The 133,199-nt window shown below is 39.7% G+C and overlaps 10 protein-coding genes across 21 annotated transcripts; 6 read left to right on the plus strand and 4 right to left on the minus strand.

Annotated features, from left to right (window-relative positions):
• Nucleotides 1-1,639: 1,639 nt before the first annotated feature.
• On the minus strand, nt 1,640-12,318 carry srrm2 (serine/arginine repetitive matrix 2). 9 transcript variants are annotated; one of them, XM_086154116.1, is made up of 14 exons: nt 12,140-12,318; nt 10,825-11,076; nt 10,032-10,127; nt 9,281-9,463; nt 8,986-9,069; nt 8,830-8,895; nt 8,724-8,750; nt 8,457-8,570; nt 8,164-8,302; nt 5,816-8,019; nt 4,222-4,881; nt 3,438-3,509; nt 2,601-2,708; nt 1,640-2,097 (listed from the first exon to the last, which is right to left on the minus strand). In XM_086154116.1, the coding sequence occupies exons 2-14, from the start codon at nt 11,070-11,072 to the stop codon at nt 2,043-2,045; spliced, it is 4,056 nt and encodes a 1,351-aa protein (XP_086010242.1). In that variant the 5' UTR covers nt 11,073-11,076; nt 12,140-12,318; the 3' UTR covers nt 1,640-2,042. The 9 variants fall into 9 exon arrangements, with proteins under 9 accessions (XP_086010242.1, XP_086010241.1, XP_086010240.1 ...); XM_086154115.1 differs by having other exon boundaries at nt 1,640-2,100; XM_086154114.1 differs by having other exon boundaries at nt 3,438-3,512.
• A 586-nt stretch (nt 12,319-12,904) lies between these two features.
• On the plus strand, nt 12,905-23,737 carry arl6ip1 (ARL6 interacting reticulophagy regulator 1). The gene is made up of 6 exons (XM_086154121.1): nt 12,905-13,109; nt 14,389-14,522; nt 16,265-16,384; nt 17,456-17,573; nt 19,351-19,435; nt 22,834-23,737. Exons 1-6 carry the CDS (start codon nt 13,074-13,076, stop codon nt 22,950-22,952), a joined length of 612 nt encoding a protein of 203 aa, XP_086010247.1. The 5' UTR covers nt 12,905-13,073; the 3' UTR covers nt 22,953-23,737.
• Nucleotides 23,738-26,858: 3,121 nt separating this feature from the next.
• On the plus strand, nt 26,859-55,518 carry fus (FUS RNA binding protein). 2 transcript variants are annotated; one of them, XM_086154122.1, is made up of 15 exons: nt 26,859-26,977; nt 28,139-28,163; nt 33,475-33,641; nt 33,725-33,899; nt 36,540-36,757; nt 37,494-37,689; nt 41,803-41,837; nt 45,945-45,986; nt 48,266-48,375; nt 48,893-49,022; nt 49,262-49,360; nt 49,767-49,890; nt 51,707-51,819; nt 52,790-52,925; nt 53,845-55,518. In XM_086154122.1, exons 1-15 carry the CDS (start codon nt 26,965-26,967, stop codon nt 53,882-53,884), a joined length of 1,623 nt encoding a protein of 540 aa, XP_086010248.1. In that variant the 5' UTR covers nt 26,859-26,964; the 3' UTR covers nt 53,885-55,518. The 2 variants fall into 2 exon arrangements, with proteins under 2 accessions (XP_086010248.1, XP_086010249.1); XM_086154123.1 differs by having other exon boundaries at nt 33,728-33,899.
• Nucleotides 55,519-58,066: 2,548 nt separating this feature from the next.
• On the plus strand, nt 58,067-69,590 carry LOC147230664 (polyserase-2-like). Its single transcript, XM_086154136.1, has 10 exons — nt 58,067-58,219; nt 60,774-60,794; nt 61,844-62,003; nt 63,224-63,492; nt 63,897-64,042; nt 65,121-65,385; nt 65,704-65,875; nt 66,601-66,854; nt 66,939-67,039; nt 68,047-69,590. Exons 1-10 carry the CDS (start codon nt 58,171-58,173, stop codon nt 68,347-68,349), a joined length of 1,740 nt encoding a protein of 579 aa, XP_086010262.1. The 5' UTR covers nt 58,067-58,170; the 3' UTR covers nt 68,350-69,590.
• Nucleotides 69,591-69,740: 150 nt separating this feature from the next.
• On the minus strand, nt 69,741-73,154 carry LOC147230665 (uncharacterized). 2 transcript variants are annotated; one of them, XM_086154163.1, is made up of 4 exons: nt 73,039-73,154; nt 71,591-71,835; nt 70,585-70,722; nt 69,741-69,984 (listed from the first exon to the last, which is right to left on the minus strand). In XM_086154163.1, exons 2-4 carry the CDS (start codon nt 71,723-71,725, stop codon nt 69,898-69,900), a joined length of 360 nt encoding a protein of 119 aa, XP_086010289.1. In that variant the 5' UTR covers nt 71,726-71,835; nt 73,039-73,154; the 3' UTR covers nt 69,741-69,897. The 2 variants fall into 2 exon arrangements, with proteins under 2 accessions (XP_086010289.1, XP_086010288.1); XM_086154162.1 differs by lacking the exon at nt 73,039-73,154 and adding an exon at nt 72,668-72,857.
• An 839-nt stretch (nt 73,155-73,993) lies between these two features.
• eif1 (eukaryotic translation initiation factor 1) lies at nt 73,994-76,592 on the minus strand. The gene is made up of 4 exons (XM_086154165.1): nt 76,413-76,592; nt 75,573-75,736; nt 75,203-75,304; nt 73,994-75,112 (listed from the first exon to the last, which is right to left on the minus strand). The coding sequence occupies exons 1-4, from the start codon at nt 76,441-76,443 to the stop codon at nt 75,068-75,070; spliced, it is 342 nt and encodes a 113-aa protein (XP_086010291.1). The 5' UTR covers nt 76,444-76,592; the 3' UTR covers nt 73,994-75,067.
• A 3,928-nt stretch (nt 76,593-80,520) lies between these two features.
• On the plus strand, nt 80,521-92,543 carry mfsd11 (major facilitator superfamily domain containing 11). Of its 2 annotated transcripts, XM_086154143.1 has the most exons (14): nt 80,521-80,839; nt 81,202-81,346; nt 81,424-81,479; nt 81,808-81,915; nt 82,004-82,083; nt 84,241-84,337; nt 84,715-84,773; nt 84,878-85,037; nt 87,007-87,050; nt 87,786-87,851; nt 87,932-88,057; nt 88,925-89,099; nt 89,429-89,564; nt 89,639-92,543. In XM_086154143.1, the coding sequence occupies exons 2-14, from the start codon at nt 81,251-81,253 to the stop codon at nt 89,798-89,800; spliced, it is 1,365 nt and encodes a 454-aa protein (XP_086010269.1). In that variant the 5' UTR covers nt 80,521-80,839; nt 81,202-81,250; the 3' UTR covers nt 89,801-92,543. The 2 variants fall into 2 exon arrangements, with proteins under 2 accessions (XP_086010269.1, XP_086010270.1); XM_086154144.1 differs by lacking the exon at nt 80,521-80,839 and having other exon boundaries at nt 81,213-81,346; nt 81,771-81,915.
• A 1,855-nt stretch (nt 92,544-94,398) lies between these two features.
• Nucleotides 94,399-103,789, plus strand: LOC147230668 (uncharacterized). Its single transcript, XM_086154455.1, has 9 exons — nt 94,399-94,725; nt 98,086-98,160; nt 98,676-98,753; nt 99,271-99,384; nt 99,889-100,207; nt 100,979-101,064; nt 101,936-102,058; nt 102,207-102,275; nt 103,547-103,789. The coding sequence occupies exons 1-9, from the start codon at nt 94,399-94,401 to the stop codon at nt 103,787-103,789; spliced, it is 1,434 nt and encodes a 477-aa protein (XP_086010581.1).
• An 8-nt stretch (nt 103,790-103,797) lies between these two features.
• On the plus strand, nt 103,798-110,226 carry LOC147230669 (glutamine-rich protein 2-like). Its single transcript, XM_086154161.1, has 6 exons — nt 103,798-103,912; nt 105,679-105,744; nt 107,252-107,402; nt 107,631-107,742; nt 108,850-108,957; nt 109,774-110,226. The coding sequence occupies exons 3-6, from the start codon at nt 107,361-107,363 to the stop codon at nt 109,875-109,877; spliced, it is 366 nt and encodes a 121-aa protein (XP_086010287.1). The 5' UTR covers nt 103,798-103,912; nt 105,679-105,744; nt 107,252-107,360; the 3' UTR covers nt 109,878-110,226.
• A 5,040-nt stretch (nt 110,227-115,266) lies between these two features.
• ubald2 (UBA-like domain containing 2) lies at nt 115,267-123,104 on the minus strand. The gene is made up of 3 exons (XM_086154160.1): nt 122,839-123,104; nt 119,555-119,608; nt 115,267-115,661 (listed from the first exon to the last, which is right to left on the minus strand). The coding sequence occupies exons 1-3, from the start codon at nt 122,956-122,958 to the stop codon at nt 115,308-115,310; spliced, it is 528 nt and encodes a 175-aa protein (XP_086010286.1). The 5' UTR covers nt 122,959-123,104; the 3' UTR covers nt 115,267-115,307.
• Between the last annotated feature and the right edge of the window lie 10,095 nt (nt 123,105-133,199).

The following is a 133,199-nucleotide window of genomic DNA, read 5'->3' on the forward strand; positions in this document are numbered from 1 at the left end:
CAAAGCTTGCCTTAGTGATGTCAGAGCTTATTTCCTACTGCGTTCCATTTATAGGGGCTTCTATAGCGTTCCGTGTGACGTAAAAGCTGTTCCCCCCCCCCATTTGTGACGTCAACGTCGCTTCACGTAAAATGACGCATGTGTGACGTGACTGCATTCCCAGCGGAGGCGTCACACGTTTTCATTGTACAAGGATCATTTCCTTTCGTGGCCCAAACCCTGGGTTGAACTACATATGTTCAAGTATGGATTGGACTTTTAAGAGTTGTTAGAAATGAAATGAGAAAAACGCTGATGTTGCTATTCTGGTCTCAATATTGCAACAGCAGTGTCCGGTCACACAACGCTGAATCATTTGTCCATAAACGCAACTTCTTCCACTCAAGACACGGTCATACAGAAACAGGAACAATTGTATAATATTTAGAGGGCTCTCTCACCATTCACATCAAACTATTTGCTTAAGTCTACAGCAGGGGTGTCCAAATGTTTTGAAAAAAGGGCCATGTATGGTGAGGTGAAAATGTGTGAGGGCTGACCATTCAACCCTGACATGCTTTGAACCATTAACATTAAATGCAAATTAGCTTAATTCTTAATTTTTTTTGAATTGTAAATATACTTTTCATGTCTTAACACAGAACACAAATCTATAGTTTTTCCCCAAATCACTGTCTTTCAAATTTGAAAACCACATAAAATGAGGAAAAAGTCTGTCTGGGAAAAAAAAATCTTTTTTTTTTTTTTTTTTTTTATGTTCATTTGAAATTTTATCCACGATTAAATGCTCACTATGAACTTCTAAATTCAAAACATGTGAACAAAAAAATAACAGTGATATTATTCAAAAGTCTAAAATATTGAGTGCCATATGAATCCTTCTATTTTGTATCACTGCTGGCGCCTGCATATTATTGATTTTATTTTATGACAGAGGCTGTGGGCCTCGTAAAATTTGAACACAGGTCCCATTCAGCCTGCAGGCTGGACTTTGGACATGCCTGGTCTACAGTCAAATTTTAGGAAACTTATCACAAATTAACTGGGTTTCCCCTTTGTATATGTACTATGTTTCTGTAAGGACATCTTAATGGATCATTTATCATTCCCAAGGTTGTATTGTATTGTAATTTTCCTCACCGAGTGTGGGTACTGAGCAGCAAGGTGACCTGGTAGAAACACATAGGAGGCCACTTAATCTTGAAGTCATTTATTTGTCAGTTAAAAGTCTATTAAAAGTTTTTTTTTTACTTAGCCTTGTACTCAAAAGTATGCGTCCGACTTCATTTTCAGGTCTTTTTTTACCTACTCATTCTGAATTCTCACTAATGCTAATGCAGCTCTGGTTAAATATTGTTTGCCCTTATTTAATGCAGACCAGTACACACCTAGGTCAAAAAAGTCAGCAACGCCAACTCGACCACACCCTTCTGAGATTTAAAATAAGATAAACTTTATTGATCCGCAGAGGAGAAATTCCCTTGTCTGAGGGTCTGTTGATGGAAACTGCTTCCAATTTACCAACTTCACAATGCAAATTTACCGAAATCCTCATCCACAGGGTGCAGTTAGTATATGCCATGAAAACAATAGGAAAGATGGTCTAGACACTTCAAAGTGTCAACAAATTACACACAAATAAAATGTACAATTCACTTTATTATTCTTAACCAGACTCAACAAAAAAAATTACCACATTACAGTTTCTGCTGACAGATGAAAAAGGCAGATCTGCTGCATGAAATAAACCAAAGTACAGACAGCTAATATCTACAGATTGAATGAGACAAACAGTACAAGTACAGAGGGATGTTGTTAGTTTCTTAACTGTGATTTTTTTTTTTTTTCTATTTAGCTCATATAAAGAAATGTACAAGCCAGCCTTTGGTTGTCGATGCTTCTTTTCACTGGATTCCATATGGCGACTCCAACCCTGAACGAGTCCCCTCCCCAGCATTCAGATATGAAGCGGGAGACCGCTGGCTGTGAGGCTACCTTGGACCCGCTGCAGATGAACTCTGACAGCCTGACGGGCAGGTGACTCACTTTCTTCGTCTGTTGCCGGACTGGCGGCTCGGGGACTGGCTGCTGCCGCTCCTGCTAAGGTAAAAACAAGGCACGGTGTGAATTAATGGCTAAATTAACTGAATAAACTGTGCTCTGTTTCATGATTACAGGTTCTCTGTTCTCTATAAGACAAAGAAAAGAGTAAAAAGCAATTATCTATGGGGTTTTCCTCCATCATTGACAGATTTCAAAATGTAACCTGTGCCAAGCATCTAAAAAAATGACTCCACACTAAGTTTGGGCGTGTGATTTTATTGACAATCAATGTTTTTTTAAGTGTGAGGCACAAAATAGCATTTTAGGAGAGGTACAGTGGGCTAAAATAAAGAGCCCAAAATAAATATACTGTATATAACGATACTATTTTGCTCAAAGTTTAGGCTTTTTCAAATATTTAACACCTTTAAAATGTGTTTATGACATACACACGTCAGGCAAATTGAACAGTGTCTGACGTATAAGATGGCGACTGTGTAAGAAATGAAAATAAATGATGAAAAATCTGACGCGGTGGCTGTCCTTAAGTTACAGACCTGCGACCAGGTGAGGACGGCGCTGCTCTGATGAATCGAGGAGGAGAGTAGCTCAGAGAGCGTGAGTCTCGGAGTGAGTCAGCAGGGACCCTCTGAGGCCTAGGAGGACTTCACGGAAAAGAGAAACTGCCGTTATCCTGCGTTCATTATGACAAACCAAGGAACATGTGCTCCCATAAAAAGAATATCAGCATCCTATCATCTCCAAATCCCTCAACTCAGTTTGATGTTACTGGTGGGATTTTGTATAAAGTATGAAAGTTTACTGTGACTGAGCTTCTACTGCATTCCTGCTGGGTAAGAATGTGCCACATTGTTTCTTGAGCCATCCTTAAAAGATTTGCCATTTCTCGGACAGGTTTGTTCCTTTTACAGCCGAGTGATGTCCGTCTGTCCCCCAACCGGGTGCACTGAACCTGTTTGCCACTACTTTTGAGGGCACTGACATCTTCAATGCTGTCAAAGTGTACGGACACAGAACACCAAAAAAATTGTGTCGGTGTATGAATACTTCATTTTGAAATATGTTGAAATATGTTACTATGTCTGGCTATTGTGCTAGATGATTTTCTTAATTTTAAGACTGTAAATGAAACTGGCCAAAACCCAAACAGGGCTTTTACTGGACAATAAGCAATATTTCCCTGAGTTAGGGCAAAATGTGATTGGCATGAAAAAAGCATTTGATTCCATAACATCAATATATTTTTATTATTATTATACAAAGTCAGACCACACAGAATTAATAAGCTATTAGTTTCATTGTTGCATCTGTCTTATCGTACTTGACTTTGTTATATTAAGAAAAACGATTTACTGATTTACTGTTCCTCTTACCTCTTTTTCTTTGTTTGCTTTTCATTGTCAGATGAGCAGGATGAGGAAGCGGAGCCCTGAGCTTTGACCGTCCTGCTGGAAACATATTTTAGTGATTATCTGTGTTTGTGAATCATTATGAAACATAAAGCGGGGTCAATTTGGAAGGGAAAAAAATATCAAGAGATAACGTCAGAAAGGCCAGAATGAGATGGTTTGGAAATGCACAGGCGAGATAATGAATATGGCAGGATGCTGATGGTAGAACTGCCCGGTAAGAGGCCTAGAGGAAGACAAAAGAGGAGTATTCTAGTGGAGTGAAAAAGGACATGAAGTTAGTTGGTGTGAGAACAGTGGAGACAGAAATTAGGGTCAGATGGAGGCAAATAGCTACAGCTGGGGGGAGCAAACACATTCACTCACTAACACCTTTCAACAGCCTCTGGTCAGGCCAAAAAATGCAAAAGATCTCTGTGTTTCCCTATCATACAGGAGATGCATCACGGGATGATTGCAATCAGGCATCTGAATGCATGAAATGAATTAACATTAAAAAAAATAAAAACTTTCATACCTATATTTCACCAAATTTTCAGTTCATTTTTAAATCCCAATGATTTTTGTTAAGCAAAAAAATGACGTTCAGCTTTATGTGTAATTACCTCTACATTTCTACATGACTTTCCCATGACATTATAGAAAAAGCTATCAAGCATGTAGATGGCTTAGATATGCACCCATGTATCGTCCAGGCGGTACTAAAAAGCCAATTCATCATCCGATCCTAAAATGTTTTTTATCTTACCCTTTTCCTTGCTCCGCCTCGGAGTCAGAGCTGTCTGAAGAGGAGGATGAAGAGGAGGATGACGAAGACGAGGATGATGACGAAGAACTTGAGCTACTGCTGCCCTTTTTGTTTGCCTTCTGCCCATTGACGGCACCGTCAGTGGCCGTGCCTTGCTCGGATGCTCCAGTGGATGTCAGTGGGGATGGCTTTTTACTGGTGCCACGCGGTGGCGGCTTCATTTCTGACTGGTTCACAGGTGGTGACCTCCTGGATGTGACATCACTGGGTCTTGAATCGGCTCCGGAGCCCCTGTTGGCTGACGATGCACCATGAGGCGGGTCTCTGGGAGGAGCTGGACGGCTTTTCTGCTCAGGGTCAGCTCTCTTTTCATCGCGAAGCCCTCTGCTGCTTGCTGGTGCGTTTGGGTCTTTTCTGTCCCTGGCTGGCGAAGGCGGGGGAGAGGATGATGAAGAGGAGGAGGAGGAAGAGCTGGAGGTAGATGAGGAGGAAGAAGACCGATGGGGTTGGGGAGCATCTTTCACTTGTCCACGTTCCTTTTCCCGCTCTCGCTCTTCCTCGGCTTCCCTCTGCCTGTTTCTCGCCCGCTCCCGCGCTCTCTCTCTGGAGAGTGAGCGACTGCTTCTGCGCCGCCACTGAGGAGATGGAGACCGACGGGATCTACCAAGGAAAACAATAGGGTTTTCAATCTATACACTTTGTATACATGACACTTAAATTAAAAATCATTCTATCAATTTAGCAATATATACAAGTAAGTCTACTTGTGTGGCTGACTATGTTCCTGTTGCATTTAGTAAAGTTTGCCTCTTTGTTCATTCCCCGGTGTGTTGTTTTGATGTGACATAACAGTGGCAAAAAGCAGTGACATTGCCAGTTATGTTGTTAGCTGGGAAACAAGCAAATGGAAAAGAAAAAGAAAAACACTCCGATCCTGAGCTTTTCACCCTGGGTTTCCTTTTCCATTTATTCATTCATACATTTTAGAACTTTAATTGGTTCTGGTTCTATCTTGTTTTAGCAATTGTTTCTGTTTCTAAGTATATGCTACCTGCGAGTATTAGCTACCTTTTCCCTCATCTCACCATACCAGACAAACTGCTTACACATATTTTCATTACTTTGATCGTCCACGTAGGTATGACAGCCAGGGGGTCCATTACGACCAAATCTATGGGCCTTAATTATGCCTAATGGTTATTTGTATAATGAATAACCCTAGAGAATACGGCAAAAGACCTCCAGGATAATGAAGCAGGTTTGGACTAAACACACAGTTTGTCAATGTTCTGGCTTCAGGTAGAACCCAGCCTTTGTAGGCTGCAGACAGACAGCCTATAAAGCATTCAGCAAGTAAAACCACAAGGTTAACAAGTTCAACTGGTTCTAAAGAGCAGGTTATTTTTCAAACTCTTTATGGTTACAATCCTGTTCTCATAAAACCTGGTGGAATGTCTGCTCAGCTAATTTTTTGCCCGGCAAATAACCAAGCAACTGCAAATTCTTTCAAACACAAACTAAAATTGCCCCCCCCCCCCGCCCAAACACCCCCAAAAGCTGTAAGAAATTAAAATAGGAAAACAGATTCTTTTACCTGCTGAGGGGAGCCCTCCTGGGGCTTCTACATCTGGATCTGCTCCGCTTCCTTGGACTTTTAGACCGAGATCTGCTGCCCCTCCTGGGGCTTCTGGACCTGGATCGGTTTCTTCTGAAGGCCCGGTCCCGTTCTCTTTCCCTCTCCCAGTCCTTCTCCCTCTGCCTGTCTGCTCTGCCTGGAGGGGGAGAGGCTCTCCTGGGTCTGGGAAGGGGGTCCTGATATTGCCTCGGTGGGGTGCCCCGGGCAGGGGGGCTGCTGGTTTTCCTGGGTGGGGAACGGGACCGCCTGTTTGAGGGGCTGGACTTTGCACCTCTTCTGGTACCGTCCCTGTCCCTCCCTCTCTCCTGCTCCCGGACATTAGCCTCCATCCTGACCTTCTCACCTCTGTCTTCACTTCTACTGGCACCTGCCCTGCTACTAGGGGACCGAGGGGGGCTCGGGCTCTCCATTTGCGTGGGGCTGTAGCGCTCTTGGCCTTTAGATCGTGGCTGATAATTGTCAATGGGTGCTTGACCGCGGGCTTTTTCCCTTTCAGATGGTGTGTGTCTGCTTCCTCCTTCGCTCACCTGAGGCCTCCGGGGCACGTCAACCTCTGGAGCTGATGCTGGGCTTTCGTTTCTCCCGTTGGAGACGTGCCTCTGGGCCGAAGCGACAACTGCCGGCAGCTCGTTTCTTACCGGGCTCCTCTTTTCCTTCCCTCCTGCTTTCTTGGGTTTCGCCTCATTGTCAGAGGAGGACGATGAGGAGGAAGAAGACGAAGAAGACGAAGAAGAGGAGGAGGAGTCATTCTCACTATCACTGCTGCTGCTGCTGCTACTGCTGCTGCTGCTGCTGCTGCTGCTCCTTTCCTTGTTTTTCTCCTTCCTCGCTGGGCTCATTACTGTCGCCGTATCCTCCTGCGCTGTCTCGCCTCGGTCTCTCTGGCTTCGCTCCGAAGGTCTCGATGAGTCTTGCCGAGCATCTCTGGGGAGCGACAGTGTCTCCTTCCTCTTCCGAATGTCTTCGTCGCCATCATTCCTGTGTTTGCTTACCTCCCTTTGTTTCGCGTTCTTCTCCTCCTCCCTCTCTCTTTGGCACCCGTTGATGGCCGGAATAGGGGAGACAGGGGACTGGGAGTCACGGCATGGGGCCCGAACCCTTCTTCTGTCGTTGTCCTGCTGAAAAGCCTCCCTCTCCGGTCTCCTCCCGGCCTCCCTCGGTTTGTCTTCAGTCTTCTGTACGTCGGGCTCCATTCGATGCTTACCATCCTCACTCCTCTCTCTTCCCCTGACTCTTTCAGGGTGAGGAGAGGGGGATGAGGTTTGCCTTGTCTTCGTGTCTCGTTTGTTCCTGTCTTTCTCACACTCAGCACCTCTGCTCCTAGTCTCCTGTCTGGGTGAAGAAGGAGAGGAGGAGGAATCATGTCTGATTCTCTTAGGGATGATCTCTTTTCCTTTGTCTTTTTCTGCTCCCCTTGAATGCCTCCCCCTCTCCACGTCCTTGCTCCTTGAGCGCCTCCCCCTCTCCAAGTCCCGGCTCCTTGAGCGTCTCCCCTTTTCAGTGTCCCTGCTTCTTGAGGGCCTCCTCCTCTCAATCTCCCTGCTCCTTGAACGCCTCCCCCTATCCATCTCTCTACTCCTTGATCGCCTCCCCCTCTCCACCTCTCTACTCCTTGAACGCCTCCCCCTCTCCACCTCTCTACTCCTGGAGCGCCTCCCCTTCTCCACATCTCTGCTAAGTGAACACCTCCCTTTTTCCACATCTCTGCTCCTTGAACGCCTCCTTTTTGCTATGTCTTTACTCCTGGAGCGCCTTCCTTTTCCCAAGTCTTTGCTCCTTGAGCGCCTCCCTTTTTCTGGGTCTCTGCTCCTTGAACTCACCGGACGCTCGGTTTCGCGGCTACGAGAGCGTCTACCTCGTTCTTTCTCAATCTCTTGACTCCTTGATTCCCTCCCTCTCACCAACTCCCTTGTTCTTGGTTTCTCTTTGCTCCTTGAACGCCTCCCCTTGTCTTTCTCTTTCTCTCTGCTTTGTGAGTTTCTTCCTCTCTCGCTCTCCCTTTGTTTGCTTTTGGATCGCCTCCCTTTCCCCCTGCTCCTTGAACGCCGACTTTTCTCCATCTTCGGTGGCGGGGATGGAGACGAGGAATCGTGCCGCTTCCTGGTGGCGGCCCTCTCCTTCACAGGGATCCGGTCCTTTTCCCTCTCAATCTTGGACCTCTTCTGAATGAAATTGAGAAGTGAATGAGAAATTAATTTCTTCAACAACGACCCAAAAATGGACCTGAAAACTGCAAACCATCACTTAACAAGTAGCTGGCAATACAGTGACATAGAGAACAAACACATGTGGTCGCATGTCCTTACCCCTTCACCTCCTTGACGATGTGGGCTTTGCTCCTCATAGCCATGCCTCCTCCGCTCTGGTGATCTCCCCTTCCTTCCATCATCGGGTTTGTGAGATATCTGGTCTCGCTGGGATGCCCTCGGTGATACTGGAGAGACACTTTCGGGAGGGAATCACACAGTGAGCCTTAGCCTTTTGGAAAAGCATACTGACCGTGTCGGTGCAGTTTGATGAAATGCTGGGAGAGTTGCATAATTAAATAAGTATATGCATATGCTCAGGCATGCACACGCGCACACTGTTTTTGTCCTACCTTCGAACAGAGGTGGATGAAATGCTCCTGTGTCGGACATCTTTAGAATTCGGAGGACTTCGGTTTTCATTCTTCCTTCTCTTCTTAGACACCTTGCGCTTCTCATCAGAGGAACTTTGGCACCAAGGATATTTAAAGAATTTCAATTGGTTCAAATGATAAAATCAATTGCAAGTAAAGGAAAAATTGCTTTACAAATTAATAGGCCTATTACAGGATAAGAACAACTGTCAGAAAGTGAAATGCATGGGACAAAGGAATAGTTACCTGTCATCTTCATCCTCTGACACTTCGCTGCAAGGAAAGTAATTTCCCATTTAACAAACAGCCAAATGCCACACGTCACAGTACTTGTAGGTTGGATTTCACTTACCGCTTCTTCTTCTTCTTTCGGGACTTTTTCTTCTCTCTGCGAGGAGATGGCGAAGGACTCTCTGAGCTGCAGGCCAAAAAAAAAAAAAAAAAAAAACTGTTATACAAGATCTACATCATGCTTCTTCCACTATCATTAACCATCCCTCCCCCCCACCTGTCTCTCTTCTTGTTCTTCTTCTTCTTCTTACGACTTCGTTTTTTTGGTGGCGAATCTTGATCATCTGAGTCTTCTACCAACCTGATGGGCAACAAACCAGAGGTGACGGTGAGGCTCTTTGGAGTTCTTTAATTGTGGGTTTGTGATACCACTTTAACAAAACAGGAAAATGGATGTTTGAAGATACTTTATACCACTATTACTAAACACAAACACACAATGTGTGGGCTAACTTCAAGTCCTCAACTACAATCGGCATTTTTCATTGGGAGTGGATGCAGATTCGACTCACATGTATTTCTGCTGCTGCCTTTCTCTCTCCAGCCGCTCCTGTTCCCTCTTCTCCTTCTCCTTCTCCTTGCGGTCAGCGTGGAATGATGACCCATCTACGTAGTCACTTGCAATTCCAAAAGCAGCGCGAAGACGGTCATTCTTCTGTTGGTTGGCCGCAGCCAGTGCATGAGTTTCAGTCACACTGCAGGAAATTAAAAAAAGGTGTCTGAGTTATAAACAGGCTGCGGAAAACTAATCAGTCAACAGCACTGATGCTCTGCCAACAAAACTGTCATGCTCTGATAGTTTGCTAATCCATCCATCCATCTGGAGTCAGGTTGTGGGGCCGCAGTCGGAGCAGTGAGGCCCAGAGCCCCCTCTCCCACACCACATGGTCCAGCTCCTCTGGGGGGACCCCAAGGCATTCCTAGGCCAGCCTAGAGACCTAGTCTCTCCAGCGTGTCTTGGGTCTTTCCCGTGGCCTTCTCTCAGATGGACGTGCCCGGAATATATGGAGCTTAAAAAATGATCAGAACAGCAATACTGTTCCCTCTGAGCACATTACCTGTTCACCATTCATTTATTTATACCTTGAATGAGTTTTGCATAAAAATGGGATCAAAATGGACTGAAGCTTATTACAATTGTACCTTGGATTAATATGGGTTTGCTGAGTCCACACTAAAATCTGAAAAATGGGGTTACTGTAATTGTGAAAAAATTCACACATACAGTAGGAAACTGCATTCCTGTGTTCTCCCTATACTCACGCTGGCCTTTCAGTAGCAGAGGACGCTGGCTCCTGCTTCTCCTGAAGCATCATGCGGAAGCTGTTCACCTTCTCCTCAATCTCCTGCGCAGAATACCTGAACATTGAGTAGGAAAATGCTGTTAGCATCAAGTAAGCATCAAGTGATGAAGCGGTTTCCAGCTTCCTATGCAGCATTTTAAAATTAAGCACCATTACATTACATTACATTACAGTTCATCAGTTGATCACTGTGGTGCAACGACCTGTTCTGTCCATCAGAGGCAATGTCTGTCAACATTAACATATACACAACACAAACCAGTAGAAAATTAATAATAATGATAAACATTTATCCTTAATTAATTCCTGCAGGGAAATTCATCCCCTGCAATTAACCCATCATGGATAAACCATGAGCAGGGGGCCTGCCGCCAAGTGCCAGGTGAGCAGTTCAGTTCAGTATTGCTAAATAACACTTTTGACACACTACAGGAAGCCGGGAATCGAACCAGGAATGTTCGATTCCTAAGACGATTACTCTACCTACTGCAACACGCCGCCGCAAATTATCTCGTAAAGGCTGTGAAAAAAATGATTATGACTATTTTGGCATTTTTGAAAACAAATGTAGTGCTCATGGTCTCAGGCACGTTTATAAAAACATTGCATAACATCACTAGACATGCATTGTCAACAAATAATAGAGGATCAATTGAGCACAGACTATCTCTTTTCAAAAAAATCAGTCCAAATCAGAACAATACCATTAAGTGTCAAAATATGCCAGATTTTCGTTTTACACTGTTACTAACCCTTGCTCCTCCATCATGTCCTGCAACTCAGCACATTTGACCTCCAGCTGTCTCTTTCGTTGATGCTCCAAGATCTCAGCGTTGGGCTGGCGATTGAGCTGACTATCAAGCCTTTCCCGGTCCTTCTCATCTCGCTCGCCACCACGCTCATCCCGCGGCCGCTTGACCCGCAGGCTGGATAGATTACGCTGCACATAGCCATTGGTGCCACTGCCCCGAGGAGTCGTCAGGCCAATCCCATTGTACATGGCTCTGAAATGAAAACAGGGAACAACTTGCTGAGCTGTAAACATTATACCCAAAAGAGTTTATCTCCAGGATTAACAAAGCTCTTTCTTCCCATTTATTATTATTATTATCATTATTTTTATCATCATTATCATTTTAAGTATTGAAGACCATAGGAACATAATTTATCAGACAACATTGTGTATCCAAAGAGAAAAGACAGGCAATTTCAGAAACCGCTCTTACTTTTAAGCTTATGACCCTATCTGTCCAGGAGTAATTTTGAATCAAAAATCTTACAAGCAAATGCCACACGAGCCAAAAAACATAAACAAGTCACCATAATTCTCTGCAGTGACAAAGGCAGCACTGGATAGTGCTCAACACTAGAAACTTTCGGGATATGAATAACATGATGTTGATATTCTGGTTTTAAGTTCAACTACGAATTCTTATGTCAGTCCTATTATAAGCAGGATATTCTGACACCCAAAAAGCTAACCTTTAATTTAGAGTACACCCTCGTCTTTCAAAACAGTTTGTAGCAACGCAGATTCTGAACCGTGTTAATAACCAAGGACAAAAAAATATAGCATAAAAGTCAGACGTGAAACTAACATTCATTTTTCAGATACACCAATATCAATCAACAGATCGGCCTGTGTCGAGGTTTGTATAACGGAGTGACCCCAACATAAATGGATGCGCGAAACGTAAAATGGGCGACAAATATTACGACGTTACTGTCCCTTTCGAGATATATTAATGTTGCAACATTTTTTGGATTTTTTTGGATTCATTTTCATAATTATTTACAAATCTGTTGCGCATTCGCACGTGCGACAGAGCAGGCCTGTTGCGAATTCAGTTAGTAAGTTAAGACATTCATGATTTCTTCAGCAGAGAAGAGATAACAAATTGACATCTAGAATTTCATATAAGAGGCTATTAAGACTAAATCTCTTCGATTCAGCGTTTATTTTCGTTTTAAAAACCGTCGACTTGATATTCTTCTAAGGGCCCAACCACAAGCGTAACGAACAATCATGTATTTGTTAGCCAGCAAGCTAGTGATAGTGTTACCTACCAGTGTTTTCTCCGGCAACGGAAAGAAAACAGCACAGCGAAAGATCGTCGGTGGGGGATATATTATTGGAAATCAGACCCACAGTTTAAAATTACTCCTTCTTTTGAAACCTCGAGAAAAAAAATCAGCTTGTTTGTTCGGCCAAGCTCAACGTTGGTCTTGTCTCAAACGGAGGAGGAACGAGATGACACCCGGCTGACGTCATAAGCGCGAGACGAAACTGTGAAAAGCGATGTGTTTTAGTGGCGATGGGAAAAAAGCTACTTTTAGGAAAAGCCTTACAAATGAAAAGATTTGATTTAAGTTATTTATGTCATTGCATAAATTACAACGGAAAGGGGTAAAGTAAATTCAAGCAATCATTCCCGACAAATGCTGAATCATTCATATATCTATTAGAGTTTAGTTTAACTCCACTTTTATTTACGTATTTCCAAACACTACCTGGAGAGTTAAAATGTAACAGCCCATCACTGATCTGTTCTGCAGTTTAAGGTACGCAATCATATCACACAGCAGGTTTTCAATTATCAAGAAAATATCCTTTTAATCGTTCCTGTGGGTTTTTATTTGCTTTTCGCATCTCAACTGAATTTCATGTACTTCCATGCTACATTTGATAGATGAGGGATTTCTCTTCAAAACGTATGAAATACTATACGATCACTTCATTATTATTATTATTATTTTGATTATTATTATGAGGTTCAAAAATTCCAGATGACGCAATGATCGCAATATAAACTTCATATCCCATATTGCCACGGCTCAGTTTGACGCAATGTCTGAGATAAAAACAACCTGCCAGCCTCCATCGGACCGTTAGTGACGCCTAGGTTTTCTGCCGAGAGGCGTGATCTCAGCTGGGCTAGTTTCTTTAAGAAAGTAGAGCCTTTTTCAACCTTGAAAAGTGACCGACGGTAGTATAGTGAAGATGGCTGAAGGTGACAATAAAAGTGCAAATATGCTGGTGAGCATTTCGTCTTTTTACGGTATAATTTAAAAGGTCTGGCCGTTGTGGTGGGCGTGTTAGCTTAAATTGTTGTTCGTATTCGAATGGTTCTCAGCTCAAATTGGCTTCTTCTGTTTCGAACGTAGCAGTTAGCATAAACTTTGCACCGTCATGCTGTTGGCAAAGTAGCTTCCATGAAAACGCATATAGAAAAAAAAATCACCCGAGGGTTGTAACCGTGAACGCAGCTTAGCTAACGTTAGCCGCTCAAATTCGTTCGACATGTAACATGATCAAAAGGTTTCAGCTCCACTTGGCAATGTGAATAAAATAACTGGAAGATTAAATTTTCTGTCTCTGAGGAAACTAACTTTGGTTGTGTGGTTAAACTAGAACACGTTAAAAAAAACTAGCTTCCTATTATGAAAGCTACACGCCCAATCCCTCAACTCTCAAGCATCGGTATGATTTTGATATTGCGAGTAACGAAAAAAATGCAGATTCGTGTGAAAATTGCTCCCTTTCAGTTTTCAAGGTAAAGCGCCAACATTCCGCTTTTGCAAAGAAAGGTTGATGATTGTGTAATTATTGAAGTGATGGTTAACAACACGTTGGTTTTGGTAATATGTTTAATCCTACAGTCCCGAATGCCCTTTATCACAACGTAAACAGTAGCTGTATAATAGGCATTTCATCTCAAATTATAAAACATGTTTTTTTTTCCTTTAGATTCTGGTACAAAAGTATTCCACAAAGGGGAATAATTATGACATTGCTCATCATAGTTTGGGTCAAGTTGAAATTCAACTTATTTCTATTTGTACAAACACAATATGTCATTTTGCTGTGTCATGGAACTTCTTGTACACAGGTGTGTTTTTAATGAACTTAAATATGGCCCCTTTTCCTTTTGAGTTGTCCAGCTTTCCATGACTCTGCATGCACTGCACCAGCACCCTGACCCTCCAAGTGGTACAGGTTTTTCTTTAATTATCAAATAAACACATGTTCACTATGCATTGATGTCAAAATGGCCACCAGGGGGAAAAGTGTGGGGTGCTCAAGTGTGTGTCAGGTCATTGCATGATGAGGGTATGAAATAGAATATTATAATGGAATAATGCCCCAAGATGACCTTGGGTCTTTGATATAAGAGAAGACATTCTTGTAGGATTTTGTCTTTTTATATGTGAGGCTGCTACAGCTCAGATTGGCTTCAGAGACTGCAAACAAAGTGGAAAATTGAGATTAATCAGCAAGTTTATTAACATGTGTGTGCGGGGCGGTCTATGTTCAGGCTCAGGAAACTGCCCAGCTGGAGGAGCAGCTGCAGGGCTGGGGCGAAGTGATCCTGGCTGGGGATCGTGTCCTGCGTTGGGAGAAGCCATGGTTCCCTGGGGCCCTGATGGGCACTACTAGTGTGCTCTTCTTGTAAGTCTTATTTTATTGCACACATTCCTCCCTCTCAGCAACTGATCACATCTAACTGGACAACAATACAAAGTAGCTTCACTGGCTGGAAGGAACTGATTTGAAAAGCATTATACAGCCTTGCCATCGATTTGATGTTGCATTCCGAATTTCATAAATGAGCAATGCCGTAGGGGTAAATTTGCCCCAACAGTAGAACTTTGACAGACTCCTGTCAATCTTTGGGATAAGATCTGAAAACTAGCAATAGCTGTTAAATTTTGTGCAGGACATCGGTTACATTCTTTGGAAGAAAACTGTGTGAAACTGTAGTTTCCCTATAATTAACTCTATTCACACCTTGTGACAATGCAGGCATTTAGTTACAGTATTTTTTTTCTCCTGAAATATAGAGTATTGTTTCAAGTAATGTTTGTGTAAATGTAAAGAATTGTATTCTTCCTGTAAAGAACTAAATACTCTTTGCATAGCACTGTGATCAGGAAGATGATCTTTCAATTTAAGCTTCTTCTTATCTCATTGTATGCACATTTTGTTCAAATAATAACAAGGGAGATTTATGAATAAATCTTCAGAATTAAGTGTTTTAAATGTTCAGAGACCTAAAGAGTAAGGCAATCCTAATATTAGGTACTCTGCTGTTAGCCCATCCTGGGTTTTTTGTGTTTTCTCAGTGTCCTAATAATAGGCTGTGAATGTGCAGGCATAGTCATGTGTGTATATAAATTGTATAAGATAAGTCTGAAGAGGACTATTATATATACTATGTATTTACATAACAGTGAGTCAGAACACTGGGCCTTTAGCTTACCGTCTTGTGATCAAGTTCACCATTCTTTGTTCATTTAATAATTGAATTTATTAATTTTAGTCCTGTGGATGTTTTGTCATAACTCCCACCTCATCGCCCCAGTAGTTACAGCTGTTTACATAGAGAAGAAATATAACCTCAGTGTGGAGTTTCAACTCTATCATTTTCCAATGAGATGTAACGTTTTAAATCACCCTGAAGCTTGAACTCTGTGGTGTACCATCTGCCTCTCATGTGAATAAGATGAGTTGTCGATGGTACTTAACAGTGTTCATGGAAGCCAAAGAAGACGCTTCAGGGGAAGAGAGCATGAATAGCTTTAAGTTGTAATTTTAGAATTACTAAGTTAATGGTAATAATTTGCCAAACTTCCCTGTTTGATGTTCAGGAAATGTCATATGGAAATGGGTAGGATTGTCCAGTTTTGGCCGAAAGCGGTTGACTCTTATACACACTCTTGTGTCTTGAAACAAGGCCTTGTTTTCAATCAATTCATAATTATAATGGATGGATTTGCTTAAGTTAATGAAGGCTCACGCTAAATCTGTTCGTTATGCTATTGATGTGGAGGAAAGTTATACCACTCTTTAACACCTACTTATAAATAAAAAAGTTCTAAATGGTCTTAGAAAAGAAGACTGCAGATTAAGGTATTTGGGATTAAACATTTTGCTTTTCAATCTTTCAGTAATGAAAGATAAGCAGAAACTTCTGTAATTAGTTGTCATTTTGTTAAAACTGCATTCCCTAACATCGTTTGTAATTTTTACATCATTCTCATCTCTTGAGTGACTGTCAATGTATGTGCATTTGCTAATGCAGTCTGAATATATATTTTTCAATATTACCCCTTTACCATTTGGTAAATTTCTTTATCATTCATGTATGATTTCTTATGTGGGTAAAAATATTGAATTTAACTTTTCCACAGGCTGATTTACTACTTGGACCCATCGGTGCTGACAGGACTCTCCTGCACTGTCATGCTGCTCTGCCTCGCTGACTACCTGGTGCCTACACTCGCACCCAGAGTCTTTGGCTCTAACAAGTGGTGAGAACTTCTACCTGACCATTACCTCACACATGTCAGAAAGTTAACATTTCAGCTTTGTTTTTTGGTGTGTAAGGTGTTTGTGTAGTATTGAAGCATTTACAGGAGAACATTTCTCAAATCCATACTAATGAAATGAAACAATTCTAGTGATTTGAATATTATTTTGATGAATTTACAACCTTAAATTCGGTTTACTATAAAAGTTCTGAAAAAGTGCTTCAATTGTGAACATTTAATGTCATGACAGAATGAGTACCTATTTGACTGGAAAATGAATTTCAAACCTAAAATAAACATAAACCTATTTGCAAAATGTTTAATGAAGATACATTCTCCTGTGATGCAGACTCAGTCAAGCCTTTTTTGCAGCTCTAAAAATGGTTTAGGGTTGGACTGAAATGTCACCTGAAACCATCTGCTTAATGAAGCTCTGACATTAGCAGCAGACTCAGCTCTCTGGTTGAGAAGATGGGTCAGGTAGCAGCTTTCAGCTGTTGAAGTGTGTGGCTCACCTCTGTAGAAGCTAGCAGAGGCAAATTATGACCTGCAGCTTTCTACAAGTCTGTCTGTAATTTGCATAATGTAACTCTAGTTCAAATTTTTCCCATGGAGTACTTTGCGTGTACCATACATCTGTTGCTTAAAATTCTTTAATGTTAAAGTGGACTTGTTTAGTGGATGTAATACTGAGCTATTTTGATGGTACACTGGTTCATATCCTTTTTTTTTCTTTTCTTTTTACATTTTAAACATGCAACGTTCAGTGAGTCTTTTTTTTGTGAATGAAGTTGTCTTCTCTGAGACCAGAGGTAATCAGTGGTTATGGCATCTTGTTTGGCTTGTGTGTGTTGTATCTATAAGGCTCTGACCAACAACCTGCAAAGGTGTAAATAGTGAGCATGTGAATGCTCAAACTTATGGTATTTTGAACTTTGTTTCTTTGTGGTATTAAAAGGGACACCTTACTATGTTTATTTATGTTTTCAGAGGGATGAAGTAATGTTACATATTCAGTAGTTGTTGGCCTCTTGACAGGAATGTTACCATGCATTTTCTTCTTGCCTGCAGGACCACGGAGCAGCAGCAGCGTTTTCATGAGATCTGTGGCAACCTGGTGAAGACCCAGCGTCGCATTGTAGGCTGGTGGAAACGCCTTTGTGCACTCAAAGAGGAGAAGCCTAAAATGGTAAATAGCTTAAAATAGGTGTCATCATCTTTTAATTTGTACTTTCTGTATGAAATGAAAGCATGTGCCGAGGGGAAATCCAGCCACAACATTGTTGTATCCCTGGCTTAGGATGGGTAGAGCACATTGCTGGTCAACCAAATTAACATTATCCATACTATCAGGATTAAAATGCTTTATTGGCTGGATCAGTCATTTCCTGCAGCACCACATTGCCCACTTTTTTGGTCTCTAGTCGGTAATTTAACAAATGATGCAACAGTACGAAGTGACTTCAATACAATGAAGCCTTCCTGTGTTCTAATAGTACATTTCTCTGTGCTCTGGATAAAAATATATCCTCTGCTGATTTGGCTTTGCTGCTCCATTAATAAATCTTAAACTGGGTTACAGCTGCTAAGTGGGTTTCTCTACAACCTTGAACAATTGTCCGATTATGGCCACCAACTCAACTGACAATTTAGCCCAGTTCTGATATTAAAGCTTTAGATGAAGCTCTGGGGTGTAGCAAGTTGACCAACTGATTTTAAACCACTATACCATGACGTATGAGAGTGGGGATTTTTTTCCCAAATGGATTCCCATTTCATTTACAGTTGCGATAGAATATTTAACCTCCTCACAAGACATAAGATAAAAGATAATGACAAAGTCTCAACACCCCTGCTTCAGTATTGTGTGGCGCGTCATAGCTTTCATAACCTCAAAACAAACGTTTTTATGTAAGCGTAGACAAGCTTCTCTCACTTATTGATCAATGCCTCTTCTGCACTTGCAAAAGGCCCTGGTTCAGTGATGTTTTGTGGGTTCTGTGTTGCAGTTGCCCTTTTTAAATCTCTACAAAGATTTTCACTCTGATTTTACCTGGTGACTGAAAAGGCCACTCCAGGATATTTCAGGATCTCTCTTACTCAAACAAGCTTTGGTTGACTTTGAGGTGTGCTTGGGATCCTTGTGATGCTGGATAGCCCAATGATTAACAAGGTTTATTTTGTCAACAGAAGGCACTATGTTCCCCTTTAACATAGCCAGATATTCCTAGGAATCCATGATACCAGGTACACAGTCAATATTGTCAGTTCCTGCCTCAGAAAGACAACCATGCACCATCAATGACCCACCTCCATGCTTAGCCCTTGGGGACGATATTCTTCTGGCCAAAAGCCTAGCCTTTTCTATACCAGAGGTTCCACCAGTCAGTTTGTTCAGTTAGAGTAGGATTTCATCAGTCCATAGAACTGTCACCTAAAACTAGTCTCCCAAATTTCTCCTGCCATATTGGAATCAACTTTTGATGTCCCATAGGGTCAAGAGTGGAGTGCTCTGTGGAGTCTGCCCATGAAGGCCTTGTTTATCCATTGCACATCTTACAGTTTCCTCTGAAGCACTTGTACCAGCTTACTTCTACACATCCTCCTATAGTAGTCTTTCAGCTACATATGAAATTGTCTCAACTTATCTAGTGAGCACTTTCATACCATGCCGTTTCCCAGCACTTGACCCTAAAATTATGTCACCCATTCACACATTGGAGGTGATAACCAGGCAACTTCATTCTACCAACAGCTGTCCCAAAGTAGTGACTGCCACTGTTGATCAAAAAATCTATGGTACCAGAGGTCAACATTGTAGCCCTATACTACAGAGGATAATTTTTTAATATCTTTGTTTGGTGGTATGCAGTGGGATGTTTTTATTATTCTTTTTTTAATCCAAAAATGTGCAGTGTCTGTAAAAGGTTGAAAAACACTGTGTGACCATGTTATTTGCTCCTCAGTATTTTGCCTCAGTGATCAGCAGCCTGCTCGTAGTGGCCTGGATCGGACAGCAGGTGCACAACCTATTTCTCACGTACTTGATCGGTGAGTATCTTATTGCAGTAGGCTGACCAAAGCTGTGGTTTCAGAGGACAGAAAAACACATTCTTTGAATAATGCTTAAGTATTGATGGTAGGCATGCATTTCAGTGCAACAACTACAATGTATTTTTTAGCTGACCAGAGCTGACGGGGTCCAGTTGGGTTGTGTGCCACTCACTAGCTGTACTGCAAACTCACACTGGCAGTCTTTCAGCTATCATAAAATTAAAACAGCCGAAGCCAGTCGCTTAGTGTGTACACCCAAGTCTTTTTTTAAATATATAATGACTGAAAGTTGTGTAGTGTGACCCCTGCTTAAGACAACTGTTAGAAATACTTCAAAACATGTAAATAAAGTTCTTTATGGGATATTTTGTTACATGTCTCTCTGGGAGACAAATCTGGCAACTGGCAAATCATGTCTACCCATCCATCCATTGTCTAGTGATTATCTGGGATCGGGTGGCAAGGGCAGCAGCTGAAGCAGAGTGGCTCAGAACTTCCCACACTCTGGCCACTTTGCCCAGCTCTTCTGGGGGATCCCCAGGTGTTCCCAGGCCAGCGTAGAGACATAGTCCCTCCAATGTGTCCTGTGTCTTCCCCGGGGTCAGCTGGACATACCCAGAACACCTCACCAGGGAGGCGTCTAGGAAACATCCTGACCAGATGCACAAGGCACCTCCTCTGACTCGTCTCCATGCGGAGGCCCAGCGACTCTACTCTGAGCAACTTTTGGATGGCCGAGCTCCTCACCCTATCTTTAAGAGAGAGCCCACCTTAAAGGAGAAAGCTTATTTTAGCCGCTTGAATCTGCAACCCACAGCTTGTGACCATTGGTTAGGGTAGGAACATGAAATCAATAGCTAAATTGAGTGCTTCACTTTTTGGCTCAGCTCCTTCTTCAGCAGGACAGACCAGTGCAAAGTCCGCATCACTGTTTACGCCGCACTGATCCATCTGTTGATCTTCTGTTCCATCTTTCCCTTACTCGTGAACAAGACCCTGAGGTACTTGAACTTCTCCGGCTAAGAACCACGGTCTCAGATTTGGAGGTGCTGATCCTCATCCCGACTCTTCTGTGATGAAGGACAGCCTTGGCGAAGTCCAACCCTCACCGGAAATGAGTCTGACTTAGAACCGGCAATGCGCACCATGCTCTAGCACCGAGCATACAAGGAACTAACAGCCTGTGTTACAGGGTTTGGTACTCCATACTCCCAGAACACCCCCCCCCCCCCACAGGATTCCCTGCAGGACCCAGTCAAATGCCCTCCCCAAGTCCACGATGCACATGTAGACTGGTTGGGCAAACTCCCATGCGCCCTCAAGGAATCTGCCAAGGGTGTAGAGCTGGTGCACTGTTCCATGGCCAGGATGAAAACCACATTGCTCCTCCTGGACCCGAGGTTAAACAACCCGTCAGATCCTCCACTCCAGTACCCCAGTGTGATTCCCCCTGTAGTTGGAGTACTCCCTTCGATCCCCCTTTTTAAAGAGGGGGATCACCACCCTAGTCTACCAATCCAGGAGCACTGCCCCCGCCCCGAGCCGTGTGTCGAGGTGAGTCCGACTATAATTAGTCAGAACCACTCAACCTTCCACACTAGCTCAGGCTCCTTCACTGCTAAAGAGGTGACGTTCCATGTTCCAAAGGCCAGCTTCTACAGCTGCCCATTGGACCGCCAAGGTCCCCCGGCCTGGCAACTGACCTGCTCACATCGCACCTGACCCTCATGACCCCTCCTATGGGTGGTGACCCAAGGGAAAGGAGACGCATGTTGCCCTTTTGGTCAAAAGTGGTTTAGCCTACGTAAAACGGCCTTTGTTTGTTTGATTACATTACATTCTATCAGCTAAACTCAGCAAAATTGCTGTTTGTCGGACCCTCATGTAGACTTTTGATTAATTCCCTGAGATCTGTCGTCCTTAAAATGAGTTAATTAAAAAAAAAAAAAACTTGTGTGCGCGTGTGTGTGTACGTGCATGTGTGTGTGTGTGCAACACATTAGTTTGTTTATTTATTTTAACTGCTCCTTTGGCGCTGATGGACAGCAGCCAACTGCTCATGGTTCATCCATGATGGGTTAAATGCAGAGAATGAAGTTCCCGATGAGGGATTAATAAAGTATAAATTATTAGAATTACAAAATTATTTAAAAAGTGACCCACCATCCAGTGAAAAAGCTGTCAATGTCACTATATTCAAATAAACAAATTTTACTGATGTATGGGTATTCAGTAAACCACATCATGTCCCTGTATTAGTGGGTCTGTGTGAATAGTACTTAATTATTTGAGCAACCGAATTTAGCTATATTCATGCAATCTTATTTTTACAATTCTTAAGACTCATCTGAAGTCTTGACTATTTGTGTATTGCTTGCTTGATGGGCTAATGTTTTAGTATCTTGACAGTGTGAAACACGTCCCCTTAATTCTCACATGACTTAACACATACTGGAAATACTTGTCTTGGTCAGCAGGTTTTGGTTAGTGCTGTTGGTTTGGTTATGATTAAATCACACTTTTCAGTATTTTATCAAAACTAAATTTTCTTTAAAGATACAGCATCCTTTTTTTGATCCTATGGCCCTATTATCTTTCGGCATCCTAATATTGCAGCAATGGAAACTTTCCAGTCAAATAGCACATTACAATTACATTTTATATTAATGACAAGATGTTAAATTCAAATTGTACTGAGACCAGATCTCATCTCAAGGTTTTGTGTACAAGGTTATGTATCAAATGAAAGTAATGCTGCTGTGTGTTTACCACCATTGCTTCAGCAAGGCAACCGCAAAGGAACAGTCATCAATTCTCTCCACTCAATATGTGTCAAGTAATGGCATGTGACAGAAACGGCTTCAGAGCCTTAACACACAAAGTATTCTTTGAGCTGCAAGCTCCTCTTTCAAGCAACTGATATTACAGAGCACAAAAAACAGTGCACACACTGTTTTCCTTATCACCAGACCTTTATCAGATTTATTCAAGTCAATCTCTGCCTTTTGGACTAGATTAGGATTGAATTCGATGTCTCAAACTATTGCTCTTGTAATTTTCAGTTTTTATCTATTTAATCTTTTGTTATTTTAGTGTGTCCCCAATAGAACAGGAGTTCAATAAATAATCTCCAGATAGCTTTTCCCAGCTTCAGGAAAACCACACCACTATATATAACTATATTTGTGTAATTTCAGTAACTGCGTCACTCATTTTCATCTTAAGTGCTTGAGAAACAAATTGCAAAAAAGAAAAAAAAGCATTTGGGGACAACAAGCATAGGTCAGAATAAACTATATTCAAAACCTGGAGCCCATCTATCTACAGTATGTTACAAATCCACCCTCCTCAGCTTTAATTTTGACTATTTTGTTGTACTTCCTCCCCTACCACAGTGAGCTTCTTGCTTCTCCTGCCTGGTCTGAACCAGCACGGTGTCATTACCAAGTATGCCTCGATGGCCAAGAGGGAGATCAACAAGCTGCTCAAACAAAAGGAGAAGAAGAACGAGTAGACAAACGAAGACAAAAGCTGAAGCAAACCACACAGGAGGTAGAAGATAGTTGTTTAAAGAAGAGCAAAAAGGAGGATGTTCTTGTCACAGAGCAAGACCATTTTATTTTCACACATTGGTTTAGTTTCTTGTCTCCCCTCCTTAAACATGTAAACCTCACATAATTTTGTTCCTGTTTATCTGCTACGCATGCAGCTGCCACATGCTCACAGTTCTGTCAGTTTGTCACAAGGTTACACACGGAAATGTTGAAACCCTACCCCCACACTCTGACACAACTACCCTAAACAACACAAAGGTTATCTGTTTTTTTTTTTTGTCTCCTAGTTCAGGTTTGCTTCATTTTATTATATCAGTAATGCTTTAAATCCATTCCCTCAAGTTCAACTGACTACTGAGCAGTTTGTGTAGCATTACTGTTTCATTTTAACCTCCTAGACTCCTTGCAGTATTTGTCAGAATGAAATAAGATCATGTGTGTTCTCCTTGTTTTGATTGTATTTAAGAGTGCAGAAAAACTGGATTTAAAGCAGAGCTCCCCAGGAGCTAAGTGTTTGTAGATAGAGGCCTGCTACTGCACTGCCGCAAGCTGGAATCTGGTGTCGTATTTGAACCCCCCAGTTTACGCTGGTGTGGGGCATCTCTGTAAATATTCTGTCTGTCCCTGTTAGTCCTGATGTGTGTCCTTCTCCCTCCTCCCCCCTCCCTTCTCGTCTGGTCTGATCACTGTCTCGTTTCTGGTTTATCAGCCATCTCTCTGAAACAATAAAGTGACTTTAAATGAATTTTCATAGCCTTTTATATTTTCATTGGTGCATTGTTAAGAGCACCAGCAGTTCTTCATCTGAATAAAAAAATGATTATGCATCCACTTGAGAGACTAATTCCAGTCAGGAAAAAGAAAAACCTACTAGCTAACGATGCAAGGCCTTTAGTCAACAAAATCCCATACAGTTGAACAGAATGTGTTTGACAGCTCTTCCTGTCAAATCCAAATTAGAATAAGATATTCCCTTTGAAATCTCACAAATGGAATAATTTAAACAAACAGTCACCTTGGCCATCCCCAAGAAGTGTGTGCTCTCCCTACTGTTCTTTAACACCAATGACTACTTACAAGGATCTATCTGCAATACTCAGTTTGCAGAAAACACAGTGGTCATTGCATATAGAGGTTAAGGTTGTACAGCTGGTCCTCTGGTATGGTCAGAAGAATCTGGATCTGAACCTGCTTAACACAGGAGTTCAGAAGAAGGCCCCCTATGCTGCCCCCATCATCATATTAAAGACCACTGTGGCTACTGCAGAAACCTGTCATTGTATAGGATCTTTGGTCTTCTTGGAAATAAATTGGTCATCCAACACAGATGCTGTGATTTAAAAAGCCCGACAGAGGATGTATTTTCTGTGCCAGCTCAAGAGTTGCAACTTGCCTCAGGAGCTGCTGATCCAGTTCTACATCGCAGTCTTCCAGTCTGTTCTCTGCACCCCCATCATCATACTAAAGTGGTAAAGTCCTGAAGTAGCCTTGAAGTTGTTTTGTCTATTTTCTAACATAATGATAACATACCTATAGTTTGTTTTACTGCAAATAGAATACACTGCATTAGTAGTCTATATCACTTGTAGTAGTAATAATACTAATCATATAATGCAATTTAATATTGTGGCAAGTCGGGTTTGCGCAGGAAAAATAGAGGAATTACTTTCAGAGATTATGCTCTTTAATTTAATACATGCTATAACCATGCAACAAACAGAAAAAATCTCAGCATGATTCACCACACAATGTCATTGATGGATACCTACACCTCCGGTCATGCAAAAGTAATGGAGAAGTGCAGGGGTGGGCAAAGTTTTTGGCTCAAGGGCTGCACTGACTTTTAAAATTTGACAGACGGGCCGGGTCAGTACAAGATACAATAAATACTAAAAAAACGCATTTGTTAACAGTACATATCAGACTCGTCTGACATTGGTCTGAACATTGTCTAATAAAACTGGCTTGGTTTTGAAGGCTCTAACGTTTGCTTGCATTTCATGCACAAACCGGTTTTTCCCTTGTAGCTTCACGTCCAGCTCATTCATGTATGTTAGTATGTCCACAGTAAAGGCTAAGTCACAAAGCCAATATGTGTCATTCAGCTCAGTAAAATTCTCAACTGTTCTCAAGTAGCTCCAAAAATGAAATAATCTCCTGAAAAAATTAAATAAGCTCCCACATTCATTGATCCAATCATTCAATCATTCAAATCAAGCATGAATTCTGTACCAATTTTTTGCAGGCTGGATTAAAAAGGCCAACGGGCTGGATGTGGCCCGCGGGCCGTAGTTTGCCCGCCCCTGGATTAGTGCATCACGCGTACCTGTATAGCACACTTAAATATCAACTTGGACTTTCATCAAGTGTTAAACAACAGGAGGCCAGCAAATGTCTGACTGCCAAAGCAAAGTATGCTGGGAAGACTCCTGCAAGTCTCCCCGCAACACGTCATGTAGCCTTCACCCAGCTGGTAAATCGTTCCCTGCAACCTTAGCATCCATAATTAAATCTTTTAAGCTGTGTGGGACCTTGTGCTGTCCGACGGGTCGGTTGAATGCTTCCCCGGTAGAGGAAATGAGTTGATATCTGAGGTTGGTATACAGTCCCTGCCTTAACCTCTGCCTGGATCAATGGTTGATACCGCACCAACCTGTCCTGGTTTAGGACCACCACAGGGCTCCTGTATACAACATCCAAGGGTTTCTCCAGAACTGCACTAGCCCAAGTATCTCCATTGTCACGGCCAACTAGTTGCAGAATCTCACAGCCATCTGCACTTGAATGATGAGGGTCTCTGGAGGCTCTTCCCCATGGTAGCGAAGCAGCTCTGCTGCCATCTGGACACTGCATGGTGGTCTTGGAATAATTTCCTCAGTTACTCAGCATCGTCATCATCTGCATCTCACTTCTGACACTGGTGTGGTGAGCTAGGGTTGCAGCAGGCAAATAGAGTAGAGGAATTCCTTTTTCAAGGATTATGTCCTTTAATGAACACATAGGTTAAAAAATAATCAACAAACAGGAAAACCTTTGGAGGAAATAAACAAAGCCAACAGTCTTGTTTATGGTGCTTTCCCATTCTGCCCTCCTGTCATGCAAAAGTACAGCACAGGTTAGTGAATCACATATACACTTTTACAGGGCCGCCACATAAAAACCTGGGCCCTCAAGTATTAAACTACAGGAGGCCAGCGAATTTCCAACCGCTGAAAGCAAAGGATAGCAGGCAGACTCTCTTGCAAGTCTCCTCGTAGCACGTCACAATACATACATAAATGTCAATATATGCTCATAATAGTTAAGCGTAGTTAAAAAAACAAAAAGTAATTTATAGAAAAATCCAATTACAAATTTTCCTTAACATATGCAGGCTGAAGCTTTGGGTTATTTTACCTAACCTTCTTTCATTTAAAGTTTTCCTGTTTTAGAAATTGAGATAGAAAAAAATGTGTGTGCAGGTATATGATACATACAGTAGTATTTCACATTCATTAATATTCTTTGCAAATAGGTTTTTAAATATATTAAGTGTTGATGCATGTTAGTATTTACTATATACAGTAGTTGAGCAATTTTAAAGTCCACATGATTTTAAGAATTTTAGGGTCTTTTGGTTTTATGCACAATTTGTTAGTTCATAATATTCAGCTATTTATCTTTATGGTTCTCTCTGTGGTGATTCTATTATTCTAACACACAGAAACCCATTGTTATTTTCAATATGTTTTAAAACCGTTGAGTCAATCGTTTTTGGCACAAATTGTTTTTTTTAACTGATTATTTGTCAAATTATGTAAAACTGATATACCACAATTCTACTTTCCACATACCCGCTATCTGGCGCCCCCACCTGCGGCGAACGAAAACAGCAGCAAATTGTGGGTATCCATCTTCGTGTCGACCCGCCCCTCTCGTTCACATAAGTAAATCTTGTTGAACATTTATTAATTCTCTTATTTGTGTTCTGCGATGGCATCTAACGGTAGGGAAATACAAATGTCTTTTGAGTATTTAATCTTTGTGTTGCTAAGTAAAGGTAAACATGCGAGCTACTTGACCTCGTCATATATGTTACGTTTGCTGCCGGGCGTTTGCTCGTAATTGACGGACACTGTTAAATAGACCATATCGTCGAGCACATATATTTTAATAATGTGTTGGGATGTGTTAAGTTACATCCTACAATTTTTTTCATAAAATTTAAACGCTGGCATCGATAGTAGCTGTTGACTTACACGGTGACCGCGTTAGCTTAATTCGAGCTGTCTGTATATTGTTAGCCGGTAGCTGGTGAACTAATGCAGCGACGTAATTATTTGCTAGCTGCTAACTGCAGTTTTTTGTCCGGTCAGTTTCAGATTGTTGGCTGTGAACATTTTGTATTATCATTATTATTTTTTGTATTATAATTATCATTATATAATGGGATTCCCACCGATTTCAATACGCTAAATTAGCACCCTAATTAAATTTCAAGTAATTATCTCAGAATTCAAGGAACTATCATCATCCTGTAAATTACAGAAGTAACCGCAAAATGGGAGGAATAAATAAGATCTAACTACCAAACTGGTAAGATGAGATAAGAAATATCCTTTATGTTTCTGATAGACTTCCTAATGATAGAAATAAACTATCTAAAACTAGAAATAAAGTGTTTTTTTTATTTATTTGAAGACGTTGCGTATAGATTAGATCAGTGATTTAATTCAACAAGTTTTCTATACGTCACTTTGCTTTTTCTGCATCTTTGCAACCATTCCAGTCACAATAATGTAGCTTTCCTTTTTGTAATTATCGATACAAACGGGAATTAGACATTGAAATAAAGTGTTTTGTTTATTTATTTGAAGACGTTGCGTATAGATTAGATCAGTGATTTAATTCAACAAGTTTTCTATACTTCACTTTGCTTTTTCTGCATCTTTGCAACCATTCCAGTCACAATAATGTAGCTTTCCTTTTTGTAATTATCGATACAAATGGGAATTAGACATTGTTTCATAATAAGTAAGTGGCCTGCAACAACATAATGTCACCTCTCACATTTTTAATCATTTTTTTTGCTCAAGTATTGAATCGATGTTTTGAATATTTTGACTTAGTAACTTTCAAATAATCTTCCATTGTATTTACTCCACAGATTATTCCCAGCCATCATCCCAGGGGTGAGTAATATACAAAATCATAAATTCTACTTTGTTGCATCACTTGACTTTAGAATCCTACCAGCAATTGTGTTTCTTATCAAACCAAATAATTTTGTCTTAAGTCTAGAGGTAGATTTTGAGGTCATGCTAAAGGCCTGCACAAATTCTATTAGGGGTGTGAGAACAAAATTATACCTTTTTTCCCCCTGGAGCCCAGGAGCCTCATTCATCAATGTTACATAGTAAAAAATTCAGAATTCTTGCATACTGCTGAAATTTAGAGTGTCCATAACTACAAGTCTACTTATCAAACATGCACCTTTTGCACACACACTTGAAAGGAATCTCTGTTTATGAATCCCTTCTGTTCGAAACGACTGTGATCATGTATGTTTGGCCTCATTTGCATTGAGAAACGGCCCAATGGGCCATATATAGCAGTGGCAATACCTTTAAGAACGCATGAATGGACTTTTTTGCTCTGAAATCATGTCAAAGCGGGCAAAGAAGAGTAATTTCACCGACACAGAAATTGAGGTTCTCGTAGGGGAGGTTGAAACGAGCCACAAAATACTGTTTGGACGATTCAGTGCAGGTGTGACAAACAGAAGAAAGAATTCAGTGTGGGAGGAGGTAACGGCCACGGTTAATTCTGTTAGATCAGAAGAGCGAGCAGAAAGCGTGTCACGGCCCACAGACATGAATTATCTTTGACTGGAGGAGGACAAGCAACAACCGAGCTTCCACCCTTGATACTTGTATTTCAAGCATCATTGAGAAAACAGCACTACATGGGATTATTCCCTATGGAGACACACCTCTCCCAATAGAAACATTTGCACCATTAACCAGTGACACGGCAGGTGAAATAAAATTGCAGGGCAGAAGTGTTGATAAACATTTAATTAGACTGGTTAGTTTTTGAAAATTGAAATAAACGTAACATTAATGCTCTTTCTAACGCTCTTTTACAAACTCAAGCCAGTCCAGCCTGCGCTTGGGACCTGGAGGTTGCAGAGGAGACGGGGCCATCCAAATCCCATTTGTTGCATCCTTGCTTCAGACTCAACAAGACATAACCAAATCCATAAATGAAGGATCAGATGATAGATATTGCAAACAGTCTGCTGCCAATGAATGAGTCGCTTGCACAGATTGCTACATGCACATCACACACACTTTTGAGCTAAAATTTTTCTACTTTTCAAAGATAGCTAACAGGCAGACTTACCTAAAATCACTGTGTGATCCTCTCTCATTTGAATTGCCACGGCATCGCGTGTGGAACAGACTCTGCGTTCGGCATCAGCTCGTCTACCCCGGAGAGTTCCTGAAGCGGATAAACCTTATCTGATGCCCAAGTTGCAAAGTACGCAGCAAGCTAAGATAATATGGCAGACCTTTTTAGGGTTGTACTGTGTCTGAGCTAGACAGACACAGTCATCTGCCTTTCAGCAGTCTGATTGTGCGTTTGATGTGGCTTCTTGAATGTGCGTAGGCCCAGTTGTAGTTCTGCTCCTGCTGGATCGTCAAGTTGGCTACGGGGGTTCCTTAGCCATGTCTTTAGTGGATATCCCCGATTGCCGGGTGAGATGTTGTGAAAAGCATATGGAGCCCAGAAATTAAATGTGAACTATGATAACACACACCAATTAGCCAGTCATCCTCAACAGCTCCTGCTTGGCGGCACACGCCCTCTGAGCTGTTCTGCAGAATGAATAAGTCGTGTGTTCCTCCAGGCCACCGGGTTACAACGTTTTACAGAAGCATATGTGGATCACAGATTATCTGTGCATTGATTTAATTAAATCCTTTTCTGATCATGTAGCTGAATTCATTGTGTGATGGTGCTTTTATTGTGATGTGGGTGCAATCTATGGCTCCAATTATGTTTGGGAATCTGGTGAAGTTTGAAATCCTAGTTTAATGTCGGCTTGTTGGTGATGGCTGTACGGGAACTCGATGTAAGTTGAGGCCAAAGAAATCGTTGTATCCAACACTGCCAGTAAAATTCTGCTGGTTTTCAGCTGTGAAATTTTGTCTCCAATCTCCCTCTGAAATGTTCCTAAGACTCAAAATCCCAGGGTAGACAGGAGCTGGAAGTGCACTGGGATGGCTTTGGTGCATTTTGTCTCTTGCATGGGCTTTAAATCTCGGCATCAATCAATAAATTTTGGGGGAAGTGGTGCCTATTTAGAAGTCCTCTGTGCTCGGCATGGTCTTTGAAAACTTAATGACTGTTTTTTGCACTGAACAGTACAGAAACTTCTGGTGCTACTCTGTACGCCAGTAGTGCGAATACGCCAGTAGTGCAATATAAGCTATGGCACGTGCATTTCAAGTTCTTTTCTTGTTGTCCTGTCAAAGCTGTCTTCTGTTGTCTGTTGTAATGATATTCAGATTTTCTAATAAATGTGTCATTGACAAATTTTGGAACAATGATCATGTGTGAGGTTTACGACCCCTTGAGTGTGTTCTATTTGTGGTTTTATTGTTGTACCACTAGGTTATTGAATCTCCGCATGGTAAGAGTTGTTCGCATGTTTACACATGTTCTCACGCACAAGTACAAGTTGATGAATCCTATATTTCCATGGAAATGTTTGAATGCAGTCTTTACGCAGCACCTCTGTGTATAGCATGGTTGATAAATGAGGCTCCTGGTACTGGAGTTCTTGGAGCTTGTCCTTGACACATCATCTGGGCAGAAGTTCTTTCTAGTGTGGTGTCCAGCAACTATTGTGTGATTGGTCAGAAATTAGAGGTGGGGGAAGTAAATTGTTGTCACACAGGTTGAATAGTGATGGATGATATGAAGGACATTTAGTAAGGTGCATAAAGAAATTGTAATTCTTGGATAGAGGTAGCCAGAACATTGTACTCAGAGGGGAGTGTCTGTTGCAAAAAATGATAGCTTTGCAACAGACTCGCAAAGGCCAAAAACTTGAGGATAAAGAAGAGTGGTGATGTGTGCTGTGATGAGTGGATATATAAGGACTTCCCTGAAGTTTTGCACTTGAGTTTATTGTGAAGTATGTCACTTTGAATTGTTGAGGGGGAGTGTGCCAGTCTGCATGCAACGTCTCTCAGTTGCTCCTACTTTATTTGCTACAATTTTTATCTTTTTACTTAATTTTTCTGTCTCTTTTTTTGGTCTTTGTGTTGGTACTTAGATTTCCCTCTCAACATGGTTTTTATTTTTTACATCCTTAGCACCGTCATGAATCTTTTACTTTGATTGAGAATGAGGTCAGCAGCTCCATGTATGCTTTTACTACAAGGATCAGCTAATTGCCTAATTGAACACCAGGCAACTTGTTCACCAGGTCTATGGATATTCCAGCTAAAATGTAGGGAAAAAGAAAACGTAGATGGAGAGATAGAGAATAGAGGCGAAGAAAAAGCAAGGAGGTGGGACAGCAGAGGCTTTTTTAGTGAAGAAAAAATATTAGCCGTGTCTCTCAATTATTATAAGAAACCTATAGGAAATGTCTGCTTAACAGGTTCAATGAACTGACTGTTGTCATGTACTTTGAAGGAGTATAGAGAATTTAGTGTTTTGTGCTTTTCTGATTCTTGGCTCCATGAGTGATTCAATGATGAGAACCCATTCATTCTGGGATTTTACAATGTTCAAGATGATGGGGACAATAAGGAGTGTAGCAATCCCTTTGTTGCTTGTGACATTGTGCTCTCAAAAATGTTCTGGCTACAGACTCAACACCCAGGTGCGTTCACAGCCATCTTGCGTGACTGCTGTCATGTCAATGTGGACAATACCTTGCCCAACTTTCCACAATATGTGATCTGCACCTCTAGAGGAAATAATTCTAGACCTATATGCAAACAGTACAGATGCATACAGTTCCTCCCCCCTCCTTCCACTGGGCATCTGTTGCACCTCACCCTCCTGCCACGTACCTTTAGTGAAGAGGTATCTTGCAACCGCTAGGAGTGTTAGGCGCTGGATGGAGGATGCCTTTGAGACAATGCAGGGTTGTTGCAACAGAATGATTTGCACCTCGTGAGCCCCAAGGAGAGGACATTGATGGGTCTCTCCAAGTGCATCACAGGATATGTCAGCTTCTGCACTGACTCCATTGTTCCTGCTTGGTCAGTCTGTTGTTATGCAAACAATAAACCTCGGCTGTCCAGTTACATCAAACCCTCCTCAACTCACCACCCCCTCCTGCAGTGACTCGTTGTTGTCCAGAGCCCCCAGTCCTGTCACCCATCCTCCACCTATCACTTTCCCTGAAACTGAGGACCACGTTGAGATAGCTGAGCTAACTCCATCCAGGTAGGTCCACGGGACAAGATGGTTTGAGCCTCTGCCTTCTTAAGGCTCACCCAGCTCACTGGTATCCTTGGACATATTTTAAACATGAGCCTGAGGCAGCTGAGGTCCTTCAACATCTGCCTGATCTGATCCTTTCGTGTCCAGCACCATTTTTACGCTGTTGCATGTTGGGGGCAGCAGTCAGAAGATGGCTGACGTCAAAAAATTAGTAAACTAATCCGGAAGGCCAGCAAGATTAAAGGATTGGAGCTGGACTCTTGAAGGTGGTGTGTGAGAGGAGAATGTTGTCCAAGATGAGGGCAATTCTCAACAACACTTCTCAACCACTTCATGTCATACTGACCGGTCACAGGAGTTGGTTCAGCAGTAGACTGACTCCACCGAGGTGCACTACTGAATGTCACAGGAGGTCTTGCTTGTGGCCATCAGACTGTTTTTCTCGGTCTGGTAATAACATCACAATATCTTACTACCCACCCGGCTGCATCTTGCTCTGGTAACTTAGCTATCTTAAACCCTGACTCCACTTATATTTCATCTTCTTGATTTCTTTTGTTTCTGTTCATCTAATTTTACTTATTAGTATTTCTTTCTGAATGGAGCATCTTTGATCAAACTATTTCCTCCAGGATCAATGAAGTATTTCTGACTCTGATGTTAAATGGCTATTCAGTGGTAAAAGTTGTTAAAGATTATTTTGAAATACACACCACTATGACAACATTAAAATGTCTCTCTAATGTCAATGGAGTATGAATTATTTTTTACAGCTATATTAAGATTATACACCAGTCGTAGTGTTTTATGATTGAGGAATATTACTATTTATTCTTTGAGCCATCCATTTTCTGTAGTTTTTGTACTCCTTGATCTTTTACTTCAGAATATCAGTATCACCTGAAATAGTCTTGTGTTTGGTCGGCTTGAAGTAAACTCATTCTTATACCATGCTCTGTATCGAAAGTATTTTCTAAACATGCTTTTTATAAGCACTGTTTTATATATATAATATTCTCTTACGTCTGGCAGATATGGCTCTTATGGCGGAGGAGGTGGCAGTGGTAACCAAGGTTATGGTCAGTCATCAAGCCAGAGTTATAACCAGCAGGGTTACGGTGGATACAACCAGAGCTCTGACTGCAGCCCAGGCTCCTACAACCAGGGAGGATATGGCAGCTACAGCCAGCCCCCATCAGGTAAAAGATCATCTTCTGCAGCCACTCATGCATGATGTAGCAGGTCTCTCTCTCATTGTCCCGTTTCCTTCCTGACCCCTTAGCAGGATATGGGTCTCCTCCCTCTAACCAGGGAGGAGGTGGATACAGCAATTCCAGTCAGTCCTACAGCACTGGAGGCTACAACAGCAGCAACCAGGCAGGCAGCACCACCTACAGCCAGCAGTCCTCATACTCCGGTTACAGCCAGCAGCCGCCTCCCTCGGCGCCCTCATCAGGGTAGGAAACGTGCAGACATTCGGATCCATCTTTTGATAGGACTATGCAATATATTGGGCGCCACAGTAGCGCTTTGGGGCCCTGGTTCGATTCTGAAAAGGGGGACCTTTCTGTGTGGTGTTTGCATGTTCTCCCTCGTGTCTGCGTGGGTTTCCTCCAGGTTCTCTGGTTTCCTCCCACAGTCCAGAAAACATATTGCGGGTTAATTGGGAAAATTGCCCCAAATGAGTGAGTGAATGAATGAATGGTTGTTTGTCCATGTATGTGGCTCTGCAATTGACTGGCGACACCTGCCTCTCGCCCGAAGACAGCTGGGATAGACTCCAGCATCCCCTGCGACCCTGAGAGCAGGATATGTGGCAGAAGATGGATGGATGGATGGATGGATGGATGGATGTTCAATATATTGATACATATCACTAACTTTTTCCCATGTAATGTAATTTTACATTTATTGAGAATAGTGATCACTCAAAGATTTCAGTTAAAATTCGCTTTGAAGAACAGCCTTAATGTGTAAGATCTGTGATCTGGCAGCATTGATTTACTGGCACTGCACTGATTCAAAGCGAGAGGTGAATCTAGATAAAGTCAAGTCAGCTCTGATCACAGAGATATCTTAACATAAAGGGCTTATGATTTTTTTTACAACAAGCAACTACAGTTCCATTTTCTTTCATTCTGTGCCCTCCATGAGTCACATGGTGCCACTTTCCTCTTCATTATTCTCCAGAGATAACTTAGTGTTAAGAAGCTAAAGTCACTTAATTCAGTACTGACACAAACTGATAAATCCATCTCCTGAAAACACCTGCAGCTTCAAGCGAAATGCAATGTCATACAGTATCTTATCCTCCACAGAGCACCCCAGGTGGTTGGCATGTTCCATCGAAGTGGTGATGGAACATGCCAGCTACCCGAGGGCCATATTCCTTTGCTGACGAAAAAACAAACAAGTTAAGTTTCTCATTTGCAGGTCTCCTTATGTAACAAATATATACTGCTCAAAAAAATTAGGGGAACTCTTAAACAACGCAACGTAATTCCAAGTCAATCACATTTGTGTGAAATCAAACTGTCCACTTAGGATGCAACCCTGATTCATTTTAAACTTGTTTTGAGGACATTACATCAATGTTGGATCAGCCTGTAGTGGGTTTTTCCACTTTAATTTTGAGTGTGACTCCAAATCCAGATCTCCATGGGTTAATAAATTTGATTTCCATTGATAATTTTCATGTGATTTTGTTGTCAGCACATTCAATTATGTAAAGAACAAAGTATTTAATAAGAAAATGTCATTCATTCAGATCTAGGATGTGTTATTTTAGTGTTTCCTGTTTTTTTAACAGTATAGTTCCTCATAAGTTTTAAATAAACTGCAATGTCCACTTTGTTCTTTTTGAATGTCTTAGAAATGTATCACAATAGATTCTGTCAATTTTTAATTCATCTCACATAGTTATTTGTTAAAACAACCCCCCTTTGAAATAACAAAAGGAAGTACTCTAGATATTTTGTTGCTAGATAGGTTTTCTTGTATCTAAAAGTTATGGAAACATTTAAATGTTTATGGGTCTGTCATTCTTTATCCATACCTGAATGTGATAAATGTTGATTATGGGGGAAAAAATGTTCTCTGTATTTCATGATATTCTTTGCAGCTCTTGAAGAAACACTCCAAAATAGATTCTATTTATAGAATATTTATAGAATATTTATTTAAACACAGAAAGCAATTGGTCACTGGAATTATCCATGTAGCTCAAAGCCTTAGGAAACCAGCCAGTCTGGCCTTAAAATTTCTTGTGAATGAAGATGTAACATTTTTCAAATCGAAAAAAAGCACTTACCCTACCTTGGACAAGGTTGATCACAGTCAGCCAAGCCCATTAATTATGCTGTGATATGAAGACCGCAATTTACAAAAGTAAAAATTCATGCTTTTTCAGATCTGTTAAATTCCTTTAAATGCACAATTTTTGAATGAAGTTTATAGAAGACCAGCGTTTTAGAGAGTGTGTTATAGTTCGAAGGTTGACCGACCCACCAAACAGATATTGTTCAAAAAAACAAGTTTACAGAGCCGAGTTACATCGTATAGTCACTTGGTGATCGGACTTGAAGTCCTGTCACTGGATGGTGGTGTTGTCCTAAGCTCGGCTGAGAGAGAAGCCTGCTTCGACGGGTGAATGGGTGGAAGGCACTGGCATGCACTGATGAGGGAAAACCCGTCTGGGACATGCAGCCAAGCGAGAGGTGCTAGCATGCTGTGGCTTTATTGTAACAGCGTTCAAATCGGTGCCCAAATTATTCCAATATTCTGTCTTTTTTTATACGTATGCCTCTGCTTAAAGATGACAAGCAAACAATGTTGGAAACAAAAGTCCGTTTCTGAGTAATATACTGCTCTGATTGCCTAAAAAAAAATGGATCGTGTTTACTGAATTTCTCATCTAAGCTAAACACTTTCCAATGATGTAAGATGACAGATGGCATGGCATCGTACCATTTTTGTAACCTGGAATGGAATGACATCTCTACATCTACATATTTACCCCTTTGTATAATTATTATGCATGAAAAATTGGTTGTACACCTTAACCACTGTTCATCATTTTTCTTTCTCCTTGTCAACAGATATGATGGAAACCTGCAGTCCTCTAGTTATGGTCAGCAGCTAAGTGGTGGACAGGGTGGAGGAGGCTATGGGAGTGGTGGAGGGCAGACTGCTGGATATGGTGACAGTGGAAGCCCACCACCATCCCAGCATGGAGGAAGTCACTACAGCCAACCACCGAACTACAACTCCCCACCTCCACAAAGCTATAGTCAGCAGAGCCAATATCAAGGTGGAGGTGAGTGATACGTTTGTGCCGTTTCGTCCAAATCCACCTGAAAACTGAAAAGTTGGTAATCCAAATTGATATTGCAGGGTTTACTTTGCGTGGAAGGACTTTGAGCCTCATGTATTAATGGCTAATGAATTCAGCTTGAAAAAAATTGTGCCCTTCAAGTGAAGTCGGTCCATCTGTTCAGTATTTCGTCACATACTCTGTTACGTTCAGTGTACAGTGTCTGTCAGGTGATGTCTTTTTAATAAGAAGAATTAATTCATAGGAAGTGCCTTTAAACGGATGCACATGCACTTCACAGGTGAGTCACATTACATATTTGTGTGGCATATCCTTCTGAGTTCTGGATTTTTGAGGGAAGGGCTCTTTGTTCACCTCCATGATGTTGCTTATCCCCCTTTTACATCAGCACGACAGCTGTTTCTTTGACAGCTAATTCACTTCACTTTGCATCTGCATTACCTTTCTGAAAATACTATCCATACTCCCAGGCTGTTTTCTTTGCGTTACAGAAAATTAATAGACAAGGCATTAGATTTGGTATCTGTGTCTTGACGTCTATATGTAACCATACATAACCCATATGTGTCTTTACTTGGTCACTTTTTTACCAAGGGCATTCAAATTTCCTCTCAATCAGTTTTATTAACACGATTCTAGCAGGACAAAAGTGGTAATATCTACAGTAAAATCAGTCTCTAGGTTTTCTTTATGGAGTCTTGTGTCTTGTCTCACAAAGGATATGGAGGTGACAGCCCACCTTTGAGTGGTGGAGGCAGCGGAGGGTACAGTGGTCCAGAGGGAGGTTATGGAGGCCAGGATGGTCGTGGTGGTCGAGGTCGTGGCGGCGGATTTGGAGGTCGTGGAAGTAGCGGATTTGATCGTGGTTTTGACCGAGTAGGTCGAGGTGGACCAAGAGGAAGAGGTGGCATGGGGTAAGTGTTTAAAAACCATGTTAACTTTTCTGGAGGGGGTTTAGTGATGCTTCTAAGATATTTATCACCTTTTGTTTGTGTGAAATTGAGTAATTTGAGAGATACAGAGTCATTTTCTTTAGTTAAAGGTACATGTAAACTTCACCATGATGCATCTGACCTAAATTCCCAATTAAGTTTAAGGGGTCAAGTCTACATAAACACATTTTTGCATACAAATCTGCTACAACAAGTTTTTGTTAAAGCATGGATGAGTGAAGTTTTATCACAATCACGCTTATGTTCCTAGTACAGTTCTGTGATCTAAAAAATGGTTCTGAAATGAAAACTAAGAAGACCAACTCATTTATTGAGGTATTTACACAGATGGTATCACAAGCACACCCAACCAGTCAGTCATTGTTATGCTAACAGGAACCAGCATTTTGACACATTCACAGTTCCTGTGCATACAGGTGGACGATGAAGTAGTAGCAGGCAAATAAGTAAGCTAAAACAGCCTTTAAACAGCACTTGCGCTAATGTTCTGCAAAATTGCATAATTTAGGTGAGACACGGCACATAAAATCAGTTTTTCATTCCGTGGCTGATATAAAAGTTTAGCCTACTCAAGAAAAAAAGTTCTTCTGAGGTGTGGACTTTGGCCCTTATAGTTGTTCATACAGCCAAAAGAACTTGGTGACAAGGTGAAGGTCACAAAGCGTATTTTAACCGAACAAACAAACAAATGTGAAAACCTCACTGATAGCTCTCGGCTAAAATCCCTAGCCTCGCTCACTCTGTCGCTAAGAGCGGCCCCTTCATTTTCCTGAACAGTAGCAGGTGGCTGGGACTTTGGTGAAGGATCCTCTGCATGATCCTGGAATAATAAGCTGAGCAAAAAGCAGTGCGTAATGTATGACTTTGAACAGTCTATGGCTTTGAGTTCATTAAGTCTTTTGGGATTAAAAGTGGTCCAACACTGTAATATTTTCAAACAGAAGGGCATGATTGTGTATTCATGATTTGGGGTAATTTCAGTGGATTAATGTACCACAACAGTAACACCTGGTTTAAGACCCATAGTTTCACTATCATCAGAGGGAAGTCACTTTTCATTACGCATTAAGAAGAATGGCTGATTGTATTTGGAATCTGTTTGTCCCCTTAATTTGTTAACAGGAAAAACATACCTTAATTTATGTCTTTATATGAAGTGTTATTAATGCTCATTGGAAGCCATTCAAAATAATAGGAAAAAAAACGTCATACCAATGGCTTAAGTAAAGCTTTTATTTTTTTTTATTACTAAAACAAATCAAACTAAACCCTACCAGAGGTTGAGAATGAATTTGAGCTGCTTGAAAATGTACTAAGCCCAAGCGTAAATAACAACACAATGTGTCTTTCTCAAGTTACTAATGTCGAGTGTGAACCAACAATCGAAGGTACAACTATTCATCAGTTTAAACCGGAACAATGAATAGAAAATGCTGCTAAATACTGACCTATAAAAAGATTTGATATGAGCAGGAATAACATTGACCATTGCTGACCAGAGGAAGAATTGTAAAGGTAGAATTTGATATGGTAAGTTGCTGTTTATCAGCTGGACAGATATTTCTCCATTTCACTGTGTTTCCCTCATTCATCACAAAATTAAATACCCCAGTCTCCTCATCAGTGTTTTAAGCTCAGTTCCATCCTGAACGAACTACTGAGGCTGGCAGATTACGTGCCTCCTTCAGTATCACTTGACAACAGAGATGGCACTGGAAATTAAAACTCTTTGTATAGCAAGTGTTGTAAAGAAGTTTCAAAAAAGGAACTTCTGTCTCATGTCTGAGTATCAGACATTAGTACTCCGTGTTATAAAGTTTGTTTACATGGACCCTAAGTAGCACTGAGCAAATTTAACTGTGTATGGTGTTCATTTAAATAAGGTAAAGATTAAGCATAAATGTATTTTTCAGCATTTTAATATGTTCTAAAAACTAACATACTTAGTTTTGCCGTAAGACGGCAGTAAAACATCAATGTCACTTAAGAATAAATCTGGTGATATTCTAAGTTTTTGTTAGTGGTAAATCCATAGAGACTAAAGCTGACAAGTAGACCTATTATGTTATAACTAAGATTAAATAACATCCGTATTAAAACAGCTTGTGTAAGTTTTGAAGACATGCACATTTATTCTTCTGCATTGATTTCAACTAGGAACCAGGACACAAAGTCATCTTTGTTCTTGAAAATCTTCAGAACTGCTGGCCATGCATATTTTTAAGGAAATAACTGTTACTCAAGCAGGAAAGTGATCTGTTGACCACTGTTTATTTTGAAGTATTACTCTTTTATTTCCTTTTTGATCAGTTGCACCATTCTATACACACAAATAGACAAACTGGAGTTTGGAGATTCTCTTATATCATTAAAGTCTTTTGTTATGTGATAATGTGCCCAATTACTCAAACCCCATTAATGTTCTGCTATTAAAAGTACATCAAATCCTGATCAACATTTTGAAATTCAACAAATGAATCTTCACAGGTTTTGAGAGAACACTTTCTGATTCAATCTCAAGTAAATTTTACTTTTGTATACATACTTTACAGCTACTTGCCCCGTCATAGACAGACCCCGTCGTAGTAAGACAGAACCAAATGATTACATTCAGTTAATCCTTGTTGAATTTTAGGAAACAGGAAATGTAATGTTAAACGCACGGAGGCCTGCTGTAAAATCAATCTTAGATAGGCTTCAAACAGAGATGTATTGTAGGTGTATCTTTCATGCAGTGCAACAGATATGGTCTTTCCATTTTTTTTCTGCTGACTAAATATTAAATATTGAGTCACTAACCTCTTCAAGAAGAATTTTGTATTATAGATGAATTGTTTGTCAAAAGCAATAATTTGTCTTCAACTTGAAGGATTTTAGCAAAGTAAATGTCATCAGTGATAGAAAGATTGTGATGCTTTTTTTTTTTTTTTTTTTTTTTTTGCGTAAACACCAGAACACAATGAAATTTGACTAATATAAGGAATGATCGAAGCTCAGCTGTGAAAACGGTCTGTGTATTTGATGGTCCAAAGATTTTTTTCAGTTACTCTTATTAATATTTCACATTTATTTTGGCAAAGAAGACCCAAAAGCTCAATTCTGCGTACCAAGTCCATCGTCAGGCCATTGTGTTTGTGGAATGGTTTTGCATACATGTTTCCATCATGTTGTATTGCATGTGACTGTTGCTTCACCCCTGCACCTCATTAGATTGTGTCTCCCTAAATATTCTAGGCCTTTCACAAAAGAATATCACTGTATCTCAGAGGAGAAAGGCAGGTATTCAGGTGTTTGATACAAACACCTAACTTTTCATTGCTGGTTCTAGCCTCAGTGGAGGCTCAATGAAAGCGTAGAATATCACCAGACAATTCAGTAGGACCAAAGTAAATGTATCTCCTGTTACTTTATCTTGTGTTTGGAAAACAATGCCAAACTGCCGCCAGACTCTGTAAATGCTAAACGTGTGACAAAACATTGCCATCACCTGCTTTGCCACTTGTTACTACCACATTCCCAACCAGCCTGATGTGTCATAAACTGCTTTAATCAATCTGTGAATCTTCTCCTAGGCTCTTGTCCTCTCTCCAGGCTGGATTTGGGAAAATGTGGGTGCATAGGTAGCCGAAGGGAAGAATCTTACAAAAACAAACTGGAAGGACACAAAAAAAAAAAAGACATGTACATGGGTTTGTTGCAATTAAGAGTAAACCTTTTGTGGGACCCACACAAATTATAAAACATAAATAGAAGTGTTGATATTTGGGATGTTAACACTCACGAAATCATGAAATAATGCAGGGCCCATACAGGTCACTGAAAGGTTTGATTTATATTTTGGGATATAAAATGATTACTCAGTGTGTGAACATAACTGAGACACTGCAAACTGGCTTCTTGTCTTCGAGGTGTATGAAAAGGAATAAGTTTGGGTTCTGTAGGACACGAGCCAAATGAAGGGGGGTGGGTTTTATGGAGAGATCGTGACAGTGAAGGTTACCCACAATCCATTGAGGGAAATCGCTGTCAGCACCAGCCTTCAATGCGTGTCGTTTTTCTCTCCCTCTTCATCAGAATGGGCGATCGCGGAGGATTCAATAAGTTTGGTGGTAAGTGACAAAAAGCTCTTTGAGTAAAAAAAGGTTTGAGTTTAAAGAGTCAAAGCTAAATGAAGGAAGATCAGTATTTAAAGCATGACGTGGGGTAAAAGTTCTTATGTATTTGTTTTTGTAAGTTGTTTATCAAAAAGGAAAAGAAAACGGATTATGTGGTTAAGCAGTTCTACAAATGGCAAAAGATCAGCATCTCAGAACTATTTTAAACACTTAATGTGCTACCTGATCTGGCCACACAGGTAAGAATGTTCAAAGCATCTTTCACACAGGAGCGATACCTCATGAGTACCTGCGTATCTCAGTACTTGGAACTGTCCAACAGGGGTAACTCGAGCTTTAGTACTACTACAGCTCTTTCTTGAGTCTGTGGCTTTTGAACCAGACTGATCAGTGTTCAGAGCTTTTCTTAGCTGTTCTTTCGTCTGTATATGACTGTTCAAAAGAAAAGCAACTGAAGAAAACATTAATGTAATGGACGGTACCGTGAAACTCTCGATTGAGCCCGGTAGTTCATATTTCTGAAGCTGTAATAACTTTACCAGGAAACTTTAGTAATGTGATTTGATCACACTATTATGAGATGTTCATTGTGGTAAATTGAGAATACAGTTACCATAAGTTTTGTGTCTGGGGGGGTTATTAATATTCCTTTTGGAAGAATTGAGGTGTTTTAAAAGTGGGGCTGTATTTATTCCAGTGTTTAATCCGTGAGCTGTGTCAAAAAGATGTAAAATACACACAACATTCAAGAACCAAAACATGTTAACATTTTAAATTTAAAAGATTGTGTAAAGTGCATTTAAAATGCCTTTTTTAGCGATGAGAGAGGCATATTCATCCAAGCCTGGAGTACAGATGACAGAGTTGTCAAAGGCATCAAGCTAAATCCTTTTACAGTTATGCATGGGCAATACCTGTCCTAACACTCCTTTCTGGCACCTGGGACTTGGGTGCATAATCAATTAAATTAGTTGTAGTTAGTATCACACATTAGACCTCTCAAATTATTACATCCATCGGACAGGATTGCCCTCAGGAAATCTGGTGTTAATGTGGAACCCACTCTTTTTGTTACTACTACTAATAGCTATTTTCAAGTCATGGGACATATGATTTGTTTATTTTGGAACACTATGTATGTAGAGAATATTTTTTTATCTGAACTTATGTACAATATTTAGGTGAAGAACAAAAATCAACAGCAGCAAAGTCCAGTTCTCTGTTTTTTTCAGTTTATGAATGATTTGCTGCTTTTTTTAATTTCTTTTTTTGATTTATTCATATTTAAGTTAGACAATACAACTGGTTGTAGAAAATTGGTCAGGTTTTCACAATATGATAATTTGCAGTTTACTTGTCAAGGGAATAATAAAGGTCTTATTTGTTATCGGCTAAAAAACAAATTTGCTATCTGGGCAAAAATACTACGTGGTGTGTGTTAGCCAAGAAAGTACTGTTGTGTTTTGAGAAAAATGCTCTGTGAGTTTGGATTTAACTGAATGTTACACAACATGAATATGATCTTTGACTCCAGCCCAGTGTTTCCATCTGAGGAAGAACTTGTAACTTGAAAATCTGGTTTGTTGATTGCAAAAGAACAATTGAACATGAAAGAGATGGTACATTATGATAGGTCTGACTATTGTATCGTCTCATATTACCTAGAAAGAATGTTTTCAACACACAAGATCTCAGCAGTTATTGTCACTGACTGACGTGTTTTCACTGTATGGCTCCTGCTGAAGAATACTGTCTTGTAAAAATGGGGCTACAATTGTCAGGAATGTCAAGAGGACAGAGTGATATGAGAAGAGAGGTTTTGTATCCTCAACATTACCGTCAATGCTCACTTGCTTATTTTTGCTCATGTTCATCGAAGTGGGAAAGGTCCTTTTGTTAGGTTTGTGTGATCTTTACGAGGTATTCTACCTAGCCGTTGATTGTTTGTAATTAAGAAAAAAAAAAAAAACGATCGCTGTCAATTGACCTGATCACATAACGCGTTCTCACTCCCAAGCCTGCGTCACCCCTTTCTCGTCATGTTTCCATGCACCCGGAGCGTTGTTTTTGTCGAACCTGGAGAAGCGTCTATTTCTGCCGCAGCATAAGTGAAGAAAAGCAATTTCTCATTTCAAACAAAACATATGGAAAGTGCAAACTCTTTGCATTTACTTTGGTTGGGTTTAGATATATATACTAATATTGATGTAGACATGACGCTCCATGGGTCGTCGAAAAATGGCAAGAAAAGGGTGTCTAATGCGTCAGTATGTGACACGAAGGTAACTATCCATTTGTCATTCTGTTGACGCATCTGACTGGGAATGTGGATCACGTCACTGTCAGATGTCACATTCCTCTGAATAAGCGTTTAACTACATCTTCACATCACATCTACAAATCACATACACGCACTCTGATGGTGTTAGTGCTACCATGTAGGCACAAACCAGGCATTTGGGAGCAACTTTGGTTTCAGTGTCCTGCCCAAAGACACTTCAGAATGCATGCAGGAGGAGCCGGGAATCTAACCGCAAACCTTCTGATCGGAGGGATGCTCCCTCTACCAACTGAGCCACAGATGCCCCAAAATAGTGTGACTGCCAAGATCACTTCCTCTGTAATCAATGGTACAGTATCAGGTCGACGTCAATGGTCTTCTTCAGGCAGAATTGTCTGTAAGTGTGCGAAAAGTAGCACCAATGGTAGAAATAACGAGCGCTGTATTAGAGGGAGCAATAATTTCATGAATCAATAACCTTAAAAGCAGATGTATATTCCTGACAGTAACCGGACTGCATTTGCAATGCAGCTGCTAAGTGTGTTTCTCTACATCAAATGAGGGTTGCATGCAGCAAATGGAGCCAGTGTAGAAGGGTATAAAACAAAAGTGTCCTATTTACATTTTACTCACTCTATTTATGGAGTTATACAATTAAAAAAAGGTTACCAAATGAAGTGTTTCTTCACTCTGGCCAGACACGTTCCTGAGCACAGACCTGGTCGATTTGCATTAAAACACTTACCCAAGTGAACTAGAGGATGAACATTCCCGGATTCTTATAGGAAGTTGAAATTAAAGTTGATTTGTAGGTCAAATGGAACCTGTACATGTCATGGCAAATGTGTGTCTGTCATGGAATGTAATGAGTCCTCTGACAAAAAAAAAAAATGTTTCCTGTTCACATTACTGAGTCAGATTCCTAGACTTGACTACATTTTTTCAACTTTGGTTTTGTCAAATGTCGGGGCGGGGGTGCGGGGAATTCTGGTTTTACGGTCAATTCCTGAACGGATCACGGAATGGGCTGAGTGTACTTCCTGACAACCTCACATCAGGTGAGGCAGGTTTTGAAACTCTTGGTAAATCAAGCTGCTGTTTGCTCAGCTTTCAGTCTTCCTTCATAGAGTTGACCAGAATGAACACATCACAGAATTTCTATCTCAATGGTCGTGGGCCCTGAACAGTACGCGCACTTACTGATTGTTGTAATGGCCTTTCATAATTTAAATGATGTTTTTTTTTTAACATTGTGAGAACATCCAAGATAGTCTCAAATTGTGTTGAAGTAAATTTAACAGCGCAGCAACTGAAAAACATGTTTCACTGCTTCAGCTCCTGGATCTAAAAAGGAGTGTTTTTGTTGAATCTGGATTTGTTTCAGAATGACTGATAAAAATGAAGTTAAGTTCCCGCACACATGCAAAATCTAACCAGTGTGGTTTGGTGTGACATGTCAATCAAACTTAAAACTGATATTGGTGAAGTTGGTTGAAAAAAAAGTGTGCTGGTTTTGCTGATGCTCCAAATGAATTTGAAATGTTGCACACTTCCAAGTTTGAAGTGAGACAATATCAGTGGCTTCTTTACCCTATGGTACAAATGCTGTAAGGTGTCATTAAAGATGTAACAGTTGACAGACTCATTGGTAAAATGTATTTTATGCGCATCTGTATGTGTGTGTGGGTGTGTGGGTGTCAGTCATAGCTGTCATTGTAATCACTTTAGATTGTTGGTGATGTGAGAACTAGGGCTGATGAAATTACATATTTAACATGAATCTTTTTCTAATGCACAAATATGTTTTCTGTCCTCTTAAGGACCCAGAGACCCAGGACGTGGGCATGGTGGACCCAACTTCAGTAAGTTTTCTTTTTTTGTCCATTCAAAACAGTTAGTTTCTCGATACATTTAATGATATACCCACAAGTTCGTGCTTTATCGCCCATACAATAAAAAGAATACAACCAAAGAATGACCAAAGAACATTCTCCAAATCATTTATATATCGGGTTAACACTTTGAATTGGTGTAGCAACAAAATTTCTAAGTTAAATTCAGCAATCAAACTTTTTTTTTTTTATTGTTTTATCATACTTTAATTGCAATCCCAATTCCAAAATGTAATTAAAACAGAATGCAATGATTTCCAAATACACTAAACCCATATTTTATTTATTACAGAATTTTAACAACACATCAAATGTCGAAACTTAACATTTTGCCATTTCATAAAAACATTTGATTGAAGCAAAAAAAAAAAAAAAGTTGAAACAGGGGGAACAACTGTGTGGAAAAGTAATTTGCTGAAATCAAGAACTCAAGGGTCATTTGACAACTTAGGCAGCTTTAATTCAACCAAACAAGGCCAACCAAATAAGGCCAGTGATTGGAAAATGAGGGCAGATCCTGTATCAGCCCCCAGCTGGTGTTTCCTCTTCCAAAATTGCCATCACAACCCAGAGACCTGACCTGGTGCTCTGGTCCCCTTCTCTCAAGAAAATATTTAAATCAAAGTTACAGTACCCAGGGGATGGTAAAGTGGCGTTAGCTCATGAAAGAAAACAGCTACGTTATACTGAGCTTGTAGCCAAAACACAACACTGCAGCTGGGACACTGAAGTCCAACCTGTGGAAGTGGGGCATATAGGTTTAGTGGCAACCTCTACTACCAGAGAGCTGAGAGATGTTGGAGTCAGGGGCCAAGGACAGTGCACAACCCTGAAAGAACTGTCAGGAGGCGGCAGAGAGGAGAAGCCAGTGGCTCTGGTTGTGTAGAAGAGATCCCTTCTGGGCCCTTAAGTGTGGGGCCCATGGGTATGCGGTCATCATTGCTAGACGAGGGGAAGAGGACAATCCTGCAAGGATACCACTTTATAAGGCAACTCCTCTGACCAACTGGGCATGGGATGCAAGCTCAGGACGGATCGTCTGTCTCTGGCCGAATTGTTGAGGGTAGATAGTGTTAAGGCCGAAACACAAGGAAACTTCGGTACATTACTGAAGATGCTTTCCCAAACTCAGGCTTGTTTTTTTACTAGTGTATGTGCTGGCAATAAGGATTACACCATCTTGTTCTGTCTTAACTGAATCAAGTTAATTGGTAAAAGGTCAGTTATATCGCTGGGTATAAATGAAACATCTCTTTGGGGAATGGAAAAGGTCAAATGGTCAAAACTGGACGCCTGTGACCTCGGGCCCTTTGGGCGGCACTGCATTACAAACAGGCAAGTCTCTCTGCTAGAAATCACTGCATAGGCTCAGATCACCTCCACAAATCACTCTCTCTGCACACAATTTGCCTTTCAAATCAACAAATACAAGGGAAAGCTGTATCATACAAACAAGAAGCCATTTATGAACACAATACAGAAACACTGTCGTCCTCTGGGCCAAAGCTAGTCTAAAATGTTCTGTGGTTAGATGAATCAAAAATTATTTTTGGAAACTTGTGTTTTGCGTATTGGCCATCAGGTTTGTCCACATGGAAAGCGAACAGTTGAAGAGCCTCTGATGGTATGGGGTTGCATTAGTGCCTATGGTGTGATAAGCTTACACATCTCTGAGTGCAGTGAGTGCTGAGAAGTACAAATAGCTTTTAGGGCAACACATCACACAATTTAAACACAATCAAGACAATTTCTCTTTCAGGGGAGGCCATGCATATTTCAAGAAGACAATGCTAAACCATATAGTCTGTCAATCACAAAAGCATAAAATATGGAGTTTATGGGAGTTTTTAAATCATCACTTTTGTTTTTATTATTTTCATTTCTGTTTGATGAATCGTCCCGTTTTGGGGAAATGGAGCTGCAAAACAATTGCCATACCATTTGAAAGGCTTTCTGACAAATTTTTACATTCACACTCCGTAAAACAATGATATACTCAGACGGCTATATTGGCAGTCATTAAGGCTATTATGAGTTTTTTTCTTTCTCAGGGCAACTATAAAACTTGGTAAAATTATACATCCTATGTTCTTTTTAAAGCTGTTGATGACAATTATTTTTTCTTGCATGATCTTAATTCAGTTGTAGCTCTGTAAAGGTTGCCAAAGGTTTAATGTCAATTTTCCAGTCTAGGGCCATTCTGTCATCATGCCTTTTTTTCCACATCTTTTCTCCATCTTCTTCAACAGCGCCAGACCAGGATAACTCTGATAACAACACTATATTTGTGCAAGGCCTCGGAGATGACTACACTGTTGAATCAGTGGCTGACTTTTTTAAACAGATCGGGATCATCAAGGTAGCCTCTACTTATGCGAGTACACAGAACAATTACTTTCTTGTGTTGCATCTTATTTATAAATCCATTTATAAATCATAAGATAGCCATAACGACTGATGAGAGTGAGGGTAAAAGGTCTGTCAAAGAGCTGCATGTCTAAAAAGATCCCTGTGCTAACAGGAAGGGGTCATGTTCGTCATCTTAAATTTTAGCAAACTGATCCTTTTTCTTTTGAGGATATGTCTTAACTTTTTTTTTTTTGTTTGCGTTTTACCTCTTCTCCACATTTGGATTCAAGTATTGTCTATTTCCTCTGATAGGCAGTTTTTATCTTCAGTTGGACATCTTGACTTTAATATGACAATACTTATGTGTAAAATATTCAAAAGTAAACATTTACATTAAAGAAAAGGAGATAGTTGCAATCTACTGGTATGTTTGTTTGCGCGGTACTTGGCAGCCACCAGTATCATTTAACTTTGTGTCTTTGACCTTGCCTACCAGTCACTGAATCGCTCGTCTGATCTTCCCCAAGGTCAACAAAAAGACGGGCCTGCCGATGATCAACCTGTACACAGACAGAGACACAGGAAAGCTGAAGGGGGAAGCCACAGTTTCTTTTGATGACCCCCCCTCAGCCAAGGCTGCCATTGACTGGTTTGACGGTGACTTTTTTTTTTTTTTAATTTCCACCAATGTATATTCTGATTTAATCATCAGGCCTCCTGAAATTTCGTGTCTACTTAGAAAACATGATATTTTCACGAGATCTTGAATGAAGTGAACTCTAAAATATTTTGGTGTGATTATTTATTTTGATTCTAATTTCACGTTTTATTGATTTGTACTTGTAGTGTCACGTCAGTGCCCCAAGACAGAAAGTGCTTTTTTTTTTTTTTGACAGGGAAAGACTTCAACGGAAATCCTATAAAAGTGTCATTTGCTACCCGACGAGCTGACTTTGGAGGTCGTGGCGGCATGAGAGGAGGTCGAGGACGTGGAGGTTATCCCCCCCCATTTTTTGAATAACAGCTTAACAGCTTCACATTTTCACTGAGAGTACAAATGTTTTTTACATTCATTACTATGAAATAAACAAATGAAAATAGGACGTGTAATGTGGGTACACTCAATATTACATCATTTCAGTAAAGTGTAAAATTTCATGGCAAATAGGACACACCATTAAGACAACACATTGCAATTAAAATCCCGAAATTGTATGTTTATTTGGTCAGAATTTACATCACATTTGACTCAGAAAAAGTTACCTAGAAATAAAGAATGCGCTATAAACACCTCTTGAAAAGGCAGACATGTCCTTGAGGCTGCTTTCATTGACATACAGCAGCCAGTCTTAATGTGTTGTGAGGACAAAAGCTGAAAGTCGTCGTTGGTGCCGTATTCAGGTCCAATGGTTCGTGGAGGATTTGGCGGCGGTCGAGGCAGCAGCTTCCCGGGTGGCAATGGGGGTGGAGGAGGCGGAGGAGGTGGAGGACAGCAGCGAGCTGGTGACTGGAAATGTTCAAATCTGTGAGTCTACTTTTCATATTTAGAGCAACCCAAATAGGAACCTATTTTTGTGTAATAACCTCAATTCCAATGAAGTTGGGCTATTTTGTAAAATGTTAGGAGAAAAACGATGGATACAACGATTTGCAAATCCTTTTCAACCTACAGTCAATTTAATACCCTTCAAAGATAAGATATTTAATGCTGAAACTTTTTTTTTTACGTTACAAATATTCACTGATTTGGAATTTTATGCCTGCAACACATTCCAAAAAGGCTGAGACGGGCAACTAAAGATCAGGAAAGTTGAGGAATGGTCAAAAACACCTGCTGGGAACATTCCACATATGTGACCAGATTAATTGAATCAGGTAAGGTAACATTCAATGCATTATATACATTCAATCCCTCCGGCAGGATGTAATTAAATACCAACATCATTTTGTAAACAGACACCACATTGGCTCACATCCTGCAAACCGGTGTCAATTTTCACAGTCTTCCATACTTCATTCCCTAAAATTGCAAGTTTAAGTTTACAATGCATAGCAAAAGCCATATATTAAGAGCAGCCAGAAACGGTACTGGTTTCATCTCATCTGAGATGGTGGTGACAAGTCAACATTTCATATTGTGTTGGGAAATCATGGACCTCATGGCAAAAAAGGAAATGACGATCCAGATGTTTATAAGCGTTTAAGTTCAAAAGTCAGCATATGTCATGAAGTGCCCATGGGTTACTTGCGCATCTGTGAAGGCACAGTAAATGCTCAAAGGTACGACCAGGTTTTGGAGCAACAATATCCGGCCACATTCTGCACAAAAACAGTGCAGGTTCTAGCATGGCCTGCCTATAGTCCAGATCCGTCTCTCATTGAAAATGTGGGGCACTTTATGAAGGCCAGAATATGACAATGGGGACCCCGGACTGTTGAGCAGCTAAAGTCGTATGCCAAGCAAGAATTCCACCTGTTTACCTTCAACAATTAGTGTTTTCAGTTCTCGATATTCTTATTATGTCATTAAAAGGCAAAGTGACACAGTGGTAAAACTGCCCATTTTATAGCTTTTTTTTTTTTTTCAAATGTGTTGCAACCAAATGCCTGCATTATTTTGCACAAAAAGTTTGAACAGTAAACATCTTGTCTTTGCCGTGTATTTAATTGAATATAGGTTGAAAATGATTATCAAATCATTGTATTTAATTTTTAATCATATTTCCCATGATGCCCTAACGTAATTGGAGTTGGGGTTGGTACATTACATCCGAAGATTTCATTTAAATTTAATTGCTTGATATCAATAACCACTATTGTTGGTGACCCAGGAGGCCATGATCTGTTCCAATTGGTGGTCCCGTCAATATTCACATTTTTTAAATACATTGTAGTTGACATCGTTCTTTCTGTCTTGAATAATCCATAATTTTTTTGTTTTTTAACCAGCAATTAAATGGTTTACAGCAAAATTTCAGTCAGTATGTAATGATTTGTTCCATACCTATGTTTGTAAAAATAGACAGATACAGACCTGGTAATATAATAATTCAGGTGCAATAAACTCAGAATAATATCAACCTATTCCAATGATTTTTGGAGAAATGCTTACATATTGAATCAAAAAGTAAATTATAGTTTGAAGATGTGAGATCAAAAGGCAAAGAAATCTGACAAATGAATATATTGTCAAGGCTAAAAAATAAAATGCTTATCAGAGTTTTACATCGCTGATAAGACGGATTTAGCTTCCATTTCGTTGTTCCTTCTAAGCTTGGAAACGGATGTAGAGGTATAGAAAGATGACAAGTTTCATGGTTTATTGTTTTCCTTCCCTTTAGTAATTGTGGCAACCTTAACTTTTCGTGGAGAAATGAGTGTAACCAGTGCAAGGCTCCTAAACCCGAGGATGCTGATGGGATGCCTCCCATGGAAAGAGGTCCGACACATGGAGGTGATGTCACAGTCTATTTGATTTTCACGGAAAAAACAAAGTTTGTCGTTAAAACTGTTTTATTCTGCAAATTTTAAAAATGCTTTTTTTGTGAAGGATCTTATCACACCAAACAGGGACTTTTGAATGTGATTTTTCTGACTGTTCATTGGCAGCCTGAAGATTTCCAGCAAGTCACCCCGGAAATGTCGCTATGCTGCCTATCAGTGAAAACTCTGATATTGTGATTGAAAATGATCCATCTATCGACCCATTTTCTGTCACTTTTCCTGTACTTAGTGTCACGGGAATGCTGGAGCCTATCCCAGCTATCTTTGAGCGAGAGCCAGAGGACACCCTGGACCACAGGGCCACATATAGACACAGACAGCCATCCACTTTTCTTTAGACATCTGGGAAATTTTACAATTAATTCCAATTAACCTCTTACATGTTTTTTGGACTGTGAGGAGAAACTTGAGAAACCAAAAGAAACCCACACAGACATGGGGAGAACATGGCAACTCCACACAGAAGGTCCCCCTGTGGGAATTGTGCTGTGAGGCAAAAGCAAGAACCACGAAAAGCACGAACCCCAGAAATAGATCGATACTATTAATTTAGCAGCTATGTCTATAGGGGGGGAAAAAAACAGAGTTAAAATAATAGTTACTATGGGAGCTGTGTTTCATCTTTATTAAACAACAAGTTTATGCTCTTTCATAGGTTGAAACTCTGTTCATGAATAAATGGACATATTGAACATTCACTAACATTATATAGAAAATAATTAAAAAAAAAAAAAAGTTCCAGTCATACAGAGACATCGATCCTCATCAGAAGGCTGAATTATAAATTATAAATAGTTAAAAAAATATGATTTATATTTTATGAGACTTTTTAGATGAGTAACAAAGTAAAACACTCGTGTATTTTGTAGTCTGGTTCCCGTGCCCTTCTCTTTTATTCTGATATGTTACCTTTCTGGCAGGGGGATTTGGAGGTGAGCGCAGAGGAGGTTTTGAGCGCGGTGGCTTTCGAGGGGGCCGAGGCACCGACCGTGGTGGCTTCAGAGGGGGCCGGGGCAATGATCGAGGAGGATTCGGCCCTGTCAAGATGGATGGAAGGTCAGAGTCCGCTCAAACACACACCTACCCAGCACGTGAAGGCAATATGACACACTCAAGATGGCAGTTGTCAGTTGAGACCTGCAAGCTGTGAAGACAAGTAGTCCTACTTCCTTAACTGTAAAAATAGAATGGAATACATCTTTATCTTTCACTGACTGATTTCAGATATTTCCCAGCTCAACCTCTCCGTCGGTCTCAAGTTACATGTACAGTAAATTTCACTCAGGTGTGTAAGACTTTATCCAAGTAGCCTTATCGTAAGCTAATATCACTCTCAAGAAGCTATTGTTTCTTGGTTGTATGTTTTTTAGCATTGCTCATCAGGTCAAACTCCATTCTTTGGAGTGCGTCCAGTTCTTTTAAATGCAGAATCATGCTGGGAATGGGTGTGGCCTTCACAGGCTGAACATCCTGCTTAGGACTTGTGTCAATTAGCGATAAAGACACATCTAGTGGAAAGCGACCTTGACACACTTTTCTGTCAGTATATTCATTCTTTCCAGCTCTTCCTCTCTTTCTTCTTCTGCCATGTGCTTGTCTATTTCCTCCATCCCCCCCTTATTTGTTTTCCCTGTCCTTCACCCTTGCCCTTCTTGCTCTGCTTTGTCTCATTGTTTTTCTTCATCACTTTCTTCCCTTTCTTTTTTCCCGTTGCCTTTTTCAACTTTTTGTCATCCGCATATTTGAGCCGAGCTTGAGCCATTTGAGACCATTTTCGCTGTAAAACTCCGACATGAAGAAAGCAGAATATTCCATCGAGAGAAGCGTCTCAGACTTGATGACGTCAAGTTTAGATTCCCGTTGTTTCTTAAGTTGTTCAAGCCATTTACATCAGCATGCCATTACTTGAGCAAACACACACCTGCCGGTCTTGACCTTTTTGTGAAAGGTTATGAATGTGTGTCTTTATTTGCAGGGGCGACCGCAGACAGGAGAGGCGAGGCCGACCCTACTGATCACTCCCTCATGCACAATGTGTCACGCCTCAGTGCTAAGACCACGGTTGACCAGCCCTCCACTTTTTCTACACTTTTGATCCCAGAAGAATGTGACGTTCTTTGTGACCGTGATCACTCCCTCACTTCACAGTCCACTTTCAAAAAATTAATGGTGGGGCTGCATTATATATATAAAACTGAGCAGTGTCACAGTTATTATGTTTATATACATGCACATTCGTAGCAACAAAGGGTTCTCTGTCAGTTGACTCTCAGTAACTTGCTGGCCCCCTTTTGAGTTTTGCACACGAGGGAGCTTTATAACAAGAGACGTAATAGATCAGGTTTCACATCTTTATACACACAACGATTATCGTGTCCGTCATCTCTGATCTCACCTGAGAAATGGTATTAAGAAAGCTTTGTTGGATTTATTTAATTGATTGTGACTTCACAATTCAAACTGTTTTTTCAGTTTTGAGATTCCAGATTGAAGGAAGAACAATTCTCTTACATCCTGTGTAGCGCTTGTGGGTTTTTGTCCAGGCATCCAATAAATGTGATATTTTTCTTTCTCAATGCGTCGACAGAAAACCGTCATGTTGACAACTGGGGCTTTAATTCGTCGACGTGTTTATCAGTAAATCCGACAGGTTTACAGCAGGAAGGATGACACCATGATTTAAATCCCTTTGCCTTGTGACTTCTGTTCTTTTCAAAGGTTTTGCCTCACCAAGCAGAAATTCACAGAATAACATGAAGAAATAAAGAAGGCAAGCAGCTCAAATATGACTTGCGTGTCTAAAAGGTTGAGATAAAGATTACCGGCCTGAGAGACGACACAGCTGTGAAAAGACAGTTCATTTTGTTCAAAGTAAGTCATCTGACTGGAAAAAATCAAAACATTTCTAGCTGAATTGATATCATGTTCAATATTTGTAAACAATAGATATTAAATGAAGCATTACGTGTCTAGACAAACAGGTCTTTTGGTTTCCTGATTAACATGTGAATCGTCTTCATTGTGACAAACAGTTTAACATGAGCAGGGACATAATAGATTTGTAAAGCAGGGAAGCTTCCACAGCTCATGTACACAAAATGGAACTCCTTATACTTTTTCTTAAACAGTTTAATTTTTATTTTGTGGTCTTTCCAACATTCTAGAGGAAGGGAGAACCATCTTTGCATCAGTCAGGCGCTCTTTTCAGTTAAAATGCGTCTTCGAAAAACACTTGCTACTGAGGCTCAGGCCGGTAAAGATCTTAAATGTTTGCTTTGTATCCCCAACGTTGGCTAAACAGCCTCATCGCTCGGAAATAAGAAAGAAAAGTCTGAGGAGAATTCAAAATTGATTTACAGCCGTGATATTTAAAACCTTAACCATAATAAAGCCGAATAATTAAAAGTTCAAATGGAAACCTAGTCAGACCTGTCAGAATAGGTCCAAATTTATTTTATGTTTGGAAGAATCATTTGATATTATACTGTCCTGCTAATAATCTCGTACAATCCACTGATGTAGATGTGGCTCCGGCAGATGTTTTTGGGAAGAATAAAATCCCCCCTGTGTGTTTTCAAGTTACTTTTCCTTTTCAAAATGCAATGTTATTAAAATCAAATGGAAATTAAATTTTTTTTCTTCTCTCTAATGATTCTACTGTGATTGTCAATGGACGGCGGTTAGATTTTAAACTGTTGACAAACACATATTTCAACATGCCATCATTCCTTGAGCCGGACCTTAAAGGTGTGCGGTCTACTGCATTCTTTCTTTTCCTGCTGCAACCGCTAATTTCTAAGGTTGTCTGTTTTCAGCATATGTGTTCTGTATATCAACTGAACAAATTCAGGAAGTACATTCCAATATATCAAGTGATTTTTTTATTTTTTTTATTTTTTATTCACAAAGTTCTCAGCCTTTTTTTTAGAATGATGTTCTGAAAGGCATTTTAGTCATTTGATATTTTTTTCATTTAGTCTTTTTCTTATCATCATTACCTTGCATTTTCCCTTTACATTCATCTGTCTCTTTCAAAAATATTGAGAGTACATTTCCAAGAAAGTCCAACTAAACACACTTTTTCCCCTAAAGAGGAACATGTTCTGTCATTTTTATGATCGATTTAGAAGTCCGATCATCCAAACTGAACCGGGAGAATTTGTCGGAGTGATGATACAGGCAGCTAAATTCTGGACCAGTTGAAGTTCATGGAGGGATTCTTGAGGGAACCCGAAGAGGAGAGATTTAGAGTCGTCCTGGCAGGAAGTGACAAGGATGGCGGCATTTTTTGGAGGTGAGAGAGAGGCATCGACCACCGATGTTAGATAGATGGAAGTAGGCAGACTGGGTGATGTTATTGATGTGGGATTAAAAGGATAATCTACTGTCAAGGATGACACCCAGACTCTTAATCTGGGTGGAGGGTGAAACAGGAGTCATCAGTGGTGAGAGAAAATCTGTTTGCTAAATTTGCTAGATGATATGAAAGGTTAGGGTGAACCAGTTGTATTTGAGAGATGTATATTTATATGATATATGATCATTTTTCGCCCAAGGGGATGTAGCACTCTTCAAGTGTAAAGTCCTTTAAGGTAGAGGTTGTTGTCATTGATGAAACAATTTCTTTTACCCTTTAGTCTTTGAAAGCTTTTCAAATTCCACTGGTTTTGGAAGGTGCGTGAAGTCAAGGGAGCAAAAGATGAGACTAAAACCTTCTGTGGAAACATTGTTGTTATGTTGTCAATACCAAGACTACCTTTGACAATACAGTTGTGTCATGAAGATGTGAGTGCTGTCTGTTATGGCACATATTATGCATTATATAATAACCTCACCCACAGAAAATTAGTAATAGTTTTGACACTTTTTTGTATCACTACAGCTGCAGCTCCGATGGCTTTGACACATATAAATATAAACATATATATATATATATATATATATACACACACACATATCTGTATATACACTTACACTCACATTGTGTTTTTCTACTATGATTTTTAAACGACTTTTCTCAAAAAAATAAACATCCAAAAAAACTGCAACTGTAAGCTCCAACTAAGCTGTTTCATGTGTCATTAACTTAAGATATAGTTTGTTATGGAAAACCAAATTTGTAAAAATGAACTAGAGGTTTTGTAAAAAAAAAATTAAAGACAAAACCGAGAAATCTGAGATAATTGCATCAAAAATTCAAAAGATATTTTCTGATAATTAGGGGGAAAAGCAAATACATGGAGGTTTTATTTCTTCTGATTTAATTCATATTCTTACATTTCTAAAAATAGTTGTTTTTTTTTTAAATCAAATGCTTCACCTTGAATTACATCCAATGTACACCTCTCACAAAGAACTAATTCCCTAATTAAGCTGTCATCTTCTCTAGCTTCTTTTGTTTACTTCTGCGTGTTTAGAGGTACAATGCAGCAAATTGAGTTCATCAGGTTCCACAGCAACTAACAACTAAGGAAACCGTCAAAAACAAATCATTTCGCCAAAGCAGTTCAACCTGCTTGGCAGAGGGGAAGGTCTTTTCACTCGTTGCTATCTTCTGCACACCTCCCAGCTGACTCAAACACAAATCCCGATCCCTCAGCAACTTTATGTCACATCCCAATGTACTCCATGGCGTCGGCATGTACCACACCCTTGCGAAAAAATCTATTTGCACAGGATTATAGTTTCTGTAAATATGGATCTGTTGCCCTGATTATAGATGGCACATTCATAATTTCTTCAGACGTCAATGTTTGTCACTGAAGCTGTTTCACACTGCAAAAATGTTTCTATCCCTGACTGTCACAAGGAATTGTCTGCTTTGTGAGTCCTCATCAAGGCCTCCATTCAATGCTGTCAGATATTTGAGTGCTAGCAGAACCTTCATGCAAGCATAGCAGATAAAAACAATTTAATTTCCTTCCAGCACAGTATTTAGATGAATAGAAATTTTAAAAAAAAATGCAACACCTGACAAAGATCCCAAACTGATTTTCCTCGTAGGAATGTTTTGAACGTGAGATCCAGTTTCAGGTATAAAAAAAGGTTTTGCTGCTGGTGACAGGAGAAACACATGAGGTAATACAAAATAAGAAATACCACGTCATCCTGGCTACGTGAGTGTTTGGGAGTAAAAAAAAAAAAACCAAGTGTGTCAGGAGGAAAACATTGTGATTGACAACCTGGGTGTGTGGGTAGTCATGCCAGTAAATCTCTTACAGGTAGAAAGAGGTGTGTATGACTTAAGGAAGGAGGAAGGTTATTTATGTGGACACAGGAACTCCGCTGTTAAATCAGCAAAATGCCGTGTTACATAGTGACCTGTGCGCTGCTGGCCCTGCTGATACAAGGTAAGGACACTATTACTGAAGCCCATTCGTCTGAACTTGCTATTTTTTGCCCCCCGGGGCGGGATGGGGATGTGTGGAGTAGAAAAAGACGTTTGACACAAAGTCGGAGACTTCTATATCCTGCGTTTTTCTAGACAGGCATGTTAAATAAGGAGATAAAATAAGTATGCAAAATAAGAATACTTGTAAATGTAAATGAAGCCGTGGTGTGTTCGCTGGACAAAAATAATGCCCTCTTGATCAAAAAGATAATAAGATTAGGTACAAGATCATTTATATGATGAATAAAAAAAATGCTTTTAATTTGTTGCTGAAATGATTGTTTTCTCACATAGAGACATATGTACACTATTTGTCTTATTTATCCTTATAAATTTATAAGAAAATGCTATGTGTGTATTCTTACACTGTATACAAATAAATGTGCTTTGTTTTCTTACTGTTAATATCTTTGTATCAACAAAAACATTTATCCTAGAATTGACAGTTAAAAAATTTGAGCAATTTGTTATTTCTAATACACAAAATATATGCATGTCAATGATATTTAATTTCATACAGTCTTAAACATACAGTCTTAAATCTCATATAATGATTTCACGTACACTAGAATTCTTAAATTATCACCCCCCCAAAAACCCCTTTCCTAACATTTGTATCTACTTAATTCCCAAGTTAAGATTAAGATATTTTCCCGGGGATCCAGTTGAAACTGTTTATAGAGTTCAGTAGTTATAAAATCACCAAAGAACACTTTTTTTTCTAAAAAGTGCTGTTCACTCAATAAATGTACACAGAATTCCTGTGATTTTTTTTTTTTATTCTGCAATTAAAAATAATTTTTTTCCAGCTGATATTTATGCGACTCTACATCACCTTACACATGGCGTTATCTCACTTTTTCAAAATGTGGTAATTTCGCCTAAACAGAATTGCTATTCAGTGAAAGCAATAATGACATGAACAATGATGTGTTTGTAGGCATTATTTGTCGAAAAAAACACTGTAAATTTACCCTAATTATGTGCAAATTATTTGCAGTTGCCATGACAAGAATTGACACAAACACAGCTGATCAATGTTCATAAATATTTAACTGTTACACATCAAGTGGACTGAGTTAAGATCTTATTGTGGCTACTGGACTTTGTTGAGTTTCTTGAAAATGATTCACTTCTCATCCCGGAGGTGCTCAGTTGAAGATGGCGATGTCTGAATTCCAACCAGGAAAGAGAGTATTTGACGGAGAAGTCAAAGAAGTGATCTTTGTCGAATTATGGAGACCTATAAGATAAGATAAGAACAACTTTATTTATCCCGAAGGAAATTGTTGTGCCAGAGTTTCAAGCAAAAACATAACAATAATAGATAATAGTAGGAAGGAGGGAGAGTTAGAAATACAGTAAAATATAAATTGTCAAGGTTTACTTGACAGAAGAAGGGGCCTTCAAGTCAACCTTTCACCTACATACAACTCGGTGCTGAGACCCATCCAAAGACAGATTGACACACACATACACACACACACACACACACACACAACTATGGCCATGGAGACTCCAGTTTTTTGCCTCACCTCTGGTGAACTAATGTGCTTCTTTTCTTTTCCAACTAGCTATTCAAACTGTAGCCTTACGATCCTCTATTCAAATGCCACCTCAAGTGAACCACCTGAACTCTTACCTTTCTATCTCAATCACAAATGCATAAACCAAACAAACCCTTTTCAATGGAGATCAGTGCCAGACCCCAGATATACCCGGATCTTCCCACGGTCTGTTAGAACTGGAGAAGCGTCTTGGACGAGAGGCTTCAAGAAATGTAACAAAGTCCAGTTGCCATGGTGACAATTGAGTTTGTTGGACCATGACTTGGATGACTAAAAACCTTCACAGACACACGCCTCAGTTATTAAAATTTTTTCCCTCATTGTCTCATTATCAGAAATGCCAAACTCGTTGTCGATGCAGCAAACGTGATCAGCTGACAAAAGGAAGTTAAAACTAAATACCGTGTCGATAAGCTTCTGGTTAAACAAGTGCAGAACGCATTAACCTCCCTCTCTGAACACAGATTGTTTCATGGAAGTGCTTCCTCCGTAACATGTCTGCAAACCCTTTCCATCTCTTGTGTTTGGAAAATCCTGCTGATTTCAAATGCAGATCCATGAAATGAATGTCTCGTAGCCACTGAATGATGCAGGGCCTCCGAGAATCCCAGGGTAAAGTTTGGGAGTCGCCATCTTCTGACAGAAGGACTGTATTACCGTGTAATAGTATTCGTATTTCAATGATAAATTTAGTGTAAAAAGAGACAGCCTTGTTTAACCTCATCCACTATACAAATAACAATATTCGAAGAATACAAAATTCCTAATAGAAGTGAATTTCTGGAGTTCTTATTAAAAAAAGGAGTGGATTTCCATCATCATAAAAAACAAAGCAAAAACAAGAAAACAACGTGGACAATGTTGTTGATCATGATGAAGACATCAGATTAAGATCTTATACGTGAATTTGTACCATTCTAATTTCCTTCTGCTTCTTTTTTGCAGGTTCTTACTCGCAACTAGATGGTAAGTCAAATCAGATTTTATTTATCTCGAGCCAAATCACGACAGAGTTGTCTTGTGACACAGAGAAGGTCTGGATCACACTGGGTGTTGGTTTCTAAGGGTTCTTTGAGATACGATAGCTCCTGGTAATCTAGGGCTTTTTTAATTTTACTCTGAAGTGCAAAGGGACGGGGGAGACATGAGACATTAGTTCCTGCTGGAATACGTGCAGGAAGATTCTGAATGAGGTGGAGAATCCTTAACTTTTTGTTATGACGGCCCAACAAGAGTTACAGTGATCCGTTTTTACCCGCTTTCTAAAAGAGACAAAGGAAGTATTAAAAAGACGCATCACAATAATGTTGTGAGGACTCCAGCAGCCATGATTAAAAACAAAAAAAAAAACAAAAAAAAACATGACTTGGAAATTGGGAGAAAAGAAAATGCAGAAGGAAAAGTCCCCAGTTAGTCAAATGAGTCACAAAAATGATAAAATGTGCAAATAAATATGAAAATAGACATTACTTAAATATATAATCTATCTTTATCACAGAAACATCTAGTTTATTGGTCAAAAAGGAAATCTCTTTGTGTTTTCGGAACTACATCTCAATTATTTATTGCTGTATTTCATTACTTCTTATTGATGAAATCACATTAAATCCCCTTTTAGGGCTGTCAAATTCACAATAACTCAATAAGACTTAAATAAGAAATAACCCTCTCGAGGTCTGTCACGAGTCTTGATAATCTTCCTGACAACCCCTCATTCGTTAGTTTCGGAGGTTCTTTCAGGGGAATATTGAGGAGAACCTTCTAAAAACACACTTTTATGCGTAGATTGCTGAACAGGATAATGGCAGAAAAACATTTGGTTTTCTGCTATTAAAAAGATAAAGATAGACAACTGAGTAAAGTTAGTGGGAGATATGTATATAAATAATGTTACAGTCAATGACCTATAAAAAAAAAAAAAAGTTTGAGAACTTTTTCTTTAATTTTAAAAAAAATATGTTTTTGATATGTATGTACTCCTCCAATCTTTCATGTGTTATTTGTGTTTATTCTAGTGTGCGGCAAACCCCAGCTTAATACCAGGATTGTCGGAGGGCAGGCGGCCCCTGAGGGCAGCTGGCCCTGGATGGCCAGTTTGCACTCAGGCGGTCACTTCTGCGGAGGCTCGCTCATTAACCAGAAGTGGGTGCTGACGGCCGCTCACTGCCTCGTAAGGTGAGCGAAAAAGAAAACCAAGACCCATAAAATAAGATAACATAACATAACATGTTCCCTTATCAGTTCCACAGTCGGGAAATTCACAGCAGCAAGGACAGTAAGGGTGTAAGGGACAAATAAGAGCTGAAGCGTGTGTTAGCGTGCGCATAATACACTGCTCAAAAAAATAAAGGGAACACTTAAAAAACACATCCTAGATCTAAATGAATGAAATATTCTTATGAAATACTTTGCTCTTTACACAGTTGAATGTGCTGAAAACAAAATCACACAAAAATGATCAATGGAAATCAATTGTATCAACCCATGGAGGTCTGGATTAGGAATCACACTCAAAATTAAAGTGTAAAAACAAACTCCAGGCTGATCCAACTTTGATGTAATGTCCTTAAAACAAGTCCAAATGAATCTGTGTTGCTTCCTGAGTGGACACTATGATTTCACACAAGTGTGATTGACTTGGAGTTACATTGTGTTGTTCAAGTGTTCCCTTTATTTTTTTGAGCAGTATATTTACGACTGTGAGTTTGGATGATTGTTGTGATAGAGTTTACGGAAAAACAATGACAGCACATGAATGTGCAAGGTACTGTGGGAAGTGACTGTAGTGTACAGAAGAATTATCTTTAAACGTACATTTTTACAACTATGAAATGCGAGATTTTGACTGCAGTGGTTAAAAACATAGAATTGAAACTTTGTATGGACATTTTCAGCCACCATACATACAATATGGACTCGATATGACCATGACTGCACGTAACGTTATAGCGCTTGGTTTAGATACCATCCAGCTACAGGTGATCCAGCTGAAATCTGGCAAAACAAAATGATATAACTTTAAAACCCTCCAGTTTGATGCACTTTGTTGTGGAGACAATACAATCAACTCACAAAATCTGAAATCTGATATCTGAAAATGTATGTTTTTGTATAGCATGGCAAAGATTCTCGACAATAAAGTAATTAGAAAATAAGCCACACAGATGCATAACATTAGCAAATAAATCCCAGAAAAGTCCCGAGTTGGTGTTTAATTTAATTTTAAGGGATTATAATCCGGAGCTGTGGCTTGAAATTCTTTTCATCATTTAAACTTTTCATCACTTTTGAATCGAAAGAGATGATTAGCAAGATGAGAAACTGCCCCCCGGCTTCAAGGCCAAGAGCGGCGGTTCGCGTTTAACGCGACCCTTTCCCATCTCCTTGACCTTCAGCTTCAAGGCGAAGGACCTGACCGTGTACCTGGGCCGCCAGGCGCAGCAGACAGTAAACCCCAACGAGGTTTCTCGCGAGGTCACCCAGATCATCATTCATCCCAACTATAACCCAAGCACCTTCGACAATGACATCGCGCTCATGGAGCTCTCCTCGCCCGTGGAGTTCAACAACTTCATCGCGCCCGTTTGTCTCGCTGCGTCCGGCAGCACCTTCTTCGCCGGCACAGACTCCTGGGTCACCGGCTGGGGCAGCGTTGGATCTGATGGTAGGTCATGACCTAGAGATGAGAAGTGAGGTTTGAAGCTTCCGCGGAGCATCATCAGACACTGATCACATGTTCCCGATATCTGCTGTTTTCGCGGTTTAATCTGTGACAATTCTTCTTCAACAATAAAAAAAAACAAGAATAAAAAAAAAGAAAATTTTGGAACATCCATTGAACGGCAAAGGGCTGGCTGACTATTTTTTCTCCGAGTGGAAAAAGAAATACTGCTTCTTTTCACACGAGTACTCGAAACGGGCTTTGAATTGGATGACCTTTAATTCATATTCGGAGAGTCAAACTCACTGCAGCTGGATTACCGTTATCTGTTTGATACTTCCAGGAAAGCCCTCCCTTTTTGCATCTGGACAGACTCATCGACACACACCTCACATTTGTCTCCTCAGACCCTCTTCCGTCCCCTCAGAACCTGATGGAGGTGGAGGTGCCGGTCGTGGGGAACAAGCAGTGCAACTGCGACTACAAGCCGAGTACAATCACAGAAAACATGATCTGCGCTGGTTTACGTGAGGGAGGGAAGGACTCCTGCCAGGTTATTGTTTGATGCTTTTGTCATTTGAATATGCTGAGAAGTCAAAAATAATGTTTTTTTGCTCATCTATTTCATTGCAATTATCTATTCATTCATGTTGTTTTTTTGTTTTGTTTTTTTTACTTTTTATCCTATCTTGTGCGTCACAATTTTAGGCTTTATTTGACACAGGAAGAAGAATTCCTTCTCAAGCTGGAAAACTTTGGAAAACATTTCTGTCATTTTCATGTTTTCTTCTTCCTGTTTTGATTTTTTTTTAATTTCTTTCTTTTTACTTTAGTCCAGCCAGTAACATAACATATCACTATTATTGTATTTCTCATTTTTTTCGCTTCTAGATTTTTAGCTCACACCTCACATACTGCACTAGCGCTACCTTTTAAATCATAATCCTCTTATATATAGTTGTAAAGTGAAATTCTGGTAACTTGCAAAATGAATTAATTTCTGGTTATTTTTAAATACTTTTCAAATATTTTTCAGACTGATTTGTAAATATTGTAGCGTTTATGTTGATGCTTGTTTTCTATGTGATTTTGGGGGATGCTGGGAATGATGTGTGTGTGGTTTGGGGTGCAATGAATTCTGGGTTTTTTCTGGGTGAACAGTTAGTTATATTGCAGTATAGTATATAAAACTATATATATAGTATTTAGGTATATTGCTCTTGTGGCGCGGCTGCGGCCAACGACAGCTATATAAACCTGTCACCTGGGTGTTTCCCTGACAAAAACTCTACAATATTATATTCAAATGAAATCTCATTTGCTTTTGTAAACTTTAATATGCGTTTTCCCTTTCAGCGCTAAGCACTGAACATCAGGGTAAGCAGGTCAAGCCAAACCGGAAATCTGCATCGCCCAGAGATTAATATTTCAGTTCAAATTACTGACAGTAAAAGGAGATGAACGGATGTAGCGAGAGAGGAAATGAAGTTGGTTGGTATGAGAGAAGAGCATACAGAGAATAGGGTTATATGGAGGAAGATAGTGTTTTCATCAAAATAAAAGAAGGATAAATTTGAAACAGAGTTTATTTGTAACGCCCTGACTTAAAAACATTATTTTTCTCCTCACAGGGGGATTCGGGCGGTCCGATGGTTTCCAAACAGGGAGGCGTTTGGGTCCAATCTGGAGTAGTGAGCTTCGGTACGGGTTGTGCCTTGCCTGAGACACCGGGCGTCTACGCTCGAGTGTCAGAGTATCAGGACTGGATAAACGGCGAGATCAGCGCAAACCAACCAGGGTTCGTCAGCTTCGAGTCCACCGGGACAGACAGTGACCTCAGTGTGACCTGCGATGGCTTGCAACCCACGATTCAGGCTACAACCACCGCATCCGGACGTGAGTTATAATGTAAAGGCTGGCACGTGAATCAACCTTTAACCCTGCAGTAATGACCATACACACACAAAAAAATGATCCTGTATTTTCTTTACTGTCATGCCAATGACGGTACTCCGACCGCATGTTTACGGTCCATCACAGAAAAAAAAAACTACAGCAGTGAAAAGAATATTTTAAGAAAATCGATTTACAAATATTGAAAAAGAAACACCCATCCATACATTCTACAGGAGGCACATTGTACACGTTGTATTTTGGAAGCGATTATTGCTGTGTTTGGAGTTTGGGTGTATTGAACGTTTCCTTTCCCTGCAGTTGTGGTCTGCGGCGAGGCCCCAAAGAAGACGCGTATTGTTGGTGGGGAAACAGTGACGTCAGCTAAAGAGTGGCCGTGGATGGCGAGCCTGCGGCTCAACGGAAGGCACGTGTGCAGTGGAACCCTTGTGGCCGAGGACGCCGTGCTGAGCAACGCCGACTGCTTCTCCAAGTGAGACAAAATTTATGGTCATGTTCCGTTGCATCCTCCGTACCTCGCATTGGCTTTATTTTATTTTCATTTTAGCTCTGGAAATTTGACGGTAAAAGTATATTTTGCAAATTTTTGATATTCTTTTTTTCTCCTTTTTTAGATAACCTAACCAACAATCATATCGGTCAAAAGAAAGAAAACAATCATAAATTAATAAATTATTAGGGAATCAATTCATTGCATTTGTTTTCATTAAATTAAGTTAAAAAAAAGGAAATATTTTCAGTTTGGTGGTTGCGGAGCTCTATTTTTTTTTTTTAATGAAAAATCATTTTAGCATAGATGGCAAACTTTCTCCATGTAAACCTTCTACACATTGATTCATTTATTTTCCCAGCCTTATGTTACATTAATATTGACAACGTTAATATTAATTTAAAAAGGTGAACTTAGCAAAGTCCATATTTTTGACAAGGACCCCCCCAAATAAGACCATCCACTTTACAGTATGAAGTTACTGATAATTAATAATTGTTTTTTTTTTTGTACATATTTTATGAAACATCTAGCTTCACCTTAACAATCACTTAACCCTCATATTATGTTAAGGGTCAATTTAACCCATTTCACCCATTGACCCAATGGGTCAAATTGACCCTTAACATAATATGGGGGTTAAAAACTGCAAAACGTTGCCCAGAGTGTGTTTTATATATAACCTGAGTTGTCATCTGTCCCCACAGCTACACCAAGCCCTCAGAATGGACCGTAGCCCTGGGTATTTTATCCCTAAAAGGCTCCAACCCATTTGAGGTCATTCTGAATGTGACCAACATCAGCATGAGCGCTTTGGACGGGCCCAACGTGGCGCTGCTGCACCTGGAAACCCAGCCGACCTTGTCCCCGTACATCCAACCCATCTGCATGGACAACGACCAGACCTTTGCCACTGGCACGACTTGCTTTGCCGCTGGCTGGAGCGCAGGGGTGGGAGGTGGTAAGTCCGCGCCACGCGGCCGCCCTTCAACCTTTTAGTTCGGATTTGGATGACCGACCATCTTTTTTTTTTTTATACCTGCAGCAGATGAGGTGCTACAGCAGCATCAGACGACGGTGGTTGAGTGCACCGATGTTACCATCACTGGAGATACCATCTGTACCACAGTTCTGACTGTGGAGGAGGTAAGTGATACATGAGGAGAACTGACTGTACTCCATTACAGCAACGTCCCTCTGATATTGAACACGCCATCCTTCCGTTATCAGTTTTCTCAGTCAGCCAGTAAATGTAATCATTTTAATTCACTCATATGGATAGATATAGCTTTAAAATTATTTTTTCCCATCTTGCCTGAAAAGTGTTTCACGCATGCCGCGTTCTTTACTTATTTATATGAATTAATGACCAAGAAAATAATTTCATGACTATTTGACCTTCAAAAAGATTGTTTTTCATAATTCTCTTCTTTTTTGCAGATTCCTTTGACTTTGACTTTTTTGTTAAATGCAAGGTTATTTTATTATCGTTACTTTTTAAGAATCTAATTGACTTATAATGATAAACCAAAATAAAATGAAAATTAAAGTAAATTGTATCGATATCTATAACCCAGAACATTGTAAATGAAAAAAAAAAATGAAAATACACACAAAAGTCAAAGATGACAATTGATTTAAACACAACTATAACACTGGTTTTAAATGTAAATATTTTCATCATTACTTTTAGTGGTTTGTGTGAGTTGCTGAAATGATCTGATAAGAAAAGTCAGGAAAAAGGCTACCAAAATAGCAAAGAATGATGAGAACATCAAAAAAAAACTTGGATATTCGAAAAATGTCTTACTTATCAAAAATTTTAATCAGATGCCTTGTGTTGACGAAGAAAGTCCCCTTATATGAAGCTTGATAGCTGTATCATAGCATTTAGTTTATTTAAAATTTTTGACTGGAAGGCTTAACTGCCATTGCCAATAACCATTAAAAAATAGGGGGAAACACATACCAAGTAGCTGTGAAATAACTGAAGCACGAAAAAGATTTCTATCTCAAAATGTGAAATGCAAAACCATGAGATAAATACGCAGCATATTTTGTGAGATGAAAATGGCCATTGAAGCCCTGTGATTGAAAATCCTTTTTTTTTTTTTGTACAATTTTGGTCTCACCCGGCCTTCCTGTTTCTCCAGGGTGATGCTGGCGGTCCGATGATGTGCGAGCTGAACGGCGCTTGGTTCCAATCCGCCGTGTTGTGGGTCAGTGCAAACGCCACCTCCAGACATCAGTCACAGAGAGAAGGATCGATGACCTTTAAGAAACTCGCCAACTTTAACTCCTTCCTCACTGATATGTTGGGGAAATTCTTAACTTCTCGCCCACAAAACAGCACCACCCCAACTTTGAGCACTCAAATGACCACCAGTGATACCCCAGGCCTCTTTTTCCTCCTCCACCTCCTGGTGTTTTCTTTGGGGCTCCACCTCTTCATATAACAAGCTTGAAGGTGGCAATTTACATGATGTGAAGGCACAAATGAATATAATGTAATTCAATAAATCTTGAGATCTTTATCTTTTGTTGGCGGTGACAGAGAAGCGCCAGCAGTAAGTTAGACACTTTTACTTCCCTCTAAAGAAATAAGCTGAGCAAGACATGAAGGACTTTTGAGAATCTGAGCTTTATATTAAAAAAAATGTTAACATGATGCTGATTTTCAAGTGACTTCAATGATATTCATGGATATGAAGTCGAGGTGGCGGAGACTTTGTAGTGAGAGATGCCAAATCAACCAAAGTGGATGTGCCGCAGGAGTGAGTTTTAGCTGAATGTTTCAGCCATTTGTATCGATTTATATTGCAAGAATCTAAATGTAGTAAATATATTCTCGTTACAGAACAGTTAGTCAAAAGATTACTATTTTTTTTATTAGAAAAAATTAATTCAACCTCACATTTAATCCACTCTCAACCAACTGTACCACTACACTGCTTGAATAAATGTTTATTTTTATTTCAGTAAATTTCCAGCAGATCAGATTTGCTTTTTTTTGTTTGAGAACTAAAAATGTAAGTTTCAGCTGGTCTGAATTTGGGGATTTTAAATTTCTAGATCTTGAGAAAGAAATTTCACTTCACATAATAAGAGCAGGAATATAAGAATGTAATATCTACCTCTTCTTTTACTATAATGGTCATTCGTATACGCACAGCACTTTTTAGGATGTTAGTGAATAAAATCTGTTGAAAATCTTGCCAAGCTACTTCACTGAAGTGCTTGGCCGGATTCAATTAACATGATTTTGTCATATATATTATTGAAAAAAAAAAATCACTTCACTAATTTTCTTTTTCCTAAGATTTTGAATTTACCTTTGAACCCCGTTGGACACAAAGATTGTTTGGGTTGATATGGGGTTTATTGATGTAACATATATCAGTATCTGTTTGTGCAATTGTAAATGAGGTACCTTGGATTCAGCCAATGTTGATTTTTTTCTGTTTCATTGTTTCTAAGTTTTACGCTAAATTTGAACATCAACTTCATGTTGAATTCCAACTAAAAGAAAAAAATGAAAAAATGTGATGCTAGGTCAGAATCAAACACCAGCACTGAGAAAAAATGCTAATGCATGTATGATAACAAAAGAACCCATTAGAAACAAGACGCTACAAGAACATTTTTTTACTGTAACAATGTTTAGTTATAGAAAAATAAAAACTTTTTGGAAACCAAACATCCATTTTCTGAGCAAACACAACAATTATTGCCGCCTCCAGGAGCTCATGGCATCACAATGATGCTGGTCAAACAGGGTAAAATGCAAATTTTGTGATTTATAACCACTAAAATTTGGACATTAACAGAGATTAAACTTGTCATTCTATAGACAGCCATAATACATATCTGGGGCCAACTTATTTGATAAGCCAAGCTGATGTTATGAATAAGAATATTGTTTCACGTTGGCAGCTGAACCATTTAAAGTCACTTAGGAACGAGGAAATGGCAAAATGACTTGTCCTCTATCGCTGTAGCTCCTTCTACTTGATGCGGATCTCGAAGCAGAGACAGTTGCAGGTGTCACACTCTGGAGGCTGGCAGACGCAAGCGCAATCCCAGCTGTCACACTGTGAGAAGGAAACAGTGATGCAAACTCTGAATTTCATTTTTACTTCTCTTTTCATCTGTTCAGTGTTGCATCCCATCTAAGCCTTGTCATACCGTATCATATCGTGAGCATATCTGAAAAAAAAAAAAAAAAACACAAACAGATGCAAGTTTTCTTGCATCAGTCAACTTCAATATTATACGATTAAGACAAAAGATTGTTAAATTTAAAAATGTGGATGTCTTTTCTTTATTTTTGGCAGTTGGCAGCTGCTCATGGCTCAACAAGGAAAAAAATATGTTTTTTGGAACAAATTATTTAACATTCACATCTTCCAAAAGGAATTGATATTGTGCTAAAATTCAACTTTAGCCAGATAACCAGCCCAATGTTCTATTCAATTATCAATTATTAAAAGTTCAATAAGATCAACTTTAGCTGTTTTCAGAATTATGGCATTTGATGTTGTGCTGTTAGTGCCATAAACTGCATTCAACCAAATACGTAAACAAAAAGAAGAGGGCAGCTAAGCGCTTACTGGAAAATGCAATGCTTTTTAAACAGTCAGTGCATTCATTTTTCTGTGTATTTCCACAATGCGGTCATTTGAGACACTCACAGATTGAGAGGAACAGGCATCGTTCAGACAAGAGTGTAGCGTCGGCATGCGACAGTCGCACATTTGAGCCAGACGAAAGCACTGCTCCCAGATGGAGACGCTGGGGCAGCAATCATTGCAATCTGTAGAGCAGCGGTCCTTTGGAGGAGCAACATAACATCACCCTTCATTAACCAGATATGTATGAATACATTTAAATGTAAAAGCAGTGTCAAGGTTGCACAATCAAGGATTCTTATTCTTTTATAAATATTGTGTACCAGGACTTTTCTGAGCATCAGGTTTGTTGGTGTGAAGAAATGATCAATGAGGAAAATGTAAAGAGAACTAAGAATACAGGAGGTGTTGAACACAAAGTAGGGAAGATTAGTAAAGGTGAGGTGAAGAGGCCACTGGAGACAATAGAGTGGAAAGGCAGTTGGTAGATGATACATCTGTGGAGATATGGAAGTATCTAGGAGAGGCACTGTTGACAGTTTTTTGACAAAGTCATCCAACAGGATCACAGAGAATGACAGGATGCCTGAGCAATGGAGAAGTGTGTTGGTGACGATTTCAAGAACAAGGGAAATGTGCCGAATTGTTGTACAGGAAATAAGTTGATGAGTCATACAATGAAATTATGGGGAGGAGAGGTGATCATACAAGCAGTATTTATTCATGAGTTCTACAGATGCAGTATTTTAGCTTTTAAGAATGTTGAAAGGTCAGAGGGAGCTGCATTGTGCCTTTGTGAAACAAGAGTAACTGTGGGACTGCATAAGGAAGTTCTAATTAAAAATTTGAGAATGTTAAAAAAAAAAACACTTCACATTTTACCATTTCTGTCACTGTCATTTGGTTGTTATGGCTGGGGGATTTATCAACTGGTTTACAAATGTTGTCTGGCATGAAAATCCCTACATTTGCAAATATGAGTTGTTGTTTTTTTTTTTTAAATCAAACTTAACAAAGTGAGGGTGCACAGCGTAGTTCGATGTCTCTATGATAAATGAGCCGCACTGACCTTGACACAGCAGCGGATCCACAGTCCGACCCCAACAACCAACATGTAGAGGCTCACCACGATCATCATGATGGCTGGGAGGGGGATGGCGAGTCCCCAGATCGGAAGCACCTGAGGTGCCGGAGATCCGGCCATTATAACACGTTTCTTCCTGATGGTCTCCGGCAAAAGATCAAGTAGTTCTTGCTGAACTGCATGGCCTCGCTTTGAAAACACCTGAGGCTTTTTCAGGAAATTTACCAGGACTAGAAAACAAATTTAAACATGAAAAATAAATACATAAAAAGAGGTGTGAAGTATTATCAGGTTTTATTTCAAGGACATTTGGATATCAAGCTCAGAAATATCTATAACATGTTAAACTGAACCACACAACGAAGCCATCAAATTTTAGGAAAACTACATGAAACTGTTTAAAAATAAAAATAAAAAAAATCAATTTCATATAGCAATGATGCAATATTTTGGAATTTTCCTTTTGCAACTACTGTCAAAATATAGAGAGCACTGAAAATTGCTGATACATTTTTTTCTGTCGACCACATAAAACTAAGCTAACATACGAATTCAAAAACAACACTATTAAATGAGCAATGGAGCATAACACTGATAATTCCGAGTTTTGAAACACAAGATACTCCTATTCGAACGGTTAAAAGTGCATATTAATGTGCCACTGATCTTTTAATTTGAAATTTGGAATGTAATACCTCATGATAGTTACAGATGTAGTATGCAAACTTGCAATCATCTCTTTGCAACCTGAACGACAACGTATATGGAAAGGAGGAATTAGGCGATGCAAAATAGCCTAAAACTCTTTTTTTTAAATGTATTCAGAGCACATGTGTTCATTTTAAAAATGGTAAATTAACCTGACTATGGAGAAGGCGAATGCAGTATAACGTGTATGCATTATATGACCAGGATGAAATATAAAGGAAAAGAAAAATAAAATATCCGAAGTCCATTGTCAAATAATAAGATTATCACCATTTTAGCATTAAAGCTGGTGAAAATTTAACTTCTGTTGGAAACACTAGCGCTTTAGCCTCAGTGGGTTAGCTAACATCTTACCGCACTGTAGATGCCCCGAATTCACCAAGGAGTACTTTTCTCGCAAATTTAAACTTTCGCTCGACTGGTATATGAAAGGGGGTGTTTTCTGTTTTCATGTATCATTAGTTCATGTTTTTTCGATCTTGTTAAACGATATATTTCGCATGCGGACTTGTTCGGTGGCTACAAACATGCACAATGGCGGCAGTTGCGTTGCCATGGAGATAGCGGCAGACGGTCGCTGTAAGGGACAAAATAGATGCAACGCTCAGCAGGGCGAAGGACAAAACCCAAATGAGGCTTCACAGTCAAAAGAGAAATTTACATCGTTTTAAACTTAAATTTTAAATAGCTATTAAAGAAATTAAAAAACAATTGATTTATCTTACATGTGTCCTTTCAGACCTCAGAAATTCCTTATCTTTCTCGAGCTAGTCTAACAGACACGATAGATAGATAGATAGATAGATAGATAGATAGATAGATAGATAGATAGATAGATAGATAGATAGATAGATAGATAGATAGATAGATAGATAATGAAATGTTTGTGTGATATACGATCGAGGTCCCACATTCTATTATTAACACTAAAATGTTGCAACTTCCGCTTCAAACGGGGATTTTACTGACGTACTTCCGGTTCTGGATCCCTGATGAGCTCGTTGGGATCGATTGAGAATTAGTGGTTTATTATAGCAACGACGGATTGTACGCAATATACTTTTCAATCATATGAAATATTACACTTAATAATAATTCTGTTGTCTAATATTTACTATGAAAGACACGAGTTTACAATATTAAGTTTATCAATACTGCCTCTTGTTGGTATTCGCCTTCATTGTTTTGTCGCAGGTTATTTGATTGTGGAAACAAAGCAGTTTTGTTTTTATGCCAAAGGTAAAAACGTCTTGAGAATTTTGATCCACAAATTTGATGTCATTTGTCAAAAACGGGCGAATGTCTTGCTGCAAAGATGGTTGAAAATTCAATCCTTAAATTTCAAATACAAAATGTTGAATTTTCAAGTATTGCTTTTAATTGTACTCCTATGAGACACCTGGATGTTAAAGTGCGATTCTACCAATATTGATTCCCAAAAAAGTACTTATTGTTTTAACTGTTTAGTGTTACAAAGCTGTAATCACATCTCCTTTCATTGTGAGTAGTTTACACTCAAATAGTGAGTTTCATACTAAGTAATTACGTTTAATACATGAAGTCTGATTCAAAGGGCGCAAGAGCCATTAGCCTTTATTGACTAAAATGTCTTAAGACGAGAATTCTCTATTGAAACAAATACTAATGAAACCCCAGTTTCAAAGGAAAACAGGACAATTGTTAACTGCAGAAACTTTATTGAACCAAATGTGGATTTTGGTAAACAGTTGCTCTCCTTCAGCTTCAGTCATAGGAACACAGTGCAGCATGGCCATGGCTTTAACTGCATTACTTAGGTCATCTCCAACTCAGGGTCATAAATTATTGCATCACAGGAAATTCAAGTGTCCACAACTGCAGGTTTAGTTTCAGGATTAACTGTCAGAAAAACACGAGAGCTGATCAAAGTTCCAGGGTAGACAACCAAGCTTTATCTAAAATACTGTCAGTACACTGACTACTACCCTGGAACAATGTTAACATGTGATGACTTAGCTTCTAGCCCCTCAGTAGGGACCATCAATCACACCCGCTTAATTTAATTTGAAAAATAAAACCATTCAAATAAAAGGGAAAAATAAGCTGAAAAGAGTAGGGGAAGGTGGTCAGCTCTGAAAACTAACTCTTCACCTGAGAGCAGCAGCCGGACACGTAAACTCTGCTGGGAATGGGGAGGAAAAAACAGACAAAACCACAAAGGCATGTTAACAATGATTTCCTGCATTTTGAGACAAACAAAAAACCTCCAGTCTTCATTTGTTCTTCCACTGGCAGTCTGCTGTAAAACACAACAGTTGAACACTGACCTTCCTGCTTTCTACCGACCCCTGCCCCTCCCCATGACACCACTCCAATTCATATATGGAGACTAATCATTTTATTGAAACACCTCAAAGTACAAAGCAAAAGTTACATGAAATGGTGCTTAATCTTGGCATGAGACCTAAAAAATTAAAAAAGGAAATAAAGAAGGAAGGGGGTATGTGTGTAGTAGGGTCATCACCACTCGTCCCTGATGTTGTGTGGAGCTGCAGTGGTGTGTCTTGGCGGGTGCGAGTCTGCCCCCCGATGACATAGGGAGGTTGTGGAGTTAGACAGTTCCATGTTTGTCAGACGTAATTGACTTGGTAGCTAGTAAGAGCCTGTGGTTTTGCAAGGAGGGGGAGGGGGAAGAACAACAACAGCACATAGGAGGGGTGGTGGGGGTTTTAAATGGCCTTCCAAGATAGAAGAGGAGAGGGCTGCTGGCAGCTTCTAGAAGCCGTGGACTTTGAGCTGCTCAGCCCTGGCCAGGTCCATCTGGAAGAGGGAAAAGACAAAAAACAAGAGGGCAATGAGTGTTAAGTCATCAGTTCCCCCCGCAAGTCATACTGAGAAAATAACACCCACTTCTTGGAGGAACTGGCAGATGCACTTGCGCTGGTCTCCCTGCAGTTGGATCACTTCACCATACTCTGGATGCTCAATCACTGTCCCATTGCAAGCAAATTTCTGTTGGGACAAAATACAAATTAATCCAGTAGTTTGAAAATAAAGGCTCAGTTTACGTATAATGGTGACAACATTACTGAAATGTTAATGTCCGTATTTGAAGTGCAGAGGCTGTAATATTAGGCCATCAAAATCACTTGCATCGACTATTTACTAATGTTCACTCACCTAAGAAGCATTTGATTGACTAAAACCTAAATTCTCAAATTACTTTAAAAAGCAATATAGGGTGCAACAATGAAATACGGGGCTACAAGTGAGCTCGTACCTTCTTGAAGACCTTAACTAGTTTCTTCTTATCATACTTGGAGGATATGCCCTGGACAGTGGTGAGGGTCTTCCTGCCGTTCCGCTGTTGAATTCTTATGTGGACGTATTCGTCTGTCGCAGATGTGATTTGATCATCACTCTGACTTGCATCAGCAAAGGGGTCTAAATTGGGGTGGGTGGGAGATAAAAATAAATACCACAATGAGGGTGATCGAGAGGTACAAGCGCCACTCCGTTACAAACAATACCGGCGACAGCCAGCAGTTTGACCGGCACAAGTCTCCTTGGTGTTGTCATCTCGAGTAATTAGCGACGGGTCACATTTCAGATGATCTGCGCAGCCGCAGAAGCGAGTTTAGCAGCTTACCCTAGCAGCTCAGTTGGCAGCGCTAAGCTACATGCCAGCTACGAGCGGATTAGGGGGAACGTCATTATTACAGATGATTCAGCATACCTCGACCCGTTAAATGGAATTAGTACACCAAAAGGCGTCGATGAATAAAATTAAGGCCAAGCAATCGGCGTCACCGACTGTTGATATTGCGTTAAAAATACACAAGAGAATCGTGAAGAAAAAGCTAACTGGCTGTTGGCAAAATGGACCTCGCGGCCGCAATTTCTTCCGTCAGGCCTTCTTACCATTTTAGGTCTATAACTGTCGCTTGACTATTTCTCATTTTTCAGATTGTCAAATAACAATTTATAATGACAACGGTTACCGTCAGTAAGTAACAGCTGCGACATTACATATAAATAAAAAAATCTGGCCTGTCTAGCAGTCGCCCTTCCCCCACTTTGTTCGACGATTCGACTCGATAAAAAAAATACTATTACTCACCAAAAGGTTCGAGGTTCTGGATAGTGGACATACGATAAGATTTGTTTTCCTGCCTGATAATAAATTGGTTAGCGAGCGGTTCGCTAACTTGCACTTATAGGTCTTTAATGGATTTTGCGTTGACACGGGGATCGGTTCGGCTCAAGGTCTTGATTTTCACAAAATGGTGCTCGTCAAGGGTTGGAAAAACAAGGCTTTATGGCCCCACCCGAAATTACGTCATCACGCCTTTGACGTCATCTGAAGTCATGCGTTTACGTAGCCACGCCCAGTTTTGGTCATTGTCAGGAAATGGACCGGTCTATTAATTTATATGGCCAAAAGTATTCGTTCACCCATCCATATTATCGGAATCAAGTGTGCCAGTTAATTCTATGGCCACAGGTTTATACACTAAAGCACCTAGGCATGCAGACTGTTTTTACAAGCATTTGTGAAAGAACAGGTCGCTCTCAGGAGCTCAGTGAATTCCAGTGTGGAACTGTGATAGGATGCCACCTGTGCAACAAATCGACTCATGAAATTTCCTCGCTCCTAAATATTCGACAGTCAACGGCCAGTTTTATTATAAGAACGTGGAAGTGTTTGGGAACAGCAGCAACTCAGCCACAAAGTGGTAGGCCACGTAAACCAACTGAGCGGGGTCAGCGGATGCTGAGGCGTATAGTGCGAAGAGGTTGCCAACTTTCTGCAGAGTCAATGGCTACAGGCCCCCAAACTTCATGTGGCCTTGTGATTAGCTCAAGAACACTGCGCAGATAGCTTCATTGAGTGGGTTTCCATGGCTGAGCAGCTACATCCAAGCCACACGTCAACAAGTTCAATGCAAAGCATCAGATCCAGTGGTGTAAAGCACGACGCCACTGGACTCTAGAGCAGTGGGTACGCCTTCTCTGGAGTGGCAAATCACACTTCTCCGTCCGGCAATCTGATGGACGAGTCTGGGTTTGGCATTTGCCAGGGGAACGCTACTTGTATGACCAAGTGTGAAGTTTGGTGGAGGGGGGATTATGGTGTGGGGTTGCATTTCAGGAGCTGGGCTTGGCCCCTTAGTTCCAATGAAAGGAACTCTGAAAGCTTCAGCATACCAAGACATTTTGGTCAATTCCATGCTCCCAACAGTTTGGAGCCGGCACTTTCCATTTCCAACATGACTGTGCACCAGTGCACAAAGCAAGGACCTTAAAGTCTGGTGACAGAGTCTGATGTGGATGAACTTGACTGGCTTGCACACAGTCCTGACCTCAACCTGATAGAACACCTTTGGGATGAATTAGAACGGAGACTGAGAGCCAGGCCTTCTCGTCCAACATCACAAATGCGGTTCTTGAAGAACGGTCAAAAATTCCAATAAACACACCCTGAACCTTGTGGGCGGCCTTCCCAGAAAAGTTGAAGCTGTTCTAGCTGCAAAGGGTTAACTGAGGTCATATTGAACCCTATGGATTAGGAATTGTATGTCACTTAAGTTCATATGAGAGTCAAGACAGGTGAGCGAATACTTTTGGCCATATAGTGTAAGTCAAGCAATAAGAAATTGTGTGTGTCTGTGTGTGTGTGTGTTTGTTGTGCCACTTTACAAAGGTGCAGCCTTGAAGTCAAAGGGGAACCACTTTGACACTGTGATGTCATAAAGAGAAGACACTGTAGTCACACCCAGTTGACAACTTCCTACCAGTTAAAAAAAAAAACTTCCTACCAGTCTACCCTTTCCGATTCTGGCACCAGGGGAAATGTGTAACTTTCTATTATTTTTTATTTTGCAAGTACAAAGTGACATTCCTCACAGCCTGTTGTCATTGGGATCTTTCAGACACAAACATCAGTGGTATTCCATATAAATGGAAAAACTTCAAGAATGCCCTTTGGTACAAAAAAGTTGGGCTTTTTTAGGCTTATTGTTTTGTGTTTATTTATTTTCCTCAATGTAGTTAAAGATTACCTTGATTGTATCAAAAGTTTTTGACACTCTTTGCTGTCTTAAATCAGGACTGATAGAGAAATGGAACTCAGGAATGTGCTGGGTTTTTCTAAAGTAATATCTAACAGGACTTGGGACGGCCACCTTTTGAGGACGATATAGCTTTGTTGAAAAGTGTCAAAGGTGTTGAATATATCCTCTAAAAATGCAGGATGGATTAATTTGCATATGTAGACAATGTGGAATGGAGAATAAAATGGGGAATTAGTCTTTTTCACTAAAAAAGAGTAAAAAACTTCGAGTTTATGTTGGTGAAATTATATAATTAGTTAATAGTAATAATAATAATACATCTTATTTTCATTTTTTAATTTGCAAGTTATTCTTACTTGTACAGCCAGTGGATCATTTCAAGCGAAAATATGGAAAACGAAGGGATAAAAAAAAGCATAAAACATTTACTCTCAAGCTTATACAAATGTCTGATTACACATTTATCACCTGCCTTGATAATCAAAAGATAGAGGTCACAATCTCAGTTCAAAAGACAGTCAGGGTGTTGCAGGACTTGAATAGTTTATTGGTTACAGCGGCACTCGAGGGATGTCAAAGGTTGCATGTCACAGCTCACCCATCCTGGAATCACCTTACTTAAAAGTTACCTAAGGGAATGCTACTGACATGGAATCGTGAACAAACCCTATTAAACTGTATTTTCCAGATTCCTACATTTTTGCTCCTTTTACTTTAATGCACATAAAGCCGAGACTATTAAAATATGGCAATTAATTGTTTGTCAATTATACAGTTCTCTCTGAGGATTGAAAAAAGACAAAGGACATAGCTTAATAACCTGGCTCCCAAAGGTCGGAATTAGGGATTGGACTAAGTTTGTTTGCTTATTACAAAGGAAAAACTGAGTCCAAGATCAGTGGCGGTTTCCAAAACTGTGATACTGTGAGAGTATCAGATTTTGTAATCCAATATGTTTCATGGTTTAGGAGTGTTTCCTTAAGGTTACCTCTTCGCCTTGAAATTTGAACTCTCAACACTGTTATACCAGTATTGAATTAGCAGATGTTTCAAGGTCCTAAAATAGAATTTAGCATTCCAGGATTGTCAAATAGGAAAATCTCAAACATCACGTGTTACTCAGCACTTTAAAGAAAGAAATGACGGGTAGCCCTACCATGCCCTAGAACCATGGCTTTTCAGTTCAGTGATGGCATGAAAAATAAAGATTTAAAATCAAATAGATACACAGCGTATCTTTCAAAAATGTATCAACTGGTTTAAAGCTGGTTCTTTCTAAATGTGTCACTTTGTTAGGGTTTTTTGACCCATTGAGCGACACCATTCTTGCAATTGTTTTCCCCACTGTAGATTTTTGCATCAACGAAAACTCTTGTTCTTTTTCTGATCTGATCTATGGGCCAAGGCATCATTTATTCCATCTAATACCTGCTTTGCAAGGACATGCCAGGGTTCTTATACTCAATTTGAGCATGTAAATATATTAAAATGTTCCTTCATGTCCTCAATAAAATTGTCAGGAAAAAAGAACTTAAATATGGTGATAATAGGATATTAATCCTAATAGTAATAGGATCAGGAATGAGTCTATCAGAGGAACAGCACATGTTAAATGTTTTGAAGAGAAGATCAGCGATGGTTGGGTCATGTGCAGAGGAGGGATAGTGACTTTATTGATAGACGGATGCTGGAATTGGAGCTGCCGGGCAGGAGGTCTCGAGGAAGACCAAAGAGTAGATTTATGGACAAAGTGAGAGAGGATATGAAAGTAGTTGGTTTGAGAGAGGGGGATACAGAGAATAGGGTTGGACTGAGAAGGTTGATTCGCTATGGTGACTCCTGAAGGGAAAAGCTGAAAGGAGAAGAAGATCATCAGAGGGGGAAGTGAAATTTATCAGACAGTAACATCAAATTTAGTTAAGCGAATGTTTATTTCATCAAAAGGCGACAAAAAGCACACACAAAAAAAACAAAAAATCTATAATAATCAAATTTGGATAATTGTACAAAAACTTAGACAGCTTCTACACAAATCATTACCTCAAGTAAAACATTGCAGAGTGGGATTCCTCCTGATATCCGGTTTGACGTATTACAGCGGAAGTAGAATAGTTACTTCCGCATTCGATCCAAACTAATCTGCACGGCCTGATGATGGTTAGCTTAACAGCGAAGCGCTGCTAGCTTGACGTTTGTACATCGACGGTTCAATGCTAATAAAGTAGCTAACAAGCTGAGTGTTAGTCAGCTGATTTATTCACATGACAGCCTATTCTAGTGTCAGACAGGTTCCTTTTACTAGTTAACAGTTGAAGAGACCTGCCTCACCTGGCTGAAAAACGTCATGCATTTCTAAATGTAAGAACAAGTCGGAGGCAACAAATGGAACAGACTGTCGGACTTTTCACAAATAGCTAGCCAAGAAAGCGGGCTTGTAGGAGGGTGAACTAGCTTAAAGGCTGCCTAATTGTTGGTAAGTACTTTCTCTTTTGAGGTGGCAGCTATTTCCTAGAAATTTAAGCATTGAAGACATTAATAATACCAACTGGTTATAGATAATTATACGGTTTGGGCTTGCTTCACTTACAGCCAATTAATGTCTTGAATTAAAAAAATAAGTGAAGGGTTGCCCTTAAATGAGTCCACCTACATGGACTTGCCAATTAGTAAAAACATGGTGAACGGACACTTTCTTTTTTTTAAAAAGGAAACTGATTGTGTTTGGGGGAAAAAAAGCAGAAGTAATTGGGGGCTCCTGGGATGTTACATTTCATGCCAAGTTTCTGAAGTGTCATTAAAATCTTAGGGCCATCCCTAATCAGCATTTTTTTGTAGTTTCGTTAGATGCGCCACTGACGCTATATCCACTCACTCCACCGAAAAAATGAGTCCAGAGGGGAAGAAGCTGCTGAACATCATCATACTTGGCTTCGGCTTTATGTTCATGTTTACTGCTTTCCAAACGTGTGGCAATATTGAGGTAAGCTGAATTGACTGACTCGAGAGTTATCACGGCTTCATCAGTCTTTTGCACTCATCTTTCCGTGTCTTAAACAGCAAACTGTTATCAAGAGCTTCAATAGCACAGAGTTCCATGGGAGTGGATATACAAGGTAAGCTGTTACTCCAACATGTGTTTGCAGCTTTTACACAAAGCTCCAAGTCCAGTCAGACTTTATTGTGGATTCCAGGTTCAAATAGTCACTGCAGATCTAGACCTATTGGGATCTTCTATAATCAAATCAACAGTCAAAATCAGAAAATGCCCAAGAGTGATAATTGAATCTGAGGCAAACCTTGTTAGCAAACAAAGTTCTCTCTTTGTGATGAATATTCAGAAAACATTAGTTCCCCAAAACATTCATTTACTTTCCAAGTACTGAAATGTATGTGTCTTTGTGAAGATGTTCCCTGCTTTAATTGGAGCTCTGCTACTTGTAGCATGGCCATCATCTATGGTGTATTCTCTGCATCTAACCTCATCGCCCCCTCTGTGGTTGCTGTCATTGGGCCAGCACTGTCAATGTTCTTTAGTGGGCTTTTGTACAGGTAAGCCCAACAGTGTCACTGCAACCCTTATAATAACTTTTCATGATGACTGCCAGCTTCCTAATGTTTCTTATGTTGTCCTCCACAGTGGATACATTGCTATGTTCATTTATCCATACACATGGAGCTTCTACACTGCCTCTGTGCTGGTGGGAATAGGAGCTGCAGGTAAATGATATAATGATAATACTGATGTAAAATTTTTTGCAAAGGTTGGGATACAATTCCCCTTCACACACACTATTTTCACAGTTGTGATGTTCTGTTTCTCACAAAGAACCACACAAGTTGGGAAATGCTGCCTCTTCATGTGGTTTATTATATAATTATAATGTAACTCACCATATAAATATAAATTCCTTTTTTCAACGTTCTGACTGTTCTGATTGTCACTCATGCACAGATGACAAAACCGCTCTGACAACTTTTGTTGTGGTTCAGATGTTACTTCTTCAACCATTCAGATTTTTTTAACTTTCATTACTGGATACATTGACACTGCAGGTCTTAATGCTCTTTTGTCATTTAGTTGCATGGGTGTTCGCATCGTAATTTAAATCTAACCACCATTAGACTCCAGGGTAAACATTCTGTGGCTGAGGTGACTCACGTGTGATTTCTCACACAACATGCTGTGTATAGTGAAGTAAATATATATGCTACACATGTAAGTATGCGTATCAATTTTGAAAACGGTTGTGCAGTCTAAGCCAACAAAATTATGACCGAGTGATAAAGGGAAGAGGATTAAGTAAAAAGGAGCATACACTTTAACTAAGGCCTTTAGTGTAGCGGTGGCTGCTACCTCTTAACCTAAATATGTGTGGATGCCGAGTCGGAGCCCGGAATGGTGGGATTTTGATTCAGATACTTCACTGATGCAGAGTTTATCCAAAATTTTAGGACGTCAAGTCATATTTTTGAATATATCACTCAGCTCCTCTCCTAGAGACTTTCACAACAAGACACTCATCTCTGGCAAGCAATATCTGTGAGCAAGCATACTGGAGTTGGGCTGTACTTCCTGGCAACAGTTATTGTACATTATCAAACCTATTTGAAATGGCAAAGCCTACTGTTTACTCACTAATACACAAATTTTGCAAAGCAGATCTACGTTCTCATGTTTGAGTACATCAAACCGCTTCAAGGGAGATGATCTGCTGGAACACATAGAAGGCTTCTGTCAGAGATGGGTTTACCACAGTATGCTGGAGCAATAGATTGGAGTCATATTCCCATCATTGCTCCTGTCTTCAGGTGTCTTCAAAACTACAAGCGAAAACTTTTAAATTTTGCTCTGAGACTCTTTACCATCTTCTGTAGCCAGGTTCATCTGTGCCCCTGCTCAGCAAGTTGTTTCAAAATATATTTAAGCTCAGGTAAGACATGGCCCCTTAGCTTGAACAGAATTGCTAGCCCAAATATTGATTTAAGTCCAAAAGCCCGCTTTCTTTCCAATGACTTGCTCCATCAACAGAGTCTGACATGCTTGTTTTGTCCATTGTTTACATTTGATCTTGCCACATATAATCTCTGTCACAGAATTGTGATGTCTTTCACAGCTAAATTAGGTAAATGTCAGATTAAAGGTGACTTGACCTATCAGACTGAGGTTGCCATGAAAAATAGCAGATTTGTAGCAAATATAGAACCACAAATGAAAAATCAAATCATTGCTGTTCAGTATGACGTAAAATAGCCGACTTGGTTCACATATGGGTTAAAAAGTTGTATCAAGGCCACCCTGGCCTGCACTCAATGCAGCAAAGAGTGACAGTGGTTTTGTTCCTTGCTATGTAAAGTGGCTTTGGGTACTGTCTTTTTTTAAGTTGTGTTGCTAACAAACCAAAATCACCATCTCTGAACTGTCAAAACATTTACACCCACAAAATGTGACAACTTTTGACAGTTTGTCTCAATTCCAGTTTTGCATTGCATTGCAGTGAATGCCTATTATCACATAGGGCCAAATTCCTTACTACAATGCACGTTAGATCAGAAGGCACAGGAGGAAGACAAGAATCTTCAATCCCATGAAGGAAGGGCGTGCATGTGATTCAATACGACCAAAATAGAGCTGCTACTCTGCTCAGTGGGAAGTGCGAATGAGAGAAAATGACTCTTAAAATAGGATGTGTTCAGTTCGACTTAATCAGGTTGAACAAGTGACAAATACATGAGCATCTGGTAAACAAAAGATGTAAAACAAGACAGCTTGTGATTAAGGAAGGAGGTGATGAAAAGAAAGCAATTAGTGAAACTTGCCCAGGAGGGAAATTCTCACACATGTTCAGTGGTAATAATGTCCTTGTGTTTTTCCAGTCTTGTGGACGGCTCAGGGAAATGTGCTTGCCATCAATTCCACAGACGCCAACATAGGAAGAAACAGCGGTATCTTCTGGGCACTGCTTCAATTCAGGTAAAGGCAACATAAAGACCAATTGAAGTATCCTTAAAACTCTCTACTCTCTGATCCAAATATATAGTTTTCTGCCAATCACAACAGGTTATGTCAAAGAAACAAAAAAGATAATGAATAACCAACTGGTTTGTACGTGAGTGTTCATACGTGCAGTGTATTATGAATAAACACTGAAATGTAAAGAGGTCATATAAAAATGGTATTACTGAATTACTTTAACACCATTTCTCAATCATTATTTTTTTAAGCTTGATATCTAACACCTATGTTCAAAATATATAGCTGTATTTTTTATTTTTTATCTTTGGAGCCCTGGGTCAAAGCAGTTTTTGGGAAGAATCTGACCTGTCTGTCAACCTTACGTCATTTTGCAGCTTATTCTTTGGAAACCTGTATGTGTACTGTGCCTGGCATGGACATGTCCACATAACAGGTGGGAAGCTTATCACATCTGAGCTTTTATTGCAGGCTATTCATAGACAGGCCAATGACACTTCTCTGTCTCTGTCTGATCATGTGACCCCTGCTGTGTCCCAGACAAAGACCGTGAAACGGTCTTCATCTCTCTCACCGTCATCAGCCTAGTTGGATGCTTCCTCTTCTTCCTGATCCGGAAGCCCGACCCTGAATCCTCATCGTCTGAAGTGACTGAGTCACTCCTATCCGTTGACTCTACAGAAAATAGCTCCAATGTGAAGTGAGTTTATACAGGAATCCTGGAAAACCAGGAACTCTTATACATATCTTATTTTCATGAATGTAACACTCATCAAAATACTGCATATCGTCACCCTCTTAAAATAATTGCCTAAGTCATTTTTTTTACAAAACTGTTTTTTTTTTGCCTAAATCATCTCCTCACGATGCCGACCACCTCTGGCAAAATTGCCTACATCCTCAGTTTAACAGATTGTGCCATTCTACTCATTTAGTAGAAATTGCCGATGTCAAGTGTGTCAAATGGTTCAGTTTTTTGTGTTTCCTGAAAAAATGACTTAGGCGATTATTTTAAGAGGGTGACAATATGCAATTAAAGGTTCCTTTCTGAAAATTGTACAAACCATAAGGGTTATCTCAGGGATCACATGTATACAGGTTTCAAATCTCTTTCTGTCAATAAATGAAAGAAACACCTTATTAATTTGAAAAGGATAGTTTTTTTTTTTTCATGTCACTTTGACTTATGAATCTCATACTAGATTGGTTGAGGACGGGTTAACAATTACTGCCGGCGGTTCTGATAACCTACCAGAGTTCGTTGAAAATGGAGCTACTGTGGGTCAAAGAAGGATGTTTCCCTAGGCAGAGAGAACAGGAAAGGCACGAGTGTTCCCGGAGCCCTAAAAATTGCATGGGAGTTTAAATTGATTTCAGACTCCTAAAGTGAATCAAAATATGATAGCAAACTCTGTGACAATTGAAAATAATCGTCATTGGTCAAATTTATATCCCTTACGATAACTGTTTCAAGGGGAAAATAGGTTCCGCTACTGTAACATTGCTACAGTAAATGTCAACAATCACACCCTTTGTAACTGAACCATGGGCTGGTGATTTAGCTCTTCATCCTATACATATTTATTGTAATATTATTTGCCACCCTCTCCTCAGAAATTCACTCAAGGCTCTTTATTAGAGAAAGTTATTCATGATTGTCGAAGGAGGAGTTCTGTGTCTTGTTGTATTGGGGCTCCAGAAGACCAGACAGACAACCTTTGCTATAAATGCTATCCCCCTTTTTTATGTATATTTCCTGCATTTATCATTGCTGCGACAACCAGTTGCAGTTTATGGGGGGTGAAAACTGTCAGAAAAGTAGGAGAGAGGTCAGAGTCTGAGTTCCACAAGACAAAACAGTCGTGTTTTGTTGGGATCAGGCATTTTGTCTTATAGCTTCTGCTGGTGGTTTGTCTCAGTACCGTAACATTCTGCTTGTTTGACTAGTGAAGTCAGGCTGTTGGTGTTTTCTGGATTAACGCCCTCATTCAGACTATAATAAGTGATTTTTACATTTTGCAAAGATGAACAGTGGATCAAAAATTCTAAGTAAATTAGTTAATGTAATTGTCAGAACATAAGAGCATACTCTTAAGTTTTACTTAACACTCCTTTAAACTGAAACTTTGTCAAAAATAACCAGAAGATTTAGAAATTGGTATATTCATACCAGAGTACTGGCTGGAAATAAGTTATGTTTCCAAAAAATAGAAAGAAATCACTTGGAAAAAACATTTGCAAACAGGAAAATACTTTTATCATAAAACTAAAATTAATTTGAAAACTAAGACAGTAATTACCGGAAAAATGGGAAACTTTTTTTATTCGACAAAATATTTTGTCACTAACATATACTTATCTGCATCCAAATGGGAAATCAGAAACATCTGTTGTAGTATTATGCTCTGGAATAAAATTTACAGAATAAGGCGGCATAAACTATAAGAAACAACAAAACGGCTGCTTAAGTGAAAGTTGCTCCTGATGCCGTTGATTTAAATGTATATGTGTATGTATATATATATATATATATATATATATATATATGTTCCTATTAAGCTTCTTGTGCTTACATGTTCTTGCATGTCTTTACATATTTCTGCAGACGTACTTCGACAGGATGAGTTGCTAAATGTATGCATTTGCCTTGCTTTGCCTCATCTTTGCAGCTCGCCTCGCTCTGACGTCTGCTCACAAGCCCTGGATGCTTTTGGTATGTCCAGCTCTGTAATACTCTACTTAATTCTTCTTGTATAAATTTCTTGCATAATTTTTGTAGGTGTTAGTGTAGGAGATTTACAACCAAATTAAAAAAATCCTCCTCCAAATGAAGGATTGAGAATCATTAAATTATAATTATCATTATAATGTTTATTTTACTTCTGTGCCTGTAAAATCCATCACACATCACGGATCTAATTTTTAAACATGAAGTTTTAAGTAAGTGGAATACTTTTGAATACGTTTGTTTTAACACAAAAAAGCTGCAAAACAACGAAAATTGGGACAGAATATGTCAGAACAGAGATTTTGTCCTTTAAAGATGAATTTCACTCAAGAATTAATAGTAATCAGGCCGTCCATAACCAATATGATTGAAGTCCTCAACAAAGAGGTATTACTTTCTCTCACCTACGATCCTCATTTCCAGCCGGGACAACTGCTGAAAAAACATTTTTAACAGAACAGAATCAATGCTATCAAAGCAAAGGAGTGAAATTGGACAAATGTCTCTCCTGGAATGGAGAGACATGCCATAGATTAGCAGATATGCAGACATATCAAGATGAAATCTAGGACAGTGTTAGGAACCAACACCACCTTTCTGCTTCTTTGTTTGCTGTAATTTGTGAGCTTTTTTTTTTTTTTTTTTGCTTATTAATATAAGACATGAAGTTGGCATCTATTTTTAAATGAGCTTTTAATCCTTGTTCCCCCTCATCTCCAGTCCAGGCATGTAAACTGTTTGTCACCAAAGAGATGCTGCTGCTCAGCCTGTCCATCGCATACACAGGTGACTTGGTGGTTCTTGCCATTTTAATGTGCAGTGTGACATAAACAAGAAGTAGATAATTGTTCTCTTTGCCTCAATAGGCCTGGAGCTCACCTTTTACAGTGGCGTGTACGGGACCTGCATTGGAGCCATGACACGCTTTGGCCAAGATGCCAAGAGTCTGATTGGTATCTCGGGTATCTGCATTGGTCTTGGCGAAATATTGGGTGAGTTGACATTCCTGCTTATTCCTTTTTAGCTTTTAGGTTCAATTTCAAGGTTTATTTAACAGGCACAGCTCACAAAAGTCTGCATTCAGGCTGCAAACAGCTCAACCCTTCAGTATAGCAAACACAAAGTGAGGTGAAAGAATTGAGAGTCTGTTTTTGAGAAGATTGGCCATCTTTTTCATGTTCTTCATGACAGTCATTTAAGGCAGTGACTTAACCAGGATCCCAAACCCATCAAAAAAAATACGCAAGTAAAAGAAGAGGCCCGCAACTTACACTTTTTACTATTACCAATCACTTTGTCAGATTTTTGTCCAGTTTGCTCCACATTGACAATCCCTATCCACAAAGAATATTTGAGAAGGTCACATCAAGTACCTCTGGTGCATCTTATATTATGCAAATCATCATTTGATGATGGAATAATTCATCCAGGAAGGAACACTAAAGCTATTGGACAGACTTATTTGGCCCTCTTTTTTTTGTTTTTATTTTAAATCATCCAGCAGATAAATTGCAGAGGTATTTAAAATGAAAAATGATTCTTGAGCCTTACTCTCAATAAATGGGATCCGGGGTGGTGGTGGTGGTGGGAAGTGTCTTGTTTCAAGCTTTGTCCAAGGGGTTGCAAATTGTCTCCAAACTTTTGAAATTTTTATGTCTGAAAGACCAAGCCAGTGAAAACGTTAGTGGAGCAACAATATTACAGGGTACATTTGTGGAAGTAATATAATGTATAAAAACATCTTACACATGCGCTGAAGAAAAAAAGAAACACGTGAAATGTTGACAAAATTAAGATAAAATACAAAAGAGGTGTCCTATTTGGCCTAACCTGAACTTTCTTTGCGAATGTCTGACCAGGCGGGGGCGCTTTTGGAATGTTAAACAAGTGCCGCCGCTTTGGGAGGAATCCTGTGGTGCTGCTGGGGCTCGTCATTCACTTTGTGGCCTTTTACCTGATTTTCCTAAATATTGCCAATGATGCCCCGCTGGCACCAGAAGCTGGTACGGACCTGCAAGCCTACATCAACCCAAGGTACTTGAAGCCGTCGAGAAGGATTGGCCTTGACGTATTGCCAAATTTTGTCGGGTGAGACAAAGCCAAAGGAGAAATAATATTTAATTGTAGCTTCATAAAAGAAAGAAAGCGCAGTGGATATTCTGGTTGAATTACATAGCATTCCAGACAGACCAAATGTCATTTAGAAAAGAGTTTTCTAAATGACAAGAAAGCTATAATTTTTTTCAATGAAGTGAATCAGATTACTCAATTTGTTAATTTGTTCAGAAAATAAATGAGCTGGAATTGGTATTAATCTGATACGGAACACTAAGTGTGTGTTTCTGTTGTTTGTCATGGCTCAGTATTGGAGTGGCGCTGCTGTGCAGCTTCCTGCTTGGCCTCGGTGACAGCTGTTTCAACACGCAGCTCCTCAGCATCATTGGCTTTATGTTCCGGGAAAAGAGCGCCCCTGCTTTTGCGGTATTCAAGTTCATCCAGGTGACAAAGTTGTTATGTTGTACGTTAAAATTACCAATAAGCATCTGTGTTTTAACGTGACGTCTCCTCATCAGTCCATCGCGGCAGCCCTGGCCTTCTTCTACAGTAACTACTTGCTCCTGCATTGGCAGCTGCTCCTCCTAGTGCTGCTGGGATTTCTTGGGTCTATTACCTTCTTCATAGCAGAGGGGGTGGCAGAAAGCAGTCGGCAGGATACTGATTATGATAGTATATGACCTGCGTCTGGTGAGAACTGATTGAGACGGGGAGTCCTGAGTTGGGTTATTGGAGGGCTGTTGGTCTGCTCGGGCCCTTGGGGGAAGGGAGTGAAAAGACATATGTTAACGCTAATGAATTCACCGAAGACACAATGACACTTCTTAACCTCTGGTCTCGTGGCTGTAATTTATATTTTCATTATTCATCTGACAAAAACCTTTGAATTATATTTCATTGATACTCTAGAAACAATTCTAAAACAGTGGATTCTCATTTGAGGATTTTCAGGAGCAGCTGTTTGGGACGTCAGACTCAGAAGCTGTACAACATTTTGGTGGGATTTTAAAAATAAACCATCATCTCCAAGTAGCATGCTTTTCATGTAAACATAAAAATGAGCTGATATCAAGCAGAACTGACAGTTTTTTTTTAGGTCATCACTCAGCTCCATTATCACTTGTGTCTTGTATTGTTTCCTCAACTCAAAACTCTGAATCTCTCTGTTGTGAATCGGCTGTTAATTTTGATATTCTCGAGACCAAAGGTTTTCAGTTAGACAATGAGCAAACCATCAAACGAAGATCGAAAATAGGTTACCTGCTTTGTTTTGCAACAAGTCATCATTTCATTCCTACATTAGTATTTCCATAAAAAAAAACAATGGGGAGTTTTTTTAAATGGGGAAAATCTCTAATACAATGATTCCAACTGTACAAAAACAGTCCATGTCCCATAAAAGTCTATTTTTGATGAAGGGCCCTATAATTTGTTCAGACAAGATTATTTGGACCAGAAAAGGAGACACAAAAATTGAAACCATCTAATAAGATTCTTAACTGTCGTCAAACATAATTAATAAAAAAAAAGGCCAAAACAGCACGAAAGCTGCTGACTGTACTCATTAATTCCGATGTACATAAGGAATATTACCAACTTTACTTTTCAGACAACATCGATTCAGATGTAATGCTCATAACTTTTTGATTGCAGTATCTTAAAGTAGCCTTGAATATACTCATGAAAGCAAAGCATGTACATTTTTAAAGGCTTCAATAGAATAAAATTTGCTCCGACACAGATAGTTGAATTATTTAGTCTCCTTAAAAACTGCATGTTTCAATATTTATGGGATTTGATGGCCCCAAGAATAACATCACAAGTAGTGATTCTACACTTTAAAGGACAAGCTGATTGATGAAATGCTGAAAGTGTGGGCTCCACATATCCCCCTGTAACTTCTGTTTTTCCCTTTAATATTCAGCGTGTAGCAATGTCACAGTACACTTTCTTTCCAAATGGGATTCAATTTCAAACTTCTCCAGAAGAAAATCATAGCACATTCAATCAAGCTGCGATAAGGGAAATAAAAAGAACTTTGTGATTTGTAAAGGACAATTTTTCATTATTGCATTCTGATACTTTTTCTTGTTTTCTAGCCCCAATGCTCGTTCTTAACTCGTTAAGTTCAAGGTTGTTGGTCCAAAAAACAAGACAGAGAAAAGTTATCAGAAATCATTGACAAAAATGCAAGAATCAATCCCTCTCTTTCACTCTTTCATTCATTATCCTAAAAACGATCCAGAATCCTCTGTCATGGAGGAAACTGGGAAATGAAATACTACCTATTTATTTCCATCACTTACTCTACTTATTAATCAGTGAATAAATAAGGATTTTCTCAAGCAACTTTACATGGCTTGTTTTAAAAGTCATGCTGTGTGAATTTACAAGAAATTGGCTATTAAAATTAATTCTAAATATCCAGACAGGGTTGCAAGAGAATGGCTTAATTAAGCTTGTATTTACACTCATTTGGGCATTTGAAAAGCGTTCACAAGCATTAAAATGCCCTCTGTCATTCAACCTTGGAATTTTAGAATCTATAAATATTGTCTTTTTTATGTTATTGTTCATTTCTTGCTAATTAATCATCTCCAAAAAAACAAAACTGAAATCCAAGTAAAATTCCTATTTCTATTAATTTCTTACGTCTTGTTATATATTCCATATATTTAAAGGCCAAATCAATGACGCTGGGACTTCTGAATACGGCTGCACCCAGGAGTGTTTATGTAAAACTAGTAAACAAGTGAAACTGGTATACTGGTCCCCATGTTGAGGAGAATTTAGACCTTGAAGGCTTTTCAGATATGTTCAGTTGAACATACATAGCAGACACTGGTCATTTAAGAAAAAAAAATCATCGCTTTATTGAACCGAGATTGGAGGAAGAACATAAGTGTGGAAAAAAAAAATGTTGAAGAATGTTCTCTTTCCAGTCCTTGAAACTGCAGACCTCTTATGTGACCAAAAATAAACTCCTTATTAGTCTCAGTAAAACCGTTAACTTCACAATGAGCCAATCGGGTGCCTGTAGAAGAGTATTGCTGTTTTAAACCGCCAAGTTGGCTGTCCAGTGACTCAGATTCCCCTCAAACCAACAGCCCTTTTGAATGGCACACTGCACCCTCATTCCAACAATTACAGAAATATGTCTATAAAAATGCTGTTTTTTCAATTTTCTTTTTGTCAACTTTGTCAGATGATCATTCTCTGGTAAATAATTTATTGCTGAATCAGACATCAGCTGTCAGCTGACTTTGAGTTTGCGACTGCAGGTGACGTGGTCTATTTGAAGGGTATGAAGGGAAATACATATGTACTCAAGCCAGGATTTTATACTTGAATGTGGTAATTGAAAATGTTGCCTCGAAATTTTGTCTTGTTTTTATCAATAAAATGTTATTTTGAACTGATAAACTGTGATATCTGTGAATGACCAAGTAACATTGGGAAAAAAAATGAGCTGGCATTTTTTGTTAACATAGATGACTCATTTGGTCACTACGTTTATATTATTGGGTGTATTTATCTGACAACCTCAAGATTTTGTGTTGAAGACAGTTAAAATTCTTGAAATTCTGAATGTTGAACACAACTTATTTTTGTTGACTGATGAATGGATTTAGTTTGGTAAATTATAGCCACCTTGAACTTCTCTGTTACCCCTGCAGCACATTTCATCACTGTTTCACAGCTAGCATACATGTCCTGCACCAGTCTAACATACTTCTCTGCTGCTCCAGACTCACTCATACAACACCAGAGTTCCTCTCTCAGCCCCCCTGTCATATGTCAACAAAAACACAAATCCCTTTTGTCATAAGGGATCAGGACTGATTATGTGAATGAATGATGGCGGTCAACATGGAACTATAACGTTACAGGGAGTAGAAATAATGAAGGTGGAGGTTTTTAAATATTTGGAGTCAACTGTTCAGAGCAATGGGGTGTGTGGAAAAGAGGTGAAAAACATGTGCAAGCAGGTTTGAACAGGTGGATAAAAGTGTCAGGGGTAATGTGCAATTATAGAGTATCAGAAAGGTAAGGTGTATAAGACGGTGGTGAGTACAGCACTGCTGTATAGTTTAGAGACGATAGCGTTGAAGAAAAGACAGGTAGATGTTGAGGTTCTCTTTTGGAGTGACAAGGATGGTTAGAATCAGGAATGACTCCATCAGTGGGACAGCACATGTAGATATTTTGGAGATGAAGTTAGAGAAACCAGAGATGGTTTGGTCATGTACAGAGGAGATATAGGGAATATATTGGTACAAGTATGCTGAGGTTGGAACTACCAGGCAGGAGGCCTAGAAGAAGATGGAAGAGTAAAAGAGGACATTAAGTTAGTTGGTATGGGAGATGACAGAATAGGGTTGGTTGGTGTCAGATGATTCATTGATGATACCCTAAAGGTAGTAACCGAAAGCAAAAGATTTGTTCAACTAATGCAGTTATGGCTTGAGGTCACTGTGATAATTTTCTTTACGCCCATTAGTTAATGGTCACATAAAAGCCTTCTTGCAGGTTTTGGTTTGGGAAATACCTTTATTTTTAGCTCTATACTGTTTTTTTTTTCAACTTTTATCCAGAATATCAAAACATCTTAATTGTTTAAAAGAAAAGGTGATATTAATTTCATGAACTCACTCATGAAGAATGTACCGTTCCGATCACAGCTTGTTGCCTGGACACCGGGAGAAGTTGTAGTGCTCTCCATGACAACAAGGGCGGGGGGCGGGGGGGGAATTGTTAAGCTAGAAAGAATGACATCACACATCCGGTTATTTTTTCAACGATTACGCCTTTAATTACCAATTTTGATCAGATTTAACAAGGAATCCCTAAAATTTGACATTGACACAAAAACTAAATCTAGACATTAGACTAAACATTCCCATTTCTCAGAATGTTTATTTTTTTTAATCCTAACTTGCGCTTTACTTTGAAAGGTCACCCGCTTTTTTATCCGATGAAATCTGTGTGACTTCATGCTGCGAGTTCAGGCGAGGTCGCTATCTTCTTAAACTATTAACGTTTATTCAGCAATTAACTCTTGAGATCACAGCAATCTATCGGACGTCAGAGACGGTTATTAACGTTAAAGAAACACCAACGTAATTGTTGAAACTGTTCCGCTCGTCTTTCTAACAGTTTACATATACATGTCATTTGGCATAACACAAAAGTCGATTGTTAAAATACAAGCGTAGTGTACTGATTTTTTTTTTTAGCACAGCTAAGCTAGCTTAATTTAACCGTTCTTCAAACCAAAATGTCGGAGGAGAGCATCAGCATGTTTGACTTGTTAAACTTATCTATCGGAGCCCCCCGAATGGCATCTGTTAACTTCAGTGCCCTTCATAAGCTGCTCCACGCCGTGCTGAGACACCTTGGGATCCGGGATATGAGTGTCCGCTGGCCGGAGACTCCCCCCGGCCGAAAGCGTCCATCGCACCCGGAGGCCCCCGCACTGGACGCGGGGGACCGGCTGCACCGGCCCCAGCGCGACATCACCGACGAGGAGGAGCCGGAGCGGACCGTCTCCCCCCGGCTGGGGATGGGGTCTCGAATCCAAACATGCGAGGACGGGGTTTCTAAGGTAAGACAACCGTTTCATCGTGTGTAAAAAACAATTCCAATTAAACATATTTATTTAACCTTTTTTTTTTTTTTTATTGAAACACTGCAGTTGCTTTGTCAGCATTTTTTTTTTTTGGACTTGTGTAATTTATTTCAGCAGTCCTGGACAGTGAACTGGTGGTAGAAATTGTATTTATATATAATTTGATTCAGTAATTTTTAATCTCTTTTAACGTTATATTTAAGGCAAAGGAACTTTGTTTTCCACCCCAGAACATACCAACAACAGCCACAGTTGAATTGTGATATCATTCACTGATTTCACCAACTAAGTTTCATTTACTAAATGATTTCATTGATGGATTGATTTAATGTCTACAAAACGACAATATCTTAGGATTGTTACAACATGAATTAAATGTTGGACATAAAAGTATGCACTCCTGCTGTGATCTTCATTTTTCATCTCAGGTGACATTTTATGTCAGCTCTTTGCAAGCAACATTCATGAGCTGGATGCGGATGCAGTTTTAAAATGTATGAAAATATTTCGATACATTCAAAGTTCACATTTAACCTTTGAAATTAGGTATATTATAGAGTCCTGAACTGGTTTTGGTTCTTTTTATATTCAAAATGTCTGTCATATGAATACGAATAAGAACAACCTTATTATTGTTATGTGTAATTTCTATTAAATTCTTTAGTATTTTTTTTGTCTTATGTGTAATCTCTGATTCTTAGTTTCTCTTTTTGGCCGAATATTAGCGAAAAGTTTGTTGATTTCTTGCCGATTCATTTTTTCATATCGATGTTTAAATACACTGAAAAGTTAAGAATATGTGGGACAACGAAGCCAACATTTACAGCAGATGGTAACTTTGTGAATTAAGTTTGAGGATGCCCTGATATGGCCACACCCTGGCAATGATGTCACAGATGGAGCACGGAGGGGGTATTAAACCTTTTCTTCTCATCTGTGTTGAGAACATGTCAGTGTTCCATTAAGCCACCGATGATAGAGCCGCGCACAATAGTAGATGGCTGCAATCCCCGACATCTCAAATGACTCTTGTGTGTTTCTGTTCACGTTTGCAAACAGGAGCGACGTGAGAGAGCTGATGTCTCTTGTGCCGATGCTGTAAAGAAAGATTTTGTTTCATTTAGAACTTATTTAGTCAGGCATAGTTAAACTTCCAGACAAGTTTGCCCTCTTACCTCTAGCAACCGCAAATTCCTCAGGCTTCTCCTTTCAAAGATTAGTTTTCTGGGTGTCTTAAGTATTTTTTTTTTCAATTTTATCATAAAACAAGTGTTACACAAACGATCGATGAAAACCTCAACATGTGTAGACAATAAAAAAACCTGATATTTACCCAATAAAAGGTTTCGTACCCATCTTTGATATGCGTCCATAACTGATATGTTTTGGGAAATTCTATTGCCATTTGTGTGTGTGTGTGTGTGTGTGTGTGTGTGTGTGTGTGTGTGTGTGTGTGTGTGTGTGTGTGTGTGTGTGTGTGTGTGTGTGTGTGTTTGTGTGTGTGTGTGTGTGTGTGTGTGTGTGTGTGTGCCCGTTCCATTATGATCCTCATCTTATCTTTATGTGATCAGGGGTAATGAGCCCCCCTGCAGAGAGGCCATTGCTTGTCAGGGCATGAATAGCTCTCTGCTGGGAATCAGGCTGTGGGGGGTCGGGGCTGGGGGGCTTGTCGCAGTGTGTGTGAATCTTTCATGGGCTGCTCGGGTCATCTGTATCCCTTGACTTGACAGTGGTGAGGTGACCCCATTGGGACCCCGGAGGCCTGGCTCGATGCCATCAAAGTTAGTTGACAAACTCAGCTTCAACCCACCGATCAGACAAGTGCTTCTCAGAAATGATCCGTTTGTCTTTGGATCGGTTAATAGCTGACTTTATTATTATTTTTTTTACGAGGCAGCCGCTTAAAGAATAACAAGACCCGAGCTGCTTCCCCCTTTGAAATATTACTGGCATCCTGAGGAACTTTTCACTTACATCCACATAACATTTCATTTGCCAACAGCGCACCATATTTTATATATAGAGATTCAGTCATACGGTTTAGCATTGCAAATATGATAAATGGAACAGTTGTATTTGTGCAAATTAACTGAAATTCAAACCAAAGAAGACAATATTTGGAGAAAAAGGATCCTAAAAATTGACCTTGTAATTAGAAAAAAACAAAACAAACCTTGACAAAAAAAATCTGAAATGAACAGAAAATCAGACAGCGATTATTTAGATTTATTTAAATAATGAACATGAATTAAAAATCCAAGGTTTGTATCGGTATAAAGTTTCATGACAACAATAACTTAAATAGAATTGTGAAAAGTATGAAAGCGTATGGAAAATCAGTCATGCAAATTTATGTGATTTCTCACTAACTTTCAGATCATTTTGTCCTATCAGGCTATTGCAGTCATCTCCAAATGACCTTGTGTGTCATGTATTAACCAGGTGTTTGTGAGCGTCGCCGCGTGGGTTGCTATGCATCACCGCATTTCCAGCCAAATCTGACACGCTTTAAACACTTCATATACAGCTCAGGAATGTCTTTTGTCTGACAGGCACACATGCATGCCCGTACACACACATATACACACACACATAACACTATATTCATTGAGACAATATTTGAAAAGAGTTGAATGGTCTGAGCTGTGCACTCTACTCTTTGTTAGCTGTTGTCTTAGATGTGTAAGATGACAGTTATATTGTACTATAATATCAGGAAGGAGGAAAAAAAATAACATGTTTAAAGAGGAACATTATAAATATTAGAAAATAACCGCAGTATATAAACATAACATGTAAAACTAGTGAGAAAAATGACCTGGTCCTAAATCTTACATGATCCAAGAAAAAAGTGTAAGCTGGCCATTCGTCTTTTTTGTATGTTTTTTTCCTTTTCACTTCCATATAATCACATTCAAGTCATTTCTTGCTTTTTCTATTTTTGGATGTTTTTTCCTATTTTTCAATTGTCTCTCTTATTTATATTTATACTCATTTTTATTGATACAGTCATTGCTGCGCTGCTGTGACAAGACTTTCCCCCTATAAGCATATGTTATCTATCTTTTTTTTGTTTGTTTTCCACTCTCCCTTTATAAAATTTCCTGCTCAATTTTTTTTTTTTTTCACAATTTAATACACAATTTTCAGCTAGATTCTTTCTAGTGCTCATAATTACCTGCTAATTGCAAACAAAAAATAAATGAAGCTGAATTTTGACGGTGTCCTGTTTGTAGCAGGTTAAACCATCTTTAATTTAAATAGAACTTCTGACAAAATTGCATTTTTATTTAAGTTTTAATCCCTGAAAACTTCTCCTACCTATTGTTCTGCTAGGCTCTGAAGCTGATTGAGGAGCTCCATGAGCAGCGAAACCATTTGAAAGAGGAGATGGAGGAGCTTCGGCAGGAAGTAAGCTTTATTTATCTGAGGACAATCGGCTTCAGTGATCAGAACCAGAAATCTGAATGCAAAATGTCTGCATTCAGTACAGACCATTGGAAGAAATAAATTGTGTTGAACTAAACTGTCTTTTTTTATGCATATTTCTAGTATCTCAATTCTCAATATCTCAATTCTTGAGAAATCATGAACACCCCATCATTTTAAAATTTATTCCATTGCTGAGGACCCTTTAAAAGACCCCTCAGGATACCTGGAGGAATCCACCTCACAGAAAAAAAAACGCTGCTTTAAAACCATTATTTTCTCTTATTCTGGTATCAAGATCGTTGAATTTTGCTTTGTGATTGATTCTCGATTGCAGCCGGCTGAATATAGGGATGTGGCTGCTGTCATTTGTGATTGAAGCGCACTAAAGATTTTGAAATGCCAAATAAGAAAAACATTAAAACTTTCTCTGCCTCACATCTTAATAAATGATTTATACTCTGTGTTGCAAACCTTTAAAACAATTCTTTCTTCAGATGGCTGGTGCACATTCAGACTCGGCTGTAGTCGTGAAGAATTGTTGCCATCGTGTGGACACCCTGGAGGAAAATTTGGTGAGTTTTTTTTCTTTTAATAACATATTTATGACAGACTGAAAAATACTGCTATTAATATTCATTTATATCATTAACACAGCAGACTTCAATATAAAAAACTACAACATACACATTATAACAGTAAATGAAATGTTGAATGCTCCCTCCCCGGTTGTAATTATGCGCTTATTTTTTTGGTTTTCTTGTTATTTTCTTGTCTTAAGTCAGTAACATTGGTGCATCCTAATCATATCAAACATAAACACATGTACGCATGTAAATGTATGACAGAGAGATTTTACTCAATTTTGTTTCACATACCACTTGATTTTTCAAAGGTCACAGTTAAATATGCCTAGATAAAATCTGTTATAGATTGATTGATTGATTTTTCCCATAAGGCTAAAAAAGATGGTTAGCATATAATGGGAGCATATTAGACTTGTGTTGAGTTGTAACAGTGTTGTGATTGTCAGACTTTGAGCTTTGAATTTAAAGATAATGAACTGGTTTTCTTAAATGCCCTCCGCTGCAGAAAACAGTAAGTGACACGCTTCACCATTATCCGGACCCTGTGGAGTTGAGTGGCTCTGTCACTTGGGATGTCCTGGAGTCGGCTCTGCTCTCTCAGAAAGAACCATCACAACAGGTCAGATCAGCACGGCTCCGGTTTTCACTGATAGTGCGACATTAAACACCTGATTTTATTTATCAATATGTATGCTCATGATTTGACCTGAAATAGGTCATAAAATGACAGGAAAATGACCAGTGAATTTAGATCAATAATTTTATTGATGAATTAATAACTCAATAATATTGTGTTTTTTTTCTGTTTCTTTTAATAATTTTGAGATAAGATGAGATGAGATGAGAACGACTTTATTTATCCCGAAGGAAATTGTTGTGCCAGAGTTTCAAGCAAAAACATAACAGTAATAGATAATAGTAGGAAGGAGGAAAAATAAGAAATACAATGAAATATAAATCGTCTTAACTGTTTTAAGGTCTTAACTACAAAGATTTGAAGATTCCCTGCGGCTGAGGGAAGAAGAATTAAAAAGTTTGACAACAAAGCAATTAATAACACCGTAGTCTGAATAAAGTAGATAAACAGCAGCTCACAACAAAGAACCCGTCTTTTCTTTTTCAGGAAATTTTGACTCCCAGGAGCAAACCAATGTCCCCTCTGTCCAACGGAAGCATTCCGGCGGTTGAGCCGTCCTTTCCTCAGGCAAAGGCTGTAAAGATGCCTGAAGGGATTTTGACCTCGATGGTAGGAGCATACTCTAGTTCTACGCCTCAGCAGACGAGGGCCGCTGTGTCTCCTCCTCGAGAGACCTGCAGCTCAGAGCGATACTCAGAGACGCTGCAGGCCCTGAGAAATATCGGCAGACTGGAGGCTCGGGTGGCGGTTTTAGAGGAAGGACAGTTGGACCAGGATCAACTGAGACACCTCATCTCCTGCAGGGGTATCTGATTTTGAATTTTTAAAAATTATTTCTTGGCAATTTTTCCTCGCCCTACAATCATTTGTTCAACAGCTGACTTATTGCTTGTTCAATTTCGAGTTGAGTCTTGGTATTTTGCTCACCTTGCTGATTTTTCTTTGATTTTCTTGGTTGCGCTTTTTTATTTTGATCGTCCCCGTTAAGCTAATATTTTGCTGATTTTTACAGTCCACCAACTGCTTGCTGAGTCATGGCCTTTTACCGTGACTTTAAAAGTAACCAAGTGGATTCTCTGAAAATCAGCTGGTTATTGTCAAAAACAAAAAGCAATCTTTGTAAGATATGAGCCCTGAATACATAAAAAAAGGTGAATCCATCTATCAGTTGATGATCAGGACATAGTCAGTCACACTTTGCAGCAATTCTATCCACATTAAAGAAACTAATGGTTGGATTTCCAGCTGCTTTGGTTGTCTCTATTACAGCTCTCATCCTGTGGTATTCTGCCGCAGTATGCTGTTTCCAAAGGAAAATCTCATAATTCGGTTCCCTGAGGCCTCATACATTATTAATCGTCGGCTGTGTTGACGGGAAAGCTTGTCACGTGACAGATTATAAAGAACTACTTTTCAACCTGTGTTTAAGCAAATTACAGACCCCACAGTCACATTAATTGTGCATAAATGTTTCTTTGCAGCTCCTGAAAATCCATGACTTCAGCTGTTTGACTGCTGCATTTATTTTTAAGGAGAGGCTATGGTTTTGGCCTGATCGCTTGACATCTTCTTGTAGGTTCACTGGATTGCTGCGAGGACATGATTGATGAGGTGCATCACCATAAGGCTGTGATGGACAGTATGAGGAAGGAGCAGGAAATGGTTTGTCAAGTTTTCCATCTTATGGCAAATCAGTCAGCTGGACCACATCTGTTATTATGTCATAACAAATCCAGTTACCAAGGTCTCACTTTAGTTACATCATCACCATCATCATATGATGTTACCTGTGCACTTCACAGTATTCATTGTCAGCTGTTCCAAAATTGACAGACAAACAAAATAGAAAAATAAATTTGACAGGAGATGAAAACATCCACTTGGAAGAATATGGAAAGGGAAAGCAAATAATTCATATTCATTTATTTTCTTTATGCTGCAATATATGCAGCAATAAAGACAAGTGACCCAACAGATAGACATGGAAAGACTACAGTTGTAGTTATTGTTAATAACTGGCAGAAATTACTTACAGATTGCAAGGAAGTGCCTCAAATAGGCCACATTTAAAACTAAATTTACCTTAAAAATTTGCAACAAACCACCACAACAACCAGCAAAAAATCACACTGAATACAAGAAGATACTACAATATTAAGAATGTATCCAGTCATTTCTTAAAAAAACAAAAGCACCTACCATTAGCAAAATTGTTCCAAAGATTAACGTATAAAAAAAAAAAATTGCATTGAAGATGTGGGTTGGTCCGAATGCATTTGTGTGGGTGCAGCGTGTGTCGGTGTGTATGTGTGTTTTGTGTGCGTGCTACATATCTCTGCATTAGCCAATTCCGTTTGACTGTGGGAATCACAAGTGGTAAACCCGAGGTTCTGCAGGATGGGCTTGTGTTTATTTTGCAACTTGCCTCTACAAGGTGACGTCCTCAGGTCATTTTTGAGTGTGTGTGTGCATGCGTGCGTCCATGCATGCGTGCATGGCTCCATGCATTCTTGTTTTTTCATTTTGTTGTCAGAAGTCCGAGTTAGTGGATGATGTGCAGAAGCTGATCATCCGACTTCAAGCCGAGTGTGAGAAGCTGGATGAGACCTCCCAGTGTTTGCTGGAAGACAGTCGACGGAAACACGCGCAGATCCAGGTCGGACTGACTTTCTGGTCTTATCTGTTGTCCATAACACATAAGGAGACTGTATAGACTGTTGAGCGATGGAGGATACTTTAAAAAAAAAAAAACTTCCAAAGATCCAAAATGCACAGGTGCTAAAAGTGAAGGATGGTTTCCTCAGGAGCTGTACAAGATGGCAGAGGAGCTGGAGGACAGGAAGGCTGACAAGCAGATGGTGGAGACAGAAATTGTACGTGTTTCCACTTTCACACTATGGTTGATATTAAGATACCGACATGTATATAATATACCATAAACCGGTTTTCTCACATGAAAATGTCATAAAATACACACACTTCTAACTATCTATTTATATAAAAACTAGCATAATTGCTTCAGAATTTAAGAATTACTATTCTAATAAATGACCGTGACACACACATATTTGAATATATTGATTTATACTTTATTCATTCCTTGCGGGAGATTCCTTTTCTGCATTTAAAGAATTTCCCCTATGGGGATCAATAAAGTTTGTCAACCCTGCATGGATGAACCATGAGCAGTTGGCTGCCATCTAGCGGCAGTGTTTTACTCAACAACACTTGAAGACATTTGGAGAAGCTGGGAATCCAACCAGGAATGTTCAGTTCTAAGGACAACCGCTTTACCTGCTGCGCCGAGCAGCACCCTTAAGCAAAACCTAGGAAACAGGGCAGGCTGGCATTTTGGCAGGTCACTGAACACAGTCAGATATTGTTCCATATATATATATATAGATAGATAGATAGATAGCTATATCTATAAATAGATATAGATATACACTGCTCAAAAAAATAAAGGGAACACTTAAAAAACACATCCTAGATCTAAATGAATGAAATATTCTTATGAAATACTTTGCTCTTTACACAGTTGAATGTGCTGACAACAAAATCACACAAAAATGATCGATGGAAATCAATTGTATCAACCCATGGAGGTCTGGATAAGAATCACACTCAAAATTAAAGTGTAAAAACACACTCCAGGCTGATCCAACTTTGATGTAATGTCCTTAAAACAAGTCAAAATGAATCTGTGTTGCTTCCTGAGTGGACACTATGATTTCACAGAAGTGTGATTGACTTGGAGTTACATTGTGTTGTTCAAGTGTTCCCTTTATTTTTTTGAGCAGCATATATATGCATAATTATATATTATTGCTTAGCATGAATAATTATTTGATTTTTTTGTTATTATATGTGATAGTTGATGATATCACACATTCATACATATACATTTTCACGTGAAATAAAAACAAAAAAAATATGGACCTATTTGTTTTTGACCCTAAGAAGTACCAGCTCTACATCAAAAGCAGAAATCCAAAAATGTTGTGTAGTATTTTGCACTGTGAAGTGTCATCAACATTATTCTGAGCATATCAAATATTTAAGACATGATAAGCGACCAAAGCCTTAACATGTATGTAACCAGTTTTGCTGATACAAACAGAATGTGACTCTATTGTACTTATAGAAAGCAGACAAAAGTGCCTTGGACAGCAAGGTGAGCCGCCTGCAGTTCGACAGCGTGACGGAGCAGCTCAGTTCCATGTTCCATGAGCTGCTGAACAAGGTGACGGGTCAGGAACAGGACTGGCACCAGGTTGTGGATCGGTTGTCTGCAGAGATGGAGCTCAAGGTGGAGATATGTGACCCTCAGCCATTAAACCCACAGCGCTTTCAGCGGTGGTCAAGTTGGTCACCTCTGATGGTCTGATCAGTTGAACAGGCCGGAGCTGGAGTCGGTCAAGAAGCAGCTGGAGGATCGCTGGAGGACCATCCAGGAGAGGCTGCTGTCACAGGCAGCGCCGGAGTATGAAGATGCCGCCGCCATCCGAAAGTAAGCAAACCCCAGGGAATTTTCTGCATCTCTCAAATCATTTTCAGAACAGGAATTCTCAAAATTGAATCCAATATTTGTCTTTCGAGAAATCTCACCTTTCCATATCCTTATCATACTATTGTGCTCTCCTTACCTCACTTGTTACTAAGACACTTATAGTTTTATCACTTGTTCACTAAGACACTTTATAGTTTCACTGAGACACTTTATAGTTTATAGTTTATTTTTATTTCTAATTCTGCCTTTTTCTTTTTATTATTCATTACTGTTATATTTTCTGTAACTCTGGCACAACAATTTCCTTTGGGATTAATAAAGTTGTTCTTATCTTATCTTATCTTAGTTCTGAATATGGGATGAAGCCAGTTTTTGTGATAACTATTTGTTTGTTGTTGACGTGTCATATCGGTAAAGGACTTATAACTCCCACCTCACATCTAGAGGGTTCCTGGATTCTTTCCAACTGGATCATTCTGTGGGGTCATTTACATATTCTTATATTTCTTAACTGAGTGGAGAACCGGGCGAATGTTCGTGGGTCTCTATATGTGGCGCTGTCAATAACCACTGACCAGTCCAGGTTAAATCCTACATCTTGCCACAATCTCTCCTGGGACCAGCTCCAGCCCCACTGTTATTCTGTGTCCATGTTACACTGGACAGAGAATTAATTAATATTTCATGACTCACTTCCTTGCAGAATAGCTTGTAAGATGTACAGAGGTAAAACATCAGAATGTCCAAAACTGAGGCTGAACATTTGCAGGAATGAAACCGGAGTATCACCACATATTGTGGTATTATTTAGACAAAACTCATTTTTTTCATGGAGCAGCATTATCAGACAGCTGGGAAACAGTGAATACCACATGCTCATCAGTAGCAGACTGAAGCAGTACATTTTCTGTATATGTCTATTGACTTGTAGCTCCTGATGCGCAAATGCTATTGTATCTGCTCAAATGCATCATTCATTCATTTGTTCATTCATTATCTGCTTCTTATACTGCTTATCTGTCAGGATTGCAGGGGTGGGGGTGGGGGATGGAGCCTATCCCAGCTGTCTGCGGGCCAGAGGTGGGGTTCACCCTGGGCGAGTTGTTATTTGATCACAGGGCCAAGTATAGAGACAAACCACCATTGACTCCGTCACGTGTCCGAGTAATTTATAGTCTCCGCTTAACCCTCTCCATGTTATGGACTGTGGGAGGAAACCACTCAGACACTGTAAACTTCAGAAGAGAGACAATTCATGGAAATGTCTCTCCAAAGTCCAGACCGTCATGATAATGCCTCCATATTGGGTTAATATTGCCAAAATGTATTTATTTTTTTACCCAAATAAAAATGTATTATTTTTTTAAACAATTAATAGTAATTGCAACTTTGACATTTTTGACACGTTCTTAGTGAAAATCTGACCTGTCAGAGAAGATCTAATTTTTTTTTTTTTTCTTCAAATTTCAATGATTTAAATCTTGGAAATATAGTTTTTTTTTCCTTTTTCTCCACTCATATCCGAGATCTGTAATTTATTTTGTATTTTACCTATGGTAGTTGAATCATGACACAAAGTTAGTGTAAATATGACTGCTTATCATTAATTAAGCCAGTTTAGCAAAGCTTACATTTAGCACATTATAAAAATAAAAAGACAAAAAAAAACAGTCATAATAGTCAATAATAGTTGCTGTTTATAATTTGATGATTTGATCAGGTCAGATCTGTGTGTCAAATCAGCTGTTTTTCTGTTTTATCTCCAGACAGCTGGTGGACAGATTCCACTGCCTCTCATGCGACAGACCCGTCATCAAACAAATTCCAGGCCCGTGAGTTGGCAGCAACCACGGCTGCGTTTTATTTCTTTATTCAAGATGACAATGTAATTTCTCTCCAGGTATTTTTTTTAATCCTTTCTCTTTAAATCAGTTGTGTTTCATGCCTGAGGCTAGCAAGCTTGTGGTAAAATACGGGAAAATATTAAACTTAAGATCATGTATTGTACATTTAGTTCCAGAGAGACAAGGACACATCAGACCCTGGGAGGAAACTCTGCAAATTGTTAATTATTTTCAATGCACATGGAAAAATGTCAGGCATGAACCATCAAGAAAAATCTGCAGGGAAGTCTCTCAAAGTCAGCAATTAACCTGAGAATTAGCAAGGAATTGCCATAAAATAAGCAGCAGAAAAAAAGAGTAAGGGAACCCCCCCCCTCAAGGGAAAAAACCCTCCATTTCCCCCCAAAAACGGAAAAAAAAAAAAAACTGCCTGATAACAGACAAGGAATTGCTCGGGATTTTTTTCTTTTTTTGCGAGAAATCAGATCAGATCAGACATGCGTTCTTGTAAAATTAGCAAAAAAAAAAAAAAAAAAAAAAACATACCTGGACATGAATAAATAACCTAAAAACAAAGCAAAAGATTAAGTATCAGAAGACAGAATGAGGGGTACCAGTCCTTAAATTGTGAATATATTAAAGTGTTTGTCTGTCTTGTATTCGGTGTCTCGGTGGGGAATGAAAGGCACATGGTGACGCTGCCCTCATCTCCCGGCGTCCCCTATCACAAGTCCAATAGGCCGCACAGTGTTTATGCCGTGGAGCAGCTTCGCTACTCCAGGAGGTGAGGTCAATGTTCTGTTAACAGTCGTACCACGTGGCCGCTGGGCCCGGAGGCTACTGACTGCTTCAGATTCCAAAATCAACACCCCCAAAATTTTACTACACTGATTGATCCCAGACAGGACGTCTCCTTGTTTTTTTTTTTTTTTTGTTTACCCCGTTCTTCACATTAATTTAAAGTTCTGCGTGTTCTGTGAGAGAAGAGGATACAGAGAATAGGGTTAGATGGACCAGGTTGATTCGCAGTGGCGACCCGTGAAGGGGAGAAGCCGAAAGGAAAAGAAGAAGACTTTATCTTTATCGTTATTAAGGTATTGATAAAAGACCATGAGTTTGAATGTTTGATTGTCCGGCTGGGTGACCAAGACCAGTGTTGTTGTAATTCCAAATAGTGTAAGTGTGTGTCGGGAATGTAACTGTTTTTCAGCCTTTCTCAGTGAAGCGTCGATATATTCGTTTCTGTGTTCAGATCCCTTTCAAAAATAGACCATATACTTTAGGATAACGACTCTCATACTCCAAGGCAGTGACAATACGAAACAATATTAATCATAGAATATGGGAACATCTGGATACACTTGTACTCTTTTTCTACATGCTTACTTTTGGTGAGGTCACAATAAAGAAGAACATCTTCAATTGATTGACAGCATTCACACGAAATAATACACAGTAAAACCCTACAATCTCTTTATTTACTGCCGCCAAGTAGTGAGCGCCTGGCTGAGACGGGAGAAGGCAGCCCGCTGTCCGTATGGCGAAGCTGCGGAGGAAGCCACACCGTCACCTCAGCCAGCCAGAGACGCACCGGTCTGCAGCACATGAAGCTCCACCCTCAGCCCGAGGGCGACCCCACCGTCCAGGTGTGACATGTCAAATTACAATGTCATCAATGTCAAGATCCTCAAAACCAGGAGACACCAATGCCTGCAGAAGAAGGAATAAAAGTCTTAATGCTAATGATCTCCTAGATATGAGTGAGTATTGTTGTCAACAACATTGATTGATTGTGCATTTCTATCTGTGTGTGTGTGTGTGTGGATGCATGGTGTTGTGTGCTTGTGCACCTCATGTATTCGCCGACTGCTAAGCTGGAGGAGGTTGACATCATCGGACTGGATGGGCATATCTACAAAGGTCGCCTGAATGTAGCGTCCGTCAGACACCCTGACAGTAAACTACCTACTATCTCTCACAGAGAAGGTAAACATAACGATTTTTTTTTTTCTCACAGAGACTCAATCTTAGTCTGAAACTAGAGGAATTTTATGATGTCATTATTTCTTTAAAAAGGGTTGTTAGAGGGTGTGTTCCAACACACACTCCTCAGCCTCCTTGGAAAGGTCTGTTCTGTAGCGCTAGAGAGGAGGTCCGTCGGATAGCTGAACCTCGGATTCAGGAGGAACAGTGCGGTTTTCGTCCCGGTCGCGGAACATCGGACCAGCTGCACACCCACAGCAGGGTCCTTGACGGCACTCGGGAGTTGGCCCACCCGGTCTGCTTAAGGCATTAGACCGTGTCCCTCGGGAGTCCCGTGGTGGATACTTCAGGAGTGCAGTGGACTGGACCCTTGATAGGTGCCCTTTGATCCCTGTATGACCTTTGTCAGAGCTCGGTCCGCATTGCCAGACTCAGATTTGTTTCTGGTGAGGCTTGGCCTCTGCCAGGGGTGCCCTTCGTCTCTGATTCTGTTCGTAACCTTTACGGACACAATTTCCAGACACAGTCAGAATGTCCCCGTTTGGGAACCTCAGGATTGGGCGTCTGCTTTTTGTAGCTGACGTAGTTCCGTTTGCACTCATCACACCGTAAAAAAAAAAGAACCACTTCCAAACCTGAGGCTAATATCTTCAGCTGAAAAAAAAAGTGGAGAGCTCTCTCTGGGATAAGAGCCTACCCAAAGCGGGGGACTTCAATTACGAGTGAGGGGAAAAACGGAGCCGGAGATCGACAGGCAGATGGGTTCAGCGCCAGCAGTGATGCAGACCCCGCACTGCTCTGTCGCAGTAAAGAAGGAGCTGAGCTGGAAAGCTAAGCGCTTGATTTACCGATCAATCCCCCTTCCCGCCCGCTCCGGAAGAACGTAGATAATGGATGGAAGAGCCGCCGATCCTCCGCATCGAGCGGAGCCAGATGAGATGGCTCGGTCATCCGGTGTGCTGAGAAAAGGACGCGCAGGGAGGAGCTCAAAAGTTTTATGTGATTGAGCTCATCGTGAATAAATCAAGGTGACCAGTGTGAGCCTGAGTGCCGTGTCCGCAAGCCGGAAAGTAACATGAGATGGTGTTTTTAACCCGTGTTAAACCCCAGGCACGAACAAGACCAAAGACAGAAGCAGATGCTCTTCGGCCCCCAGACCACCGACCTCCCCCGAGATGCTGCTTCAGCGCCCCCACAGTGCCAAGAGTGGCAACTCAGGTGAGACGGCGGCACAGGCGCCATAACCTCTTTACGTTTTGGACCTCTGTTCTGACTCACTAAGCTATAGACCCTCGGAGGCGTCACTAAGGGACTCTGATAAACAATGATAGTTTGGTTGTGTAATTAATCACGAAACAATCTGATCCACCATCACTGAGGTTCGATAAAGCAAAGCAATTTCTATGTACAACTAATATGATATACTATATTTGTTTATTTGACAAATGACATCAAATTGCTCTTGATTTCCTCCATAGAACATTGAGAATTACAGAATTATCAAGAAATACACTAGTTTGAGGATCAAATATTTACATTTTAAAAAATTTTGAACATCCCTGGGAGTGATTTAATAATGATTGCCTTCCTCCCTCCAGGCAAATCTAGGTATTGTTTGCCAAAACATCAGAAAATGACCCAAAGCATTTTTGTAAAGTTTGGAACAGCAAACTTCTTAAGAATGTCAAAGACTCAAAAACCTATATTTAGTAAATACAGTAAATACAAGTGATGGTGCTGTACCCGATTTCTTGAATTTTTTTAGTACTTTCTAAAGCACTGATTATTAGTGAAATGGGGTTTCCTACTGGAATGAATGTGAAAGCAATGTATAAAAATGTGTACGACATAAAACAGAACCAGAATAAGAAGTTATAATCAAGTAAGGTTGACTCTTTTTTTTTGATTCTGTAATGAAAAGCGTTTTTCGTCTGCAGTTTACGACATAAAACAGAACCAGAATAAGAAGTTATTATCAAGTAAAGGGGACTCCGTTTTTTGATTCTGTAATAAATAGTGTTTTTTTGTCTGCAGTGTCCAGCAGCCCTGCCCGGGAATGGCCTGGGTCCGTCCTGGGCTGCACGTCTCACAGCTCCACCACCCAGGACACTCAGGAAAAGCAAACCCTCCACATGTAGGGGGCGGCGGCGAGCCCCGAAATCTAATCTGCGGTCCAGCTCTGCGCAGAAACATTGCTTTTGTTTGCATCGTATCCTCTGAAATCATTATTTTCATATTGAACTCCTCTCAGAAACACATTTTGGGACACTTAAATTTTGAGAAGCAGCATCAAATATTTCACTGCCATTCAAGTCAGGACAAAAATAAGGCTCGGTGTGTCTTTCCTCTCCACTGGCCCAAAACTCTCGATCCCTCAGCATCATTTCTGGGATCCTGAGTGACACCAGTCAATTAGAACGGGGCCATGTTGTGTTTTTTTTTTTTCTGAAAAAGTTGACATTATTGAGTAAAATCAGTGGTGTGTGAATCCCTGTCAACATATATTCCATTAAACACCATCTAAAGGTAAGATAATGTTCCACTTGATGTTTGATTTAAAAAAAAAAAAAAGTAATCTTTAATGCACTGTTGGGGTCAGGGGTGTGTTAACTGCCGTGTTGCATCACCTCGGCAGGGGAACTTTCGGCGACGCGTCGAAAGTGGAATTCTTTGCTTTCCCTCTTCAACTTTAATTGTTGAGTTGCATAATGCTTCATACATCACCTTCTCAACAGAGGTCTGGTTTGGTACTTGGACTCCTTTCTTTTAGCCACACTGTTCCTACACAGATTGTTTTTGTCAAGTCTTGCTCGGCTTAAAAGCAAGCTGCGTAGATTCGTATGAAACTTGGACGTACTTCTCAGCATGATCGATGCTTTCGTAGGAGAGGTGGACCGAGACGTTTCAGACTTCGGATTAACGGCTCACTCTTTAGATGGTGGAATCTCGACTTGCATTTGTAAACGCATTCGTTGACAGCAGGGTTTCCACCTTTGTTTTCTCAGCTGATATAATATCTGATGGCTGATTTGATACCTTTTGGGGTCACATTTTAATGAGGGGTTTGTCCAGATTGAAATCCCTAAATCATTACATTGTTTTTGATGACAATCATTTTTTTTAATCCCTTTAAAATTGCTTTTTCCATTAACCCCCCCCCCCCCTTCCATCTTGGCAAGTAGATTGAGATTGAGTCATCGTAGTAGCGCAAGTTACAAGTATAACTTTCTCTTGACGAAAAGGGACCAAGTTTATGCCATTAAGTTACTTGTTTTTTTATGACAAAGGGCTTTCCTGTCAAGGGTCGATTTAAAAATATGGTAAAGCTGGAGAAGGTTTCATTATTGATGTTCTCAATAGTTGAGCGTTAGTATTCACTCAGATATCAGTTCCACTTTAAGCCCTGTGTGTTTGGGAAAAAGACGCTGGTAATTCTGAAATTGTCATGACGAGGAGGTGACAAATAGTGAAACAGAGAGGAAATTAATAATAAGTTAAATAAATAAAAAGCTGCATCAAAATGAATTCAGTAATCCCTGCATTTTTGTGGCCCCTTGAATAAGTTTATGAGAAACTCATGTAAAACTCAAACCTTTTAGTTTTCCTTTTAATGTAACGGGCCAGTCAAAAAGAGTTCCTTATAGTCTCTTTTCCAGTTTACCTTTTTTTAGATGAATAAAAAAAAAACAAACAAACCTAAAAGTCACCTGGAACTCGTCTACTTTTCAAGTAATTTATTTAGATTTCTTTTTTTTAATTTACACGTTTAGGTAATTCTTGAGTGACGTTTATCTTCATTTTGATCAAAATCAAATTACGAACTTTGCATTTTACCTTCTAAATGCAGATCAGTGACCTTTAGGGTCAATAACAACCTATAGTCTTACTTTCTTACTTCCTCTGTATTTGAAAGTTGTTGAAACTCCCACAGATGATACGACCCTCTGTTATGATCCTTGCTTCATTGGCACAAAGTATATAACAATAATTGAATGCAGTTATTCATGCAGTTTAAGCTGTTAAGACGTCTTGAAATGTGTCCTGAAAGAAGAAGTTGTACTGGCCGTATCTCTGCACTGACACGTTTAAGTACTTCTGTTGTGACTGTAAACCCTGAAGCTTTGATTCTTGTGATTATTCAGGAGAGGCCGGTCCGGCTTCAGTTTCGCTACGACGACCACATCCTTCCTCTGCCCGCGCTTTTGGTCTCATGCTGTTGCAATGAGCAAAACTCTGAAGCTGAGAGGTTAGCAGATCATACCTTGTCTTTATAAAACATATAAATACAAATCTCAACAGAGGAAAACAAACACAAAAGTACTTAAAAGAGAGATCTCAAGAAAAGAGCGATCAAATCCAGCTGTGGGTCCTTGAGAAATGTCATCCGTGCGACGTGTGGAAAAAAAAAAAAGGTTGTAAAAACAGACGAGAAAACATTTGTGGTGGCTGTCGAGGAGGTGGGGCGTCGAGATGAAGCCGTTCCTATCAAATGAAATTTAAAATGGACTTTTAGAAATCTGAGGTAATCAGCCGCAGGGAGTCTGAATAGCGGCGAAACCTCAAAATGGCAAAAAAAAAATCAAAAAGTCTGCGTTTGATTTAAAGGAAAAATGCACCTGTAGAACGACACTGTCGCACGCCTACCGGTTCTTGCATTATTAGCACATAATAGTTAGTCTTTACGGACTGTAAAATCAACCTACATAATATTGGAAATTCTTTGGGATAGTTAAGTAAGCTAATTTCAGACTTGGAAATGTGAATGTGATTTTTTTTTTCTGTTTTGGGAGGTCATGGGGAAAAAAAAAAAAAAAAAAATCAGATTGTACTGTTTTTCTACTATTATTTAAAAGGCGATTCATTGAAGGTTGACTAATTTAAAAAACAAAATTAAGGCTTTAAGAACCAATGTGCGGCAGTTTTCAATACTGGGATCTAGTAAATGTGTTTTCTCTTTGAGCGACTCATTAGCATGTTTACATTGTTTGATTTAGAAGTTGTACAGTAATACTTTAAAAATCATCTGATATAATTTACATCACTTTTCTGTTCTGCTCTGAATCCAAGAGGTCACATTCAACAACGCTTCTTCTCTAATATCACTCATGTTTCTCAATCTTAGATATTACATCCTCACACTGTTCTTGACATTGAACCTTTCCTTACATGTCTCCCAATTAATGCAAAATTATATATATTTTTCTTTTCACTTTCTAAATATAAATAACGTAACTTCTCCAAAAGTTTTGTTCTTGCTCATTTTTTTCTCGTTTAATGAGCACCTGAATATCCATGGAACCGCTGAGAAAGAAATCCGGTTCATCTCTTCAAGTAAGACTTTTTAAGCACCGTTGGCAAAACGTATCAAAAGTAAGGATATTTTTGAATGCAGGTTTTAAATAAGAATGTAGTTTGATTGAGGCTACACAACTGATCGGACCCGAGACAGATGAGCGTTTTATCCACATAATAATGTACGCTGAGGAAAAATGTGTCTTGTCGAAACAGCGACATGAATTGTGAGGGCATTCTGACAGTATTGCTGGATTCTTTTTGTGTGTATTTTTCCTTTAAATGGCCCATAATATCATTCACTTCTCCATTCTATATGAAACATCTGAATGAAAGGCGTGACTAATAATCCTTTTGATGGGAAACTGCAAAAATTATTTAGAAACTGAAAAAAAAAAAAGCGCTGATTGTCTGTGAACATTTCGAATCCTCTGCTTTCTTCCCGTTCTCGTCCTTTTTTTTTTTTTTTTTAGCGAAAAAAGGCGGCTATCGACCGGTGATTCTCTTAGTTAATGCAGTGTGAGAAAGAGGATCCTTCGACAGGAGTCCGGTTCGAGTGCTCCTTAAGACCCGGGAGTTCTGATCCTGTCTCGCTGTCTCATCTACATTCAGGCGCACGTCACCGCTCACGCGCAGAGGTAGCAGCGGTTGAGCGTCTCAAAGGTTGTGTGGAGAGTTTAAAAAAAAAAAAAAAAAAAAAAAATCACTGAGTCGACCTCTGACCTCGGCAGCTCACGAAGTGGTCGAAATCCCGCAATGGGAGTGAATATCCGTGTAAAACTGAGCTGCGGACCTGGTTATGATTTTTTTTTTTTCCTCGCTCAGGAGTCAAGATGAGCAGACTGAAACCCCTCATGACAGTCGGCTACAAAAGAGTTAGCTTAGCTTAGCATATAGGTCGAGGATATTTTGACTTGAACCCGTCTTTAGCTCGGAAAATTAAGACATCCCCTCCGAATCTCGAGTCGCGTTGCATCCATAATATTCTTTTAGACAACCTGTGCATGTGAGACTTGACGGCCAGCAGGGAATACAGTGAAACCCCCGAAAACAAATCGCGTTTTATAAGGGGAAAGTACGCATTTGGAGACTCAACAGCCATGACCTTGATTATTTACACAGCTGTTTTAAACCACCGAAGGAAGAAACGTAGTTTGTGTGCGAGTCGGAGGTGAGGTTCGCCACCCCAGATCTGATAGATTATGAAGTCATTTGGTTCAGCAGCAACCGCGGCCACTTTAATGGCTCTTTCTAGTCTTATATGTTAGCTAAGCCTAAACTCAGAATATAAATTGATTTACTCATTTGCCGCTGGAATTGGTCGTTAATGTCGAACGTTTCCTTTGACAATAGAAGCACATCGTGTTGATAATCGCCACCAAAAGTCAAAATACATCTACTTTATAAATCCTGGAGATAAACTTTTTAATTAACTAGTTATTGCCAACGTTACCCTCTTCTCTATGTCGGAGTCAAGATTTAACTGTAGTGTGTCACCGTTACAGTCACGTAGGTAAATGTTCTCATTTTCGATGGTGAGATGGCTTCAGAAGAAAGCATTCCAAACTGTTCTAAAGGAAATCAAGATCATGTGAGTTGCTTTATAAAAGTGGAGCATAAAGAAAAGGAAAAAAAAACTGTTTGGAATTTAGTACGAAATTTTGTTTGGAGGTCTTTTTCTACAAACCTTACCCCGCGTTTTTGTTTCAAAATGTAAAACGGTCAGCCCAGCGACTGACTAACTGTAACCAAAGACAGGCAACAGCTAAACATCTGTCCGTCCGTCACGCGTGCGAGATCAACTGAAGTTTGTTTTTTTTTTTTCACGGGGGGGGTCGGGATGGGAGGGGGTCACATTATCAGACGAGGCCTTGTTATTCTGTCCCGTTCTCTTTGTCTGCTGGTTTCGGTGGACTTCCTGCGTTGTTTATTCCCCCAATATTTTGAAAGAACTCCTGCATTCTCATGGCTCCGATCCTCGAAATAATTTGCGGATCCCCGACGATGAATAGAGTCGGACCTCCACCATCGCCGTTAAAAAAAAAAAAAAAAAAAAAAAAATTTTGATGACGTTTCCTCAGAGAGGGTTCGCGACTTCATGGCTCTTCCTCGGAGTGGATGATATGAACAGAAGAACTCGCCTTGCAGGTGCAAACAATTTTTGTCTTTTTTTGATGTGAGCCCCCCCCCAGACCCCCCAGACCCCTTCTCCGAACCCCCCCCCCTCCACGCCCGCCACCTCGTAACCAATCCATCAGTCCCGCTGCTGCAGTGTCTCATCTCGGCCCGTGCAGTGCAGAAACGACGGGAGACTGCTGGCTGCCGCTGGGCTGAGATACGGGCGGCCACATCGGCGCCGGCTGCATGTGGTGGTGGAAGTGGTGGTGCAGGTGCGGGCCGGTGGGCGACTGCGGCGGCAGCCACGCCGGCTGGTGGCCGGGCGGTGACGAGGCCCAGAAGGAAGGGAAGCCCGATGTGGAGGATGGCGTCGGCGGCGAGCACGCCATGGGGGCCTGGCCGGGGCCGGCGCCGGCTCCGGGGACGCATTCTGACGTCCGCAGTTTGGAGAACATGGTGATGGCGTCGGGGAAGTTGGGCGGGGTCGCGGGGGTGTTTCGGGGCGTGCACATCTGTGAGAAGAAAAAAAAAAACAAAAACGATTCTTTTAACATTTATTTCAAAAGTGGGTTCAGATTAAAACTTTTTTTTTGACTAGAAACCTGCTTTTTGCATTGATTGAAAATGTAAAAACAAAACAAGTACCGCTTATTGTATCAACTGTCATGGTCAGGTTTAATTCAAAAGCGCCAAAACACGACGCGGTTGTCTCATGACGCTTTCCATGTAGAGCAGATCTGGACCAGGGTCTTGAAAATGATTGTCAAACCCCATTGTTTTCTGAACGACAAGGAAAAACTGACTTTTGCTGGACAGAAACCTTCTGTCTTGACCAGTTGGGATAGAAAGACAGAGCAAGAAGGGGCTTCTGATGAAGGAATGTGACAGGAAGAGACCAGACAGTGACTTCTTAAATACCAAAAATGGGGCTCAGACTTCTCATTATTCATTGAAAAAAAAAAACACAGCCTTTAGTCACAGAAACAAAACAGTGTTTCACACATTCACGTCCTTTTCCTGCATCCAATACTGGCATGTTTTTTAACAGTTTGTTGGCTTTCAGACCCAATCCTTTGCTGAATTTCTGTCACCCGATTTTTTTTTTTAAGCTTAGCAGAACGCGGCCTGGTACCCAGGATATTATGGTCTGGCGGAATTCAGTGGCTGCACAAAGCTGTTCTCCTAGGTGAAACGGATCTGCAGTTTATCGCGTACAGATCGGTCTCGGGTTTCGGCTGTGTGCGGAAATAAATCTGGACGGGATGCGAATTCGGTATCAGCCTGCAGGGTTGGCATCTCGGTGGGCCGATCCTGTCGCCGCCGGGTCCTGCGGACTCACAGCTATCTAGAGATACTTCCCTCATCGCATCGTCTTCACTTTTCGTTAACTAGGTTCCCCGGTGCTGAATCATTGTGATACGCTTGAGCGTCGTTTAAATCGTGAAACAATTATCATGAGGTTTATTTTCAGCCCAGGACTGACTTTCACAGATCTCTGGTCTGAGTCCGGATTTAAACAAGTATGGATTTGGGACCGTCCCCACCTGCTAGTGGTGCTTTGCATAATGTTGTTTTATGAAGAAAACCCCCAAAACCAAAGTATTATTTTTTTTTTATCTGTGTGTGTGTGTGTGTGTGGGGGGCGGGGGGTTGTACTTGTGCTACTAATTGCTATATCATCTGTCAGTAAGAAACCACGACCTCAAATGTAGTTTCGTGTTGCCGTTTATCTAAAAACCACAGATAGTGCTAAATGTTTGTATTAGTTGGGTTTCGGTTGTTTTTTGGAAACGACAATCTCTCGCGGTGAGAACGGCTGCCGGATTGAAGTGTAAACACACATGGATCAGTTTGCGTCCTGAAATAGTGGAGGGGGGTGGAGGGGAGGGTTGCCTCAGCTGTGCAGCAGGGGGCGCGGGGGAGGGGGAGGGGTATATTTAGACTGTTTGTCAAGAGGGAAACACATGTGAACATGCAGAGATCACATGTGTGCAGGATGAAGCCCGGTGGAGTAAAACCCCACCCTGAGCCAGGGGGCGGGGGCTGTCACACGCTCACGCACCGGAGAACCGATGGCGACGTCACAAACCCGCGTTTGCAACCCGACGCCCCCCGGAGTAAAACCGGGATCAATGACGAACTTCGCCGAGGGGGTTTTCAAAATGAACGGATCATTGATTTGTGTTTGGAAAAAAATATATAAAGCCCCTTTTTCTCCTTTTCTTAATGTATCAGCTGATTCTTCTAAGAACACAGTAGCGAACCACAGATGAATCAAAAAAAAAAAAAAAAAAAAGGAAAAAACCTTTGTAACATCCAACTTCTTAAACTTCTAGTAAAGAGACACGATGAGCTGATGCAAAAAGGTTTTTGTTTTCTTTTTAATTTGGGTCATTTCTACTGCCTGTATACCTCCGAACTAAATCCCTGTCTCAGTTGGTTTGGTTTCAGGTATCCAATAATTCCACAAATGTGCACAGATTAAACACTGCTGTGGACACAACAGGCTGGACACACAACCAGCCAGCGACGGAGAATCCAACACATTAGCTCCGGAACAACGAGTGACGGCACTCTTAACCGAAAAGGCAATCAGGTAAATGGAACGACTCCCAGTTGACAAAAGGAAAATGTAAACAGATGCATTGCCACATATCGTCAGCAAAAGCGTGTTTCTTTGACGCTGAAGCTGCAAATTGTGTTTACATTTCTCTATTGTCTACAATCAACATACTGATCAATACAGCCATCTTTTACTCATTTAAAGGGAAATTTCTGAATTGAGATCCATTTTTGATTCATGAACTGTTGAAAAAAAAAACTATATTGATTTCCTGAACATCTTCAATGAAGTGTCGTTTACTTCGCTTTGTTTATCCTCTTCTTCCCATTTGTTGTTGTTGTTGTTAGCTTTTTTTGTTGTTGCTTTTTTTTTCTTGTTACAGCGCTTTTTATGAGATGCATGTCTCACAGTCAGGGCGGATTGCAAAAACACACGCGTTGCATGACGAGCCTCTCGCTGCTGCGGCGATGCAAAAATCTGACAAAGTATCATTCGTCCATCACCATTCAGTGTGTTGCAACATCTTAAGAGTTGATTTTGCTCAATTGAGAACAGACTAAACGCCACATGCGCAAATGCAAGAATACAACAGCTACCCTTCTCTGCAGCCCCTTGGCGGGGGGAGGGGGGGGGGGACCAGACAGATTCCAGGGGGGAAACAGCTGGTTGGATGGTGTGAAAGAGATGACTGGGGTCCAAACAGCTGAAGACAAACGTGCTCACTGTGGTTGTAATTACGATACAAGAATGATTTCATTCACAAAAGAATAATCAAGAGAGGTTAATTACGGAGGCGTCGGCTGCTGTAACCGATGACACGCCACCTGAACGCTGTTATTGTGCTTTCACACCTCGCTCAAATGTCTTCGACACAGGAACCTTTGCACAAATGTGGTCTGATTTCTAGAGCCTAACGCGCCAAGAGACAATTAAAAATACCCAGTTGATTGAAACGTGTTTGGAGATGAAAACGCACAAAAGTAAACTGGAGCTGGTGAACAACCGGTACAGGTTGTGTCACACCCACACACACACACACAGATCTGTGTCTTTTCCTTTTTACACCCTCCTGACGGGGATTTCTTGGCCAGTTTCACCAAACTGACCACACAAAGAACTTGAGACGGTCTCAGTCCAGTTAGGACAAATATACTACAAGGGTTGGCGGTCGGGGTGCGATCCAAACAGGATTCTGCCAAACTACACAGTGAGTCAGTTGAGGATTTGTAGATTTAAAAAGAAAAAAAACAGCCACATGAAAACACAGGCTGTCATTATTTACTGTCCTGCTCCTCTCCAGATACACTGATAGAGCCTCCTTTCCAAATGTCAAAAATAAAAAACCACTAACATCTGGCTTTTGACTGCTATGGAACACGTTTAATCATCCTGAGTCACATGACTTTTGCAGCCATCACTGTTTTAAAACCCCCTGCCTTGAATCAGCGGCCACGGAAACATGACACCCAAAACAGAAAAGGCTGATTCCTGCCCGGGATTCCTTTTTTTCCAACCTTGGAAAATAGCTAATTCTCTTGAGCACTTGGAAAAGCTTCGGACCCGGAAAGCAAATGAGGTAAAAGATGTAATGGTTTAAAAAAAAAAAAAAGAAAGGCTTCTGCTGTTTCCCCAGGTTTTTTTTTGTCTTGATGTCAGTGTTTTTGTGACGTCAGGCACCACACAGGAGGGACAGTGGGACACAGAACATTTACTCGCACTGGAACTTCCTGATATGGAGCCTCCGACCTCCGACCCACACGTCACCTGTGAGTATTTGTGGACTGCGAAGTCGGTTTGGACAGATTGCGGTCGGCCTTTTCGGGGTGTGGAGGTCAAACTCACCATCTGATGGTGACTTGGGATGTTGGCCTCCTGGAAAAACGAGCTTAGAGCAGTCTGAGGAGAGAAAGAGATGGGAGATGCTGGTAATTAAACTGTGCAGAAAAATAATTTTATACACCCAGCATTGAAACATCAGTTCTGTAGCAGTTCAGTTGAAAGCTCTTTGAATGTTCGCTTTCAGGTTCAAGTGTGTGTGTGTGTGTACACTTAGCTATAAATACATATATACATACTATATTACAAACATTATGGAATATCAAGCACACATCCACATAGAGTGCTATTGCTTCTTCCGCTTGTAATGGAAATATCTGGATCCTTCGCTGTCAGTCACTAAACGTGTACCTGTTTCCGAGAGGGTTTGTGTAAAATTACTTTTTAAAGCCCCTTACACGAAAACAGCTGTGGCCCAAAAAAAAATCTTAACAGCGATTTGAAACAGTAACACACCAGCGGGGTGAGAAAAAACAAAAAGTAAAGCTCCTTGGCAACAACCGACACTTTACATGCCAACAATCATGCCTTTAAAAGGACACAAAATGGAAAATGCCCAATAATTAATTCTATTCAACGTTTTGGTTATAATCAGCCACGTAAAAGAAAACATGTTTTTTTAACAGGAGCGTATTATAAAACACTTTAGGGATTATGAATGGAGTGTTTTAATAATTACTCCAATGCAAAATAAACGCAATGTTTACCTACTAAAAGTTTTGACGTAATATCGACTGCAACTTACACTTCCTTTATTGGCAAACAGTGTCTGACCTGCACAGACAGTCTCGTTTAGCCCGGTAAAATATCGGATTTAGAGATGTTAGGGGAGTTTTATACTCAGTGGGTGAGCGTAGACACATAAAGGAGTCCCACACGCAGAATTAGTCGTGTAGTGAGTTTGTTTTGCGACTGAGAGAGGGCTCCATTTTGGCTCGCTGGAGCCCCCTCCCCCATCGTCTGGTTGTTTGACAACAGCAGCGGCAGCGCAGGAATGTCTGTCGTACAACGTGAGACACATATCAAAGCGCGGAGGTTCAGTGGTGCCTTTGTGCAGGGAACGAGGCTGTGCTGTTCTTCTTTGTCTGCCGACGCTTTGTTTTGCGGACCCGGCATTCGGTGTTCGCCGCTCTCCCAGGCCATGCTGTCAACCCCCTGCTTCCTGCTGCTGCAAACACAAACAGTAACCTACAGCAGCCCACCAGCAGCTTAAAGGCCTTTCAAGATTTGGGGGGTGATTTCACTTCCTCTGCGGTGACAAAACAAGACGGGTTATGTAATATGAGGAATCGTTTATAGCGTTTGAAAAGGAGGAAGATTTACTTTGTCTTGTTGTAGGAAGTGTTTTAAACTGATCCAATAAAACACTAACAGACAAATGCAAAGAATCCCACTGAGCTGATACTCAATACCGCGTCACACAACTAAATTCATTTTCTATTTCTTCGAGATATTGTGTTTATTTTTCAGTGCACTTCCTGGTCATTTAACTGGTTTCCATTCAAACTTTAAATCTGATTATTATCTCCATTCTGATTAATCTTCAGGCTACTTCAAAACCAATTCCAGTCATTTTTGTCAATACGTCACGAGCAAATGCAATAATAGTTTTCTCAGAAAAGGCTGCATACAAATTGCTGTGGAATTTTGTACAAAATAGCAACAAAGAACTAATAAGAGGTTGGAAAATGGATATGAAACTGTCATATGTAGGAGAAAATACCAAATGAAAGTTGCAAAGATCATAGTTTGCTTTTATTCTGTTCTGATAAAATGAATTATGGAAGTGCCGGTATCATATTGACTTCCAAGAAGGTTTGTTTTTATGCCATTTAAAATGGCCACAAATGATAACTTATCAATTTGTTATTGTTTGTCTTGCCAAATTTAGATCAGAGGTAAAAGTAGACGTGGAAAATCCAGAACTTCACAGAAAAATAGTAATTTCAAGCGAGTAAAAGGCAACACTTTTGACCCTCATGTGATGTTCATAAGACAGGAACACTTGAGAACAAACAACAATAAACTATTGACCAAAAAAGTAAGAAAAAAAAAACCCAACAACTCCAAATACAGCCACACTGGCAGTTCTTGACTGTTTCCCTGCTGTTTGTCTGGTTGATTCCGTGTTGTTTTGCTGTCCAGGTAACACATGGAGGTTAATGACTAACGGAGAACAATGTGTTACTGTTACTGAACAGCTGCTGTGCAAGATGGGTCCGTCTGACCTCTATCTGCTCGCTATAACCACCATAAGTAGAACTGTCGCATATTTTCCCCTTCGGTTGCACCAGGAATATCCTGTGCCTGCTGATGATTCAAGAGAAAGTCTCAGCGCTGTTCAACTGGGAGGGATTGTGAATGTTTACAGAGCTGAGCTGAACTGAGTTAACCAGCTAGACCTGTTGTCCGTAGGAACGCGCTATCAGCCGGGCCAGACTGAGGCAGTGTTTTGACTCTCCACAATGAAAACAAACGTCTGTTTGAGCCCTGTGACCACAGCGAAGCAGGAGTTTGCCTCGGTCGAACAAACTAAAAACAACAAAATCACATCGGTTGTGTAGATGTGACATAAACGAATCATCATCAAAAACACAATCAGAGATATATGCAAAATAATAACAGACAGAATTACAAACTGAATAGTGAGACTTGGGTGGGGGCCTTGTGAACTACAGGCTTTTGAAAGTAAAGTTGATTACAAAAACGCTCTGTTCCTTAAAAAAGACCCCCATTTTGGATACATCTGATCATTCTTCTGTGAGAATATTGCAAAAGAAATGGAAATTTTACTGCAACACCTCGTTTACTTGAAGTGAGCAATTGCTGATATTCCATATTGGGTTTTGCTGATTTTTTCAAACGTTTCCTGTGATTATGAAAACATTTGGTGGTTGTAGTGAAACATCTAGTGAGGAACACATGCTCTCCTCATCCTTGTTTATGAACCGCCTTTCCATAGTTTTTAGGAATTCTTTCATGTCTCAAAATAAGCTCGTTTAAGCGTTAAAGTCTAAAGCTGAGTGGATTATCCTGGCAACAGCTCGGCTGATGACACAGAGGATTCATGACGGGAATGTAAACAAAAACGGCCACTGAGGGAAGCACCACGTCCTCAAGGCTAACAGCTAACGTGGCTAATGTTAGCCACAACGACGCATGGTAGTGAAGTAAGACGCCGAATATTCAAGATGCAAAGGGTTAGCGGGGACACGCCTTGGATTAAACAGATTCCCGGGGGAGAGTTGAAGGCATACATTGATATCAGGCGGAATAAACCACACTCTCACCTCAAACTGCCAGTGGGCCGCTTGGAGAAGCTGCTTCGCCTGATCGGCGGCGCATCCGGCCGTCAAAACAAACTGGTTTATCATCACTTGGTGCCTGAGCTCGTCCATATTCACCGACATAGCCGCTTCTTTTCGCACTCTGAACAGACTACACAACAAATACAAGTGTGGAGTGGGTTCGACGGCTGTGGAGCTTCACGCCCGGCCGTCCTGCTGCTGCTGTCTCCCCCCGTTGACTCTCCCGTCGGTCCGCAGACTTCAGCAGCCACAACAATATTTTCATGTCATCACCAACAACAAGCGGGAGACGGCCGCTGATTGGTCCGTTTAGCAGCGAGGAAATGTTGCGGCCAACGCTTATTGGCTGGGAGGTGAGAAGCAAAAATAATTGGTGCGCTTGTTTTGTATCACTACACACACCGAGTGGGCGGAGCTACGTAGTTACAGATGAAAACCGCCCACACGAATTGTCCGGTTTATTTATCCAAACCTTTTCTTTCTGCGCGATATGCTAATGTCATGTGTGGGCGGCTGGTTCACAGTTACCATAAGTAAACACAGAGAGCGTCCAATAAATGTTTCTTAGAATACATTTAAAATATTAAGCTGGTGTGAAAAGGCCAAAAGCAACATCTGAAACCATCCTATTGTCATCCCTAATGTTGTTGTCTATTTATTCGTGGATTTTTTTCATTTTTTATTTTTTTTGTCTGGCGATACCCTGTCTTCTGCCTTTCTATTTATATTTTTCTTATATTTATATCCATATTTATTTCCTTTTTTTGACATAACCGTCAGGACAAGGAATTACTCCAATGGGGATCAATAAAGTTGATCTAATCATATAATAAGAATAAGAATAAGAATAAGAATAAGAACAACTTTATTTATCCCGAAGGAAATTGTTGTGCCAGAGTTTCAAGTAAAACATAACAATAATAAATAATAGTAGGAAATTGTCCAAACAGTAAAAAATAAATAAATAAAATAAGTAAATGAAAAAAGGGTGTGGGGAGAGAATAAGAAATACAAATAAAACTATAAAGTGTCAAAATCAAGGCTATAAAGTGTTTTAAGGTCTTAAGTGCAAAGATTTGAAGATTCCCTGCAGCTGAAGGGAGAGGAATCTTATCTTATTTTATCTTATCTTAGTTCAAGGGAAGAAGTTCAAGGGTAACGTTTCCCCTTGAACTTTCCTTGACGTGTTTTGTAAACAAATCCTCAAAGAGCAGATCATAATAAGATAAGATAGGATAAGATAAGATAAGATGAGATAAAATAAGATAAGATGAGATAAGATAAGATAAGATAAGATAAGATAAGATAAGATAAGATAAGATAAGATAAGAGCATGATCTGCGAGGATTTGTTTACAAAACACTTCAAGGGAAGTTCAAGGGAAAAAGTTACCATTACATTAATATCTACACATTCTGGTATCACTGAGAATGTTAAAGCAGAAAAATTGCTAAATATTTAGTCAGAGAAGCTCAGATTTGTATTCATCAGTCAGTGGGGAATCCTTAACGTGGAAGGAGGTACATAGCAAGTGGCAGTAATAGGATACGATGCAATGAAGGGGGTTACGTTTGCATTCATAGCAGGTCATAGTGGGACTTATGAGAAGCATCATCAAAAAGGGACTGAACATAAAAAAAACACGTCACGACCGACTGAACACTGGAATCTCAGCAGTTCTCCGCTGAAGAAGGGCAAACATTCAACAGGTCTTTGTGAGAACTAAGCCAAGGCTTTTAAACATCACACTGACAGAATATAAATCCCATGGGGAGACTTCCTGATGGCAACCAATGTGAAACCCCGTTTAAGATCGGACCATTTTTTCAAGTCGCTCGATTTGGCCTGATAGTGAGATATATTTTCATTCCATGGACACTTAAGCATGTGAGAATCATTCCAGCATTCAGTACATTCCTGTAAATGTTCAAATATTCTCTTGGTTTCTTGCAACCTACTAGATGGTATCTCATTATTCAGGCGTTCTCTTCCTTGTATCAGCATGAATACATTAGATATATTTATCGTCATTGCAAGTGTACAGGTACAAGGCAACAAAATGCAGAACTGTGACAATATGAATATTTATGGTTTTATTACGCATCTTACTGAATTTTTTTTCATTTAGGTTGGATTCCACATAGGCCGATCTTCCATTGTTTTGGTCAATTGTGAAATTGTGACCGCTGTAACAAAAACTGCCTTTTAAGTCATGTATTTCTTCTTATTCTATGATTGACATCTTTTAACTCCGTTCTCTGCCTTTTTTTCTTGCAGTTTTTAACTGTTGGCGGCAATGAGCATTGTGAAGTAACACATGATGTCACAAGGTATTTACTATATCTCAGACTGTGTGCTGGTCTGCCAGGTCCTTTTTATAAATTCGTTTTTTTTTTTCCCTTCTCGTAAGCGATGATAGCTTCTGTGGATACCCCACCTCTATATGACACCAAAACACTAAAGTGACATCACAACACATATTGTCAGACAGCATTTTCTGCATTCCAATGAAGCATCAACAGTGTAAGTTATCACAACCTCCTGTAGTTACTGACTCATTTACCATGCTGTGTGTGTTATTTACTGTAAAGTCACGACCTGATGTCACTTGACTGTTTGACATCAGATGTTTTATAGAAGAAGAAAGACTTCTGGACAAAGAAAGAAAGAGAGGCGGTGATGGAACACTCAATGCCAACCGCCATAAAACCTCCATAAGAACAACAGCACAAATCTGTAGAGTTGTAAAAGGAAGTCGATCTACAAGTTAAAGGTGGCTTTAAGATCCCAGTTGAGTCCAGTCTTCCTGCAGAGGTTTGTCTCAGGAGAGGGTCTGCTGTGTGTAAAGAGGGCTGAAATTACCGCAGATTTCGAGACACAGAACTGACAAACAATCCCTAAAAACGTCTGTGGCCGTTTCTCTGAAAAAAGGTAAGTATCCAAGTATACCGCTCGCTACTTTTTAAGCCTAAAAAAAAAAAAATCAAAAGCCTTAAAACTTAATCTGAAGGTGCAAGAATTGACCTTTTTGATAATCTGGTGAAAAACTCTCTTTTTTTTTTTTTTTTTTTGTAACCAGTTCGTGGAGTAAATTCATTTTCTAGAAAATGTATCATTTGGCAAAACGTAAAACACAAACCAGAAAGAAATTATGCATGAATATTGTTAAAAAGTTATCACCGACAAAATCAAAACAGAGCAGAAAGGTGTCTCATGATCAATTGGACGATCTCTTAGATCATAAACCAATTATTTTACATGGATAACAGATTTCCCACTTATTTATTCAGCGATAATGATACCAACGTGCTCTGGAAACCGAAAACACGTTCCACTCAACCGACAACATAAACAAGGGAAGGAAAAATAATCTACCAAATAACGAAAAATACAACAGAATGTTGGAACCCGAAACACCTTTGAACGCAATAGAAGCTGGGATTGAGGTTTTTCATGAAAAAAACATATCCTTCGTTAATTTATGAGTTCACCCGCATCTGAGAGCAGCAGTTAAGTTGGAGGCTGATTTGAAAAGAAGCTTCCAGAGGCCTCGTGCTCTGCAGCCAGGCTTTTTCCAGGCCTGTGAGGAATCGGTGCGCTGATTGACGACTGGATGAAGGACACTTATCTTCTTATCCTGTGAGAGCAGCTCTTCAGCCGGGCCTCTCCCCTTGGCAGCGGGCTGAATAATTTAACTTGGCATACGCCACACAAGACACCTATCTATTATGTATTGTTTCGGGGTGTCAGCTGTACACTGCAACGGAAGGGGACGCTAACATGTTGTAGTTTGGGCGGTGAGCGGGTTTAACTCTTTAGACGCAGGAGTTGGAGCACGGGAGGATAATCTTAATTAGCCCCCAAGTGAAACAGCAACAGGATTTATATTCGATAAATTAAAACTGAGCGAGTCTAACGGATTCTTGCCGTCACGAATGAAGGGTGAATCATGTGATGGGCTGCAGGATGCAGGATTTATTTTGGGGATCGGGACTTCAAGCCAAGAATCAGAACAGTCAAACCAAGTGTCGGTAAACCCATGTGTGAATGATGAAGAAAAATATATACAAAAAAAACTGTAGTGTGATGCCTTTAAACTGTGGATAATATGTTCATTGAAATTCAACAGAATCAACAAGAACAAATGGAAATTGTTTTGCCCATTTTTTTTCTTAATTATTGAATTGAAACGTCTTTGCTTTAGTAAACAACCCATTTGTAGTTCATTTACAGGAAGTTTCTATTAGTTTCTACTATTTAGATGTGCTCTATATCATTCATCTATGTAATTTCTAGCAAATTTTAGGTGCAATTTTTAAATTTATTTGTAATTTTTCAGTTGAGTATATTTTCTAGGGAGAAATAGTGACTACATAAAAAAAAAAAAAAAAAAAAAATTAAACAATTAAAGCAGGATTGTATCACCCAACTACCAAAATCATTTTTAAATTAATTTTGAGAAATATATACCAACTCACCACACCCCGACTGGCGTCCCTGAGGCACGCCAAGGCCCACGTAATGAACCAAATTTACTCCGCAAAAGAAAAAAAATCATTAACTGTCAGCGATTGCTGTGTGCATGCATCACATCCGTTTCCCTCAAACGGTTTCAGGATTTGTGCATCAGAGGTCTCTGGTGTTTGCAGATGCTTCAATGGCTCAAGTTACATATGATGTTGCCAATCAATAGTTTGTTCCGTCACGATGTTCCAGCTCTGATCAAGAGAGATTTTCCAAGACATTTTTCTGTCATGATCCAACCGGTGGGAGAGAAACTGATATTTTCCAGTCTTGATCATGCCTGTCGATAAATCTTAATTTAAGTATTCCACCTATTGGTCAACTCCGACCAAAATATTCAACTTTCTTTGTGAATGATAGGAATATTAGCAGTGTGGTGTTGAATAAACAGATGATTGGTTTCCTTGATCTTTTGAGATAAAATTATTCAAAATATTCAAAATGTTTCAGGGGTCCAGTGTGGCTGGAAACAAAATAAGTTCTTTCGAAACAGAATGTCCGAATGAAACGTTTTAAACATGTCTAATATTTTTGTTTGGTCATTCTTGCTTTTCCACAAAACTTCTCCATGTCTGGAAAGATGGTTAAATTCACTGCAGGCTCTTCAAGTTTTCCAGAGCTCACGGAAACCCTCTTGTCACTGATAAATTCAAAACGTTTTATACGAGATGACGGGGAAAGGTCACGTTTGAATAAGACCGGATGGTGGAAATGTAAAAATTCAAATGATTGTGACTACAATTTTTTCCTTTTTTTAATTTTACCTTTAAACCAAGGACCCAGCACAGATTTATTTTTGTCATGTGGTTTTCTGTTTTTTTCTGGAGTTGCTGTTTCCCTCTTTCTCCGCCCGTAAACCCCACCTCTTGCTCACGTCGGCACCAAAACAAAACAAAGGCACACACTGTAAATAATGGCTGGAAGATCCACGGTGAATCAATAAGTCCATTCTGCGCTCTGAGTGCGTCGCCTCTGGTGCAGAGTCATCCGTGTGCTGCAAAAGATTTGATTTTCCCCTTGGACTCGTTGTTAGTTTTAGCTTTGGAATCAGTGACTTTCAATTTCTCCTCCTTTGATTTATGCAGAAATATTCCCAAATCATGCAAAATCCAAGTTTTTATTTTGGATATTTTGTGATAAAATCCAGCTTAAACTGACATCATGCATTTGGTTCTAATTCTCTTCATCCTCATGAGGATATATTTTTTTTAACTATAATTTTTTAATTTAAAACCAAACTCATGTGCTCTTGACATCATGCATTTGGTGCAAATTCTCTGCATCCTCACATGAGGATTTTTTTTTTATTTTTTAATTTAAACCAAACTCATCTTGTGTGCGTTTCATTTTAAAATTGAATTTGTGCTTATTAATTCATTCCAAGGCCCCAAATGCATCTCCAGTCAGAACTCATACCGGCTGACTGAAACTAAATAACAGATGAAAAAACTTCCGAGGGGAAAAGAAAGCTGAAAGGCTGTGCTTTCAACTTGTTTTAACAAGTTAACCATGGAGACTGTGATTATAATTCAAACCAACTCTGACATTAGTCCTAAAACTAGTTAACCTCATATGAAGCAGTTCCAACTTGCCAAATCTAAAAGGAGTTTAACACTTGATTACAGACTGACTAAAAAAAAACAATAGCACTTGAAATCCACTATTATTTTTATTATGAATTCTAGTGACTTTACACTGGAATTCACGCACACACACACACACACACACACACACACAGACAAATGATAGATAGATAAATAGATGGATGAACCACTTACATTCAAAAGTATGTGGCGCCCTCATGAGTTCAACAGAAAACATCACTTAAAAAAATACATCTTAATTGATCTGAATTGAAATAGCTGTTAGGTTGAGTATCTAAAAAAGTGAAACCAGTATTTGCAGTTTCTTTAAACATACCAGCAATTAATGACCCTAGCTATTACACACAGTTGCCTTTTGTTTAAAAAAATCTTTGTTAAATGATAAAAAGTGAGATAAAAAGCTAAGAGCTTGTAATTGCTTATTGATCTTCTATTTAAAGTCCAAAATTGACTTATTGATCGATGAATCCCTAAAAGTTGAAAGTTCATCATTAAAATTGAGTTGTAAGAGGGCGATATGACTGTCATTATGAAATACAACCTTTTTCTTAAAAAATCAATGAATAGCATCTTCCATCTGCCTCGTTCTGATTTTAATCCTATAAATGATCACATTCACTTGTCGAGGCTTTGTTTCCTCAACCATTCATTTATGAATATTTCTTTTTGAGTTGTGTTTCTGAATCTCTTTGCAATTTTCTGAATTCAAATTTATTAAACCAATAGTCTTTCAATTTTTGTATCCTTTTGTGAGATTTTAGGAGTATGTCATTGAATCTAATGGCATCTTACTTTATCAATTTTCTTTTTTCTTTTCTTATGTCTTTTCCAGTCTTTTCCAATCATATCCTTTATTCTTTCTAAACCTTTTCTTGTGTTTTCCTGTTTCATCTTCTGGTCTTTTCTACCTTTTCCTGTCTCGTGTCTTCATCCCTTCTCAAATCTTCACTTATATCATCTTTTCTCATCTTAGCAGTTTGCATTTTTAAAAAAAAAAAACTTTTTCAACCTTGTATTTTTTTGACTTTCTGCGTCCCGTCTTACCTCTTCTTTGCATATCCTATGTATTTTGCCGGTGTCTCCTTTGTGTACTGCACACAGCGGTGATTTGCTGTGGTGTTGAATGGTTTCTCGCGTTCATTGAGTAAATTGCCTTGATCTGCTTTTGTCATGCATCCCGGGTTTGTCAGTCAAGTCCACCCCCCACACCCGATCCACCGCTCTGTGAGGTTTTTGTGCTTGACTGCTCCTGCTGCAACCTCTAACCTCTGCTGGAGGTGATATGATGGGGAAGGGATGATTTCTGGTCAGAAGCGTTTGTCCTGCAGGCTTTGAACAATCCAGTGTATAAACAGCTAGACTTGATCATGCGTTCTACTTGCTTCTTAAGTTGATATAGGCTTTTTAATCTGCTTTTTAATCTCAAAGGCTGACTGCAGATTAGAAACCTTCCGGGATGAATGTTTTTTTCTATCCAAAACCTGCCTGTTTGTCGTGTTCTGCTCGAGCGCTTCGACTGAGGAAAAAATGTAAATATTCCAAATAAAAAGTCGGTCATGAACGTGATACAATATTCAAGCTCAAGACTTTTTGGAGTAAAAATGGACCAGATGTTTTGCAGATTCACTATGTGGAATTAAATCTTGCCTGTTGAGTAAAAGGGTTGAATAACATCAATTTGAAGGTCAAAATGCTGGTTGCCCAAAAAGCTTTGAATTTTAAACGAAAACTAATAAGGGAATATGATAATTGTGAAGTTAAGACTAGAAAAGTGGACATAATATGTGTTGTCAGGATTGCAAACTATCCCAACAACTGACAATTGAACAATAAAACATGTTGCTCTCACTTAAGGAATAAATTTGTTGCACACATTCAATCCAAAAATGTCGAGGAAACAAGAAATTTGCGCACATTTCACTTTTGTAGAAATATATTACATGCATCTTGCCTTTAAATGATAGCTTGGATAGACAAACAGGGATATAGTATGTTAGCATGCACAGAAGTAACACATTTTACTTCCACTTTATTACTTTTTACTGCCAACCATCAAAACAGAGAATTCATTTTTCTAAAATGCATTTCATCAGAAACAAACCGGTAGTTACAAACAATTTTGACTTACAGGGGGCCAATGTGAAGGAATGCACTTTTGTTTATAAGGCAGAAAGGGAGAGAAAAGCAAAACAAAAAGGTTCGCCCCACTGAAGGTTGTATTAGTGTGGCTGACTGGTTTCCTGTGGCCTCTCACAAAGGCAACTGTAAAGCAATAAAAAGGCTTGTTGGTGTTGCAGGGCCTGCAGAGTCTCATGGCTCTGACACCTGAACTACATGTTCATACCAAATCAATACCGGTATTTGGCCTGAAAACAACAACAGCAAGTCCTGACCGGGATAAACATTCACTAGCTCTTTTTTTTTTTTTTTTTAAACTAGAGTCATTGGCAACCCATTTCTTTTATTCCCCCGTGTGTTTGTGTTGATTACGTTTCATCTTAATTTAATCACATTTTTTGCAGTATCTTAGCATCCGTTCTGCACAAACACAAATGCGTTCAAGCACAAAAAGGCCCCATGACAACCTAAAATTCAATTTAACATGGAAATTTAAGATGCGTCTTTTCTAATTGTTAATATTTGATGATGTATTAATAGAATAGAATAGCAGCACGAGCTGCTTTTTAAACATTTCCAATACAAAATATAGCATACATACTATTGGATACAATCTTTTAATACCCTTACCGAAAGAATGTAACTTGGACATTAGTTTCATTGAATGAAAATGATTTTACTGTGTATAAACATGCCCACCATGACAAGATAAACATAACTGGGTTAGACACAAATGCAAAAAAAAACAACTTTTTTGTTGCATTTTCACACACACACACACACACACGTGTGCATTATACAAGGCAAGGACACCGTACTATAGTTTTCTTAATATTCAAGAAGTACACCTCACTCATGCAGTTCCAGGAGAAGTTGTAGATGACAGCAGCAGAAACAGATGAGAGGTTGGTCTTAAAGCAACAGCCCAAATTTTTCTTTAAGCAAAATGGTAAACATTTCTGTAAGTAAATACAAAGCTCAATAAAATGCAAAACATGGAAAATGACAAGAGAAACACAACATTATTGATATCAAGAGGAGCTCAGGTAATTCAACTGATTTTTTTTTCATCAAATAAAAAAAAGCATCATCAACTTTAATTATCACTGCACATACTCAAAACTTTGTTGACTTCCTGGAAATAGAACTCAACTGAAGTGGAATTTTATGATTTTTTTTTTTCCTTTTCCCTTTTAAGAACTACATCGATCTGTATCCCCGGCGACGTGTTTGGCCCTCGCGCTTGTAGACGTCACTCGACATTGTCTAAACAGATTAGTACATTTGAGAGTTTTTGTTAACCTCTCAAGAATCTCTGTGAGGTCTGGGGTCCCGCAGGGCCATTGGGAGTCTTTGCAAATGATGGAAAACCTCAACACAAGGGAAACTAGCTTGAGCTGTTCACAAGAGTTTGGACACGCTTATACAAACCCAAACTATTCATATATATAAGCCTGATTGTTTTTAAGTGGTACTTTAAATCTATGTGCTAAAAAAACAAGTATATTCTCAATGCCATTTTAATATTGATCCTATTAATATGTCGAGAATTAAAAAAATAAATTAAAGAATCTATAAAAGATAGCCAAACAAAGAAAAGGGTAATAGTAGAAAAATAAAAGCAAAAAAAAAACAATAAATTAATTCTAAAAAATACAAAAATACAAAGACTGTCAAAATTGTGTACTCATACATTTCAATTTTGACAGTCTGCGTGTTTGTGTTTTTTAAAATTAATACATTTTTTTTTTTTTGCTTTTGTACACAAACTGTCTACAATTATTGCGTACACAAATCATTAATGCCTGGTTAGTGTTTAAACAGTTCTGCAATATTGCCGTAAAACAAAATGTATCTGGCTGTTGGGCAACGATTTATTATTTATACAATCAATATTTTTTTATTCTCATTTTTCTTTTCTCTTTGCAGTTGCACCTTTTCAAACGTATTTGCAATCAGGAAAAGTGTAAAATCTGCTTTTTTTTTTTTTTTTTTTCTTTACAACGTTTAATAATTCTAGATATGGCAGCACTTGACGTGAACGCTTAATGAATTCAACCTTTAGCCAGCCAGGAATAAACAGTCCCCGGAGTGGCC

Source organism: Fistularia commersonii, chromosome 10, assembly GCF_037954325.1.
Source record: "Fistularia commersonii isolate RoL2024-O1a breed Wild chromosome 10, RoL_Fcom_v1.0, whole genome shotgun sequence".
NCBI classification, from domain to species: Eukaryota; Metazoa; Chordata; class Actinopteri; order Syngnathiformes; family Fistulariidae; genus Fistularia; species Fistularia commersonii.

Bases quoted from the DNA above. Each gene is read 5' to 3' on its own strand.
- eif1 (XM_086154165.1), bottom strand. From the start codon at position 76,443: ATGTCCACTATCCAGAACCTCGAACCTTTTG. The intron at 75,737-76,412 runs GTGAGTAATAGT...ACCCCAATTTAG, and splicing joins CCAGAACCTCGAACCTTTTG to ACCCCTTTGCTGATGCAAGT. The intron at 75,113-75,202 runs GTGGGTGTTATT...TCCCTCTTCCAG, and splicing joins TCTGCCAGTTCCTCCAAGAA to ATGGACCTGGCCAGGGCTGA.
- LOC147230665 (XM_086154163.1), bottom strand. From the start codon at position 71,725: ATGGCCGGATCTCCGGCACCTCAGGTGCTTCCGATCTGGGGACTCGCC. The intron at 70,723-71,590 runs GTCAGTGCGGCT...GCTCCTCCAAAG, and splicing joins GGATCCGCTGCTGTGTCAAG to GACCGCTGCTCTACAGATTG. The intron at 69,985-70,584 runs GTGAGTGTCTCA...TCCTTCTCACAG, and splicing joins ATGCCTGTTCCTCTCAATCT to TGTGACAGCTGGGATTGCGC.
- LOC147230668 (XM_086154455.1), top strand. From the start codon at position 94,399: ATGTCGGAGGAGAGCATCAGCATGTTTGACTTGTTAAACTTATCTATC. The intron at 94,726-98,085 runs GTAAGACAACCG...TTGTTCTGCTAG, and splicing joins GCGAGGACGGGGTTTCTAAG to GCTCTGAAGCTGATTGAGGA. The intron at 98,754-99,270 runs GTGAGTTTTTTT...CCTCCGCTGCAG, and splicing joins ACACCCTGGAGGAAAATTTG to AAAACAGTAAGTGACACGCT.
- ubald2 (XM_086154160.1), bottom strand. From the start codon at position 122,958: ATGTCGGTGAATATGGACGAGCTCAGGCACCAAGTGATGATAAACCAG. The intron at 119,609-122,838 runs GTGAGAGTGTGG...TTCTCTCCTCAG, and splicing joins CGGCCCACTGGCAGTTTGAG to ACTGCTCTAAGCTCGTTTTT. The intron at 115,662-119,554 runs GTGAGTTTGACC...TTCTTCTCACAG, and splicing joins TCCCAAGTCACCATCAGATG to ATGTGCACGCCCCGAAACAC.
- arl6ip1 (XM_086154121.1), top strand. From the start codon at position 13,074: ATGGCTGAAGGTGACAATAAAAGTGCAAATATGCTG. The intron at 13,110-14,388 runs GTGAGCATTTCG...GTCTATGTTCAG, and splicing joins ATAAAAGTGCAAATATGCTG to GCTCAGGAAACTGCCCAGCT. The intron at 16,385-17,455 runs GTGAGAACTTCT...TCTTGCCTGCAG, and splicing joins GTCTTTGGCTCTAACAAGTG to GACCACGGAGCAGCAGCAGC.
- srrm2 (XM_086154108.1), bottom strand. From the start codon at position 11,072: ATGTACAATGGGATTGGCCTGACGACTCCTCGGGGCAGTGGCACCAAT. The intron at 9,070-9,280 runs GTGAGTCGAATC...GTTGCCCATCAG, and splicing joins AGGCAGCAGCAGAAATACAT to GTTGGTAGAAGACTCAGATG. The intron at 8,896-8,985 runs GTGGGGGGGAGG...TTTGGCCTGCAG, and splicing joins AAGAACAAGAAGAGAGACAG to CTCAGAGAGTCCTTCGCCAT.
- LOC147230664 (XM_086154136.1), top strand. From the start codon at position 58,171: ATGCCGTGTTACATAGTGACCTGTGCGCTGCTGGCCCTGCTGATACAA. The intron at 60,795-61,843 runs GTAAGTCAAATC...TGTTTATTCTAG, and splicing joins TTCTTACTCGCAACTAGATG to TGTGCGGCAAACCCCAGCTT. The intron at 63,493-63,896 runs GTAGGTCATGAC...TTGTCTCCTCAG, and splicing joins GGGCAGCGTTGGATCTGATG to ACCCTCTTCCGTCCCCTCAG.
- mfsd11 (XM_086154143.1), top strand. From the start codon at position 81,251: ATGAGTCCAGAGGGGAAGAAGCTGCTGAACATCATCATACTTGGCTTC. The intron at 81,347-81,423 runs GTAAGCTGAATT...TGTCTTAAACAG, and splicing joins AAACGTGTGGCAATATTGAG to CAAACTGTTATCAAGAGCTT. The intron at 82,084-84,240 runs GTAAATGATATA...GTGTTTTTCCAG, and splicing joins GGTGGGAATAGGAGCTGCAG to TCTTGTGGACGGCTCAGGGA.
- fus (XM_086154122.1), top strand. The intron at 33,900-36,539 runs GTAGGAAACGTG...CCTTGTCAACAG, and splicing joins CCCTCGGCGCCCTCATCAGG to ATATGATGGAAACCTGCAGT. The intron at 49,023-49,261 runs GTGACTTTTTTT...TTTTTTTGACAG, and splicing joins TGCCATTGACTGGTTTGACG to GGAAAGACTTCAACGGAAAT.
- LOC147230669 (XM_086154161.1), top strand. From the start codon at position 107,361: ATGAAGCTCCACCCTCAGCCCGAGGGCGACCCCACCGTCCAG. The intron at 107,743-108,849 runs GTAAACATAACG...GTTAAACCCCAG, and splicing joins TACTATCTCTCACAGAGAAG to GCACGAACAAGACCAAAGAC. The intron at 108,958-109,773 runs GTGAGACGGCGG...TTTTGTCTGCAG, and splicing joins TGCCAAGAGTGGCAACTCAG to TGTCCAGCAGCCCTGCCCGG.